The following is a 104579-nucleotide window of genomic DNA, read 5'->3' as shown; positions in this document are numbered from 1 at the left end:
AGTCTAATAGAATTATACACAATGCGTCACACCATTATCAGAAACCTTTTATTTTAGTACTTTTTTATTTATTTGCTGTTTATTTAACGATACTGTCAGCAACCAGCCTCGAAAGATGCGTATTCTTCCTCAACACTTGGCCGATCACACCATAAAACATGCAAAATCGAGACAGATAAAACAGTAGCCTGATGTTATGGCACAAATGTAAACAACTGAAAAAGTACCTATTCATAAAAAATGAAATTGTACAGTCGTTTGGAAGAATGGATCATCCTTCGTCTTCAGGGAGGTGGGGGGAGAAGGCACCTATTATTTTCGATCTTCCATGTATTGAATTCTGACCTAACGGAAGACGAAGGAAGGTCCATCATTTGAGATGTGATCTGATAATAACAATCAACAGATAATGAATAAAGTCCAAAACCAAGAAATTAGCGCCGAACGGGTTTCGCGGACAGGTACGGGAAAAGGTGACTGTCCTCAGACCACCAGTAAAGACTTAATTTGAACACAGACAAATAAAATATTTTCAGCTACTTTTTAATCCCATATACGACTCAGTTCAATGCTTCGCGACTTTATCTATAGGTGTACGACATGTTATTCACCGTTATGATTCATGGGTTCAAATGACTCGGACAGCAGGCCGAACTAACTTTTGATCTTGATGTCATGACGTTGTCCTGACCACTTTCTACGTAAGTCAGGAAAATACCTTCTAAAATATGGACGCCATCACGGGGGGATCTATGTGAATCCATAATCGATATTTTTTGCTAGTTTTTTTCTTTCCGATCGCGAGGTAAACGCACGAGTTCATTCTTCTCCTTCGTGCATGGAATCCATTCATCTTTTGGTGTGACTACGTGTTCCCATGGTAACCAGACCTCAAGCTTCTGATCCTGATGAGGTGAGACCCAGTGACAGAGAAATGAGGTGCGCGGTTAGCTCAAGATAACAATACAGCGACCAAGAATCGGCAGCTCAAGACCGACCTCAAATGCCTTGCTCTCACGTCACCCCGATACGGAAGGGGCTACCACTGAGGCGGGCAATAAATCTCATTCAGAAGACAAGGACATATTGTGGGAATATAAAAAACAGCCTTAAAGACACAGTTTCAATTAATGTACAACTGGATTACGGCCACTGCTCAACGAAAGGCTTTCTCGCTTTCGTACTTTCCACTTTTATCCTTCTATCTCGCCTTTCTCTGTTCATTTCCTCCTCTGTCTACCCCTTTCCTCTTGAATTTCTTTTGTCCTTCATATAATTACCTATTTCCGTTGGTTAATTTAAAAACAGAGCAGGTTACAACGCCTACACACTGCCATTTGCCACGATGACTGTGAATCATGAATAAAGAAGGGAAGAAGCGGTCGCGGCCAATCTTAATGTACTGTCCCAGAATTTTCCTGTAGAGAATTAGCAAAACCACAAAAACCCTCAGGACAGCAGGTACACGGGCAAAGATACGGGAGGTACTTCTCGGATACAACGCGGGACTGCTAACTACTGTCTTGACGTTTTCCGTGCATTGGTTGTTACGGTGATGGGAAGTCAAACTGCGTAATATCAAAGGGGCGGCTTTACTACGAAATATGCAAATATGATAAATGGCTTCACACTTGACGAAATAAAACAAAATGAAATTCTCCCAACAACATTTAGTACATACCTGTCAATACTAAATTTAATACAATTTTTTTTAAAGATGAAACCTTCCGGATTTACAGACAGGAAAACATGATTTCTATCATTTTATGCTCTTTGTTCAAAGAACAACAACTAGAAAATGACGTAAGCCCAAGCTAATGTTTTGTGCGATGGTATCATATTACTCTGCTGCTTTATTTATTTCAGGCTTTGTGTATCGTCTATTATAAAGTCATAACTATGTTAAAACTTTAAAACATTTCAAAGGACGGGTCTTTCTTATTCGATCCGGAAGACCGCGATATTCCCGATCTGTGAGGACCACCATTTGTTCTTTATGTATCACTTTGTCCCAATTCACCCTACATTCAATCTTTCATGAACCACATGTCTCAGTGTAATAAAACCTCCTTATACATTCCATGTGTATTCATATGCGAAGATTCTAGAGAATTATGCATATGACATACCATTATGAAATTCATGGTGGAACATTTTTAGCGTACGAACGTGCTGGCGTAATACAATATGTCTGGTGTTGTTGGTTCTGGGGACAAAGATCCCCTTTGAAGCATTAGGAAGATGAGAACTCCCTCCGAGGCGTTTGCGTTAACTGAGAACGACAGGAGGTTGTTCGGGAAGGGGCAGTCAAACCACATGCTCAACAGCTGAAGCCATCAACTGATACATCATTTGTAATAACCTGAAAAATCATTGATGACTAGCTCGGTGACAAGCTGATCCTGTTTTCCACGTTACACAAATTCAGCTTCATCTATTTGTACTTAACTTCCTTACTCCGTTACCAGTTTGACGAATGTGTTCAACTGAAGTGTTTTGCGTACTGTAAGAAGTTACTGAAAGAAGATATCTCCACTATCCCTGTCAAAGATCAAAAATAAGTTAAAATTATTCATTTTCAGGACTTTTTCCATTGTCTTTATTTAAAATCACGACGTTTCGGAGGCTGGTTCTGTCCAGTGACAGAGCCTAGCTCTATCTAAGGGACCGAACAGAGTAGGTACCTCTAACCTGAAGACGGAGACACAACTAGCCTCCGAAACGTCGTAATTTTGAAGAACAGACGATGGAAAAAGTCCTGACAACAAATAATTTTAAGTGTAAACTACCGTCGTCGAAACCCTTTAGAATTGAAACAAAAATGAGGTCGATCTGTAACTACCCTACAAGAATTATTGTAATGTTGCTGTAAGCAGCTTAAACTGGTTAACGTCTCCACTTTCCAATTAACGCCTCTGCCACTAGCAGGTTCATTTAATGTAAGTGTTCGGATTTGGAATTCTCCACGAACACATTTGATAGGGGAAACGTCCGTCGTAAGTTTTTATCAGAACGTGCTATTTAATTACGTTTAAATAGATATCTATTCACTAATCTGCTCTCGTGAAACTCATACTAGGTGCATGGGCAGTGAGCCATGCCTCATGGCTCGAAGTGGCTTATCTCCCCTCTCTAAGTTCTTCGGAGTCGGCGGCTTCGAGACCCTGATCAGACAGCAGGGCAGAAGGGCAGTCTGTGTGTGTCCGCCGGAGAGAGAACGACTCGAGGAGAAAGTCGGAAGGCAAGTCAGGGTTTGTGGGGGTTTAGTTGGGCGTCTGGGGTTGGATACCCAGCCGGAGTTTGAGCCCTGAAAGGTGTCTCGATTCTTTTTATCCTATATTTAAATATTTTTCATTAAATAATATACTTCGATTATTCGACGTAGTTTCTTTTGACTTTTCACCGCTTTACCCTCCCCAAGCCGTACCACCTCCCGGCCTGGGACGATCGTGGCCTCAGTAACGTAATCCGGCAATCTCCTCCTCGGGGGGGGGGGGGGGGGGGGTTTCCAGCAGTAACGATAACAACCATGAAAAGCAAATGAAACAAATGCTACTCCTGAGAGACTTGCATTCGCTGACACGCAAATGCGGAGCTTTTCCGGAAAATGAATTATTTTCGTTTGCTGTTGTCGCTGTATTGATAAAGGGATTAGCAAAACACTTTTCTGCCTAAGTTAGCCATCAGACTAGACCCTGTCCATTGCCTATTTAACAAGATATCGAAATTAGTGACCAGTATGTAAAGACCTTTCACCTTACAGAAATCCCTTATTGCTGGTGTAGAACCTGAAAGTGCGTTACTGCAACATCAAATTCCCATTTGATCTTGAATCAATTTAAACCAATGCCAATTCAGAAACTTTATGGAAATAAAAACCATTATATATTTCATCTAACACTTTCATTTCATCAAAATATTTAGCTTCATGATTTAAAAACCAACTCAACATGAAATGCTTAGACCACTTACAAGCAATTCGCTAGTCACTATACTTGCATGTCACGGACTACATAATGTAACCTATAAGCTAATATCACGAGCAAAAATAAAAACAGATTAATATTAACAACTCCTCCTCATATATAGTGAGGCAATTATGGCAAAAAAGCAGAGCCAACCCCCAAAGTGATGCTCTTTCATACTCGATTTTAAACATCTAATGTCTGGGCTCTTATACAAAGGCAGGACTATGGACACATTGTGTTTGAGAACAAAGTACCCTGAACATTTCGACCAAAAAAAAAGTTACGCAGCCGGGGAGGGGGGGGGGTTGGAAACATTGCGTAATAATGAAATTCATAATTTGTACTCTACATTAAAACTACTAGGGTGATGAAGTCAAAATAAATGAGATGGGTGAGAAAATATAAAAAAATGAGATGAAAAATCTGTATGTTTTGGAGACGAGATCACTTCAACTGGCCAGGACAGATAATGAGATAATACTGAAATAGATCTTAAATAAATAGGATGGAAGGGTGTGGACTGCATTTAACTAGCCCAGAATCGGGTCCAGTGCCGGACTGTTATGAGCGTGCTAAATAATCTTCAGTTTCTAACCTGCTGACCAGCTGTTCATCTCAAAGCTTTTAAAGACAACCTTCAGTTATCTCTAGAGCAACTGGAGTGATTAAACTCTAAAACATACTGCTCAATAATGCCACAACAGACTGTACTATTCAGCATTTATTTTACGTACGATGAGGAATTCTGACGAGTATTGTGAAGGGGTGACCCAGACAATGTAAAACAATTTTACGTATTGTGCTTTCATAACCACAGTTAAAAATAATAGCAAATAATAATGTTTCTTTGAAACAACAAAGATTGGTTTCCACTATAAAGAAAACTCGGGTGCAAGATGAAGTAGCTATTGTTCCAGATACAAACAAGAAATTGACAGCGACAAAACACTTCAGCGTTTCATTCTGTTGTGAAGTGGAGAAATCTGATGTAAAAGAACAGCACAATCAGTGGTAATAATAAAGCAAGAAAAACATAAATACAGCCCTGCATTTTTGTTAAGTGACTGATCACTCTACACAGTCTATACGATAGATAATAACAATATAACATTTAACCTCGTATCCTGAAAAAGATTAAAATACAAGAAAATTTTAAGTTTTATTACCGATCCAAATACAAGTCAATTAACACAAGCAGTTATTTTATTATTGGCGAAGATGTTTATATTTTTAATGGGATTCAGGAAAACCGAAAGGAATTTTAAATATAAGGAGTGAAAACAGCAAAATATATAACACCCTCAGAAAGCTCATTTACATTAAAATTTTGGGGTCAGTCATTTGAAGTCAGCGGGGCATAATAATATCACTTTTGGCCTCACATAAGTCATATCTAATTCCAGCAACCCAGAATTAAATAATGCAGTAACAAGTTAAGAAACGTACGCACAGCTTAAGAAATCTGGAGCTTTCTCTCTGTTATTGTCTCTGAATTTTCACTTCTTGATTGCTAACATCTGATACTCTCTAACGAATAGCGTTAATACTTGCGGAACACAAAAACGCCAACGTAAAAACATAAAACTCTCACTTCTTACAGCCCAGATTATCCCGTAAACGTTTCACACAAAAGTTTGATACCTGACACAAAATACATCTGAATATTGTTGAAAACTGCTTTCATTTCACACATTTCTCGACACACAGGGCATTTAATGAGCTAGAAGGCGATATAATTTCTGACACTTTTATGCGTTTAGTTCATTAGTAATGAGTCTGCATGTCCTATAAACATAATATAACGTACAATGAGCTATGCAAAATCTGGGGCTTATGTCCACTGCACTGCAATATGCATCCCCTTTACTGTCAGTGAGATAGCGCAGGTCTTGATGTCCATTCGGAGACTGTCAGCTCACCAACATCCCACAGGAATTACCCTGCACGGACAAGCGGTTATTGATCTTAGAGACGTCCTGTTCGAACACACGCAGGTTATCTAAGTCGATCTACCTGTCAAAGACACGCCGATGCAATCTACACTTATTAGCATTTACCGCAATCTGGACGCACTATTTCCTATGGACCTACACACACTCAACTGTCTCACGTCGCTTGCCACATCGGAAGCCAAAGAGCGTGTTTTGTTACATCACGACAGTCAAAAACAACATTTGTGAGCGTAACAGTATTCGTAGATTATTTAAAGACAGCTTAACAAGTGCAGAAATTATTCATCGTGGAGCGAGGTCAAGAGCTAGATACGCAGAGGGAACGGCTATGAGACATACACTGTCGTTAACCCTTTGAAGACGAAGATCGTCTGAATATTATTTATGGATTGAGTCCGTACCGCGAAGAAAACACTACACCTCACCATTACGAAAATCAGCTGGTTAACCCTTTGAAGCCGAAGCTCGTCTTCATAATATTTACGAATCCAGACCGTACCGCGAAGAAAACACTTCACTTAACCATTACGAAAAATCAGCTGGTTAACCCTTTGAAGACGAAGATCGTCTGAATATTATTTATGGATTGAGTCCGTACCGCGAAGAAAACACTACACCTCACCATTACGAAAATCAGCTGGTTAACCCTTTGAAGCCGAAGCTCGTCTTCATAATATTTACGAATCCAGACCGTACCGGGAAGAAAACACTTCACTTAACCACTAGAAGTCGAATCAGGCGGTAGGTACCACATAAGATTTAACATCCCGGTCAAAGCCTTAAACAACGTGTGAGCCAACCAAAATGCACGGCTTTCCAAACAAATGTACATGAAGGTTTTACTCGTGATTCAACACGTTTTAGGCTGTACGGATTGGAATATCGGGCATTACCACACATTTTAAAATTGAATTTCTAACACGTTTTCGGTTAAAAATTCTAGTTGTGCCAGATTCAAATCCATTCAATCTTTAATGTTGTCATTACTTAATCGGCCATCTTGATCACCGCTCCATCGCCACAAGGTGAGCCCAATACACAATTTCGGTTGTCTACACTTCACAGTTGACGCTTAGTTAACTCAAGTGGTTGAAATATGGCACCTGTTACATCCTCAACTGGCTAAGGGACAACGTTACGCACTCGGGTAGACGTAAAACACGAGGGAAGATACGGACTGAACAGAAGCACGCTGTTGCAACAATGCGATTCGAGGTCACTGTTACAGCAATGTTGGTGACATTGACATCGCTTCACACTGTCTCAACAATGCATCGTTACTGAGAAACGCGACAGACAGACATGGACTAGCCCAAGACGTTTTTCGCTCACGCTAGAACCGGGGATTCAAGAAGCGATTTAGTAGACACCTACAAAGAATGGATAAAAATACAAATGCAAAGAGGTCGGTATAAAAGCAGGTCGACGTACGCCATGGTTACCAGCTCTTTATTCTGTTATTTTACAACGCTGAATCAACTGCTGAGTTCACATATCATTTAGATTCAACGGGATAGATGTGAATTATCCAACGAGAAGTATACGGGATAAGAAAATCCTTCAATGATGTGTATATCTTTTTCGACGTGTTTCGCGTTGCTTGCTAGCAGTAAAGAAGGCGTTCTTTTCGGTGGAATAAAATGAAACAATAAGATACATGCAAGACTGATTCATAAATGTTGATAACAATTATTCAGCGTAAATTGTTATCATGTCGCTTGCATTTCGACGCATAATTTGAGCTGTAAACTACTGCTCGTACTACGAAATATGAGACCGGCGATGGGAATGTGCGGTGTGCTGCTGTCGTACCTGCACGTGAAACAGCAGAGATTGAAAACCACTGACCTGGTTTTCCGGATGGTTTGCTATACCTCGCTGATATTAAGCCGGTTAATAACCCACCCGAGGGACTCACCTGGGAGTCTGTGTTTGTGTTTGGCTCATTAATATAAATTCTGGTCTTTTATGCTATTCGTATGCTGGCAGATAGTATCCTAAGATATGGGGTGAGGTTGACACGAAACTACGAGTAGATTCAAGTCGTAATACATAACTAAATCGCCCAATATGAATTACAGATTACCACACACGAATTATCACTGCAAACAAATACAGAATTAATAATCTACCACTGAAAGCAAATAGCTCGTAAAAATAAAACTACTATTATACAATAAAATTTACTGAACAAGTGTCAAGGCATTCAAGTTGACCAATTTAGGATATATCACTATATAAGACCACACAAAAAACATGGAAATAAAATTATTAACATACGCATCTGCTATCGGAAACGAAAATATGAACAGTTAAGGAAATCTAAAATTAGGCCCATTTAAGGGAAGGGACACCAAAGGACTGGAAGCAACGCAATGAGATTTCCACAGCCTTTCAGAAGACGAAATCACCAACACAGACATCAACAGGTAATTAAACATTTCATACATTATCAATCGAATTGAAGATTGACAAAAAAAAACTGGGTTCCTTGAAAACTTAATATGAAATCCCTAGAGAGATTTAAATCCAGTCTTCTCCATATGTTCCTATTTCTTCAACATCTACCTAATATTACACTCCCTTCCTCAACATTAATTTTGCACTCCCAACAAATAATTTTAATATAATAAATTAATTTAATTCGCTATCATGAGGAAATTACATTAATTTCAATAAGAAACTAGCTACTCAGTTCAGATAATTTTTGTTAATACGTGTGGAGCAAAGTCAAGTACAACTGTAAGCAGAAATCATCTCACATAGCATTTATTGTGTCTTATAATAATCTTCGACTGCCTTCACCGTCTGTAATAAAAACAGCGTCATTAAATAATTTCACATTCAACCTGAAACGACAGGACGTTAAATGCCAGTTTATGAGCGACCATGAGAGTAAACTTAAAGGACTTGGTGAAGCGAACACTCTTCACGCGTATGCGAAATGCAGGTCAATTTTTAAATTTTGCTCAATGTATCTCGTAGTAAATCTGTGTCAAAAGCATCCAGGAGATTTAAGAGATGCAAAATGGCACACATCATGCAGCTATTAGACTTTATATTTTGATTTACCAGACCGTGCAGCCATTGGAAACTGTTACACCAACATGCTTAGTAAACATATTTTAAGTCTCTGAAAATTGCACACGCGCCTCAAACTGTGAAAACATCAGTCAGGGTACGAGACGCCATGGCAGAGATGCCAATCTTCCCCATGACAAGAGAGAACTAAAGCTGAGGTAGGGTAATGTAATCTCGTTGAGTCACGACATATGAGGTAACATCTGAACTGCTGAGTGGCAGGAAATCGGAAGATGGACACTATCTAGAACACTTCTAGAATGACGGGCGTTTGTAAGAGTGACGCTCCATTTGTCGTGGACCTGCCCAGATTTAATACGGACTACTGTCATTTTTCGATAGATCGATTCTGAATAAGATAATAATTTCCTTCCAAGCACCAAAACTCTACCATTTGATAATGTACGATGCCAAAAAGATTCTATGATTAATAATAAATAATACAAGTTACAGCAGTTCTTTATTGGATTCATCTGGCACGGGAGTGGGCCTAGTAACGTGATCTTCCGAACACGGTAATAAACATTCGGGTTCCATATACTGCTTCGAATGCTACTTATCATACACGCGACTATTAGCTTCTCAAGAACGACTCCACATCAAGGAGTTAGTCAATTAGTAGATCCTCACAATGTGACAGACGTATGTCAGTAGTGGGACAAAATGTTCATGATACTGTTTTTTAGAAAATGCATCTACAGCCTGATAGAGATAAAAGTGACTTTTAATTCGAAGTTTTCTATCTAAGAACTTACTTCTGGACATCAGCCCTTGTAGAATGAAGTGCCTCGCCCCACTAACTAGCCATCCAGACGGAGACAGTCTCATTCGGAATTCTAAGCAGCAAGCAGCGAGTACAGGCAGGTGCTTCCACCGATAGCGCACATTTGTTATTCTTCCCAAAATCCTCCCCATCAGTCACTGCTTTCTCTCCTTCATTCTTCCCTTTCTTTCTCCTTTAGTACTCCGTTTCACTTCGGACATCTTCTATGGCTCCACTCACAAGTCTCTTAGTTATCATCCCTCTACTTTAATTCGCTATGTGAATTATTTCCACCCCTATCGCATTCGCTTTCTTTCTCTTATATTCTACCTCTCTATTTCTCTCCATACCCACATTTTTTACTTGTCTACTTGTTATCATACTTCTTTATCCTAGGCTATCCGTCTTTATTTCTCCTTTTTATTACCCCCCCTCCCCCCGAAAACGGGAAACCATCCACCAACACTCGTCGCCATCATCCTCTTCTCTTTCGTTTTACTTCATTCCTTACAGCTTCTTTCCTAATCATTACCTGCGCTTTTACACTTTTAAACCTAGTTTCCTCTCCTAAGAAAAGATAAGCATCTTTCTCAACATAATTTGAATGCAGTAAAACTGAGAGTGTAGTGACATAAGACGAGTGCCTCCACAGACTTAATGTACATGAAGGCACTTGAGGGAGAAATTCCCACTTCTGTTTCAATAGACTGTTCCCCCATTTCCTCATCCTTCCACTTTCCTCTTCAAGATTTCTTCCCCATCCAACAACACTTCCATAAGCTTCACGCATATCTCCCTAGACGACCGTAAATTCCAGTTTTCTCTTTTACTGTTTTCTTTTTGTACGGCATGTTTAAAAGATTTGATCTACTAAAAATTCAGAATGGTGAAGAGATACCTTTGATCTTTATATATCGCGCCGAAGGTGGTGGATTATTATCCTCGTGAATTCCGTGGTTCCGTAAAGCGTTAAACTTGTGGCAGAACATGTTTCTGTACAAAACATGTTCTTCACTCGTCAATTAATGTTAATACGTCGTAACAAACACGAATACCCTACGTAGCTAAGCATTCGCTCCCATTGCTGTTCTCAGTAACGTAATTCATCACAGCTTCATATTCCTGGTCTATTTCCTACAATGCAATGATAAATTCTCCTTACCGGGTTGCTTGGTAAGAGGATAATGAGGCAGGAGTGGAACGACAAAGGTATCTGGGAGAAAATTAGGGGAAATCATAAAAATGTGCTAGTTACATTGAATATAACGCATAAATTTAAGGTAAATGACAAGAAAATTGGCAAGAAAGGTTTGAACAAAAACGCTGCATTTTTCATACGTTTCGGAATAATGAAGTAATATAATTATGCTTCTTCGTGCTGCTTGGTGAGGACTACAGCACACCTCATGAGATAATAAGTGAGACGACAATGTAAGCGTGAATGGATCCTCAAGGAGGAGACAGTGATATTTCTGCAATTACTAATTCGTTAGGGGAGACACTGAGGAAAACATGAAGGTCAGCAAGCGTATGCTGTATATTCGCCTCCTCGAAACTGGTGCATTTCCAGTATCCCAGTTACCGCTTCACCGACACAACTTATACTCCTGAGTTCTAAAACAAACCACATTAATAGGTAATTTAAAAACTGTTTCTCTTTAATTTCAACCTTGATCATCGAGAAGTAAAATTCTCGACTTCTCGCAACATCCTACTATAATTGATGGTTAATAGGCTCATATTAGTCGCTCAAGTGTCCACAACTCTTAAAATTACCACAAGGTTTTTTTTTCTCTTGCTGCCTTCGTTTGGAGGTATATTTGAAAAGTTCAGTTGACATGTACGTGGTGAGATCTCTTCCTACAGGGCAGCAACGGAGACACATCAGTATTCTGTACCTAACAGCACGTCCTGTCTCTATCTTGGTTCTGAAGCCCTAGCACCATCACGCCTGGTTCGTGAACTGAAGAAAAGATTCGACTCGTCTGTCACCTCTACTCCACCCTCCACCCCACTGAATGTCACTGTCAGGGTTGTTCCGAATTTATAAAACATCAAATATTCAAACAAACTTTGCAGCGAGCTCATTAAACAAGAGGACGCCATGCCATGCGATCGTACCGCAGTGTCTCTCTCTTGAAAACAATCATGCCTTGTGTACTAATCGTATGTGCGTGTAGTGACAACATTCCTTTGAGCTCAATACATCTGTAGATCGAAGAAGTAACAATATGCAATCAGCATCTAACTAACTATATGGCTTACGGAACCCGAAGGTTCATCACCGAATTAACCAAAGCCCTCCACCGGACCCTGTCCTGGGCCAACAAAATCCAGTCTCCTTCAACTCCTGTCTCCCACACATCCCGCCTGACATTATCCTCCCATCTATATCTAGGTCTCCCCAGCGGTCTCTTCCCCTCAGGCTTCCCAACCAGTACCCGGTGCACACCTCTTGCCCCATCCATGCGCGCCACATGCCCAGCCCATCTCATTCTTCTCGACTTAATCGCCCTGATAATTTTGGGGGAGGAGTACAGATTTTTAAACTCATTTTGCAGTTTTCTCTATTCACCATCCTCATCTCTCCTAGGCTTAGATATCCTCCTCAACACCCTGTTCTCAAACACCCGCAATCTGTATTCTTCCTTCAGAGTGAGAGACCATGTTTCGCACCCATAGAAAACAACAGGCAAAGTTTTTTTTTTTTTTGTATAATTTGATCTTCAGGTTATGTAATCAGCATCAATATTGAAACAATGATATTTACCCTTAAAATACAAGGCACGGGAAGAAACATTCTGTTACAAAAGTTAAAAACCCTTTATTGTTAAGATTATGGTACACAATAAAATATTCCTAACTCATCAACTTCATGGAGCAGTGTCCTAAGAAGCTAAACTACATTAAGCTAGGCAAGAAATTCCCGATTTTTATGAAACCCGAAAGTACATGTGAGGTTTCAGGTTCTCACAGATACAAGGGGGGTATTCTCGTAAATACTGACCGACGTTTCAGAGAAGCTGACCGCCTCCATCATCAGAGTGACTCTCACCCTGATGACGGAAGCAGGAAGCGCCTTTGAAACGTTAGTAATTATCTAGCAGACTATATTATGCAACATCACAGAAGACAGCCATCTGCACGCTCACCCCTGACCAAAAACTATGTTATATGTTAATGTCCTATGCAGAAAATTGTCTGAATCTGTTTTGCCACACGCAAGAAATCCAGTGCGCTCCACACATGAAGCATATATTATGCCTGTACTTTGTTTTAGACTACTGCAAAGCGTTTTCGGATGACGTCCTTTTTTTAAAATTTAATCAAAGATAAAAAGAAAATGTTTCATACAAATATTCGTTGTAGTACGTTCACGTAAAAGTACTGCAAATAAAATAAAACATATTAAAAGGAGTAACACGTACCAGAGAACACGGTGTTTTCACATCTGTGCCATGTCAGAAGGAAGTAGAGTCTCTATATTCAATACACCACGAAAGGTTCCAGAATTTTTCCAATGTAAAATAAACCTTACAGAGCCGCTCTGTACGTGAGGTCTACATACGTGTATGTCACGCTTTGTGATTTTTGGCCTCTCTGAAACGCTACCAACAGACTGTGCAGTATTAGCTACGCTGTCTTGATGTTTCTGACATTTCGTACTCCTCATGTACGACATACCCCACAGGTCTACGAGATCGAGAGACATATATTTCCGCTCAAGACCTTTGTTTATTTGCTTCGGTTATCAATTATAATTTACGAATAAAATGTAGGTTCATCTCGAAGCACTTTCCAAAGGAAAAAATATATTGGGGTCTTGAGAAATTTATACCTTGACGAGCTTTATAATTAGTACGTTTCAGTACTAGGGTAATAAAATCAAAGGGAAAGAGAAGGGTTTGCATGTAGCATGCATGAGGGAAATTAACACAGTATGTTAGTTGAAAAATGTGAAGAGATCATTTGGGAGATGGTAGGATAATATTAACATGAAATAAATAGTATTGTGAGCTGGCAGATTGGAATCACGTGGCTCATAAAGGGGTCTCACGGTGAGCTCTTGGGTTCTAAGTATAAATTTATGGGGGGGCATTAATTGATCGGGTAAACGACTATCAATTTCTCAGAGGCAATTCAGTACCATACACTCGAGAATTCAAGTCTCAAAATGGTGCGTGAAACTCAATCCCTCACTGCTCGCTGGCGATGGATTCCCCTGGGAATAAACCCGTCTCTCCACAGTAAAAATATGTCCAACACGAGTAACTACAGGAGTCGTATCAGGGAATTCAAGTTGAAAACATGAACGTTTATAAAATATAACTTAAATGAATAAGAACTTTGTGGACAGGCTGTACTTGCCACTGCAGTCTGATGCGGATGAACTTAACCCGTATTTTCAACAAAAGAATGCAGACAGCAGCAGAACAAACATCAAGCTGACTGTCGCTGATTCCCGCCACAGCACACACACACACACACACACAAACAGTGCTACTTGCTGTAATTAAGAAGCGCACAGATTCACACAAAACTTTTCGAAGAGTCAGGAAATTTCTCTCATCTCTCCACAGCAGAAGGTGAATCAGCCCTTCAATCAGATAAAGTTAAATGTCACTGCACTTATGTAATTTTTTAAAAAACTTCAGGATTAATTAATCAATCAATCTAATGGGAGCTACTGACAGAATCGTACCACTAAAACGAATCTCCGATGTAAAGGTCGATCAACTGAAGGATAAAATGCCTTCCAAGAAACATCTTGCATTTCACAAGACTGCGAAGCTGAACTCCCTGCATTTTTTAATCCATTAATGCAGGTTTCACATTTATGACTTTTAAGTTACACAGAAATGTTCTAATCTGTTAAATTAACTAACCAGATAGCTTAGGGAAACCGAAGGTTCATCGCCGAATTAACCGAAGCCCTCCACTGGTCCTTGTCCTGGGCCAGAAAGATCCATTCGCCTTCAACTCCACCTGACATTATCCTCCCATCTACGTCTAGGTCTCCCCAGCGGTCTTTTTCCTTCAGGCTTCCCGACTAATACCAGGTGCACACCTCTTGCCACATCCATGCGCTCCACATACCCCGCCCATCTCATTCTTCTGAATTTGTTAAACAACATAGGAAATTAGATTTTATGTTCTCACAGCAGTGAAGATATCCTCTGTGGTCTTCTGGGTTGTAACTAAGGGCGTAGCGTTCTTGTTAGTCATGTAAGCCCTGCTAACACTTTCAAAAAAGAAAGTAAGTTATTCTTATTTGCCTAGTTCAATTCTGCTCCATACACCGGAACACAGTACAATGGATAACTTAAAATGTATCACTAGCCAGCTACATCCAGTCAGGCGTTCGCAACGAGCTGCACCTGGCTAAAGATGCAGTCTACCTGATCGGTTACGGTTACGAAGACCACAATAAACAACTTTATTTCAGTCTCTTGGTTCTACGTCTACTACAGATATTTAATGTTTTGTCACTGGAATTCAGGACAAATCAAAATATAAAAATAGCTACTAAATAGTTCCAAAAATCTGGTGAAGTTCAAATATTTCGAAAAGTCGGTAACAAATAAAAATGACATAAGCTCACGAAGAAATTAAGAGTGTATTATATTCTTGCTATAATTTAATTCAAAATATTTCACCTTATACTCTCCCACCCCAAAACTTAGATATTAAAATACCCTCTTTGTTTTCTACAAATGTGAAACTTTGTGTTCCACAGCAAATACAGATTGCTCAGAATGGGGAAGGCAGGTGACCGGAGAAGACTGCATAATGATAAGAGATGAGAAATGAATAGGTCTATATAATTTTAGTCACAAAACGTAAAGGGACTAGAGCATTCTGGAAACCTAGACGCTAATGGGACAGAACACCTGAATGTAAGAGAATGTTTGGAAGACCTAGGCAAAGATGGAAATTACCTCTAACAAAACAAAAGCTGAATGTATTTAAAAATCTGAAAATTATATAACCCCTAAAAAGGATATTAACGAAACTGGTTTATTTCACCTGGCTCAGGGCCCAGTGCTGTGCCGTTGTGAACGCGCTAATGAAGCTTTGGGTTGCATAAAAAGCGAGTAATTTCCTGGCTTCATGAGCAGCTTCAACTTCTCAACAACGACTCATCTCCACGGAGTTATTAATTACTTTCAGTCATCAGCAGCTTCTTATTACCTTCTTCCTCACTTCATTCGGCACAGAGAGCAGTAAATTAATTTCTAATCTCGCATCACGTCATACAAGAAGCTCCGACAGAATGTGCGCCATTTGCTTTTCAGACGCTTTCACTCTTAAGAGTGGCATGGCTAATTAAAGCACGAACTAAATTAAGGCAATGTAAATAACCCCATTCGAGATACCACGATCATAGAGCTTTCTGGTTATCATACTTTAGATCACCATTTAAGGACGAAGCTATGGTCCTTCTTCTTACAGATATAAAAGATTAAAATGTAATCTACTTCATTTCTTTTAAAAGTCAGCTACAACAGAGGCTGAAAAGACTGGAGTACAGTACACACACTGTATATCTCATTGCCCTTTATGTCAATGAACTGCAGGTACAAATGTGAAGATACAAAACATTTTTCTCTACTTAATCATGCCGCGGAGCAAAAGATAATATTTATCCTACTATTTCGTTAAATATTTAATCACACTCAAAAAATGTTGCACATAAATACTCTAAATTTTAATGTGAACTATGTATTTAAATCACGTATGATTTTCTTTTTTTCTTTTTTTGCAATGTACGGTGTTTAAGAAAACCAACCAAATTCGATATTAGGCTTCACGAAAATTGAGATAAGGGTTATGTTGGACAGATACGGATAAACATCAAATTCGCTAGAATTTTATTGTATGTGGGGTATAATATAAAATTTCGTCAAAATTCTTTCAGTATTTTCGATAACACCCTATTCTATATGCGCTTATTTGGTACATTATATGAAACAGATGTCCCGGTAGAGGTGTCGACGTTTTGACTCATAACTTGGAAATGAACGATCTGATTTGTACCCATCAGATGAGACACAGTCAGGTATCGAACTTAAGGCAAAGTCCTGAAAATGTTTAAGTTCATGACAAAGGGCTTAACTCTTCACGAGTTTCGTTTCTGGAGCCTCACTTAGTTAATAAATGATATCGCTTCTTAGCTAAAATCATTACAGTTAATTACTCTCGAGAACAAGCACAAAACAAGTCAGTATTGTGGAAACTTTTCGTATACTTATGTAGTAACTTAAATTCTACAAAAGCAATTTGGTGCATATTTTTCAGCCGGAAATAGCATAGGTCCTACTTATAATAAGTTCGTTATAGATTTTGAATGCACTATACGTTCAACAGTTGTCCTTACTACAAATGTCGTGTCTACAAAATTTCTACGCAATTCTATAGAACGCGTCAAAAGATTAGGTACGCCCAGGCTTTCTGGCGCACAAGAATACGAAGTGAGAGAGAGACTCCGTTTTCATACACGTGTTTCTTTAGAAATGAGCTCACATCAGGGTGGGACCAGACAGAGGTACGCCCCTACACAGCTCAGAACTGCAGACTGCAAAGAAAGAGGGCTCAGTACAGCTCCTCTTTTCACCATGCTGTGTCTTTCTGTGGATGTTGCTGGATTTTAACAGATATGATGTTTCAACACACGTTCGAATGAGTTTCTTTAAATCTCATAAAATAAAGAATATCTAGACATAAGAGTAAACCGTGGAGAAAATAAAAAAAACTGACAAATAATCCGAAATTGAAATTAAAAATGATGGTATCTGCAGGCCTGGAATGGCCCACAGCAAAATCACCAGTTACTATCCACACGGAAAGCGTCGAGTTTCCGTGGATTTACAGGCCAACGCACTTACAGCAGACGACAGAAGTAGAATGACGAGGTATTCTGTGATATGCAGAGGAGATCGCGAGACGCCGCCTCGACGCGGAATTTTAATTCAACGAAGAGAAGACAATTTCTTTCCAGTTAATAAATGTATAAGAACTGGAAGCTATATTGTCCCCTTGGGGTGTGAGTTCAGGTCTCGTACACATATAAAACAAACATAACGTAACGTTATAGCATTTCAATCCCTAGTTTTTTAAGTAGGCCACGAGATCGTAAGATAGAAAATTCTGAACTGCGTGGCAACAAGAATTATATCTGCTGTCGTTTTCTGCGGCGGTCTACGGGGAGGAATGTATATTATTATTATTAATATTATTAAAAAGAGTACCCCTTCAAAAGATGACAGTCGCTCAGTTGATAAAGAAATTTCCTGCCATCTGCGAAATCTATCCTGAGCCAAATAAACGCAGTCTATATGAATCCTATTTTTAAGACACAATTTTATATTATCATCGCATCTACGACTTGGTCTACCAAGTGTTCTCTTCCCTTCAGGTTCTTTCTTCTGAAACTTTGCACATACAATGGGGTCTCCTATGGGTGAGGGTACATTTTGCGTCTATCGCATCGTACTTGTTTTATTATTATTATTATTATTATTGTCACTTCTAATTATTAGTTCAGGGTTGACACATGAGCAGGACAAGAAAGATCGATCTTATAAAAACTAAGTTTTCTTTTATTTATAGTCGACGCCTTCGCCCCCTGATTGATTACGTAACAAGAAGACAAGCATGACATCTACAGGCCACGATTTAAAAACGCCTGGAGCGCAGTGACACAGCACTACACATTTTTAACCTTTTTGAAACAGTTACATTTAAAAATACAGCACGTACCTCAAAGAAAACACTAATCATACTCATTACGTTATATTCGTAAATGGTTTTTCGGTAAGTAATCGCTGTTTACGCTGAGAATCACGGGAAATACATAAACACAAAATTCGGTTCGTGATTGTTAAAGCAGGTGACCGGGGGCCACGATTACCACTGGGCCTGGAAGTGTTAAAAGTTAATTCCGGTGAGGAATCTCCCTACTCACGTTCCTGTTATTAAAATTAAACGTACAAATCGCGGCTTTGGTTCCTTCCTTTAATTACCACCGCGCCTCTGGACGCCACGTGTCAAGACACGCCTGGTAGCCGATTCATCGTAGCATAACCTTGTTATTTCCATTCTTCTCGCTTTAACGTTCCTCTCTCCGTGTTTGTAGAGACAGCGTTACGTTTATATCTTACTGAAAAATACTTTTAACCCTGCAAAGTCCAGTGGTAACTATATGTACCACTTAATTTAACAATCAATAACGCTACAATTTGTATTTAAGGCTTTCGTATGACTCTCACAATAAACATCGATTATTTCCTTAAACAGCGTTAACCAGTTGATATTTCTAATGGTGGCGTGTCGTGTTTTCTTCGCGGTACGGACCGAATTACTAAATAACATTTAAACAAGTTTCGGGCTTCAAGGGACAAAACATGAGTTACCAAGCAACTGAAACGGTCGTCGTTATAATGTTTTTGTTTCTTGGTTTATTTAAAGACGCTGCTCCAACTGCATTTGCTAAAACAAACCCCAGAATGATTTCTGAATAATTAATTACAAAGGATTTTAAAGTGATCGTGGCCTATTTAAGGTACTGTTATATACCGTCAGAGGTGCTGTGCCGCACAGGTGTGAACCGGGTTCGTGGCCAACCGCGCGCAATGCCTTCATTACGGAGCGGTCTGGCGGGCAGCCTACTTCTCACGATGACGACACGTTTTCTCCACGCGACTATAAAGGTTTCCTGGCTAAATACATGCAAAGCTTAAATGCATTTTGTAACCAATTATTACGGTTTTAAAATAAATAAGGATGAAATGAAAGGAACATGTAGCACGCATGGGAAAAATGAGCGATTCGTACTAAAATTTTTGTAGGCGGATAATGTGAAAGGAACAGAGAACATGGGACGATAATATTAAAGTACATCTCATGTAAATAGAATCTGATGGTGACTGAGCACTGGGCGAAATTGGAGGAGCTGTCGATCCATGAAAATCGTAATCCCAGGCAGTGCACTTGATTACCGGCAGAGGCCAATCCAGTCGCGTCCTGCCCTGACTGAAAGCTATGTGATCAGATATTTGATTTATAGGCAGCTTTCAGATTACGTTACAAAGAGGTGTATCCCGTTCTGGAAGAAGAAGAAGAAGAAACCACACTCCACAGCAACAACGGCCTAAGTACGTGACCGTCTCCTGGGCTGTCGCGCAGTGTAGTCTGGCAGAAAAGGACAGACGTTTCGGAGGATTTCGCTGCATCCATCATGAGGACGTTAAGCGAGTAAGCACCCCTGAAACGTCGGTCTTTTTCTACCACACTACACCGCGCGACACCCCAGAAGACAGTCATCTTCATGTTGAATTCTCTCACGAGCAATGACCCAAGTCCAGAGAGAGAGGATGGAACGTGATCGCTTTTTATAAAAGTTGATGAATGTGGCCAAATATTAGAATACACATTGGGGGGGGGGGGCACTGAGGGAAATATTCGGACCTAAGGGAGGTGGAGGGCATTATATATTAAAAACTTCGTAGTTTGTAATATTCGCTAAATATTATTCTCCTGATCTGGATGTGATGTAGAAATCTTGTTGAAGTGTCGGCCTAGATATAAGTAGGCTCCTGACTGTGTAATTGTCTCTATTCTCCAGTCACTTCCTTTCTCTTGGGATCAAACACTCTCAGTCTACATTCCTCTGTTTAAAATGCAAATCGAAAATCATCCAGGAGACACAAATTAGTGCTTACACGATTCGAGTCCGAACTGCGGAAACACAACCTTGGATGCGAGATTGTAACAATTTTAAAGACAATTCAACCAGCCCAGGAACTGGTTCGTTTCAGTAAATTGTAAATCTCGATTAACACACCCCCAAATTAACCTGACTCGGACACTCATTACAAACGTCTCTCACTGACTTCGTTAATTACGTTTCAAGTACTTAAAATTGCTACTAAATCTTCTTGAGAACTTCAGTATATGGTTTAAAAAATATTTGGAAAATAAAATGATTAGGTATACTTGATAGATCCTGATTTTCAAGAAATTGTAACGAATTAAAATTAATTTTCTCTCTAATGTGACAATTAATGCCTAGTTTTTCTTTTTCTCTGGTGACATTTTCAAAATAATACGAACCAAGGATAATGAGAACACAAATAATTTCGCATACTGGACCTTGAACCCACATTAATATTACATGTGCATAGAACTTTCCAAAGGGCAGAAACGTCATATGAATTTGTACTTCGGTAGTTAATAATAATAATAATAAGAATATTCTCCATGGAAATAAGGAACCGTTAGTTAATAACTTTCTAAGAAACGATTTAAATTCACAGCTAACAGAAATTTGCTTTAAAATTCATACTTTGTATATGTAAGATTCCTGTACGAGAACTCAGAGACCAGCTTATAACATATATATATATATATATATATATATATATATATATATATATGCTGGATTGTGATTCCGTCTTCAGATTGAATCCCGTAAGCCAGATGCTTCAGTTTTATAATTTTCTTATTTAGACAATGGACAGAGTTTAAAAGAACAAGGCATCACCGTTAGAAACCTTCAAACTTCGACAGCTAATTGAAATTAAATACTTTTGGTTACAACAGACTACGTAATCCACTTTTGTTCTCACGCTGAACATTGTGACGGAGAAGAAATACAATGACAAAAGAAAAACAGTAACATTTACAATTTTTATCCGTTTTATAAACATTACCAAGAGGAATAATAATAATAATAATACAAACTCACCCTGGAGGTTGTTGAAGGTAACGACCTGCAGACTGGAGGATAATTCATGAGCCCAATCCGCGGAGTCTCCTCCCATCCTGGCCTCTGCAAAACGCACGTACGGGCGTGTTATTACAAGATCTGAATACGTCAAGATGACTTATCGACGGCTTTTTCGTCTTGTGTGGATTGTCTAAGTATTTTCCTATGTAATTCAAAATAGTCTCTCCCCTCAATCGGACAACTGACGATAACACACATCAATTATGACATCATTCGACTCTCCACACACGTTTATTCATTTACATAAGTAAGGTTTCTGGCTGTGGTTCTTAGTACAAATAAATATCAAGAATTATTAAGCATGATGACACGTCAGTGTCTATTTTAATTCTGAAAGCTAACAGTAAAATAATAGGTCATAGACTTAATATTTAATATATCAGAAGGTTGTGACTTCGTTCCTGAAGCTGATTTCAGTACAATAATAATTACCAAACCCTTTGAAGCCAGAACCAAACCAACCAAAGAAGCTAACTGAGGGCAGAGGCCTGCGCAAGCGCAAGCATCGTCCCTACCTAGGTGAAACCATTCCTGCGCACAAGACGCATTGCTGGAAATGGTAAACGGTCGTAATATAAGAACGGAAATTTTGCTAACGCTAACGGGGTTTCGTCGTGGCGGGAGCCTCGACCATTCAAACTGGGATTTGTTGCTGCTGATGGGAGGTTATCCTGTCAGGCAAGTTGTCGAAGGAATTTGGTTGGTTGGGTCTCTGGGGTATGAACCCAGAGAGGGAGGGGCCGTTTCGGCTGAAGGCCTCTGCGGCATGGGGGGAAGATCACTTCAGCTGATGGCCTCCATGATCGGGGGGAAGGGTGGCGGGCCGTGCCCCTATTAAGTTATACCCTGGCATTCGCCTTACAACTGAGGAAAGCACGAAAAACCTCAGTCAGGGTAGCCGAGTAGTCTAACCACTCGTTGTGCTGACTTGGCCGTCTTTTGGGGATGGCTTCGGCTGGCCTGCTGAACATCAGTCGCCCTCGGTTGCCCTTGGGTGAACTCTGGCAGCCCTCATTCGGCACGAGTGTCTTCCGAGTTGCCGAACTAAGGGGTTCCCCACACCAGCTAACCTCGAGTCAAACCTCTCAGTTAGTGCTCTGATGTGGTCGGCAAAGAAAGGGACCCCCAGATCCTCATGTATTTGCCTGTTACTAACGTACCAGGGCGCGTTAGTAACAATTCGAAGACACTTGGATTGCAGAACTTGCAGCTTCTGGACGTGGCTGTGGGCAGCTGACCTCCAGATCGGGCATGCGTAATCCATTATGGGACGGATGAGCTGCTTATAGAGTAGTACACCGTTCCTGATTGACAGGCCACTTCTCCTATTGATAAGCGGGCCTAGCACACCTAATCGTTGCGCTGCCTTCTTTCCCACTTGGTTGACGTGCGCCGACCAAGTAAGCCCGGCGTCAAGGGTGACCCCCAGATACTGTGCTGTTTTGACCCATTGGATCGGCTGTCCGAGGAACTGCACTGCTCGGGGCTGTTGGATGTGTCTTCTCGCGGAAATGAAGAGAACCGCGGTGCTCTTCGAGACGTTGATAGCAATCCTCCAGGCCCTGAGCCAGAGCTCAAGTCTACTGAGGTAGGTCTCCAGATACCTGACGAGAAGCGTTGGGCTACGGGACGTGACTACTAGAGCCGTGTCGTCCGCGTATTGTGCTAACTCGACGTGGCGGGACGGTGTGGGTATGTCGTTGACATACAGACTGAAGAGCACAGGGGAGAGAATTCCGCCCTGCACAACTCCAGCCCGCATGGTACGACGTGTGGACATGGCCGACTGGAAGGATGTCTGGAATGTCCGGTCAGCGAGGTAGGAAGAGATGGTTTTTACCAAGTACGACGGGAAGTTGAGGACGGTCAGTTTGTATAGGAGGCCTTGGACCCAGACTGTGTCGAAGGCTTTGGCCACGTCCAGGAAAACCGCGCCGGTTAGCCGCTTCTCATCAAGGTTTCTGTTGACCCTTTCGACGAGGCGAGCCAGCTGTAACGATGTGCTGTGTCTGGGTCGAAACCCAAACTGCTCGTCGCGCAGCAGCCCGCGTTCACTGACCTCGTGTAGGACCCTCGTTAGTAGGATTTTCTCGCAGAGTTTGCCGACCGTGTCGAGAAGACTGATGGGTCTATAGGAAGAAGGTAGCGTGGGGTCCTTCCCCGGCTTCAGTATGGACACCACTCGAGCGTGTTTCCATGCCGAGGGGAAGTGTTGCCTGCGAAGGACCGCGTTGAACACTTTCGTGAGAAAGGTTACCGCGCGTCGTGGGAGATGTTTCAGGACCCTGTTCGGTATACCGTTGGGGCCCGGAGCCTTGCCAAGCTTGAGTCCCTTGATGGCCTGGGCGACCTCCGATGGACTGGTTAATTTTGGTTCATTTACAGGGGCATACTCGTATGCTCGCATCGCCTCGTTAACCATGTCAATTGTAGTCAGGTCCGACGGGTAGTCTACCGGCTGGAACTGGACCTCAAGGCTGTCGGCTAGGGCTTCTGCCTTCTCGGGGTTCGAGAGAGCCAGTCCTCCCATCACTAAGAAGGGGGGCGACGGAGTGGGGACTCGCATCACACGCTTGGTCATTTTCCAAAGCGACTGGTCCTCGCAGTCCAAGGATTCGAGCGTGTCGCTCCACTGTTCGTTCCGCCACTCGTTGAGACGATAGGTCACCGACCTCTGGAGTCGATTGACCTGGGTCTTAAGAGCGGGGTCTCTTGTGACCTGCCATCGCCTCCTCAGCCGGTTCTTCAGGCGTATTTCATCAGGCCGTACCGCGAAGAAAACACGACACTTCACCATTACAAAGTGCAACCTTTTAAAGAAATAATCTGTGTTTATTTTGACAATCTTTTAGGTATACGATGTGGACAAAATACGGAGTTTAGTGAGCTCTGGTACATATAGTTACCACTATGCTTTAAAGGTGTAAAGGACTAGAATGTGAAAATCGGTGTTGTATTTAACTGAGTCCACGGAGCGTCTTTTTCTGAAAGCGGTTAATATTTAAAGGGACTGTTTGGTGAGGTCCGGCAACATGGCACAACTGAATGCTGTCCTGAGATTATAAACAAAGTACCAACATCATAATTCTATCCCTGGCGGACACCGTATTAATCGCGGGGGACTAAACCTCGAGAAAGGCCCGGCCCTTCTCAACATTTAGGGAAATAAAGTAAAACATGTCGCACACTGCTCCTTTTGAATGAGGGTTCCTTGTTTGAAACTAGACGGAAGAAAATCCACACTAAAAATTCTGAAGTTTCAACGTCTAACGCATCACTTACAGTGCCTAAATTACGTAAGTCTGAGTAACGCCTTCAAATACAAGCTCTCTCTTGTCCCAGCTTACGACTTGCCTACATCATGCTATAATAAGACCTGCACAATCTTCCCAGATCACATTAATTACTAGTTTCGCGTTTCCCACCACAGAATTCTGTCAATTGTAACACTGTCTGTAATTTGCCTCCTCTGTCAATATTAACAAATCAACAAATGCTCACGTAAAACAAGTGATTTTGGTGTAGCGCAATCCCGAACTGAAATACGTTCAGTCCGGTCCGCACGATGCGCGTATGTTGAAATCTGGCAACGCTGAAGAAGGTCTTGGCAGGTGCTGGTTAAGACTGAATCCTACGGGACGTATCTTTCTATTCCACTGAGGAAAAGAGAATCCCCTGAAAGAACTGAAAGCAAGAGAGAGAAAGGGGGAGGACCTTTGGGGGGACAACAAGGGGCAGTAAGCTCCAAAAGCAGCGATGGTCATTCGTGCTCTTTGAGGAACAGAATCTAAAGCTCTTCAGCTGAAATTCAGGCCACTGTATATACACACAAATATTTATCAGTTCGATTACGTAACGCGATATTCAGACGCACTGAGCAAAGAAGTTCGTAAACTAGACTTCTTCTTGACTGACAGAGCTCGCCCCCCCCCCCCGCATATTCATCCTGTAGATGGCAACCGAAATGCTTTCCGAAACTTCGCCATCTACCAACAAATTCGGACGGAGAACATCAAAATCGACATCTTCACAGCCTAGAATCTCGTGAGACGTTTTCTTTGCTACAGGGGCTGCATTTCAAAATATTATTCAGACGAGTGTTGGCTCCAGTGATATTCTTGCAGAAACAATTAATTCCACGTTCAAACAGCATGAATACAATGCAGAGGGGGGATTACGGACAACCCTGAACCACTGCATCAATGTGACAACGCAGATAGGAGTTATTTCTGTTCACACAAATTTTGCAATCGTGAACAGAATTACATTATTATTTTTCATTATTACATATACTGTTAAAGTGGTGATATATATATATATATATATATATATATATATATATAGATATATAGATTGCTAAACAAAACAAAAAATTAAAAATCAAGTTGCCATATTGGAAAGCGGCCCCACAAATGAAGCCATAGAAACACTTCTTACACCTAATTCTTTCTTTTCTACTGTAGATAAATCTCCTCCTCCATATATTTCCACAATATCTTCCCAGTTTCTTATTTTCAAGTCCCGGTTTGCGTATTCAATAGCAGATGAATCCCATAGTGATGGTCCATGTTTGAAAGAAGTAGAAATACACACAGACGACAATGGACTGGCCTCATGTCGTGTGATGTTGATTCGGCCTTCGCCGTGGCAGCGTTGCCAAGTTGGAGGCGCTGCAGCACGACGGATGCCAGATGCGATATATGTACACGACTACCAAATTAATAAATAATACACTTGAGTTTGGCCGAGATGCTCGCAGCTGCGCCATGGCCTCCCGTTGGTACCCTAGCGCGATACCACGCTTAACCCTTTGAAGCCGAAGCTCGTCTGAATATTATTTACGAATCCAGACCGTACCGCGAAGAAAACACTTCACTTAACCATTAGAAGTCGAATCAGGCGGTACCACATAAGATTAAACAAAAGAACATCCCGGTCAAAGCCTTAATACGCACAGCAAGTTCTCTCAAAGGGAATGGTTAGGTTGGTCGTGCCGAAACCTCACCTGAAATTTTGCTCGTCTACAGAGACCGTCTAGTAATGATTGTACACAAAATTCCAGCTGCTGATGCGAAAAAAAAATTGCTCAAAGTTGGTACGTATATTTAAAATTCGCGGCACAGCGCATGCGCGAGACAGCAGCGCGCCATCGAGGCGAAAGGTTGAAGGCAGGTCTGTTTTGACGTGTCTATTCGTATACCCAACCGAGGACTGAGCCCTGGGATGATTGTTCCTTTTATTTCTATGATTATTTAATTTTTATTAAATATACGTTTTGGTTAATCGATTTTTTTTTGTCTTAACTGCTACTCTTATCCTACGACCGCACCACCTCCCGGCCTCTGGGGTCGTTTTAATATTGGCGCAAAGTATATACGATTTATTTACCATTAAGACACCGTATCGAAAACTTAGTATGGCTCGATTAACGAAATAAACTTCAAAACAATTTAAATCTCTATGCAATTAAATATCTTTAAAAAAAATTATAATCCCTGTAATAAATAAACTACTCCCCCCCCTCCCCCATGTTGCCTGTTTCCCTGACTGATCACTTGACAAATGACAGTCGGTCTGGATAATCACAACTTCCGCGAAGTAAAAGCAAGCAACGCGGTTGTTCTCAACCAGATAGAACAAGGAATAAGCAACTTTTTCTTCCTTTAACACACAGATTACAGGTGAGGCCCCCCCCGCCCCCCGCACTCCAGGAGTGACCTACTTACCGCACGTGCATTCACTGCAGAGCCAAGAATAGCTCAGGGCCATTGAGAGCGTTGCAAATGTTTCGTTTTGCTACGTCAAACCTCGAAACTCGGCTACAAACTTCACTGTACTGGGCTGCTAGACGGTTATTGTCATGACATTTATAGTTTTTTAACGTTTATAAAATCACGCTATACACTCGACAGAAACTGTAACGCTGGTGTGTAACTTATTCAAACGCCAATAATGATGTTTACTTTATTCCATAATGCATATTTTACACATTGTTGAAATAATTACCCAAAACACGTAATAACTATACCCTCGTTCCTTAAATTCAACCGCTTGCCACGTCTAAAGCGTAAGAGTTAGATCCAGACATATTGCGAGTGAAATACGTAAATAAACACGAGCTTTTCAAATTTGCAAACAGATTTCAGCTAACTCTCACGGTTTAGGAGTTTTGGCCCATTTATTTCGTGACAAAGAACGGTTCTAGTGAGTGCGTTGGCAACACTTAGATCAGCTGTCGGCGGATGACGTCACGTATAGATAAGACGTAAAGGTATACATTAGAATTGTATTTCAGTACAAATATACCTTATACAGTTAAACGTTCTTCAACGTTAAATAGGGAACCGTGGTTCCACTTTCAATTTTTTTATAATGCTCACGTGCCAGTCTGCCCTCTCTTAACTGACGGGATTTTTATTAAAGTTGGTATAAAATCATGCAAATATTGGTATTAAAATATTTGTAATACGTTACACGCACTGAAAGATTACTCGTGTTAGAGCCGAATGAAATGTGTCTCGAAAACTTCGTTAATGACTCTGTGGAAATAAAACTACTGAGTAATATTAGACCGTGTTTGTATCAGCAGGCTTAAAGTAAACTTTTAGTACACTTCAGTAGCGTTTCAACATATCTTGCTGTCCTTCTGCTAGGGGGAGTTATTCTGAATAGTCACGAATAAAATTTAAGACAGCCATCTTTGTACCTTCATGGTAGTAAAAAATTGGTCTGCCATAAAAATCAGACCTTTGAGCTTCGTTTAAAATCACTGAATTTGATTTCAAAACACATAGGTAATTGCAAATTACTCTCATAATATACGGAAAATATAATGCGTTTGGCTCTCTGGCTTTTATTTTGATAGTCTTGGTGTGGACCGACACAAGGCGAATTAACACACATCACACTCTACTTAAAAATGAGTTCCTACCTTCGTTTTGCAATCTGCTCCAATGTCACTGGTGACAGGTTTACTAGAAAAGTGGGTCCAGCTTACAGCCACAAATACACACGCTTAATTCTATTATTAAGTTACAAACACTGCACATAATATCAAACATTCGGGTAATAGAAGTATTGCCATCACACAAGTTTATCCACCCACAAGCGTATCACACAAAACTTAATCCAAGGCGAGCACTTTATAGGTCGTGGTACGTACATACAACCTGACCTTGCGTTCTCTACTAACAGCCAACAACAAATCTGCAACCACTTCGTTCTCTCTAGCAATGCATGATGGGTAATCGCGTGGTTCTTCGAGTTGCCATACCACGGCACAGATGGCGGTAGCGTACGGTGAAACTAAATTAAGACGCGTTGGCTATTCGTCGTAGATTACGGATTTCACCTCCAGGGGTGCTGTATGGAAATCACACTGACACAACATTTGACATAAATATTATGCATGTGGATGTCATGTAATTATAAAATCAACAGTGCCCACAATATTAGCCATGTTGACTGCTTTCATGAATCCATGCGCTCCCTAAACGGCAAACGTAGGAAGTAATTGTCATAGCAGATCGTGTGGTTAATAAAATCCAAGCAACGTAAGATTCGGACTGAATTTCTTCTCGGGCCGCATTCGGCCCGTGGGTCATAGTTTTCTTCTCCGTGCCTTAATCTTCAGGAATGTTAATTTAATTTAATGCAATAACTCTGTTCTTCGTTCTGACACTTTTCACTCTCCGACGTTGGTCCATGACAGCGGGATGGCGGGCAGCAACGGGTTCCGAGAAGGTTATTTGGGAAGAGAAACGGGCCTTTAAAAGTTCCAAGTGCCATACCCGGTCTTTTCAGTGACTGCGCATCAGAGGCCGTGTGAGGTAACGACCGCGTTCCTCAGAGACGTAGTATATAAGAGCATTCCGACAGAGTCCGGTTCTGCGAAGCATCAGGTCAGAAAAATTTTGAAGAAAAATTTCAAAATTTTGAAAAATTATTTAAAAATCAAAATATGCAGGAAATAATTCAAAAAGCGCACAAAACGTAAATTTTTTGAAAAATTTCAGTTTCAATTTTTTTCCAAATTTTTTTAAAAAAATTTCGTTTTGTGCGCTTTTCGGGCATTTTCCAGCATTTTTTATTTTTCGAAAATTTTGAAAAAATTTCGAAAAATCAAAATATGCAGGAAATGATTCAAAAAGCGCACCAAACGGTTTTTTTAAAAATTTCACTTTCAAATTTTTCAAATAAAAATTTGGTTTTGTGCAATTTTCAGGCATCTTCCAGCATTTTTTGATTTTTCGAAAATTTTGAAATTTTGAAAATTTTTCGAAAAATTAAAATACGCAGGAAATTATTCAAAAAGCGCACAAAATGTAAATTTTTTGAAAACTCACTTTCAAATTTTTCAGAATTTTTTGGTTTTGTGCGCTTTTCAGGCATTTTCCAGCATTTCTTGATTTTTAGAAAAATTTTAAATTTTTCAAAATTTTAAAAATTTTCGAAAAATCAAAATATGCAGGAAATTATTCAAAAAGCGAACAAAATGTAATTTTTTTTAAAAAATTTCACTTTCAAATATTTTCCAAATTTTTCAAAGAATTTTGGTTTTGTGCGCTTTCAGGCATTTTCCAGCATTTTTGATTTTTCGAAAATTTTGAAATTTTTCAAAATTTTTCAAACATTTTCGAAAAATTAAGAAATGCTGGAAAATGCCTGAAAAGCGCACAAAACCAAGTCCTAATTCTGTTACCACTGCATTTATAAATCTTGATTTCAACTCGATACTTTATTGCAAATCTTAAGAGAGGAATGATACTTAATGCTTCCTATTAGTTCTAATTAGCATTTTTATGATGCAAAGTTGAGCCAATTGCATCAGACGCTGAGACTTTCACTCTGAGCACAAAAAGAAAAACATCGTATGGGGTCATTCGATAGGTCGATCACTGTATGAATCTATAAATGAAAACCTATGAAAGCAAAGAAACAATTCTGTTTTCTCATTTTTATCAAACAAATAAAACCCATTCTAAAATAACAATTAGTTGTGCTATTATTAAATAAGTACACATACACTTCTTTTTCGTGTACAAGCTTTGATCTCCCTAAAATTTCTTCCAATCTACCTGCCCGGCTGCAACTAGGAGACCATATAATATTTTAAGCGATGTCTGAATCGCTGTACCGTCGCTAGGCCGCCATATAAAATACAGACCTAATGAATGCAGTCTTCTTTGGCTCTTACGGCGGCAAATAATGTAAAAGCTTTCTAATGTAGTACATCATTTTGACGATCTAAATTAAATGATAATTAAGAATAATTAGGTTGTTCTTAATGCAGTATCTGTTAAGGGGCTAAAGTGTACTGCTTACGTCGTCATAAAGTTTTATAAACGGCAAACGCAGAAGATAAATCCAATATGCATGTAGTTATATGCATTAAGCAAACGTTGATAAAGACTTGTGTGATATATCTAGGTTGGCTTCGGCAATTTTTAAGGAAGAAGATATATTTTTTTGCAATATTCGTAAAAAAAATACTGAAAAGAAAAATTATTATGTAAATTTTTATATGATTTCAGACACAGATTTATCACGAGCCTTGTCAATACTAATGTATTTCATTACAAAATTTAATTTATACACGTTAATAGGATGAATAATAAGATAGTATATTTGCGTCATATTGTGAATTAAGTTAATATTTTAATATTTTCCGTCAAATCACAATTTTTAATAAGATAATAAAATATAAAATATTTAAAATATCGAATGATCGATTTACAAGTTGTAACGTTCCAACTTGTAAATCGATCATTCGATACGGAACGTGAAATGATATTTTAAATATTTTATATTTTATTATCTCATTAAAAATTGTGATTTGACGGAAAATATTAAAATATTAGGATAACTAATGTTACGGCCTCTACGTTATATACAGAAACCTTAATTTTTCCATTATAACCTTAGAGATATTTACATTTTCCACAAATGTAAAATTAATTTAAAGGCAATTGTGTAATACAAACAGTTATTTAGGCTATTACTAATAAAGAACCGCTCGTAAGTGCTCAAAAATCTACCAGTTATTGGCCTACGACGAAATGTTCATGTGCATTTATTATTTCAGAGCACTTTTGTAAGAAATCCTATCTCCATAATCTCGTATATTTGAATCATTACAAACCCACTAGCGTAAATTTCAGATAATGCCAAGAAATTATTCTTGAAAACATAAAGCATTAATCTGCCAAAGATTCCCTTTCAATTACCACGTTCATGTAGTTGTGAGAAGAGGTTAGTTTAACAACTTTCGTACAGAGAAAAAAATGTAATCATTACATACTCCAATATGGGACAAGAAAATCTTTCGCCACCACCGAATAAATTTAAGCGTCATATGTGCAAGTTACAAGTGGGTGGAGTGAACAGATGATATTATATTCCCCCAATTACAGATAATGTCACAGACGTGCAATTGAGTCCAGCATAAACCATTAGATAGGCGTAGTTGTCATGTCGACTCGGTTAACATTTAAATGTCGAGACTAGAAGGACATGTGGAAAGAGGGGACCACTGCTTTCCGACACCTCCCGGGATAGCTCAGTCAGTATAGTGACTAGCTACGGGCTGGACGACCGGGGTTCGATCCCCGACGGGGGCAGAGGATTTTTCCTCTAGCCTCTGGGGCCCACCCAGCCTCCTCTACAATGGGTACTGGGGTCCTTTCCCGGGGGTAAAGTCGGCCGGGGCGTGATGCTGACCACTCACCCCCATCTAGTGCCGAGGTCAAGGAAGAGAGGAGCTATACCTCCCCTCCCCCCAAACGCCTACATGGCGTATAGTGGGACGATTTACTTACTTACTTACTTTCTGATTATACTTTTAAAGTTCATCCTGAATTGTCTTACAAAATGAATGGAGGTACAAGAAATATCACAGCTTCAACAATATACTGAGTGATTTATAAAAGTCATTTGTACGCCTGTCTTTGTATCTTAATTCAGTGTTCCTCAACATTTCTGTCACCGTGGATCCCCTACTGAAGACTATCTCATACATTTTGATAAAAGAATACAGACTAAGTCCAGTTAGCTTCTTTGTAAATGTAAGTTTTGTTCATTTATTATCCTTCTAACATTAACGAATTTCGGGTACATGAGTAGAATAACGAATGAGACATGAAGAAGATGGAAAAAGAAAAGGACATATATTTTGCTTCATTTGGTTAGGGAGATGGCTGTCTTCTGGGTTGTTGCGCAGTGTAGTCTGTTAGACCTCTGAAACGTCGGTAATATTCTACCAGACTACACGGCGCAACAACCCAGAAGACAGCCATCTTCAGACTCACCGCCGTGAAAACATCATATCTGATTTGCTTACTCAACATTCTCCTGGAGGTATTGAAAACACGAAAAATGTTACAAAAAGACAGATTTTTGTGTTTTGCTGGATTTGTCCGTTTCTATACGGCAATGCCGGTACAGAATCTTGTCACAGATTACAATAAACTTCTTCCAAATCTCAACCTAGTATTCATGATCGATTTTCTGTTATAAACTCCTGTTATTTCACATTCGACTAAATTATGATATTGGGAGTATGTAATGGTTCAGAGTTGAAGCGCTTGTTAGTCTATTCATGCATGTCTCGGGTTCGAAACCGCATTGCCTTCCCCTGACAGCCGACTAGGTTGAAATGACTGCGAGGTATAGAAGGACCCCCCACCCCCGACCTAGGTTCGAATGTCCCGGTAAGTCGCACGTCCCCTTTACTGAGCAACAATTTTATCTTTGCTCTCATCCTATCATTGAGAGGAAAATGGAAATTTCACGCTGTAGTTACTCGCATCTAAAGTCCTGCCCTCGATAGGTTATCAGGGGCCAGAGGTGCCTGATGGTACAGAACACAGCAATACAAACACACTGCAAATTAAATTACCCGTTCGTTCCTCTGCATCTGGTTTCCATGGTAATTCATTTGTCAAATTTCTCACATAAACACTTCTGTGAGATTTACTCTGAGCTCAAATAATTATCATTACTCGATTATTAAATAAGAATTTAGTATATGGAGCATTCAGCAGAAATGCTTTGTTGTAAAACACAATGATGGTACCATAACTGTGCTTCGAGACTTGAGAAATTTAATCCCGTTGTATTTCCAGTACACACCAAGACAAAATTAAGTACATCGACAACGCTCTAAACCATGCACACTGATAGTTTTGCGTTTCGTATTCTTCAGATACTCTTAAATTTAAAAAATGAGTACCTGCACCGGCCTATGATCCACTTTACACCATTGTCAGGGTCTCATTTTTCTTCTTAGGTTTATAATTCCATACCACACCGGGCTATTTATCTTTACTAATTTTATCCACATTCTCTGTTCTTCGCCTCCTATACGCTGTTACAATTTTTTTTCAATTACTTTGTTTTTATTTGTCTGTTTACATCGAGCAAATTATTTTAAATTTCTCAGTCCTTCTTCTGTCTCTGTCGCCCAATGTCCATATCTAAATACCAAATTTTATCAGAAGCTTAACAAATTATTTATGTGATTTAAAATGTACGTATACTCTTGGATTTTTCGAAATATTCCTTATAAGGGATCATGGCGTATTGCCTAAAAAAGAAAATTCAATTTTATATTTAAGCATTCATTATGACTAGTGCATTAGAAACAAACTAGTAAAGAGACCAAATATTCATTTAGACACCTTCACACTAAAAACTTAATCTTGAAACAGAAAGATTAATCCGAAATTAAATTTTTCACATGAGATGCGTAGTTACGAGAGGCAGTTAAATCAGAGAAACGAAACAGCGAGAAGCAGACAATTCCACTGCAACCGATTTCTGGTTAACAGGCCTTATGCATATTACATCACAGCGACTGTAATGGAGAAGCACACATTTCACGTGGTTCACATACTCGTGGTCTGCTTTACTAACAGTTGAGTTAGCAGAGAAGCTTCAATACTACATTAATTTAAAAACCACACTAAATTAGCGGAGTTCAAGTGTAATGAGAAAAGAATTTGTACCTACTTCACTGACTAGCTGACTGACGATATTATTGCCTGATTAACTAACCTCATAACTGATTTACTAAACTACCAACTAACTACGTGACTAACTGATTAAGTAATCAACTGAGTAACTAAGTACGTATGTATGAATTCATCGCCCTGATGACGAGGGCAGTAGGACCTCTGAAACGTTGGTTAACATCGACCAGACTACACAGCGCAACAACAAAGAAGACAGAAATCTTCATACTCATCGCCCTGATGATGGAGGCAGTATGACCTCTGAAACGTTGGTTAACATCGACCAGACTACACAGCGCAAGAACCCAGAAGACAGAAATCTTCATACTCATCGCCCTGATGACGGAGGCAGTATGACCTCTGAAACGTTGGTTAACATCGACCAGACTACACAGCGCAATAACCTGAAACTTAAATTCTGCCGTATTGCTTCTTTCAAGTACTTCAAAATAATTTCACTCATGTATCATCTGGGGGATGGAGAATGGGCCCATTAGCAGCCACAGTTCCACAGAGACAAAGTCTCACCCCATCATAAGAAGAGACTACGATAATGGCAGCATGACGAAACATGAGCGAAATTATTTTGAAGTACTTGAAAGAAGCAATACGGCAGAATTTAAGTTTCAGGTACTGATCCAGTAACATGCTATTTTACCTTACTCAATTCTTTCACAACTGGTCCAAAATCATCTCGTGAGCCCTTGCGCTTCAGCAGCTGATCAAATGAGCTTGTGAGGGAACGTTTGGCCTTCATGAAGATGGTACTCCCTCCCAGGTACTGATTAAGGAACTCGCTGCGGTTCTCAGCTGTGTCATGAGTGTGGCGAACTTGCTTTCCTTCACAGTGTGCTCTCAGCAGCATCATGAGAAACTCATTCTGCTCACGGAGACTTGAGGTCTCTACTCCTCGGAATTTAGTTAATATCACAGACTGCTCTTCTTCTGGTAACAACTCCAGGCGACGGAAGATGTTTCTCAGAAGTTGTGTGCTCACTAAAATAAAGTGTGCATGTGTTAGATACAAGCGTAATATGGCGAAGACAAAGTAAATCAACTGTAAAGAATTTTTATGACTACTTTAGGTCTGATGATCTAGGAAGAATTCAAAATATCTTTGATCCAGCAAAAAAAAACTGCAGATACTTCAGGAGTATTGCTTACATCAGTTCATGATACAGGCTGTCCCAAAAAGATATATACAGGCATTCAATGAATTTGCATTGCTTGAAACTCAATCAACCCTCCACCATTTGTGTATATGAATCATGGTATCATCTGTTAAGTGTAGACCACACTAGACTCCCCTCATAAACATAACACATGAAGATGAATAACAAGGCTAATAATCCATATTATAATGTGCATACATATTTTTGGGATACTCTGTATTTTACAGGACACTAAACAAGATGTAGAGAGGACAATTCTCTTTTCTACTCCAAGATAATATTAAAGGCAGTACTATTGATGTCAATGAGCCGGGATAGCTCAGTCAGTATAGTGACTAGCTACGGGCTGGACGGCCGGGGTTCGATCCCCGACGGGGGCAGAGGATTTTTCCTCTAGCCTCTGCGTCCAGACCGGCTCTGGGGCCCACCCAGCCTCCTCTACAATGGGTACCGGGGTCCTTTCCCGGGGGTAAAGCCGGCCGGGGCGTGATGCTGATCACTCACCCCCATCTAGTGCCGAGGTCAAGGAAGAGAGGAGCTATACCTCCTCTCCCCCCCAAACGCCTACATGGCGTATAGTGGGACAAACTTTACCTTTACATTTTACTATTGATGTCAATTGGCGCACCTTAAGATACACAAAGCTAATCAAGAAAGAGACAATGTATGCTGTCTTATCACATTCACTATTGGGAATTTAAATGCAGGCTTATATTAAATGCCTGGGCTCATGGAAGAAGTTCTGCACTGTCTGAAGACAAAAAAAATACATTTTGCAAATTACAAAGGAGACAAATGTTATATAATATCATTAGTAGACTTAGAGAGTGTGATACCACGTGTAGCAACAGATTTTAGTGTCACTGACTAAGTCACCACACAACGGCGTGACTTGAATTAAAATTATTTAAAATCCAGCAACAAAAATCTCACTGACAGTGAGAAATATGTTATTCTGGAAATTTTTAAATTTATAAATAAAGTTGTTTGTACTATTGTTACAGTTTCTAATTTTTATTGCTACTTATAATGTACTATGTGTACAAAATAATAATATATGTTATTAAAAAATGTTACTGGGGGGGGGGGCATGGTGTGATCACATTACAAGCTTTTATTGTACATTTTTAGAATTTATGGCACTCAGTCTCAAAGAGGTTTCATGTCCTTGGATTAGGCCATTCCTCATGCCTAAAGTAAAATACAAAAAGATAGAACTGTACTAGTAACTGGTCCTTCTAGGAAACAACTGCTATGGCTGCAAGTTTGGAACCACTGAAGAGACAGGAATATAAGAAATATGTCTGGAGCGACATTCAATGTAATGATGTTCATACCTAGTTTAAAAACAATCTGTTCAGTAGAAACATTGCTGACAGTACGTCATTGATCGATAAAGGAACAGACACTGGACTCATAAAAATAACCCTCACATGAGGCAGTCGACATTTTTGTTTCAAGTAAAAAATATTACGATATATATTACGAACATTATCTCATTACACACTCACCTTCTGCTTCGGCACAGAGCTTGTGGTACCACACCTTTGGACAGTGTTCACAGGATAGCACTGGCAGCTTCTCACGTAGCTGAGCCTCTGTCGTGGCAAGAAATGCTTGTCTTGTTGCTGTGGAAGCATACCAACAGACATTTAAACAAAGGATTGGCAACATTCGAAGTAATGGTATGAGTCAATTATGAGACAGCCTCAGAAAGTACACAACATACAGCATTCTCATCACAAAATTCTATAATTTTTATGTCAGATGTTTAACACATTCACTCCCAGGTACTTGGCTACTGGTTTACCTCTCAGTCATTTTCAGTAGTACTTCATGTTCCACAGATATGAATGACAAATGACCTACAAATTTCAATGAATTCCATTAAGGTAACTGCACGCAGTGACAGAATAAAACTACATGCTCAAAGTGTGTTCTGAAAGCGTTATGTTTTGACTTCTAAAGGCATGCTGCTCTTTGACCAGGATCATACAGCGATGATAGGAATATGCCCTGATAAGACAAAAAGCGCCTTTCTCAGAAAACTGAGAACACAGTTTCACATCCTGTAACTAGATAGTGTATGCAGGTACCTTTCGAAAGTCCTTGAATCACTGATCAACTGCCAATCACTTCTCAAATGTAATACTTCAAAATGTTAGAATTTTGTTAAAAATGGCTTAGCTGTGTGAGCATGTTAAGAACACAGAAAAAAAAGTCAGATTATAATTAATTCAATTCCAATGCCACATAATCATTGTTCACAAAAAGAATATTATTAAATATCCTTGAAGCCGTTTATTTTTCAAATTATTGTTCCTTACAACTTATTATATTTTTTAAATAATGATATTTATGAAAGCAAGTTACATCAAAATTCATTATCTGAAAAACTGGACAGAACGCAAAACATTTATCACATAAATTCAATAATATCGGAATAATAGGTGAATTTGATAGAGAAATGGCGCAAAGAACACTTTGTGGCCAAGGGCTGTCCATCACATCTTTCAGATTAAAAGATCACACTGCCATCTACCAGTTGCCATATGAACTATATGTGCTGTCATCTGTCAGCTGCCATATAAACTATTTGATATCCCACCCATAGTGTGTACTTTAGGATGATGATGACAGACTGTTTCCTTTGCCGCAAGGATTGAACTTTCCTGAAACCACAAGAGTCCACTGTCTTTAGAGATATGTTGCATACATGCCACATCCGCTCAATGTGATGTAGAGAATGTCACTGGAACTTACAGCAAACAAATAATGCTTCTAACAGGCATACAAATAAACTATCAGCAAGATCAAAATCTTATCTACATAGTTACAGCAGTGGTATGCAAGTAAGAATGGATTACCTGAGGTGCTGCATGGGTTAGTACATCTTAACTGATGCTGGCAGCATATGGAGGGCAAAAGAGTTTTTATGGCTTACTAAAACCGGCAAAAGAATAATGTCGAAAAAGACCTGTACTGGTTGAATCTCCCAAGGTCCTTTTATTTTATTAGGAACAGTAATAGATACTGAGCCAAATTTAGTAGAATAGTTCAGTGGTTGGAACCCCCTCCCCCCTTCCGCCCCAAATTAAGTAGGATTTGAGGTTCTCGTGGTGGCAAGTATGAAGATGGCCGACTTCTGGGTTGTTGCGCTGTGTAGTCTGGTAGAAGTCATGAGCACAATAATGATGGAGGCAGCAAGTATCTCTGAAACATCAGTAAACTTCTACCAGACTACATGGTGCTACAATCAGCCATCTTCAACTCTCCGAAATGTTTCATACTACATTAAGAATAGGTTCTTCCGATAAAATGAAGTTATAAAATACAGAGATAAACTTATACTTACTCCAGTGGTAATGCTAATTCATTAATCTATGTAATGAGAAATGGTTTCTATCAATTCATCTTCCAGAACATATTCAAAAATAAATTCCCAGTCAAGATGCTACAAGATGTGGCTCACATTCTTTTGTACCAATGAACATTGGAAATAAAGATGTCCATCTCACCTGCTACCAAATCATCAGCTACAGATTCTGACTGGCACTTGAATACATATCCAATGTACGACTCCACATTCAACTCTCGACAGATGAACCCAAAGTGGTCTGCATTCTTGATTCCCTGCACATAAAGTTTGCACCCATCACAGCAAGTTTTTCTGACTTAGTCCCTTAAAGATATTTAAAAAAACAACACTGAAATATGTCAAACGGAATCTTAAGGCTACACGAGAGGCTAAAATGTAGATAAGAAGACATTATTAACAATTTGCTATGCTACTTAAATTCAGTGTTTGCTTATGCTAACAAAGCAATTTAAAACCAGCAAATTTTTATGCTGTGGCAATATGAATTTAAATATAAAGAAGATGGCTGTATTTTGGTTTGTTGTGCCATGTACACTGGTAGACAGTCTTTTTCATATCTGGTGCCACGAGTACCTAAAATATTGTTTTAAATAAAGTGTTTATAATGCCAAGACATCTATAATGACAAAGTTCTTTAAATCTAGTGCTGCTTTACGCCACCACACCATATGGACTTTAAATTCAGCATCAAAAAAATTCTCACACCATGTCAGATGTTAATACTAGTACAAAAATGACTTAAAAATTCACAGAAAATAACTATGCACAATACTAAAGATGACTGGATGTTGCGCCACGTAGTCTGGTAGAAATTGACTGATGTTTCAGAGGCGTTTACTGCCTCCATTATCAAAGACATTTTCCAGGATGATATGACATATAGTCTGGTAGAAACTGACCAACAGTGCAAAGGTGCTTACCACCTCTATGCCTGCTGATAGAGGCTGTAAACACCTCTGAAATGTTGGTAAACTTGTACCAGACTATATGACATATCATCTCAGAAAAACAGTCATTTCATTTTCATGCTTGACACAATAAGAATCTGAATCTCATGTATGTATAATAATGTATTCAAACTTTCACAGTGAGACACACACACTGAATGTAGTTCTAGTGCTGAAACTAGTGTTGACTTGTTAGGCAGTACAAAAAGATTACACCACAAGATAGGAAAAAAAATGCAGTGTGAACATAGATTATGTATTGGGACGGAGAGATGAAATCGATTCAGTAATGAATTTAAATTTTTCTGGAGTGTAAGGAAAAAGTTAATATCTTCCCATTCATGTGCATGAGCCAAACATTAGGTTTCATGTTACTCTGTTCTAGTGCAACTGTTTCGAAATTGTCCATGTGCACGTTCCCTATTACTGATGACAACGGAAAGCCCATTGTCATTCTATATGTTAGTAAAACTCTTCACTGACTTGGAAGTGCATAGCCAGATCTGCTTCCAGGACATCTTGTGTAAGCACACTGTATTCACTTGATCAATTAAAAATGTACACAAAAGACTCAAATGAGGAGAGGTTATGTGAACGTTACCAGACTTAACATTTATCATATGGAAACAGGGTATCCCCCATCCCCCCCATCATGGAGAAGCCAGCTGGACAGAGCTGTGATCCATGTTCAATAACATTAAAATATAAAATTATGAGGATGGCCTGAAAAGTATTGCCTCCTCTTAATTAAAACATGAATGGGAAGGAATTTTTCAACGGAACAAAAACATAGGAAAAATTTAGAGTTTACTCTTCAAAATTATACATTATTTTTCTACAGTCACCTTCTATTTCAATGTACTTATGCCAATTATAAACTAAATTTTTTAAATAAATTTTTGTAGAGCTATGAGTTTTCACAAAGAAATTATCTCACAGCGGACTTCACTTCTTCATCTGACCTAAGCGAAGAGATGAAAATCACTTTGCTGGATCTGGGCTGTATGCGGAATAATGCGAGAGGGAAAAACCCAGACATTCAATCGCTTCTCGTGTTCAAGTACTGGTGTGAGATCTAGCGTTATGTTGAAGGATTGTGTGGTTTTTGTTATCAACTCTTTTGAATCTTTTTGTCAACTTATTTAAGGATTAGATACAATGTTCAGATTTAATGGTTGTCCCTCATTACATAAAATCAGCAACATCCCAAAATGCAGTCGCCACACTGAGAGCTCAAACACGAGAAGCGATTAAATGCCTGGCTTTTTCCCTCTTACCTCGTCCCCCATATAGCCCAGACTTTGCACTGAGCGATTTTCATCTCTTCCCTAAGCTCAAGGAACATTTATGGGGCAAGCCCACTGTGAGACAAGTTTTTGCACAAACAAAACTCAGAGCTCTATAAGAATAGATTTTAAAAAAATATTAATTTATCGTTGGCATCAGTGCATTGAAGCAGAAGGTAACTGCAGGAAAATAATGTACGATTTTGAAGAATAAACTCTAAATTTTGTATACGTTTTTGTTTCATAAAAAGATTCCTTCCAATTCACGTGTTATTTAAGAGGAGGCATTACTTTTCAACCCACTTTCACGTACATATTCCAGGTCATAACCTCCAGCCCATCAGTACCTGGATGCAGCTAGCAACATCTTTCAGGTGCTTGTGCAGTAGAATTTGCTTTCTGTCTGGACTGATGAGCCTCAAATCGATGCGACCAACTTGAAATAGCATCGTGCGGTTGTGATCAGTCTGAAACAATCAGATGTCATGTACAGTTCCTCATTTTGAGTCTGTGAAAACATTATTATACATGAATATCACTGAGTGAACTCAATAGTGCTCTGCAAAGTCTCATTTGCAGACCAGTAAATTAAGAGCGGGCAATCTGACAACTAGTACCCCATTTGCCTCATACTGCGCAGTTGGTACAAATACCAGAAGTATAAAAATCTAATTAATAAACATATATCAGCTAAGAGTAAACAATTTAAAGTGGAATTAAAAATAATTTCTTTCGACACACACCTTCCACTCTAATGATGAATTTTTAATTTTGTAATTTATACTATTGCAATCATGTATGTAAATTTCAAGTATGGTCATGAGTATAAACTTTTAGGCATATGGAAAATAACATATATGCATGTATTCTTATGTGGATGTGTTGTTATTTACTTGGTATATTAATTTAATAGTAATGTATTTTGAAATTAGTGTCATGTTATCTATGCTACTTATAAACATACTGTATGGAATTATTAAAAGTGTATTCCCAAACCTGCAGCTCATAAAAATACACTCTTCTCCTACCCAAATAGTCATTGAAACCCTTTCATCATCACATTTCCTGAGTCACATAACTAACTAACTAACTAGATGGCTTACCGAACCCGAAGGTTCATCACCGAATTAACCAAAGCCCTCCACTGGACCCTGACCTCGGCCAACAAAATCCAGTCTCCTTCAACTCCTATCTCCCATAGATCCCACCTGACATTATCCTCCCATCTACGTCTAGGTCTCCCCAGCGGTCTCTTCCCTTCAGGCTTCCCAACCAGTACCCGGTGCACACCTCTTGTCCCATCCATGCGCGCTGCATGTCCCGCCCATCTCACTCTTCTCGACTTAATCACCCTCACAATACTGGGGGAGCAGTACAGATATTTAAGCTCATCATTATGCAGTTTTCTCCACGCCCCATCATCTTCCCTCTTAGGCCCAAATATCCTCCTCAACACCCGATTCTCAAACACCTGCAATCTGTGTTCCTCCCTGAGTGAGAGACCATGTTTCGCACCCATACAAAACAGCGGGCAAGATTATTGTTTTGTATACTTTAATTTTCAAGTTCTTAGAAATCAGACGGGAAGACAAAATATCTTGGACTGAGAAGTAGCAAGCATTTCCGGAATTTAGTCTCATGGTCACCAAAATTGCTTGTATCGCTTTTTCTCATTACCACGTGTCTTTATATAACTTTTCATCACCTCTTTTCCTCAATCATGTGCTCATCACCAATTGGATAACAGCCTACTCTTCTGTTCTGCCTATCAGATTCATCACATTCAACTTGTCACGTACCGCCTGTTCTATATAAGGCTTCAAAACACCCAACCACGTGTTGTTCACACCGAAGACAACAACTGAAATTTTTGCCAAAATACGGAATAACTTTCAAGATTCAACATAGATCATTCTCGGAGTCTGAAGACGTTCATCATGTATGTGGTTAGTCTAACTATAGTGAATTTTTCTCCTGAAAAATGTTTAAGAGATATAAATGGATTTAAGAAGTGTTACAAACCTAGAAGTAACTTGATAAAGGATGAGAATAGTAATCTGCTTGCAGATTCCCACAACATTTTGAACACGTGGAAGAATTACTTCTCTCAGTTATTGAACATACATAGGGCCAATCATGTTGGCAGACAGAAACACACAGAGCTGATCCATTAGTACCTTTCTTGAGGTTGAAATTGCTATTGGAAAGTTAAAAGATAAAAACTGCCATGTAGCGATCAAATTCTGGCAGAACTGATTCAAGGAAGAGATGAAACATTATATTCTGAGATCCAGAAACTCTTTAACTGTATTTGGAATAAGGAAGAATTGCATAAGCTGTGGAAGAAGTCTACCAATTTACAAGAAGGGCAACAAAATTGACTGTAGTAATTATCAAGTTATATCATTGTTTCTTCTACTTCATTTTTTTTATTTGGTGTTCTGTCTGACGGCAGGTCCATATGAACAGGATCCTTCCATCCTTTTCTCGGACTGGGACCTGTTCATATACGTTCTTGGCAGATGATCCAGAAGTGGTTTGCCATTGCCTTCTTCTGTGTGGGAATGGAGTAATTGTTGGGATGCCACGGAGGAAAACTCCGTGTTGCCTAGACCACGGCCTTACCCAACACAAGTTATAAATTCGGGCACCGCCGGGAATCGAACCCGAGACCCCAGGATTACAAGGCCAGCTTTCTAACCGCTAGACCACCGTGGCGGATTTGTGAATGCAGTAAGAAATATTTTTGAGTATCCATGTATTTTGATTATTCATGCATCTTATCTTCATTAGCCTGGATAATCAGAAGTTTACCACAGCAAATTAATGCTTGTACATTTTTAAATTTCCTTTCAAATTTTTATAAATAACTATTGATCGAATAAAGATGACATTAATTCAGACATTTACGTACAATATAAGTTCAGACTATCCTGTAAAAAATTAAATATGAAATACGGCCCTTTGGTCTCATTTTAATTAAGTTCTTTATTATTAGTGTGCTGCATCAACATCCAAAAGGCCTATTACAGATACAGCACAATAATAAATACAAGAAGGTAACAACAAATAGATTATACGATTAAATATAATGTTAAAGCTATCTCAAAGCCACAATTTTATTATACACGAATACAGAATTTAAATGTTGCATTATCAGATTACTGGCTTGATGATTCAGCAATGATCGTACTACTGCAATGCATGGCCAAATGAATTGTGCATAAGCCATGATGCAAGGACAATAAAGGTTAAGACTCTCCCTCACTCATTCATTAACATTCATTCATTTTCCTTGTTGCAGTATATCAGAAGACACATACATGATGAAGTTGGTGAAGAGAGAACCGCACTTTCGAATCACACGGGCCGTTCTAGATTCTTCTTCTTGACTACGGCTGAAGTCTAAACCATCATCCATCTTTCCTTCCTCATGGAGTACAGCTTGCTTTTCCTCAACTTTACCAACTCCTTTCTTTTTTGTCTCGTATGACTGAAAGAAAGAAAGTGCAGTATTGGAATAAATATTTTATAAAAATTAATTTATCTTAGTGTGAATGCTAGGCTGTGACAGAATCTGCTATAAATATTTTACAGCTTATTTTCATTTATTTTATTAAACTTCATATTAGTGCAATGATTCTATGGTGTCCTTAACAAGATTTTTTTCTTTGAAGAAACATTTTAAATTTTGCTTCTGAACAGTTTCAGTAAGATAGTATTTAGTTTCTCCATAACTGCATGTTACAATGCCACATTATTATTCATTGTGCAATGACTGTCAGGTAAAACTGCAACTCTCTTTGTCAACACTTATTTAATATAATATAATTATTTCAAATTCTTACGTTACAAATCTGGTAACTTGAAAAGTAAACACCTTACTTTCCACCACATCTATTACGACCCAATTTAGTCGACGGACAATACGTATACAGACCTTGTACGAGAGCCACAGCCCTGAATCTGAGTGCTGCACAATGACAGTACTGTCACCATATTTGATGATGGGAGCTCCGATCACTTCTAGATCCTTTTCTTCCAGGACCACTTTTAGGTCATCCTTCTCTTGTCGCAAGCAGAAAGTGGACGTGGCAAGTGTAGCATCATCTCTGCGTGCAAAAATGTAAAATGTTACATGAATTTTTCCAATACAGAGATGAATATACTCTCATCCTAACTTTCAAAGCAAAAGCTATTAACACCAGTTGCCCAGCTGTTCTGTTCAAGAGCGTACGATATTACAATACGTGTCAACTCATTAAAATCATTTGTTTTCTAATTGGGAGAAATTGAAGAAAAAACTGTAAGTCATAAACCTATAATAGTAAGGATATTTTATACTTGGGTTGTAGTAAATCTTTGCAAGACTGTTTACTCTTGGGGTCCTTCTAGTTAAATGTTATAAGGTTTATAATTACTGATGGGTCAGGCGTTGTATATAATGCATGTAGGCCTCAATCTCATGTAATGCAGAAATGAAACTGCTTCAGATTCTGAGGAACAAAACCTAAAACATCATTACCACCTCTGCCCAAGTTCTGTTTATATGAGCATATGCACAGAACGACTGTAAAGTCATGCAACCCATTCCTGACACACATTCTATTCTAAATAAAAATAAATTAAGCTTAAATCAGAAAAAAAACAAAAATACATTTTATATTATATGTTGCTAATGTCCATTGTGTTCGGTGATTCACGCACTCAAGCTTTCGCTCAAATTTAATGAACTGCAGTGTAGAGTTCCTGTTACAGAAAAAACAGTTCACCAAAAACAAGAAATTGTCAATTTCTTCGGCACAGGAGAATCTGGAAATGTAATCATAAACTCATGATGGCCATGTTAAGTAAGAATGAAATGGTCGAACACTTTTTTGCACTTCTGAAGAAATTATCCTTGCACTTCAACTGCTGTAAGGCGACTGACGGACTGGTGCGAGGAGGTTAAAACATGACGTGCCATGTGTGGGCCTCGTACACTCACAGCAGTATTGTTATTTTTATTAATCCAGTTAAATTGTATTGAACTGAAACCATCAGCAAATATTTTAATATGGGTTATGTGACTTCTCAGTTGCCAGCCATCTCTACTGGCAGTAGAATCCAATGGTTCAACACTGCTAATGCAAATGTCAACCACTGGATACAACCCTGAGCCAGTTCCAACTTCACAACCTATTTCTGTAAAATCCATACTTCTCTTATTCTATGGTTATGCTATTTATCTTCCATAGTTAACATACTTTCTTACTAGGTAGAGCTCATTGTTCTCATTAACTCCCAAGTATCGAACAGTAGTAAGGTGGCGGATCCTCATCGGATGATACCAGTTGATGAAGCCGCCTGCCCATTTGGTTCTTGCCAATTCCAGTCACCACAGCGATCTAGCTTGACTCATTACACTGCCACCCCCATGAACAACAATGCTGAAAGAAATTAACAATTAATTGCATACAACAGATCACCATGGCTGTGCGTTCTATGATATGGACCATTCAGACTGGAATCACAGGTTTCAATTCAGGTTGAAGCATGTTTCTAAGTACATAACACAAAAAAAAAAAAAATTCTGTGTTCATTTCCACGTGCGTCTGCCAACGGAGTAACTATCACGTGGCCACTCTTTGTCTTCATACCCCAGGTTTCTGTTACAGACTTGTACCATGACTGGCTACACAGAATTACCATACCAGCTGCTTAAAAATTTAAATTGACCATCACAAACCTAACACTTTGGACATGAAGGGTAAATCCCGTTTTCCTAAATAATCAATTTCTAACACAATTAGAATGAAAAAATTTAATTATAAAAATTAAAAATATTCCAGTGAGATCTGATAATTTCAAGATGAGTATGAAGATGGTTGTTTCTTGGATATAGCACCATGTAATATGGTATATATCAACCAACATTTCAGAGGAGCTTATTGCCTGCATCATCACTCTGATGACGGAGATGGTAAGCTCCTCCAAAACACACGTCTATATCTGCAAGACTACACGACGCCACATCCCAGCAGATAGCCATCTTCTTTAAAAACAATTCCTTTCTAAACATATAAAGGACCATACCTCATAACTGTATTTCATCCCTTCCAATAACACAAATCTTACTTTTGTCCAGGTTGATCGGTCCAAGTAGATGGAATGGTGAGGCATTCATCACCCCCATGGAAGAACCTTAACACATCACCACCAAAGACATAACCTGAAATATGAATGTGCAATGTTTCAGTTACGCATCTTGCTTCAGATAGCACTAAACCATTCAGTTTCTGTTAACAAATACAACCTATAATAACACATACATATATAACAGTTGTCATGTCCACAATATAATACAACTATATTTTAATGGAGGTTCATAATATCATAAACAGAATCTCTTTAAGTTAAGAATCAGACTTCAAAGTTATTTTTGGCATTGATCTACTGAGGTAACAACTTCTATATTGTCATTGAAATCACATTTACCAACTTAAATGAAGTGATCAATTTGAAGTATAAAATTGAAAACTGGCAGTAAAATGAAGCATTTGTTGCAACTCCTCCAAATTACTATAGATTTTAAAGTGACAATGTTGTTTTTTTTGGGTTGCGACATCAAGAAGACTCATAGGAAGACACCAAATTTCAAAGACAGTATGTTTCTCCAAATCCACAGAGCACCACAACTTGGAAGAACAACACCATCATCTTCTATCTATACTTTATAGTATGCCTGATTATAATTACTCTCTAGTGAGCTGAAGTGCTGTATACATACCTACATACTTCATCCTGCTGATACCAGTTCCATACGGTTGCACAGACCAGTGAGACACATGAAAAGATGCGTTCACCACAGACAGGTCATTTTCTTTAGCTGTGCGCTTTAAAATGGCAAGAATGAGACAATTACAGGTTTTATTCCAATATTACGGCCAGGTTTTAAACCAGGTGTGGGAATATCCAACTTACCATCTTACTTCCCTCTAAAAGCATCTTTCAAACAAATGTTTTGCTCCTTCTACCAACTTCTTCCACTTCCCAACCAGTATCTCAACTTGTAATTGTAGCTCTGCTGCAAAGTTTCGGTCAGCATTGTTCAGCAGTTTCTGTGTTGTTATCATTTGGCTGCAGTGTTTCAATATCATCTTGGAGAGCCTGTATAAAATTTATACAGACTCCACTGTATTTTCTGTTTTTGTCTTACTATTCTGTTATAAAATTAACAGCTACAATAATTAATTTATAAGGGTCTAGGATAGAAATCACCAATATTCTTCTCTCTGTAATACAGCCTCTTCCTTCAGAAACCGAAACTTGTTCAACTGATCGTAAATTTGATTATTCTTATGAGAGTTGAATACTCATCACTGTGATCACAAAATCCTGTTATTTATTCTGAGTCACTTCAAAGCAGAAGTCATGTAGAATGTATGAAGATTATATAAATTGCATGAAATGACATGTTCGAAATAGTTCTTACTTTAAGTCCTCCACATAAGGGAAAGATAACACACATAAATTCAACAAACGCTCAAATAACGTCACATTAACTTGCACGACCTCGCAATATATATGACAGAAGAAATGCAGTGGACAGAAAAGTTACACAACAGTTACGCCATTTTCTCGTACGTAGGGATGGCAACATCTGAAAAGCAGCGGACACATCCCGCCATCGCGGGAGAATGAGGGATATTCGATTATCATTCTTTGCGCACTGTAACAGACTCTGCTGCCATCTACCGACCATGGGTCTGAAGTAGATCTACGTCGAAGCACACTCCGTTGACCTGCTGTGTGAAATGCTGCCTGCAATACATCACATACTGTAATTTATGTATGCCAGTAGTTCCTCAGAAATGTTAGATGTGCTATTATCATTCTATTTCTTAATAGGTTTCCCAAACTGTCTCCTTCCTCTACATTTCTGGATCAGAACTTTGTATTTCTCATATGCCGCATATATGTTCCATGATCGCCTATCACATCCTTCTTAATTCAACTGCACTAAAAGTTTTAATTAAAAAATAAATTAAGAAGCTTCTTATTATGTAATTGTTCCCAGTATTCTGTTACCGGATCTCTTCTAAAATCTCAAACATATTCCAAGACCTGTACTCTCAAACTCTCTTCTCTTTTTTGAGAGACCAAGTTTCACACCCCAAAAAACAACAGGCAGAAAGACTCTTGCATACATACATACATCTTTATTACATTCCATGGATCCATAAGTTAGTCAGATGACAATAGGATGTAGAATAAGTCGTAATAATAATACAATACATGTTATACAAATACAAGTCATATAAATGTCACAAAAATACAAAGGATAAATTACGACTTATCTGTAGACATTGGGAATTCATCGACAGAGTAAAAGGAGTGTGTAATTAAGTATTTTTTCAATGCTGGTTTAAATTGTGCCTTTTTATTTACGAGACTTGTGAGATTTGATGATAGATTGTTCAAAATTTTGATCCCTGCATAATATGCACTCTTCTGAAAACGTGAGAGGTTGGCAATTGGTCTATGGAGCTGATTTTTATTCCTTGTGTTGACATGGTGTATAGTTTGAAAGAGTTCTTGGTTATTTACAATAAAGTTCATTAATGAGAATATGTATTCACATGGAAGAGTTAAGATCTCTAATCTCTTAAATAGACTTCTACATGAATTCCTAGGTTTTACACCAGCCAATAACCTAACAATTTTCTTTTGTAAAGTGAATATCTTTTTGATGTTTGATGAATTTCCCCCCAAAATTATTTCATATTTCATTAAATAGTTAAAATAGGCTAAATATACTGATCTGAGTGTGTCAGTGTTGCTGACATGCAACAGAGATCTAACTTAGGTATCAGTTTATCAATATGATTAGTCCAATTTAGGTGATTATCAATTTTCAAATCCAAGAATTTTGTGTTTATCGACTCTTGTATATACTTCGCATCATAACCAATACTTAAAACACATTGTGGTGAGTTATTTGTTATAAATTTTATCTAGATTTAGGGTCAGCTTGTTAGCAGTAAACCATTTACTCATAAGAGACAGAACTATGTTTGATGTTGAACAGAAATCATCAAAATTTTTATTTGAAATTATGACACTTGTGTCGTCAGCAAATATTATGGGTTCTGTTGAAGTATTTATTGTTTTTATTATTGGAGGAAGGTCATTTATGTATATTATAAAAAGCAAGGGACCTAAAATTGACCCTTGGGGAACTCCATGTTTTATTGTTCCCTCCAACATGCATTTTTTGGTTAATAGATTTAAGCACATTGTCTGTTAGTTTGAAAGCAGCATCTTCAGTGGATACACATTTCCTGAAGCCAAATTGTTCCTGGACTAATATGTTGTTAGCATGCATATGATGACTTAATCTATTGTACATAATCTTCTCAAGCACTTTAGAAAAAGTAGTTAAAAGCGAAATTGGTCTGTAATTTGTCATATTGGTTTCGTCCCCTTTCTTGTACAGTGGTCGTACTACAGACATTTTAAGGTGGTTAGGGAAAATGCCTGTGTATAATGAGTGATTACAAATGTGGGTTAATGGACGACTAATTAGAACTGAACAAGCCTTCAAAATTTTACTTATTTCATCATAACCTGATGAGTTTTTTGATTTGAGGGAATTTATTACACTTTTCACCTCAGTTTCGGTGGTTGGAATGATATTAAAGCCAGAAAAGTTTACAGGAAATGCAGCTTTTAAAATGGAAACAGCATCTTCTGTCCCTGTTTGATTTAAATTTAAGCTTTCAGTAATTGTTAGAAAAAACTTATTGAAGGCATTAGCCACTGTTCCAGGATCATTTACTTTTTCATTGTTTATTAGAAGAGATGGCATCTGTTCTGATAAATATATTTTTCCTGTCTCCCTTTTTATTATGTTCCATGTTGTTTTTATTTTATTGTCTGATTTTGCTATAAGTCTATTGTAATGCTGCTTTTTAGCCTCTTTTATATGTGTATGTGTTTAACTGATTAAAAGTAAAACTCGAATAAAAGACATAAGTATGGATGTGAGTGAAATTACTGAAAAGGCATTCTGAGATTTTCAGTTTGTATAAATAAGGATAATGTCTTTACAGTAAATTTTACAAGTTATGTAATTCCATTTCATAATATAAGAGGAAATCTACCACCTTGGGTTGACAAGAGCATCAGAGACCCGTTTTAGAGTATGATTATGCTCTGAAACTGCAATTAACTTGTTTGAGTCATGCGCCTGAGCAGCATGCTTACCCTTCTACGTATTGAACACTGTGCAGCTTTGTGAGATCTGACATTTTCACTATGGTAAAGATGACAATATGATGATAGTCATCTGGGTTATGACACCGTGTAAGGCTGAAGGTAGAAACAGTAGTTTTCTCTGAAATCTTGGATTCTACCTATAAATCTACAAGGCATCACAACCCACAACAACATAATCAATGTACAGGTCATACTGAATCATCCTTCTTTATACTTTTCACTTCATCCAGTGTAATTATTATGTTATTTAATGCTGTATAAGTAATACATTGATTTGTTCCATAAAATGATTAATAAAAAGTAATCCCAGTTAAGCCAGAGGTGGCAGTATGATCATCAGCTCATCAAGAAACTTTGGGTAAACTAAATGATTTTTTGTTAGAATATATATTTTGGTAGAAAGCGTATGTGGAATCTGTTTCAGGGATTGATGGTGGAAAATCCAGTTGTGATCTACATTGCAGTCCAGAACTATGATTGGCTGCCACAAATGCAGACTGTCATCCAAAGCAACACTAAGCATCGCATTATCCTTGTAGCTCAGGATACACCACTCAATGGCATTTTGGGTCTCATGAACTGTATCTGCAAGGAGCCAGAGACCAACTTTGTAAGGTTAGAGACTCCTACTTGAACCTTTTTACTGCCAGTGAACAAAGTACCACATGTTAACAAGTTTTCACCTGATTTCTAAGATTTGAACATTTGTGCAATATTTAATCTCTTTGACTTATAAATATTATTTTATGTTTTAAAATAAAATTTCCATCTGAGATGGTGATTTATTTAATTTATTGTTCTTATTTATAAATTCTTGGAACATATGCCAGTTTCACTATTACAATAAAGTCCACAATCAGAATTTTTGTTGAAATAAAACCTGTCTTAAATTTGCATAATTGTTCATGTTTAGATAAAATGTTATAATGTACATTTTTGTCTTGAAGATTAGCTGATTTGAGTTGGTTCACTCTTTTCTTATTCATTTTCAAATATTGCATGTTTGATTGTTTGTCATGTTAAGGGTATAGAGCTATGACTCTGTTATTGTATATCCTGTTCTTGCTGTAGCACCTAAAGTGTGGATTTTTCATTCATAACTTTTCTGTAGATGAATGTAACTTAGTTTTGTCTGAATCAAAAAGAGAGAATTTTTAATATGTGCTGATTTTTGTCGTTCCCCAGTTGCATAAGAGCTTACTTGCTTTTCTGGGAGTGATAGCTGATTTTCTGGCATGAAATTAAAACAAGAGACTTTGTGAATTGGCACTGAAATTACGTAATGAATTTAAAGTTATAATTGGTTAGTTTAATTTTGTTTAATTCTTTAGATAGGTCAAAATAAATGTTTGTTTGGAAGTGAGTTTAGTGTTTACATACTATGTGGTCCAGCTTTTACAGCATTGTGGTTGAGAGGATGACCTGTAGATTAGCATCCTGAATCAGTAATTGTAAGGATCACAAATGGAAACAGGCACTTCATTGTTATTCATTTAAACTTATCCAGATAAAAAAATTTAATCAGTCAGACCACATGGGAGATGGAGGCTTAGTTGAAATGATAATATTAAAGTTCATCTTATTGGAATAGGATGGGAAGCTGTGAACTGTATTCTTGTGGCTCACAATAAGGACCAGTTGGCAACAAACCTTTGGGTTCCTTGAAAGGCGGGACTTACTTTACTAGCTGAGTGACCATCAGCTTGGAAGAAAGACTCTGTTTCATGGAGTTTCAAAAGGTTGAATTAAATACATGTTCCTTTTGTGTGAAGACAATGAACTTTAATGTTTATTAAACTTATTTAGTAACATTATGATGATAATAAGGAGCCTTAGAATAATTCATATTAGATTCATCAGTTCGAATGACTGCATTATTCATGTCTCAATAAAAGGATATAATTTAAATATATAAGTGAACAAGCAGAAGGTCTACGCCCTCCTGCAAATTTAGTTGTGAGAAATTATCGAGCAGGGAATGTCCGTATTAGGTGTTGAGTGCTGCAAGTGCCATAATGAAGTCTGACGAAGGGAAGTTCGTGTTCGTAAGTACGGTTACCAGTGGGCTTAGTCAGTCGGTGTGCTAAAGAGAGTCGTGCAGTACAATCCCGTGGCGACATATGGAATAATCGTTTAAGAATGCTTCGCGCTAAGTTCATTGTGCAGTATTTTACGAAATCCTACCTGTTTTCATAAATGATGGAAGATTTTTAGGTTATGGAAATGTTTGGTAGTTGGTTTTCTATATGTGATGTTGATTGGCCTGATTAATTGACGCAGCCCGCGTTTCATCTTATTAGTTTCTGCAAATTTAGTTCCAAGAATTGAATAAACAGGGAAGATGTCGCTGCTGAATCCGCGTGAGGTGTTGAGTGTCTACATGCCAACATGAAGTCTGACGAGTGGAAGTTCGTGTCCGAGACTACGGTTAGCAGTGGACGCTTTCACTCGGTGTCTTGTGTTATAGATAGTCGTGTAGGTATTAAAGATTTGTGTCTGGTTTTGATCTAAGCAGGGTGTGAAACGTCGCTGGGTTCAGTAACAATTCGGGTGACCGAGAGGCAATGTGTGCCAGAATGTAGGCGATCTAGTTACGAAATGTGTGTTATTTGTTTCATAGTGCTTCGTGCTAAGTTGATTGAGCTGTATTTTACGATCCTAGGTGTTGTTCCGTGTGGTTGGTTTCATAAATGATTTTAGGTTATGATTATGTTTGGTAGTTGGTTTCTTATAGGTGACGGTAGGCGTGTTTCGCCTTCATTTGTTTGTAGTTCCTGTCATTTTTAAGGGCTAAGATGTAACTAATGGCGGTTACGGAAGTACTTTCCAGCAACCCCGTTTCTGCTTATGATTTTACAATTTGTGGAGTGGTATTTCAGGCAGCATTTCGTTCGGCAGTGCAGTGGAGTGTGCTAGGTAAGACATCTACTTCAGCCCTTTTGTCGTTAGATGGCAGAGGAGTTCGTCAGGGTGCGCACATATTGATCATTGAATATCCCTCGTGCTCCGCCGGTGGCGGGATGTGTTCGCTGTTTTTCAGACGTTGCCGTCCCTGCTTGCGAGAAAATGGCGCAGCTCCTCTGCTGTTATTGTTTACTTCGGACGGCGTGGTGGTAGGATGCATGCCCAGTCGAGTGCAGATTTACTCTCTTATATTGCCAGGGCTTGCAAGTTTATTTGAACTGATGTTTGTCATCTTTCCCCTGTGTGAAGTACGTAAAGTGGGAAATATTTTGGTTGCACGAAAGGCCGGATTAGTTGCCAGTAGGTTATTAATGTGGTGTAGAGTGACTTCGTAGTAAGAATTAATACTGGTCTCTTAATGCGGATGTTTATTTCTGTACATGGTTTTGTTTCAGACAGGCGTGAATGCAAGCATATGGGATACTCCAGCCGTTACGCAGTTTCGAGTCCATTACTACGAAGTTAGCAAGACTTTGCACCGGGAGCTGACATGATTATTGTGCATGATGGACACAATTCATCAGGCGATGCGGTTGGGATGACCCACAGACACGTGGTGGCAGCCTCTGTTTTTGTGACTTGCATGTGGAAATTCAGTAGCTGTTGATTTAAATTTGTGCAAGAGCTTATCGCAGTGAAGAAGCTAGAAGTAAGCAGCTAGGGTTACAGGTTGTAATGTTGGTTATGTGGCCACCACACCACACCACAGTTGCCCACTTTTGATTCCTAGTGACCAAGTATGGGGTGTTCATAGCATGCCTCACAATGCCACAAGGAAGACCTCAGGCCCTCATGCGATCTCCTTGCTTTCAGAGGAGGTGTACTGTTATAGATTCAGTGTGAGTGCCTTGTCTGTCTGAAAGAGGAGCTTGAGATCAGGGGATGTGCTTAGTGGCAACTTTCTCGTGAACTGTATCTGTAGTGTGTGGAGTAATATTACCAAGAGATGGCAGACAAAGTTATCTGAATATCAGTGTTTCAGAAGATCAGTTGTGTGCGTGATGGGGAAGCAGCTTAGGTGGAGGTGGAGATGTGAAGAACCAGACAGAATGAGGCACCTGGAGTGTTTGTGACTTGGTTAGGAAAGTGCAGTATTCAGGTATGTTAGAGCGTAGAGTTTATTTACATTCCATAGATCCTTCTTAGGACTCAATCAAAGGATGGAGAACAAGTCATTTTCTGCAATATACATAAACCTCAGGACTTCATTCAATATACATAAACTTCTGTATTTTCGACACAATAACAAGTACGTGTTTCACATATCAATGTACATAACCTGAGAATTTTAAATAGAAATACAAAAGTGACTTTACATATAGATTATAGATATACATAAAGTTTATGGATTTTCAGCAGAGATGAAAGCGTCTACAGAATAGTAAGAGTGAGTGAAGAGGTAATCTTTCAATGCAGGCTTGAATACCTTTATATCATAATTTAGACTTTTAATTGTTGGTGGAAGATTATTAAACAACTTGATACCTGTATAGTACACCCCTTTCTGATATTTAGTAAAGTTAGCATTTGGCACACATAGGTCATGTTTACGTCTTGTATTTAAATTATGTACATCTGTATTTCTTTTAAGATTATCCAATTTTTCCACCACAAATTATAGCAAGCAGAGTATGAATTCACTTGCAAGTGGAAGTATATTAAATTTACGAGACAATTTTCTACAATAAACCCTGCTTTTGACACCTTCCATTATTCTAATTATTTTCTTTTGCATGTGAAAAACCTTATTACTGTCTGTTGAATTCCCCCAAAAGATTAATCCATAAGACACCACAGAGTGGAAATAAGCAAAGTAAACTAGCTTTAAAGTATCTATTGTCATGGGTGGTATGACTATTCTCATGGCAAGGCACGCAGAGCTTAATTTGGGAATAATAATATACTCAATGTGTTTCTTCCAATCTGAGGTATTGTGAACTCGTAAGCCAAGGAAACTTAAATATATAAGTGAACAAGCAGAAGGTATATTTCAGTATGAGATCTCTGAAACATTTTGTATATATTTTCAGGTGTTATTTTATTCTGGATACATCAGCACGCCCATTAACCCTCAGACGTGGTTTTACGTGTACACACGCGGGCATTTAAATTAAAGTTCTTGTGGATTTACGTATAAACACGCGAGCCTCAAAGCCTAATTTAAAACGCCCATAAGTATGGAATAAATAACGCCAGCGCGATGAGGTTTGTTCTCGCCTGTTGTGGAAATAAAGCTCTATGTGTATACATGTGGCAACAGGGTTACATTCCAATGACCTGCAAGGGAGAGTCTAAAAATAAACGCCTGACCTGGTAGTTTACAATGGCTTTCTCTTCGACAAGTCGACCCTTGACGGAGCTTGAAGAAATACAAGTTTTAAATGAAGTTTTAGAAGATGATAGTATAAGTGAATATAGTTTGGACGATGATAGTGTATTTGACATTGATTATACACAGTTTGTGACACCGGGAACTGTCGTGTTTAGCGATAGTGATTGTGATAATGGTAGACGTGGTCGACAGGACGACATCGTACATGCAGGTGTGGTTTCCAACAAGTTTTTGTGGGAAAATATAGACTCATTTCCTGCTTCACGAGAAGCATTTTGTAATGTATGTGGTCCCCAGTTCGACACTGCTGAACTAGATGTCGTGAGTTTATTCGAAAATATTTTTGATATAGCACTTGTGCAGCACATTGCTGTTCAAACCAACAGATATGCTCAGCAAGAAATATCAAAAAGTGCCAATCCTCTCACATTTCGCTCTAGGATTAGGAAGTGGCAAGATGTTACAGTGGGCGAAATTTACGTTCTTTTGGCTCTATTTATGTTGATGGGCATTGTGCAAAAGCCTACACTTAGATCTTACTATTCAAAGAACCGGCTGTTGTACACTCCGTTTTTTTATGAAACTAAACTTCTAATCGACTTGCTTCCACTGCTCACACATCTCATCTTATAAGGTAAGATTATAAAACCATCTTTTAAGAGGATTTCAGTGAGAAATTCATAATTATATCTCATATAATTCAAAAGTTATGAAAAAAAGAGTATTTTACAGCAAAATTTAAACGGGCATTTAAAAAATACTACCGCAGGAACAGCACGACAGCAGTATATGCGGGGTATTTAAACTACCACGTCGACGGGTTAAAGATCTTGTTATGAATGTATACAGTGATGGAAAGTGGGGGTCATACCGACACCTGTCACTAGACAGCTGTGCACTGTTACTGTGCCACATGCCTATGTCAGCATAATGACCCGAGGAGATTTCTCCAGCTTCAGGTGGCTGGAGGGAAATCTGGACCCTGACAGGTGCTGATCAACTCTTGTACACAGTAATGTGATTACTTTAAAGTTCCATTATAGTGATGAGGGACCAGAATAAATGTACTTAAAATTTAATGCCAAGTGAGCTTGCTTTACTTTCTTAAGAAAAAAATCACATTATTATGCTGTCTTTATATGTCCATTCCTAACACTTTTAAACTTTTGAATCAGGCAACTAATCTGACAAAATTCAATAATAATGTTATGTCAGTTGAGGCCACCCCAGTTTCCTATAATTAACAGTAACAATATGGGATAGTAGTAGCAGCTCCACTTGATATAGCATCCTGAAAGTATGTGTAGCAATAAATAGATCTTCAACAAATATGCTCCCTCTTGAAAACACTACATTTTTTATTTTAGTTTCCTAATTTGAGTAAATAATTTACTGTGTAGTTGAATTCCTGTATATTATTGACACCTACTTCCCCGTTCTCTGTATTATCTTCAACGTTCTCTGGGATTGCAGAAATTTTAAATGATACTCTTGCTTAGTTTCTACATCACTCAGTCTTTTGACCCCGAATTTCTCAATCCTGTATATCTTCCCCGCCTGTTTGCTATCATTAAATAATGGTCAGTGTCACAGTCCGCTCCCCTATACGATTTTTGTTTCCTCTGATCGATCAAAACGTGATCAATTAATTTATGGGTGATCCCATCAGGGGACATCCAAGTGTGCTTATGGATATAAAGATGTGAGAATGTTGTGCTATTGACAATCAGATTTTTGGATGTGGCAAAGTTCACTAATCTCACCTCAGTGTCATTACTAAATTCATGTAAACTCTCACTTCCTATAGTTGGTTTGAACTTATCCTCCTGACAAATTTTGGCATTGAAGTCTCCTAGCAGAATCTTCATGTGATATCTACTAAACTGATCAAATACACACTAATTCTCCATCTTTACAGTATTTCCATTTTAAAAGTTATCTCTTTATCAGTAGTATGTAGGAACTGCGAAATCATACAGAATTATCTACGTTCAAATAACCATCTTTGAACCTTGTGTTTTTTTCTCAGTAGACCAGTGTCTTACTTTTAAACCATCAGTTTACTTGACAGACTTTGAATTGGATTCTGTTTCATTGAAACCTGAAGGAATTCCATTGCTTAAAAACCACTTTTGTGGTACTGAGTTGATTTGTATTACTGCAGAATAATATCAGCTGATAGGTTAACAAGTCACGTGAATGTAGGCAGTCAGATTTTTGTTAACATGTGGAATGTTTCAGCATTCAGTTGGAACCAAATGAAGAACTGGTGCATATTTATTACTCTGCACTTAACTTTAAGGATGTGACGACAGCAACAGGAAGGCTGACTGAGAAACCTTCCAGGCATCGGGTGGATCTGGTGAGAACAGACGTGATATATGAATCTAGACGATGCTAAGAAAACTATTCTGCCTTTGACTGTGACTGCTCCTGTTGCTACACCGTGCACTCTTGTTTTAAAATAATATTTTAATTTAAGTGTTGAAGAACAGAAGACCCTGAAGACTGGGGTAATACTTTCTCTGAAACATAGGTAACCATTTACAAGGTTTCACAGCATCACAACCTAAAAACCACAGTTGACGTCATCGCTACAATAAGAATCTCAAATCTCATACATACTCTGCTTCCACATTGATATAGCCTGGTATTGTGTTTGTAGTCAACTAATTAATTAAACAACTGTATCGATGCTGATCTCCTGGAAAGTAACACCATGTGGACTTGTAGGTTGAAGCCCTGAAGGTGGAGGCAGTATGTGTTTCTGAAATGTTGATGTCTGCCTACAAGTCCATAAAGAATTCATCAGCATTAATAATTTTACTGCTATGAGAACCTCAGTCTTAACTAAATAGTTAATTAATGAGCTGACCGTACTGTGAAGTGCCGTGCCCTTCACACACTGATGTACTTTGTTTGGGGCAGTATGCACCTATTGTAATCTTTGCTTTGGTGATTGTTCAACTTCATGAACAAGAAGTATATCAGAGAGTAAATGAAAGTTAGGTTGTCGAATTAACTAACTTCATAGCGTTATAAGCTATCTTAAGAATTTGAAAACTGCTAATGTGGCCAAGAATTTACCCTGTATATAAGGAACCTTAAGGTTGGTTATTGTGTTCATAAGAACCACCCACTTTCACGTATTCTGATCCAGTTGGATAGCAAAAAAAAAAAAAAAGGGCATGTAGGTTTAAATTTGTTATTTCTGAAGATGAATTATAGTTGATTACAAATACTAGGAAATTTCCCATCAAGAATGGCGAAAAAATCTAAAGTCATACTTAAAAACACATTTTCTTTATTCTTTTACAAATCAATGTATGAAAATTTAAATTTAATGTTTTTTAACAAAAAAAATCACTATGTATCTTTGCGTAACTAAGATTGTAGTATGATTTAATGTAGTACAGTCTTAAACATGATTTTATATCTAAGTTGTAACAACTGTGCCTCACTGTGTACATGCACATAGTAGGACGACCTTAACAACATATCCATGGCTATAATATTATCTCATAGAGCCCAAAATCTCTTAACAGGAAATGATCACCAACCAACCAATAGTAATTATTATGTAGTTAAATAATAGTCTACTGCTCATCAGTTCTCTTGTCAGCTTTCAAAATCTACGCTGTCCTCTGTGTCTATATGCTGGTTTCTCCATTCACTATTAAAGAACGTCCTGTGCCCTTGTGAGAAATTGCACAATCAACATGAAATTCTGAGGGACACACACACACACACACACGTATATATGTCTCCACGTCACATAATGTAATAGTTTGTTTTATATATTACATCACAGCTTTTTGTATTTCAGGAAAACTTGGAATTTGTTACTAAAGAATTTTTGTGTTGAAGGGCTAGAGTTCTATGGACGTGACCAGAATGGGCAACGAGTTATGGGCATGTTCACTTCTGTAGCCCTGGCATCGATGGTGCTGGCAGACCAGAACTTGCTGTGGAATGTGCCTGAGCACTGGACTCTTGAGGATGCAGCAACTGTGCCTGTAGCCTATGCAACAGTGAGTGATGAAGTTAAATAAATATTAGGACATTTACTCTTAAGCATTCAGAATCTTATATCAAAACTACAAAGTGGCTTCAATTAATGTTGAATTTATCTGACACATTTTTTAGTGTACACTATATCATTTCAGATTTGATAATAAGCCAAAGTTACAGGACACCTCTGGGCTCTCCATTTGAAATTTATGTCTCTGATTTCTGTTGTAATGTTATAGTCAGTTCTGTGCCTGCATATCTGTTGTGACTATTATTTCCAACTAAATTTCTGTATGTATTTTTTATTAGTTCCTGCATATACTACATATTTTGTCAATTCCATTTTTGTTACTTTATTCCTAACACATGGCCTTGTGTCTAACAGTGTGAATATGTTCAGGTAGCTTAAATAAAGAGCTCCATATATTCCAGATCTAGACAAAGGAAAACTATCCACATTATCTTTCTGTGGTTTCATCTATAACAAATTAAAAAAGTTGTTGTTTGAATAATGATAGGTAGAACAGTTATTGTTTCATTTCTTTATTCGCAGAAATTTGTTTCTCCCGTGCCATATGTAACTGCTGTATTTTTGGTGGAAATTTCTTTCAACTAGCTTCTGTATTACTATTTTGTTGTCAAAGCAACATGCTTACTTTTGAATGTCTTTCTTGTAACAGACGACAAAATAAGATACGAAGGGTTTATTTGCACCGAAATAAATCTAAACTAAATATGAAAGGCTAACGTATGCTGTACCACAAAATTCTAAATTAAGTATGATGTCTAAAACAGTGCTATTTATTGATCTCTAAATTAAGTGCAGTATGAAATGTAACGTTACAACCTCTAATAAACTGTAGCTTAGAGTCTTCTTATTCTGCTGCTGATCACTAAGACAAATATCTTTCAGCTAAAGAATGCAACCTTGTTCAGTGGTAGTAGGCCAGCAAGGAAAGCAACACAGTAATAAAATATGGTCACAATCTGTCTACTGCAAGTTACTGTAAAACATCACTGATGCATATTACTGAAGAAGATATAATGGGCAACACTTAAATCATTATGGATATCTGCTATCAGTAATTGAGGGTTTCTAAAAGTTCTACCATTAATCTGCAGGGTATATAAGTAGCACCTGCATAAATTAAATTCCACTTTATGTAGTACAGAGAATGTGCTGTAATTGAACAAATTAGTATAGATCAAGTTATTGACATAAATTGAAGTTCTTTTGTTTCTAATACATAATATTGACTACTTTCATATATTAATATGTATAACTGGATATGGTGAAGTCAGATGGAATCCACTCAAAATTCAGTTTAATGTGTGCATCAACACACACTTTCCAATTGTTATTAACAGAATTATTATGTATTTTGTTATCTAAAAAGAATTTCCAGTCAGTGCAAATAATTGATAATTATTTAACAATGTATAAATTGTGAATTGTGTTTTTTTAATATCCATGGTTTATTATGTCTACTGTCATCTCACTAACTTATGGATCAATGGAACATATTAAAGCTGTATGATGTATGTATAACTATTTAACAAGTTTGAAAAAACAGATTTTTTTTTTTTTTTTTTGTAAAGTTTTCCAGCCCATGTAAGTTTAAAAGAGATTCATCATGCCCCCAGGTCTACTAGTGATCTTGAGATCAAGAAACTGTGAATCTTAACATTCACACCTTGTATTTATCTTTATGACATGGTACTTGGGCAAGGGCCAGTCCCCTAAAGAAAATGAGATTTCAGGTATAAATGGCAGTGGCTATCTTCTGGGTTGTTACGCTATGTACTCTGGTAGATTTCCACCAACGGTTCAGAAGTCATACTGCGATTAACATTCATTGCCCTGATGACAGGCAGTATGACCTCTGAAATGTTGGTGGAAATCTATCAGACTACAGGGAGCAACAACCCAAAAGACAGCAATCTTCATCTTCTGAGTTCTTTTACTGTATAGGCTCATAAAAGTTGTGATCTTTCAGAGGTGGCTGGTGCCACCACCATCAGGAAACATGCACCTCCGAAACACCAGCAGACCTCTACCAAACTACACAGTGCAACAACCCAGAACAGAGCCACCTTTATACCTAAAGAGAATTTAACATAAAAATAAAAACTTATTGCTTTGCTTTATTGTGAACAGGCTTACTATGCACTTGAGATGATCGGTCACATGAGAAAGGGTGAGTCTGTGCTGGTCCACTTAGGGAGCGGGGGTGTAGGCCAGGCAGCCATCAACATCTGTCTGCACGCAGGTTGTACAGTGTTCACTACTGTTGGCACGCAGGAGAAACGGGCATTCATGAAGAAACAGTTTCCACAGGTATTTCAACAGCCTATTTCCTATCTCATGCACACATAGGGGAGATTTTCCGCCATGATAAATTGAATTATTTTACAGATTCTGAGTGTTATGTGTGAATTTCATTAAAAATCGAAGTTTCGATGTGAAACATACTGTCACAGAACTCAAATACTGCTCCCCATCCCCGCTCAGCTTTCTGCATTGCCTGCTTGTGGCAACATCATGACCAAACAGTTGTGCATACACATAATCACCTTCTACGAAAGCCTGTCAGTGCCAAAACATTTCTAGTCACAATGCAACAAATGAGTTCCCTTTCAAATAATGAAGTATGTGCTCTGTTATGGAATTTCTCACATGACAGCGTTACTGTCTCAGCCATCTGCTGGAGGACTGAACATGTGTGCTATTTTCCTATTTATATTCTTTATTTTATTCTTTCTGATTGTGGGGCAGCTGTCAGCTTGTCCTGTTAGATTATGTTCCCATACCTCCACCAGGAACATTCATAATTTGTGTCTGGTTTCTTGGTTGTGAATTTTTGTTTTTGGCCTGGGTGGACTCTGGGGGTTCTCAGTGATGCATGACGTGGCAGCAGCTGTCATAAGTTCCAAATATCTAATCTGAATTTTTGGTGTTTAGTATGGGGGGAAATTTGGGCCTCAACATGAGAAGATTGTGGGACATTTTGGTTTTCTCTGTGTTGGGCAAAATACTGTTTTTCTTTGTACATATGAGAGATGATCAAGAATGTCTAGTACCAAAGAACTGAGTACTGGTACTGTGGCTAGAATCATAAATTATATTTTTACCATAATTAATATTCTCATTCATGCATTGAGATAGTACAGGATCCATGCCTTTGACCCAGGCACAGTACACTGTTTGAAGTATTCTGGAATGTTTTTAACTTACCACATGTGTTATAGGGATTTGCATTGGTATGATGTTGAGACTGTTCAGCAAGGAGAATCTGTTACATCACTGTTAAAGAAAGTGCAGAACTTTTTGTCTAGACCTGCAAGTTATAAATGGATGTATGTTCCTTATAGAATACATAATATTCGTTACTGTCCAGAATGTAAATTCAGAAATGGAAATTTTTCTTCCTCCAGGTTTCCCTATTTATAACACTGGTTAGAGAACAGTGACAGAAAATGAAAAGTAAAATAATACGCTTTTAAGACATGCAACCATAACAGGTATTGAAAGGACTTGGCCTTGAAGGTAAGATTCCTAGAGTGTTTTCACAATGGATGTGTAAAGTCATCTTATGCTCCCTTTTGATAATGTATTGTAATTTGAAGGTAGTTCTCTTGCTTTTAATGTATACAAATTGTCAAACACGTGTGCATATAATCTTCTTTCCCAGTTGACGGACCGCAATATTGGCAGCTCTCGAGACACCTCTTTTGAGCAACTCATCATGTCAGAGACAAATGGTAGAGGTGTGGACCTTGTTTTCAACTCCCTCACTGAGGAAAAGCTGCAGGCCTCTGTACGCTGTCTTGCCCATCGAGGACAGTTCCTTGAGATTGGAACATTTAATCTTCAGAAGAACAACACTATTGGTATTGTAAAAATTTTACTGATTTCACATGGATTCATTATAGCTTATGGATTTGTTAAGTACTCCAAAACAATTGATAATGATTTACTCTTTACTGTTCTTGAAGCTACTGATATAAAAATGCTTAAAATAGTTGTTCTCTATTCGTTACACTTCTCATGTCATAATAAAGTGTTATTCCGCTCTCTTAATGTCTGTTGATAACTGCACACTCTTGCCATGTTGAACAATCATTGCTTAGTCCATACATGAGACACTTGAACTTGGCAGTCCTATTCATGTTCAGGGAACTTGTAATCTTTGAAGAAGCTACAGTAAATCCCCACCTCGTAACATCAGCCTTCAGAATGTTTTGTTACACTCCAAACACTGGCCAAAGTTGCTTGAACATCAGGTGAGGTAGACAGGTTACACGTGCTGGAGGCCATGAATCGCATCACCAAGGGAGGAGGGGTGTAATGCTCATGATACAAAACATAATATAAAAATGTTTCCATATTCCTTCACTGCAATGTTTGTTAAAAGGCCAAGGATAAGTGCCGGTACATGCTTCATTATGCCATTAGTGTACTGAGTTCAGTCACAGCCAGAGAAGATCATGTAAACATGTGCATCACAGAAGAAACTTTTGTTTCCTTCTTCCATGACATGACTGTAATCTTTTGAACTGCCCTCAGTTCACTGTTGACAAGTTGCCATGAAGACCACAACAAAAGACACAGAAATTTAATTCTCATTACATTGCTTATAGTAGAGTTATTAGTGTCACAGCACCGCCACGGTGGTCTAGCGGTTAGAACGCTGGCCTTGTAATCCTGGGGTCTCGGGTTCGAATTTATAACTTGTGTTGGGCAAGGCCGTGGTCTAGGCAACACGGAGTTTTCCTCCGGGGGCTTCCCCGGTTTCTCCGTGGCATCCCAACAATTACTCCACTTTCATCATCATCATCTCACAAAAGGGGGTCACAGCAGGGGTGTTAAATGTCGCGGTCCCGATCGAACCCATGTACTGATGGGTCGTGAATCCTGCTAACCACCAATGCACACCATGCTGAATGGTGCGTACTGGATACGAAACAAAAGTGTCACAGCAAAGAGTGGTATTGCCAGTTGACGTGTGAATCATCCAAAGAAATGTTATAGTTGGGCAGGAGAAAATGACAGTTCGTTTCTGCATCATGGCACAAAAATCATTCGATAAAGTTTCTTGACTCATAAAAATTTGAAAGGAGTAAGATGCTCAGCTTGTTACTGCTTGGTTTGTGCAGATCAAAGGAGAAGCAGAATTCAAGGCACTATTTATTTTGTAGTTACACATGCACACTGCTCATATTGTGCATACATTTGGTAATTACTGTGAAAAGTAATACCATAAGTAATTTCATACTTATCTTAACGTACTGTCCCTGCCCACAACATTTTAAAGGTCGCAAACCATAAAAGGTTTGAAATTCCAGTCATTGCAGAAAGCTATGGAACAATATTGTAGGCTATTAGGAATTGCTTATTATGGCAAAGATGCTAGTAAAAGGAACTATAGTTTTATATAACATATGTTGTATAGTGTTGCTGGTCTTTGTGACATAAATTATCTGTGAGTGAATCCAACATGTAGGCATGGAGGTGTTCCTAAAGAGGACAAGCTTCCATGGAGTCATGTTATCCAAAGTGGTCTCTGGATCCATTGAGTTTAAGAATAAGGTGCATGACTGTGTATCTGAAGGCATAGCGACAGGGGCAGTACGACCACTATCCAGGACTGTTCTTTCAGACACTGAAGTGGAACGAGCTTTCAGGTACAGTTGTCATGATGGAGATGATGGAAGAACTTCAGAGAATATTGTGTAATTTCCTCTCTGTAGCAATTTTTATAAAAAATTGATATCAAGTATCAAAAGCAGTTACATTCATTGGCTTATTCTGTTCATTGATTCTCTGTGACTGCTTATTCCTATATGTTTTCTTCCTTGCACATTCATTAAAATTGTTTCTTTTGCTGAAACTTCAAGATAGTAATCCCTTCTTCTTAAGTTGCTGTCTGTAAGGCAGTTTCTAATTTTGCTGTGATTGCTTGATCATCGATGTTATTTCTATTTCTTATTATTAATATTATAACAGATTTTATTAGTCTCATAGTTTTTTAAAGTTATGTGACAACAGTAGATTCAGTTGTACTATTATTATGTTGGACGTTGTCACTTGTCTGATATTTATTTGTTATACATAATGTTCTGGAACTTGGCTTTACCCCACCTTCAGGAGACTGACTAGCTGTCGTTCCACTGATAGAATCCTTTATGTTTCTTTTTTATTTTTTTAAAATTTAACATTAATTATCTAGTGGTTGACATACTAACCTGGTATTCAGAAGGTCTGCGTTCCATCCCTAATCATCACAACTACCAACCTTAAAATGGAAAATTGATAAAAATCTTCCTGCATACTGGTAACCTATTAGCTGAATATGAGAGCAGAGCCAACTTTGGAAACATACCTCAGAAAACAGATAAAGTGCAATTAATGTATTTAACATTTATAAGCTGTGCATCATGTTAAGTACATTCTGACTGGAAATGTGTCACGATAGCACAATGCTAAATTACCATTTGTTTTCAGCCACGGTATAGCAGGTATGACACTGCAGTCTTGTTCACTGCCCCGTACAGAATTTGGTTGTTCTTCCCCGCTGAAAGTTATTTTTAATTATTAACCCTATGAAGGTTATTGTTATTAAGTCAAGAAGAATGAGATGGGCAGGGCATGTAGCGTGCACCAGACATTGGTTGGGAAGCCTGCTGGGGAGACCTAGACATAGATGGGAGGATCTGTGGGAGATAGGAGTTGAAGGAGACTGGATTTTGTTGGCCCAGGACAGGGTCCGGTGGAGGGCTTTGGTTAATTCGGTGATGAACCTTCGGGTTCCGTAAGCCATCTGGTTGGTTGGGTCCACTATTTGGGAAGCCTGAGGGGAAGAGACTGCTGGGGAGACCTAGACATAGATGGGAGGATAATGTCATGCAGGATCTGTGGGAGATAGGAGTTGAAGGAGACTGGATTTTGTTGGCCCAGGACAGGGTCTGTGGAGGGCTTTGGTTAATTCGGTGATGAACCTTCGAGTTCCGTAAGCCATCTGGTTGGTTGGGTCCACTATTTGGGAAGCGTGAGGGGAAGAGACCGCTGGGGAGACCTAGACGTAGATGGGTGGATAATCTCAGGCGGGATCTATGGGAGATAGGATTTGAAGGAGACTGGATTTTGTTGGCCCAGGACAGGGCTTTGGTTAATTCGGTGATGAACCTTCAAGTTCGGTAAGCCATCTAGTTAGGTAGTTATGAAGGTTATTGTTACCAAGAAGGTTCTATTCAAATAGTCATTATATTATCATGCATCCAAGGTCTTCTCTGAGGTAGAGGCACCTGAAGGAATATTAAAGAAATGCTGAAATAAATAATACTTCTCTCAGGTATTTCTAGTTTGCTGAATCATGTGTTTGCAAAAGGGAGTGGGATGATAAGAGGGTATGTGGTAGACCAGACCACTGTCAGAAGTTCTCAACAAGAAAGTGACCTGCAGATTTTAGATAAACTAGTGGGAAATGGTGTAAAACTACTCTCAACAAAATATAATTGTCTTCTCCTTATAATGGTGAATCAGCACTGTAGTGTAAACATTTAAATACCTTGTTCCCATGTAAGAAAGGTTAATACCTCATTTTGATAAATTTGGTAAGCACGGGGTTGAGTTATATAGTTGTATAAAAATTGTGTAGGAATATGAGGTACATAATTATATTGCAGATTAGAAACATATAGACAAAGTTTTGGTGCATATTCGACCAGAGGAGGATAAAAAAGTTACTGTGTCTGTACCACGACTCATGCAGGCCTATCCACAGTACTTCTGTAATCACAGTAACACCTATGTCATTGCAGGTAATGAGTTTTTTCATTTAATTTCCTAACATTAAAATATAAAAAATAAATTGTGTGTAGAAACGTCCATAAATAAAATTGTTAAAATATAGAGAGTTTGGCTCATATTATGACAATGGCAGAGAAATTATTCTTCAGTGCAGTAAAAGTATCAGTCTGTGGGTAATTTGTGAAAGATTAAAATATATTGAAATTGGTCGTGGGCAAAATGTAATAATACAATCTTATAATGTTTCCTTGCAATTTTTTGAAAATGTGTAGAAGTCCAAGAATTTTGGATTTCTGATAACCCAACTGGAACTGAAGGCAGAACTAAATAAGAAGATGCTTGCCACAGTTTTATTGATATTTTCTTCACATTATTTTTCTTTTATTTATTTTATTTTAGTCCGTCTTATCACAATATTTAAAATTTCTTATAATTAAGATAATAAAATATCATCGATGTTCCATATCGATTGATCGATTTATATTTCGGAACATTTACACAACATGTTTCGGTTTTTATAAAACCATCATCAGGTGTAAAATATATCTAAGAACTTAAAACTCAATTATGATTTCTGTAGTTTTTTTGGTGATGTTTCATTACGTTTGTTTTTCCATATTTGGGCGAAGGTGTTGTTTTTCCTTAAATTTTATTAGATGTACATATCGGCCTGTAAGTAAAAGATTGAAAGAAACACTAAAGAATTTGAAAGAATTTATAAAAGAATTTAGAGAATAAAATGCAAAAATATATGAATTATAGTTAGAAAGTATCAATAAAATAGAAATAAGAATAAAACATACCAAAGATGTAGGAGTGATTGTCCCAATTCTTTTTCTTTTGTTACCAAATGCAGTAGAATATAGTACTGTATGATGCTGGCAGATATAGTGGTGGATTTCACAATAATATGTGTAAAATTATAGCCTCGTCACATGCACTATGTCACTGCTGCTATGTTAGTATTACTGAGGGTAAGAAAATTAATTAATACATTACTAAAGTGGGAGTGGCCTTAGTTGCTTGATGTTCATACCAAGTTACATGAAAATTTATCACTTGGTTGAAAATCTATTTAGGCAGACAGAGACATGGACATGATACTAAGAGAATATTAGTGTGAAAAGGCTCGTTGAAATTACTTTTTTATTATTGTTATCCCATGCTGTCTTTCGTATTCTCTTTTAAATATTCCATACCTTTTTCTCCTTCCAAAACATTCCATTACAGAAAAATTATGTTTAATATGGTACAGATTATTATATACAGAATGCCCCTGAACAGGTTATCCATAGCTTAACTACGTGCTCTAGGAGATAATTTGAGCCAAGAAGTTATGATCTTCAATGAGTTGCTGTGACCGTCATAATGAGGGTATATTGTAATCACAAATTCAGTTTCTTACAAAACTCTTTCCAATCTTGAGTAGGTTCTTGTATTTCCAGGCTACTAGAGAGTGTGGGTTTATGTTGAAGAATTGTACTACCTGTTCACATATACTTGATTCATCAGGTTGCTGTCTTTTGATTTTTGCATTGGTCTTTAATTGTTTCATATCTAGACATTTTAGCCTGTTAAAATGTTATCTATTACAGACAGTTCATGAATGGTTTTTTATTGGATCCTGTAGTGAGAATCCTACACGTTCTTTGATAGGTTAGGGGAAACCTTATCCTGTTGAACTATCCAAGTAATTTGGTTTTTCTACATTTATGGTTTTGGGTTTCTGGGTTATCCCCCATATTATTCAAAACCCTATTGGTATCCAAATAGATGTTGTTGGGTATTGTTTTTCTTTAGGTCCAAGATGAGTTCTGTGACTAATTGAACTACGTAAACTTCAAACCCGTCACCTTTCTAATAATATTTGGATGCGTTATAACTGTTATACTATTTATTAGTTATATAATAATTTTAATTAAAAAAATAAACATGTAGGTATGTGACATGGGACAGTGTTGCCACTTACAGGTGGCTTGGGAGGCTTTGGTCTGGAGCTGGCTGACTGGCTTGTGTTACGAGGCGCTCGTAAACTGGTGCTGACATCTCGTAAAGGCATCAAGACTGGTTACCAGAGTTTGCGTGTCAGGATATGGCGCAGCTGTGGTGTAAGAGTAGTCATCTCTCTGGCTGACGTTACCATGAAGAGTGGTGTAAGAGCTCTACTGTCAGATGCAAACAAGCTGGGACAAGTTGATGCCATATTTAACCTGGCTGTGGTGAGTGCTGAAATTTTTCACATTTTGAAATATCATATCGGTTAAACCAGAGAATAACTAACGCATGGCTGTCAGTTAAAACCAAGAACAGTTATGCTGAAGTGTAAGATGATTATGTAATTATTTCTGCATTCAGAGTGCTGCTTCTAAATGAAAGGAAAGATCTGAGAAAGAATTTGGTACAATTAAGAGTATTAGGAATAAATTTATAAGCATGTGTTAACTCTGTTTCTCATATGTGCGAGCACTAATATATATGTGACTTGAAAGCTTCCAAAGAAATTAGCATATTTTGAATAATCTAATGCATCAGACTAAGTTGATCTATTATTAATATAAACAGAATCTTGTAAGACTTGAGGTTCTCACAGCGGTGAGTATGAAGATTTCTGTCTTCTGGGTTATTGCGCTGTGTAGTCTGTTAGATGTTTACCAACGTTTCAGAGGTCATACTGCCTCCGTCATCAGAGTATGAAGATTTCTGTCTTCTGGGTTATTGCGCTGTGTAGTCTGTTAGATGTTTACCAACGTTTCAGAGGTCATACTGCCTCCGTCATCAGAGTATGAAGATTTCTGTCTTCTGGGTTATTGTGCTGTGTAGTCTGTTAGATGTTTACCAACGTTTCAGAGGTCATACTGCCTCCGTCATCAGAGTATGAAGATTTTCGTCTTCTGGGTTGTTGCGCTGTGTAGTCTGGTTGATGTTAACCAACGTTTCAGAGGTCATACTGCCTCCATCATCAGGGTATGAAGATTTTCGTCTTCTGGGTTGTTGCGCTGTGTAGTCTGGTAGATGTTTACCAACGTTTCAGAGGTCATACTGCCTCCGTCATCAGAGTATGAAGATTTTCGTCTTCTGGGTTGTTGCGCTGTGTAGTCTGGTTGATGTTAACCAACGTTTCAGAGGTCATACTGCCTCCATCATCAGGGTATGAAGATTTTCGTCTTCTGGGTTGTTGCTCTGTGTAGTCTGGTAGATGTTTACCAACGTTTCAGAGGTCATACTGCCTCCATCATCAGGGTATGAAGATTTTTGTCTTCTGGGTTGTTGCGCTGTGTAGTCTGGTAGATGTTAACCAACGTTTCAGAGGTCATACTGCCTCCGTCATCAGAGTATGAAGATTTTCGTCTTCTGGGTTGTTGCGCTGTGTAGTCTGGTTGATGTTAACCAACGTTTCAGAGGTCATACTGCCTCCGTCATCAGAGTATGAAGATTTTCGCCTTCTGGGTTGTTGCGCTGTGTAGTCTGGTTGATGTTAACCAACGTTTCAGAGGTCATACTGCCTCCATCATCAGGGTATGAAGATTTTCGTCTTCTGGGTTGTTGCGCTGTGTAGTCTGGTAGATGTTTACCAACGTTTCAGAGGTCATACTGCCTCCGTCATCAGAGTATGAAGATTTTCGTCTTCTGGGTTGTTGCGCTGTGTAGTCTGGTTGATGTTAACCAACGTTTCAGAGGTCATACTGCCTCCATCATCAGGGTATGAAGATTTTCGTCTTCTGGGTTGTTGCTCTGTGTAGTCTGGTAGATGTTTACCAACGTTTCAGAGGTCATACTGCCTCCATCATCAGGGTATGAAGATTTTTGTCTTCTGGGTTGTTGCGCTGTGTAGTCTGGTAGATGTTAACCAACGTTTCAGAGGTCATACTGCCTCCGTCATCAGAGTATGAAGATTTTCGTCTTCTGGGTTGTTGCGCTGTGTAGTCTGGTTGATGTTAACCAACGTTTCAGAGGTCATACTGCCTCCGTCATCAGAGTATGAAGATTTTCGCCTTCTGGGTTGTTGCGCTGTGTAGTCTGGTTGATGTTAACCAACGTTTCAGAGGTCATACTGCCTCCGTCATCAGAGTATGAAGATTTTCGTCTTCTGGGTTGTTGCGCTGTGTAGTCTGGTTGATGTTAACCAACGTTTCAGAGGTCATACTGCCTCCATCATCAGGGTATGAAGATTTCTGTCTTCTGGGTTGTTGCGCTGTGTAGTCTGGTCGATGTTAACCAACGTTTCAGAGGTCATACTGCCTCCGTCATCAGCGCAATAACCCAGAAGACAGAAATCTTCAAACAGAATCTTGTCAGTAGTCAGATTCTGTTTACATATTACCTTAAAAGCACAGTAAGCAAAGATTATGTGTCTATGATTCTGATTCTGTACGTACTCGAGAAGAAATGATATAAAATTAACCAAATAGGCAGGAGAACAAATCTGTGAATGTTATGTCATCAGCTTCATGTTGTATCACTCTTGTTGTTACCTTAGAAATACCAAGACTGAATTGTAGCTGTCTTCATGGAGAAGAGTAATTTTTGAGAAGCTAATGTTACACTCAGCTAGTCAAAAATTTCCCCACTTTTTTAACCTTATGATTCATTACTGTGTTTACAAGATCCCACAAAAGGTAGCCATATTTTTGGATTTCGCTAAATATGTTTTATTGTTTTGGACAACCTTGTGTATCTGGTCACTGCTTTTACTTGAGTGTGGGGCTTTTTCATTTTACTTATATTTTCATTCAGAAATGAATGGCTAACAAATAAATGCATAACACTCTGACCATTTCTGGGAAGATTGATCTTTGACTAAGTGTAGCTCCACACACTATGTGGAGGCGAATGGCCAGGTTCAGGTCTCAGTCTCTAAGGAAAAGAGCCTGATTACCCATTGGTTGGGATGAGCCGGGATAGCTCAGTCAGTATAGTGACTAGCTACGGGCTGGACGACCGGGGTTCGATCCCCGACGGTGGCAGAGGATGTTTCCTCTAGCCTCTGCGTCCAGACCGCCTCTGGGGTCCACCCAGCCTCCTCTACAATGGGTACCGTGGTCCTTTCCCGGGGGTAAAGCCGGCCGGGGCGTGATGCTGACCACTCACCCCCATCTAGTGCTGAGGTCAAGGAAGAGAGGAGCTATACCGCCTCTCCCCCCAAACGCCTACATGGCGTATAGTGGGACAAACTTTAATTTACTGTTTACCCATTGGTTGGGAGGCTGAGTGGGCATCAGAGACATAATTTATTTGGTGACAAAGATAAAAATCTCTACTGGTGCTGCAAATTTAACTCTGGTCATCCAGCTGGTAGCGTTGGGGATAGCCGACTTTTAAATGCTTATAATAATTTTGCCTATTAAACAGAAGTTAATAAATCACACGACATAATCATGAAAGAGTTTCTTTTGCTTGCATGGAAGCAAAAGAAACTCCAGATATGCAAATTTCTTACAAATGAACTGCTTGTGATGCTGGTTTTAATCTTTAATAAGTATGTTGGAGACTAATAACTGTGGAGAGCACAGCATCTATGAGACAAATATTCAGTGATGGAAGAAGGTTAAAGGACAGTTACTGTGTGTAGGTTGTGTAGACCTAAAATGGGTCACTATAAAGAGGCAGAAGGAAGTTAAGTTTGTGTAGAAAAATTCTGTATAGTATAAGAATTTTATTGGAGGATGTAATATAAATATTTTTCTTCAGAATTTACCAATTGGAGAGGTGGTCAGTAAATAGCTGAGTACCATCACTCTTGGTCTGTTTGCATAATACTCTGTAAAGAATTGAAATTCCTAACCATTGATTAATAGCCAATAAGTAGAAAGGTTGTTTCCTTCTGAGAGACTGAGTTTTGTGTTCCAATGCTAATGAAATCCTTATTCTGCCATGACTCATTTACCAGGACATAGGGTGTACCACAAGAACATAAGTAAGAGTGACTGTTGAAAATATTTCGCAACCTGTTTTGATACTGAAAGAAACATCTGGGCATTATTACAAGTGTTGCGAGGCAGACTTCACAGCTTCCGCAGGACCCAAGGCACTTGCAACACATCACCTGGATGTGTTGTCTCGCCAGATGTTTGTTCCTGAGGGCGCAACTGTTATTGTAAATTATTAATTGGAAGTTTTGAAGCTTTTAATGCTTATTCAGCAGAGGATCATAATGTTCTAGCAGTTCGAAAGATTCTGTACAATTACTTCTGTCAAGGGGCAACTCAGATTATTCTTGACCTCTCAATGGCAGTTCTTGATCTGGCAAGTCGTGTCACCCATTTCAAAATTTTTCTCAGTTTTTACAAACTCTTTTATTATATTCTGAACTACTAAATGTAAGTTGGATCTCCAGAAGCTCATAATTTCTTTGGTGGCTTAAATAAAGAATGACCAGCGTGTACTGTAAATGTTTTTGCCAAAGATTCATGTTTTTCTTTTATTTTCGTGAAGCACGTAAGTCATATGGTTGTTAAAGGGCCCCTGAAATTCAAAACATTTCAACTTTTTTGAAACATCAAGCATTGCCAGCAAATCAGTTTTTCTCAGATTGTTGCAAGCTGTTAACCATTGGTAAAAATAATATTGCAAAACAAAGGTTCCCAGTGTACATTTTGTTTTCCTTATATTCACTCTTTGGGTTGTATGTAGGTTGGCAGTGTCTCCCATATTTCAATGTTTTTAGTTTCTCCAAGAATGTTCTTCTTGACAATAGTTTTTCTAAAAAAACATGCAATAGCATTTCTATCTAGTTTCCAAAAACTGACTGTTAGTAACAAAGGGTTTTAGGATGCCAAAAATAATATTCTTAAAACAAAGGGACTAATTTACTGTCATTACAAGAAAGGAAAAGTACTTGCACAGTACACAGCTCAACTGAGATATTTTTTGGTGAGGACCACACAGTCTACCCATGTTTAAAGGGCAAATTCTCTAAGTTTCCTTGATTGCGAGGCACAAATGAATGCGAAGCCTGGAAACTCTGATCCTCTAGTGCATGAAAACATGATCAAATGATGTAGCAGTTAAGTTGCATAATTCATAAAGCCACGTCCAAGCAAACAGTAAAGCTTGTGCGGAATGGAGAAGAGAAAGCATCTCATATTCCTCCAGTTTTAGTGGACTGGTGGCACAACTACTAGCCAGATCACTGAGGTCAATACCCCTATCCATTTCACATACCTGCATTTATCCTGAAAGAAGAAAGTGGTGTATGTTAATGTTTTGCTACTCAAACAGTCCTTAAGAAGTATACTTATAATTACTGTTCTCCACTGCTGCCATCATCAGCTGATTTGACATGGTCAGGATTGCTGTCACATGAGTGGTCGTCCTCTGTGCCATCAACTTCTTAAAACTCTTTTTCAAGTTAACACAGGCAGCATGAATGCCCGTTCACTTTTTATCAACGTGCAAAACTGTTAAGTGTTGAGCCACTAGATTTTAGTTGTTGGTGTGAATGAATGCTTTCAAAAATTCTACCATCGCTTGTTTTGTCTTTCATTGCAGCTTCAAATGGCTTATGTATAGATGCAGCATGCATGTCCATTTCTCCAGGGATGACAACTTGATTTATATTTCTGATTCTTCCGTCATATGGGGAAAGTACCTGTGTACAATGAAGTTGTGCTTGGCTTGGCTTCTGGGTATGTTAATGAATTATGTTGCCAAATTTCTTACAAATAAGCCTTATATCCAAAGTTTGGCTTTATTTTCACACTCTTGGAAGGAAATGCATGGGGTATTTGAGAAAATGTGGTAACATTAGGAGTCAGATTACATATACAGATTGTGGTCTTCTGGTTTATGACACTATGCAGTCACGTTGCCATTGTTTTCTAGGAATGTGAAGATGGAGGCAGTATGTACCTTTGAAATGGTAGTAACCACCTATAAGACTACACGTTGTTGTAGTCCAGAAGACCACCACCAGATCTCTAATTGATGTGAAGACCTCGGATATCACGTAGCTGATGTGTAAATCACCAAAAGGACTGAGGACCGAAAACTTTTGAAATATAATGGAAAATTAAAGTACTGAAATACAAATATATTGTCTATATGTCACAGGATGGCTTACCACAGGCCCTGTCATTGTCATCTTGTCCATCATGGCTCGTGCATTCGGTGTTGTGTTAGCAGTTGAAGCAGACGTGTGCTCTGGGTGTGTAGGTGTGTCAGGCCAGACAGAGCAATTGGCTGTGGCTAAACTGATGAGTGACTGAGGTATGTATCATTCATTCAGGTCAGTCTTTTCTTACACCTGCATTAAATTTCATATCTTGTTAATTTAAGTTACAAGAACCGTTTTCCTTGTGAATCCACATGGCTATCCAACGGTTAGAATGCAAAACATAAAATCTGATAAGAGTCTGAAGGTTGTTGGTGATGCTGCACTTTGTCTATTATCTGATTCATAAAATAATAAAACTACAATATTTTGGGAGCTGAATTTTGCTTCCATCTCCGTGTAAAGAAGGAGAAGAGGATATACCAGGTCTGAGGCTAGCTCCACTAGGGGGCCAACAGATAGGATTTCTGCCCTCTTCCCCTTTCATACCAGAAGACAGAAGTAAAATCCAGACTTCAAAATGTTGTAGTTTTATTACTTTTTAATTTGATGATAAACAAAGTGCAAAATAATAATTTTACATATATCATCATCAGAGTCCGATTGCATTTTGTTTTGTATTCAGACCTTTGTATAGAAGTGTGGATTCACAAGGAAATGGTTCTTGTAGGGTTACACTAACAGAAAAAATGATGGCACAGTTTTAATCATGCAATTGAATGGCATGGTATAATAAATTATTCTCAAGCTACCACCCGTGTAAGGTGGCTTAATGAAGAAAACCCCAGCGTTTCAAGAATATTCCTTGTCTTCACCCTCAGGGTACCCTGATTCTCCAATCATTGGTGCTTTATTCATTAAACCAACTTACACTGCTGATAGCCCAAGAAGAGTTTATTATGCTTCTTCTTAAAGTGCCCATCCGTTCCGGATGTTGCCGATCAGCATAGCAATTTTAGCTTTATTGGCTGCTACTTGAAACAGCCCTCCAGTTTACATCGAGAACCAAGTTTTTAGGTTCTGAAGCCAGGAGATTCTTGGCCTGCCAGGTCCCCTCTTTCCGAATACTTTTCCCTGGATTATCAGCTGAAGCAGCCCGTATCCTTCACAATTTCTCATGATATCACCAAAATATTCCAACTTTCTCTTTTTATCTTGTTAACAACCTCGACGTCTTTGCAGAGTTTCTCGAGAACTTTTTTGTTGCTTACACGGTCAATTCAGAAAATTCTGAGAATACGTCGGTACAACCACATTTCGAAGGCCTCCAACTTTTTTGAAGAAGCGTCGGTCAACGTCCATGATTCAGCGCCATATAAAAACACAGAGAGAATATAACATCTGAGTAGTCTTAACTTGGTGTTTAAGTTTAAGTCTCGACTCCTGAACATTGATCCCATTTTGCTGAAAGTGGCTCTGGCTTTTTCGATACAGCACTTTATTTCCAAGGAGTGATTCCACTGGTCATTAATTGTGCTGCCCAAGTATGTATATTTCGATACTCTTTCCATTTTTGTATTATTAACTACCAGCTGACCGGGTAATACAGCATTTTTACTGATAATCATGAGCTTCGTTTTTTGGATGTTAAGATCTAAGCCGTGGTTAGTACTGGCCTTCACAATACGATCCATCAATTCTTGGAGACCTTAAAGAGAGTCGGCGAACACTACAGTATCGTCCGCGTACCGAATGTTATTTAATCGCTCTCCATTCACAACGACTTCAACGTTTACATTTTCCAATGCTTCTTCGAATATGTGTTCCAAAAAGAGATTGAATAGAATTGGAGATAGATTGCATCCGTGCCGAACACCATGCCTTATTCTTATGTCTTCTGAACTGACACCTTCCACCTTGATGTTAGCGGTTTGGTTCCAACAGAGGTTAACAATAACACGCAAATCTTTTCTATCAGTATCAGGACTTCCACCATCCTATCGTGTCGAATTCTATCGAAGTATTTTGGTAGTCATCTACATCACAGTTGACATCCCTGCAGCTCAGAAATAATACTTGGATCAAAAATAGTGCCTCCCTTGTTCCCAGTGCATTTCAAAATCCAAACTGGGTGTGAGTAATCTTTTCTTCACCTAGCCTGTATATTTGTTTATGAATGATCTTCAGTAGTAATTATAATGTTAATACGTAATTTTGAAAGGAATATGATGTTTGAGTTACATCATGCTTAAATACCTCGAAGGAAATAGTCTTTCAAATATACAGCATGTATAATATATATCGTACAAAAAAGTCACTCCACAAATGCGATTTGCAATGGAAATCAATCTGCAAGAACCACACATAACCTACAAATCACATTCAATACCAACCTACAAACAGCTATGACTTTTAATACCAACACAACACATGGCAAGGAGCTCTGAAAAAAATGGTCACACACATGACGTCACTTACGCAGCTGTCACTGATTGGATAGTGGCGCTATTCAACGCTAGTGGTATTGTAGCATGCTGTCAGTCGCCACCTTAACAGTAACAGTACGAAAACCAACTAGCCGTTTGTGTCAGGTTTAACATGTTATAGTCTGTTGTTTTATATTACGGCGACCAACAAAGGTGTTTGTTTTAACTACCTTATGAAGACACTTTTTGACATTTTCTTGAATGTGAAAATGGATTTCAAACATAATTTACCTATACAAGCTGATAAACTTTGTAGCCAACTGCAAGGCCATAATAAATTCTTTGTCACTTCAGTTGTAAGGTGTAGACGAGGCTTACAAGAAGTGACACACTCACAGAAGTATTTTGCAGACGTGTCCAAGTTATGTATCAGAGTCAGTTAACTCTCAAGTGGCCATGAGGTAAGCAAAAAAAATGTACAGAAACCTATGACCTTTATGAGTATTAACCAATTTATTAGTAGTTTCTTGAAATTCAAAGTTCATCTGACAGCAGGCAGAACTCTGGAACAGTTTTTTATAATTACTGTTTGGCATGTACCCTTTGAAATCATTTTGTGTCCCACATGTGACACACATACCACACTTTAAGAAATGCTGCTATAATTTTTTAAATAAATTAAAGTGACTTTTTTGCACAGTCCTGTAACCAGTGTTTCATCCAGACTCTTTTCTCTTCTTCCACATATGACATTTCTGCCTTTACAAAGAATATTTAAAGTGCCAAAGTGCAGTCTGAAAAAAAAGGAGTGTTAGTACATGTGTGTGGATAATGGTGAAATCCTCGAGGACCATGTTCGTGGACGTCTGTGCGTGACTGTGTCCCTTAGCACAAAATTTGTGTGTCGTTCACATTAAAACAACAGTGTTAACACACCTGCTTAAAATTAGAATATGTGAGATCTTAGGTTTTCACAGTGGCTAAAATGTGAATTGTGGTCTAATGGATTGTGAAGTCTTGTACTCTTTTACGTTTTACCAACATCTCAGAGAGATGTATCACCACCATCTTCTGGGTACAGATCTGAAGTTGGAGTTGTTGTGGTCCTCTGAAATATTGATAACCACCTGCAAGGCCATGACTTGAGTATGTGAGCTTGACATCCCTGGTGTGATCCAAGTCAAGAGTCTGTAGTTGGTTCCTTTCTCTGGCCTCAGACTGGAACATTTCTGTTTTTATCATTGTAATGTACGAGGATGTAGAACCCATTCATTGGGTTCAAGACGGGTTCCAGTGGCATGCTCATGTGATCATGGTATTGAACCTCTGGATTCTGTGAAAGGCAGTCGGTGTAGTTGCCAGTGTGTGAAGATGAAATTGGTTTATTGTGTCAGACCTTGGACAGTTTTTCTTTCCAAAATGGGCAAAAGAGGTTTCTGTGTAATTTTTATTCTCCAGATTGTAATGCAACGAAGATGAGTAATTTTGCACCATACTAAATCTTTATTTTGTAGAGTTGATTTTATTTACATTCCATAGATCCTTCTTAGGACTCAACCAAACGATGTAGAACATGTCATTTCATATAATAAACATACACTTCAGAACTTTAAACACAAGTACAAGAACGTATTTCACATGTCAGTGTACATAAATTTTAGATTCTGCAATACAAGTATGAAAAATAATTTTACAAATTAATATACATAAACCTCTGAGTTTTAAATATAAATACAAAACTTGCTTTACATATACGTAGATTATGGATATAAAGCTTAAACATTTTCAGCAGAGATGAAATCATCTACAGAATAGAAGGATTGAGTGAAGAGGTAATCTTTCAATGCAGGCTTGAATACCTTTATATCATAATTTAGACTTTTAATTGTTGGTGGAAGATTATTAAACAACTTGATACCTGTATAGTACACTCCTTTCTGATATTTAGCAAAGTTTGCATTTGGCACATATAGGTCATGTTTACGTCTTGTATTTAAATTATGTGCATCTGTATTTCTTTTAAATTTATCCAAGTTTTCCACCACAAATAATAGCAAGCAGAGTATAAATTCACTTGCAAGTGGAAGTATATTAAATTTACGAGACAATTTTCTACAAGATACCCTCCTTTTGACACCAGCCATTATTCTAATTATTTCCTTTTGCATGTAAATGATATGAAAGCCTTATGTTACTGTTTGTTTAAGGGCAGGACGAGAATATGTAAGAACCTCTAGCGTCCTTGCTCTTTAAGAACATCGTTTTTAAGTTTCACTTTTGGATTTCAATAACATGACTTTGTTACCTTATATTTTAATATAATTAAATGAACAGAGCATACATTGACATTTTGATATGAGGTGGAATGCAGAGAAGCGTTTAGCAGAATTTAAATCCGTAAATGATCCGTCACCATCTTCAACAGCCTGTATCTCTGTTTTTGTCCGGGACCATTAAGGGGAAGATGGTGGCCAGTCCGTACACTTAAAAATAGTAATTTGTTTTATTTCCACAGAATTAGAAATATGATGTGTTAAAGAAAGTTGTTTCTTTAGTCTTTTATATCTTTGGCGTTATTCTCACATTTGTGTGTTATGATAATGAAGTCACTCCAAAGAGAATATGCAAATTTCAATCTACTGATTTAGTTTAATTTGGTGATGCTGTTCAGAAGTTAATTTTCGTACGAATTGAAGGATCTTGAAATGACTTTTCAAAAGTTGTGTTTATTCTTAATCTGGGCTTTTCGTGAAACAAACTGTACTGGAATAATGAAAGTGCTTCTTTATTGCAACAGTATTAGGAATGTGTGTTTGTGTGTTTTTCCATTGAAGAATCTTCTATTAATCTGTACAGTACCAGGTTTTAAAATCCCTTTATCCCTTTTTGGCCTAACATAAATCCCAGTTGCACTATGCAGTGCATGTTATTTGATAAAACATATCTTTCTTAAGAACCCACTTACAGCAATGAAATAAATTAGACATAGTTCAGGAGAATTTATGTCACCACTGGAAACCATTGCTCGAGCAATTATTCTGCAAGATTTCTTTCATTGTGAAGGAATATCACTGTATTTATATTTTCAGCTATCATTGGATTCTTATTTTGAAACATATTTTGATATTATTAATGTGTTTACCTTAAAATCTGAATGCATCGTGTAAACGTTTCTCTTCCCTCACAAGCAACTGGAGATATCTTTGTTCCTGCCATACATGCTCACAAAGATAGGTTAGACCAATTTTTCTCCCCCATACTGCTGTCTGCCATTTGAGGGTAAGTTTCTCTTGGTCCAGTTTCCGACACATAGAAACCCACAGTAAAGCAACACTGCCATTGCTTTGTGTTCCATGTGCTTTTGCTCCAGATGGGACAACTGGGATAATTTTGGATTTGGATTTTATTTCCTCTCATTGTATTCCCCTTCCATTTACGTCCCTATCTTCTGCTGCAAGGAAAAGTTGAACACTTTCTCTGATGCACAGATTTGAAGGGCTATAACTCGGATAGGAAGCATTTCTGGACCAATGTCTATATGACCTTCATTCATCCTTAGAATTAATGGAACAGGCTCCCAAAGTTTGGCCATATATTTCAGGACCATTCTGTATTTGCCTCCTCATGTCTCTTATTTGAAATATTTTAAATGTTTATACCTACATTTGAAACAGAGCTTTGCTCTGACATGTGGATATCTGCATGTGCTTTGCAGGATGGTGCCACAGCACTGTTCAAAGCCTCACACAAAGGACACTCCAGTGTTGTAGAAGAATTACTGAAGTACCAGCCATCTCTTGGACTTCTGCCTGTAAGTAGCAAAATAAACGTTGCTGAGGTTACGTGCACACAAAACATGTATATTAATAAGATATAACATCGGTGCTGTAGATTTGTATTCAGGAGGCATATGGTTTCAATTTCAGTTGGACTGTCGGCTGTCCTATTGTTTTCATAATTTTCCTCAGTCTCTACAGGTGAAGATTGGGTATACACCTTCGCATAGGACATAATAATCTTTTTCCAAATCTTTACCAGTTATCATACATGATAATCGTTTTTTCATCTCATTTGGCATTATGTAGCTTGTGCATTGAAATAATGTCATTAAATTATTCATTAGTTATTCATTTCTTCTTCTTCTTCTTCTTCTTCTTCTTCTTGGAACTACAGTTCAAAGTTGAACCTTGGCCTCTTCAATCTTTCACCCGAGGCTTAGCTTGAAGTTTCGAAACAAATCTTTGTTTTACGGATTGAGGTTGTCAGCCTCGCGTCCAACCCTCAACAATCCTGAGGGAGTGATGTTTTTCTGTCGGGGTTGTCTCCCTTAGCTGGCCGGTCCCAACTTGGACATGCACGCATTGGACTTTGTAGGAATGAATGGCATTTCCTAAGTTTTTAATGGTACATATATGCCAGCAGGATATGTACCCTTGAGACAACATACTACCCCTTTGGCTATTCATTTAATGACCTTAATTCTTTGCTTATTTCTAGACTATGTAAACTTCTTGAGTTAGAGGGGGAACAGTTTAATTGTCACCTGCCCTTCTGTCGAGTACTGAATTGCACACAGACTGCATGAGGTCCATAAACCTGACTTCATGTGGTCCTGTTGCAAACAAGTTTTAATTCTGTGATAAACCGCCTGTAACCGAACCCTTACGATCACCAGAGATATTTGTTGTAAGAAGACAAACGCACTAAAATGTCACTTACTTTGTATCAGAATGGGGAAAGTGCTCTGCATGCAGCGGCCCTGTTTGGCCATGTTCCGATAGTGAAACGGCTGATATCTGCTGGAGCAGACCTGATGCTAAGAAATCAAGATGGAGTCACGCCGATGCAAGTTGCCCAAGAAGCCAAGCAGTATGCAGTTGTTGAGTACCTGTCCAGCTTATTGGTGGAACGAGTTAATGGGACACCCCATAAACCATCGTAGTTGGGTCTGACGTTGTGCTAAAGGTGGTGGGAATTCTTAAGTTAACAACATTCAGAATGCAAAATGCCAATATGAAGTCAGTAATGACCATTCATAGAATCGGTGTATGTTGTACTGACAAAGCTGCCACACTTCATATGGGAAAAACTGAATTACCAAACCACAGAATCAGAGACATTAGCATGTACGATGAGGCAATTAATTAGTGTCCAGTGAAATTAAGTTGGTCACAGTGATCGCACCGTCTGAGGCGTGGGCCTCGTGCTCTTGGACACTGGGATTTGTGGGTTCAAATCACACTCAAGGCACGGATGTTTGTCAGTGTCTTTCTGTGTTGTGATGTCCTGTGTGCAGGTAAAGGCCTTGTGACAGGCCGATCGCTTGTCCAAGGAGTCCTACCAAATGTCTAACTCAGTGGTCTCCAACGCGGTGCCCCCGGGCACCATGGCTCCCACCAAGGGTTTTTTGGGTGCCCGCATTGCTACGGAAAGAGGTTATACTGAATAATGAAGGCCGTTCAACCATGAACATCATAAAATCAAAGCACAGATCTCGACTTACTGACGCCAATCTTGATGATTGTTTGTGAGTAGCAACATCATCCTACACTCCCAAATTTGAAAAACTGGCCAATCAAATGCAGCGCCAAACATCACACTAACTTCCCACTTGAGTAATAATAATAATAATTGTACTTATAAAAGTACGTATTTTTGTTTGCATGGTTTCTTGTATCATTAAACGTGTTGTTTTGTGTATTTCTTGGTGTCCATATCTTATTTGTCCAGAGAAAAGAAAACTTGGCTTTGTTGATTGGTTGGTGCCCGCCACGATCTCATAAACTCTCAAATGTGCCCTTAGGCACAAAAAGGTTGGGAACCACTGGTCTAACTGATTACTGAAACCTTTTAAAAATAGAGGCCTTATGCCTCACATAGGAGTGAAAAGGGGAAAAAGAAGAAATTAATTAAAGTTGGAATGAGAGGATGGACTAATGCAATGTGAACACAACACAGCATGAGAAGGGAATTTTGCTTACCAAGTAATGTCATGGATAAACACCAGTTCTTCAAAGTGATGCAGGAGGAGTCTGGCAGTCTTTGTGTGTTGGTTAATTTGGAAAAGTCAGTGAGTCATGTTAGTTTGAAAGAAATATAAAGATATTTAATAAATAAAGGGTTTCCATGATAAAATTCACACTAATTTCAATGTGAAGTTGAAATGATGCTTGATTTAAAAATGAAATATGTTACAAAAACAGAAACTGTTTTGAGTGCCTGACTTCAGTGCACTACAGTTTTATCATGAAGTGTATATTTAGTAGGTGGACCAGGGACATTACAAGAACTCTTTGGGCCACCGGCATACTTGGAAAAGTGTTTTGTGTACTTGCCATTTTAATATAATATGCAAATGCAATATCAGAAAATGAATCTCATTTAAAATACTGTTACAATGTACTATGATGGATATATTTTGAAATACAAGTATAGATAATTTATTAATAAAGTGATCATTATTTATGTACATATTATGATAATACCATTGCTTTTAACAGAGCACAGGTCGCATATGTTGTCTCAGACTGTACAAATTCTATAATCATGTATATTGTGATTGTCATCTTGATTAGCAACACCAGTTTATTTCATTAAAATTATGGATTTATAAATATTAAGGACAGCAGTGTGGAAACAAAATGCAAAATATACAGTTTATAAAACTGAGGTTAGGTCAAATCTCATGGGGCCACATCGTTGGAGATTACAAAGGTAATGTGTCATACCACCACATTTCAAATGGAACCGGTAGTATCAATACCCCTATAAAGGCATTAAATAGCTGTTTTTTCTTTCTTTCACATTTTGACCTGAAATAATTATGAATGATATCATTAAAATCAATATTTTCAAAAATGTGATTTTCAGTTTACAAATCTTGTACATGTGCACAAATCTTGTAGAATTATTATATTAGTCTGTGGTTTTGGGGTAAATGCAGATGATTCATAAACAACAGAAAATAAATGAGGAAGTTTACGTATATGCTGTGTTTGTTTATAATGTCGTTTCAAGTGTAGAATCTAAATTTTTGTGGCTTTCATGGTAACTTCTATTCAGTTTATTTGATATCTGGACAAGCAACCTATTTTGTGCTTTGATTTTCATTCCATGAGGTTCAACACAGGACATTTTTCATTGAAGTTTACCCAATCGTAACTGTTCAATATGCATTTCAGCAAGGGAATGCTGGATTGATTTGTTTAGACGAAATGTAAAGTGATTAAAACCAATGTCACGTCAGACTTTCACATGAGTAGAAAGTTTCTCAGCAGTTCCATTCAAAAGTACAATCACTTTACATTCATACACTTTCAAAAGTGGAGATGTTTCTTTGCATTATCATTTGTGTAGTTCGTAAATCTGAGCTTTCAGTGCTGACAAGAAGGTAATTGTATTCTGAGATATTGCACTGTTTAGTCCGGTAGAAATTGACTGACATTTCAGAAGCACAACTCTGAAACATCTGTCAATTTCTACCGGATCGCTGTATCCTAAAAGACCACCATTTTCAGGTTTCTTAAATTGATTTGTAGCTAACGTTATGTCTTAAGAAAGGGGCAGGAGAAGGAGGATAGGTAAAGGAACTTGGATGGTAAGTAGTGCTCCTGACTGACCGTCAGAATGTTGTTACAGACAGTAGTTTTACAATGAATGTGGATAGATGGCAGCAGAATTACATTATATCGTAGCTACATCCGTTGGCAACTTTTTAGGTAGTAGGATTTGAGGTTGTGTTATCGTTTTGTATGTTGGGCAGTCTGTGCGAAATATGTTAAGTGTGTTTGCATTTCATTTTATGATGATTCTATTAACTGCTTGCATATTGGTCAATGCAGAACATTGCTGTGAGGTTTGTAAATTTAGGCAAAACCCGGGTGCACTTTGAACAGGTTCACAGATGGAGTTAGTATGGCTGTGGGGATTATTCTGTGCGATTATTCGTAGTCCACCAGTGACGGTTGTGTGGTTTTAGAGACTAACAGTCTTTAATGTCAGCTCAGTGTGTTTAGTTGTGCTTGTGCCTGTAGAATTTAGGGATTGGGTATTTGTGAATTTCGGATCGTATTTTGTAGATTGGAATAGTCGAAAAAGCAGTTGGTTATATAAATCTTCATATTTTCTTATTCTGAGTAGCTATTTTCTTGCCTTTGTATACGCCATTAAGTAGGCCCAAGGCAAGAAGGGGTTGTAATTTAAATGGACAGTTTGCGCTGAGGATACTGTTCTTGATATAAACGCAAAGATAGCGATTATGTTTCGTCATCAGAATAAATAGCAAAAGAAAATACAAGTCCTTAGAAAATGTGGCCAAGTTCAGTAATAAATCAATACTTCGCGAAGAAATGGAGCGACAGTAACAAATCAGAATTTAATTCATGAAGAAATTAAGAGCAGAATAAATTTGGGTAAGACTTTCCACCATTCGGTTCAGATTCTTTTGCATTCCTACTGCTAGAAAACTTGAACATTTTATGGACATTTATTTTAGGCGTTTTTTACGACAGTTTTTAACTTTGTCTGTCACTTAGGTTAAAACATGGATTATGAGTGAGAATGGGATACTGATGAGAATGTTTGGAGCTAAGTGAAAAGAAATTGTTGGAGGAGGAGGAGGTAGTTGAGGTATGTATAATACATAACAGGGTTTTGCTAAATCTGAAGGGATGACTTGGAAGTCCTAGGCATAGATGGGAGAGTATTAAAATGGAAATTAAAGAAATAGGATGCAGGGTATTAATTGAATTCCTGTGACTCAGGATAGGGTGCATTTGTGGGCTTTTATGAAAACTAATGAACTTTTTACATTACAGAAAGTAGAATTTCTCCAGTAACGAAGCATCTTTTAGGTTCATGAGAAGAGCTCTGCTGGTTGTGATTAGTTAAATTACTTTTTATGTGTAAACCATACTACATTTTAAGAATTACAGATTGCAATAAAAGTTAAATTGTGTGAACTCTGCAGATTTTCAGTGGCTGTGATGGTTGTACGACAAGTTCGTGTTTCAGTGATTGTGTAATCTGCTTTATTAAGTGAGTGTGATAGGTTGTTACAAATGTTTAAACTTTATGCAGGGCTCAATTTGAACTAGTGAATTTTCTGCTGCATCAACAAGGAATACCATGTCTACAACAGCAGGAGATGAAGACTCAAGTGTTCGAGTGGCTGTCAGGTTGGTTCATCAGCTTTTTGTTAATTTTAATCTGGATTACATGGATGATGGATATTGGGTGTTGTGGTCCAGGTACTGTTGCAGTTGCAAGAAATGACTGTACAGTACCTGAAACTCGAAGGTTTACTGGCTGCAAAAGAAGAAGGGGAGCACATGCTTAGAGAACATATTCAGGAGCTAGAGGAGGCTCTGTGCACTGTGAAAATGGACTCGGAACAAATGAATCAGGATAGTTGTGAACTAACTCTGAAAGTTGCCAAGGCAACGAATTTGTTTAAGAAGCTGAAGTATGAAAAAGATGAACTTTCTGAAAAATATAAACATTTACAAGCAGAGAGGAATCAGTTAGCATCAGAGAAGAAGATGACTGAAGAGAAACTCAAAGACGTGGCCTCTCAGTTACATAAGTTAAAAACAAGCTGTAGTGTAGATGAGAATGTATTGGCGTCTAGTGGATCAGAATTGCCTCCTGCCACAGAGACACGTGCTGGTGTTGTAGTGACTCCATTGGAGTGTGCTAGTGTGACTGAATCCATTGTCAGCAGTGGTCAAGATGTTACAAGCAGTTTTGACAATACTGAAGTTGTAAATTACAGTGAAGATGGAGATCAGATTTCTGATAGTGGGCCATTGAAAAGACGGAAAAGAAGTACTATGAATGTGCCAGAGCCTGTTTCATCATTCTGTTCATCAAAATTGTTAGAAAAGTTAATTGTTTTTGAAAGAGAGAAAATAGAATTAGCAAATCAACTTGAAACTTTGGAGTCAAAATTTCAGGAGAAGGAACTTCAGGAACTCCTATATATTGAAGAAAGCAGTGTGGCCAAGTTGCACTGTAAGGAGCTTGAGGATAAATTATTGCAATTAGAGAAGGTTAGAATAGAGAGGGATACTATTCTTGAAGAAAAAAGTTACCTTGAATCAAAGGTTGTTGACCTGGAACATGAAAATACAACATTTCGTAATTTGCAGACAACACTAAATACTGAACTAGCAAAGGAAAAAATTGCAACTGAAGACAGATTGCACCAGCTTGTAAAACAAAGGCTTGAAAACGTTATTGATGAGAAAAATTGTACTGCAATAGAAAATTTATTTCTTGATCTTGGAAATAAAGCAAAAGAGGTTGTATTTTTGAAGGAGAAAATGAGGTCACAAGAACAAACTTTACAGTTGTTAAATGAGAAAATACTAATTTTAGAGAAGTCTAAAGGAGAATATGCAAAGAAAATTAATTTGTACCATGAAGAATTGGCTAGGGTCCGTTCTGAACTTGAAGAATCATGGAAACAGCATAATGCTACCAAAGAAGAACTAGGAGCTTGTAGGAAGCAACTTGCTGTGCTATGCATGCAGAAGGAGCAGTGTGAGTCTAGCAGGAGCCGACTGTTGCAGATGAAGACGGGTCACACTGAAATCACTCCTGTCTGTAGTGAGTCACTTTTCATTTCATTTCAAATGCAGAGTTACAGATGAATGTTTGATCAGATAGTGAAGTAAATGGAAATGAATATGAAGACAAAGAGCTTATAATTATTGAAGCCAAGGACTTTACTGTGGTTTGTTTGATCTCATCTGTTCATTATTGGGTGATGTAGTAGACTTCTTTATGAGTGTTTCAGAGAACTTGACAATTACCATTTTCAAGAACTGATTGACAGATTGCTTTATTGATATTTTTTTAGTAAGATGTGTATGTGTCCTTTTTAATTTTAACTTGTAATTTAAATATTAATGTATTAATTTCCAGCATCATCACAGGAGGAATTGCACAGTATGTTAAAAGAACTTGAAATTGAAGTTGAAACTCTGAAAAGTTCCCTGGAGGATGAGAAAAATCATAATGAGAAACTTACTTTGGAACTGGAAATGGTTCAGAAGAGTGATAGTGCAGCAGTTCATTCGGGAGTGACAGATGTTAACAGCAATGCCAGTAGTGACAGTGGCATGCTTGAATTACAACATAAGCTGGAACTCATTCTCCGGAGCAACACAGAGTTGGTTGCTGAGAAAGAGTCTCTTCTTGACAAACTTAAGAATCAACAACAGTATGTTGGAATGTTGCAGGTATATTTTATAAAAGAAAATGAATGCCCTTGACTCCCTCCTGCAGTACAGAATTTGTTCTGAAATATGGCCATATAGTACAGATTTCTTATGTGGAAACTCATTGTTCTGATTTGAGTTCTATTCATTTCTTAGTGTTGTGTAGAAACTTCATCTGTAATATTTGTAATTTGTATACATCTGTTAGTTTTGTTTGTATGCCCAAAATAGGTAAGCATTATTAATCTAATTTTTTCACATAATTCAGCGGGCTGGAGGATATGAGCAGGTAGAAAGTTGGATGTCAAATCTGGACAAGCAGCAGAGTGACTTGATGGCTGAATTGCGAGCATATCGAGAACAGCACACAAGCCTGGCAGAACTTGTGGGTTCCACAGGAGTTTTACAGGAAACATTATACAGGCAGAAACATGAATTATTGCAAAAGTTTGAGGTGGGTTAATACATAAATCAAACTCTAATGCTTTTAATTTGGATTTAAACATCTTGATCACATGTTTTACTTTTGCATATTTGTTATTTCTTAAGAAGACCGGTGCATTTTCTGTGAAGCTTTGGTAACACTTCACAGAGCATCTAGGTTAGTAGTGTAGAACAATTTGAGTCTGTATTTCATCATCTCTATCATATTTAATTCTTATAGTGCCTGCATCAGTTACATTTGTGTAAAATGTAGAATTGTATAAAAATCTGTGGTGTTCTTGAAGACTGGTCTTGATGTGACAACTACATTTAAGTCATAGTTATCTTTGTTTTTGAAATAAGGGTGTTCACCTATTCTTAAGCTAACCACAAATGAAAGGTTTTGTCAGTTCCTCCAGGTGAATGTTTGGAAATGGACCACATCTATTTTGGTGTGGCCTTTTTCCCTTCATGATACATAAAAAACCTTCTCATTTCTTAAGCTGTAAATAAACTTGTCATCTTACTGAGATATGGGGAAGAGGAGACAGACACCTGTGGATTCTTCTTCTTCTTCTTCTTCTTCTTCTTAGTATTATACCAAGGTCAAAACTCTGGCTGTTGGACATGGCATGTGGGGGCAGAGCTGGTCTGGAAGTGATTAAAAGATAGGGGAAATAAACCTGTTGGGATTTTGACCCTGGCCATCCAGCCTGTAGCCAGTTCCTTTAACATTTTTTGCATACTACATTGTGCTTGAATATGAATACGTTTAATTTTGAATTAGGAGATGAATGTGATCAAGATAATGTTGGAAAATGAGAGAGAAGAACTGAAGAGTGCACAGCTCAAGATACAGATGATGGAACATCAAATGCTAGAAAAAGATAACATTTTCCAGGTAAGTTGATTATTGCGTTTGTTAATTAACTGACTCTGCGGTAGTAGTATGTGAAGATTTGACACCATCCTACGTCAAGGAGTTAGGTGACTCATTGCCCATTCCAGACTTATTCATCGCACAGCCTCTTGAAAATTCTTCTTGAGTTCTTAATCTATGTAGTTTGTAATATTTTAATAGTTTTGGAAGTCTGTCTGTTTGCTTTCTGTTAGCATGCTGAATTCAGTAAGTAAATAAACAAAGTTCCGAAGACCCTGCTTAGTATGTTTCTCTATATTGCAATTTGGTGTGTTATCTTAGGAGCTAACACGCCAGAAACGCTTGTTGGAGCAGGATCTTCATGAGATTGAGGACCGACTACGTGACCAAGAAGACCGACTACAGACACAGAAGTTGGCATTGGAGGCTGAGATACGTGACCGTGATTTGCGTATCCGGCACTGGCAACTGGAACTCAGGGCCAAGCAAGTGTGTAGTTCAAAATTCCATTTTTTGTTTATTTAACAATGCTGTCAGTGGCTGAGACTATATACCATCAGATGTTAGGTTGATTAATAAATTAGAAAGGATATGCAAGGAGGTGGTCATGATCTGGTTTAGGGTACTGTACTGGAAGTAGAACTGCAGAAAATATATTTCAAGATACCTAGTCTCTAGGTAAAGATTTAAACCAGGTACTTCATTAGTATTAAGCAGGAGTGCTGATGACTTAGCCTCCTTGCTCAGTAGTACTGAGCAATGTAGAGGGATATTTTTACAGCCGGAGTTCCACTGCTCTTCTTTTATCAGCTAGCATTCGGTAAGCAGAAACATGAGGTCCTCTCAAGGACCTCTGAAACTGCTGATCATTAAATTGTAAGAGTACTTTGTAATTCAGATGGGAGAACAAAGTTCTCAGGACCTTGCCTGTTTGCAGTTTCGTTGCATTAATTTATTTGTCATAGGTTGAAGTAAGCTCTGCAAGGACTCTGGAAGGCTTTGATCAGCAGTCAGACCAATCCACAGTTGAGAGTGATAACACTGGTGAACAGGAGAGGTTAGAGTTGATGCGTTCCCAACTGGAAGAGGTGCACAAGCAAGCTGTAGCTCGCCTTAAACTTTATTTGGAGGAGCAGTTTACTATACGTGAGACAGAACTGCAGAAGAATTTCATGTCAGAAGTGCATACACTTAAGCAGCAGCACACAGAACAGGTAAATGCAGCTATGTCTGTGCCATGACACATATATACTTTGGTATTTACTAATAGGTACACAATATACAAGACTGCCATATTTATGTGATGTCAGATGCAAGACATGCGTGTATTTTGAAACATGATTTCAGGAGAAATTAATCTTGGTTGTGCTGTACACAGATTTCAACCAGAAAAGTATGTGTTTTCCTGTGTGGTCATACTTGAGGATGAGGGTGTGAGTGGGGTATGTGTGTTAATTTACAACTCCTTGGCTGGATGTCATGGTAAATTACTGAACTCAGTTTTAGTTTTATTGTAAGAATACTTTCTTTTTGTAACCTCACTTATGAAAACCAGGGACAAAGTCATATTTACTAATACATAACTATTTAAGAGAGAAGTCTAAAGTACTCAGTTTTGAAAAATGGAATTTGAATTTGGTGAGGTATGGCACTGAATGGCATGCTGCCTATTCCACCATCACAGATGAAATAAATTATGCAATTTGGATTTTCTGTAGCTCTTAATGGAGTCAGTATTTTGTACTAATATGGGATTATAAGTAGGTTTCCCAATTAAGTTGTATTTTTTTTAGAATATCTATATTGGTCTCTTTGAGGTGTCTGTACATTATTTTACCTCATATACTATATACTGAATCTGAATTTCAGGTCTCAGGGTTAGGTGTTTCGTAGTTTTCTATGCCCTGTTCTCATGTCACTGTCTAAGAACGCAGAACTCCAGTAAATAGCGGGCCTTGTATTTGACATATGTAATATTAGAAATCTTACTGTGATAATGATTATTAATTTATATGAATTTGAGGTATTTTTATAGTTCTCCGTAATAATGACGTGTGGTTGTGTATGTAGTAGCTATAAAAAGAACTGAATTCTGAAACTGCCATTGTAATATCAGGTTCCTATGTAGTTACTGATGTATTTCTGAGGTTTCTTTAACGGATCCATTCCATTGTGTGATGCATTTTTGCTTACAAGTTGTCTCTCCATCCTTGAGAAGCAGGTTCCTATTATGATGGTCTGTCATGGCATTTGACATTGACTTTTGACCAGAGAGTTTTACACTTATTTATTTATACAACTAGAACTGATAAAGTATTGTATATGTTGTAACTAGGGTTGCCTGCATTGAGAAAAATTAGAATTACGAAAAATGTTCTGATGTTTATAAAACGATATTTTATTTCTGTACTATTAATATTTACTTGTTATTTCTTGACTGTGACAGCAGTCTCATAGCCTGTAAAGTCATTGAGGTTTTGCAGTAACAGTTTCCAAAAATGATATATGAGGTGCCCATGTAGTGTGAAATATTGTGGTTCAAATAACTGAAGACGAAGTGGAATGAACAATGAACTGTGTGTAGTATTTTCTCTGCAGCAGTAATTCTACTTGATATATAGTCCTATATTTGAGAAAAGTGTTTATTTTTTGGACATTTTCCCCATGATATTCTTACCTTAGAGTCATTCACCATTTTATGGCAAGTGTATGTGAGCAACTTTGTTTACAAGTGGTTGGCAAGCAGAGAAGATACACTCTGCCATCTCCTTACAAAGTACACTTAGTATTAAAACTTTGACTTGAAGGTTAATGTCAGAAGTGATTGATCTCTTGGAGGCTATTTTACATGTTTGAAACATGATTACTGTTAACTCTTTCATCTCCAGTATTTTCAGTAATACTCTGCTGGAAAATGTTGGTGTTAAAAAGTCACAATACCCAATATTTTTTTACAAGGTAAAGAAAATTAACTTTTGTAAATGTTAAGATGTTGGTTAATAGATGTACCTGACTTCACAGATGCAGTATTAATGTTAAGAAATTTGTTTTTAATCAGGCAGACATGTTTCAAATGATATTTCATATTACTTCTGATATGTTTGAGACTTATTTTAAATGCAAGTTTTCTAAAACATAGCTTCGAGTTTTAATTTAAGTTAGTCATAAGTTGTCTATGGTTTGCTGTGCTTGATCCTAGTGTTATTCTTTGAGACTTTCCAATTGTTTCTTCCATGAGCTCTGGAAATGGCATATGAGTTTTATTTCAGGAAAGGGGTTAGAATTCATAATTCCTGCTTAATTTAAAATAATTGATTATATATTATTATGCATTTATTGGTTTGTATCAAAAGTGCATGCCATAGGCTTGCTTTAAGAGAGATAAAAGAAGGGGTATTTGTAAGGGTTGGAATCATGTGTAATTTTTTTTAGAACAGTATTTATGTAGTTTAATTTACTTTTTACAGTAGTTTGATTCTGACAGTAAAGATACTCAGATTAATTTTAACTGTATGAGATGACATGGAACATAAAACCATATATTTAGTGAACTCATGCATTATTTTCGATTTGTAACTTATACATTCTGTGCTGTGTCAGAATAAGGTTATACATGGTAACTGTACATTTTTACTGTTAAGGTCAATGTTTAATGTAAAGTGTAGTCTGGGTCAGAACTGTTGCCAGCTTAAATTTTTAATTTACGGATAATCCATCTATCTTTTAAGCCTTGGCATAGGTTGGTGCTAATATTGTAGGATTTGAGGTTTTCACAGTAATGTGAATATAGATGGTGATATCTTGGTTATTGTGCTATGTTGCATTTTGGCTGTGTGCTGGAATTTCTGAGGAACATGTTCCTCCACCTTCAGGACAGAACTTAGCCCTAAAGATGGAGGCACAATGTTCCTTCAAAATGATGGCACAGCTAAAGTGCTACATGGCACAGCAACCCAGAAGTCCACCACGGCTTGGGCTAATGTTGTGTAATTCATTTTGTTTTCTGCTTTTCACAATTTGTTTAAGGCACTTTTATGGCTCAGGCTTAAAGACTGATTTTGTAAATAATTATACATATTGGGAATAAACATTTTTTTATTTAAAAATTGATTGGTTTTATGTATTTTTATAAAAGAAGCTGTGCTCTTCTGGCCCAGACTGTCAGATTGTGAGCATTCTACTGAGCCTTGTTCGGTTACCATAATTATAGATACAGAATCCTGCCTGAGGGTGATTCACATTGGTCAAGGTTTATTAGAAACCTGGCCATAGCGTATCATTTGCATGTAAGGACCATGAAGTCTAATGACTCTTCAGTTTATTACAAGATGTTAAACATTTTCTATACAGTGCATACCTCTCATCTTCCTGTTTTCATTTAATGGGCCACAGGGGATGCTGGACACTGAAGTACAGCTGACAGTGTATGATACCTTTTAAGTGCAGACTGCAGAATACTGCAGGAAAGACATCAGGATTTGGTAACTCAATGGAATGCATGTCTCAAGGCATGTGTTATCAGTATAATTTGGCCAAACAGAACTCTAGGAATCACTCTCTGGCAGGTTTTTGTTGAACTTCCTCTATACTTGCAGTATGTTTAGTGTATATAGATATAGTATTTAGAAATTCTCCATGAACACACAAAAATGGGAATGAGTCAGAAGAAGAAAATTAAGAAATTTTTTGCATTTTATTGCTTCATCTTTTCTGTTTTTACAAAATTACTTAGTTCCCTAAACGGTTGCTGCAGCTATATATATGATCTGTTTGGTATTTGTATAGGCTGTTGGTCTTATGGCAGTAATGTTATGATGCATAGTGCAATAGACCACAGAGTAAGTACATGACCAGTGCACAATTACATTTCTAGACTGATGAATCGGGCAGCAAGCTAATATTTTTACACACTCTGTACCGTATTGTTTCACTTTACTTCACTGAAGAAAACTTTTTTCAGCTCTTGTAGATGCACAGTATGTGATCTGAAGTTTCATTTGAGTTAATGAATTTACTGGCATACGTTTCTAGCTTATGAGTATACAGCAGCAGCTGGATGCAAAGGCAAAAGAGGTGGAGGCACTCCTGAACTCTGAACTGCACAGTCAGCTTGGCATCAGTCAAAATCTAGTCACAAGACTGGAGGCAGAAGGAATGGCTGCAATAAAGGTGATTTTATGATTGTCTATAATAAGTAACACACTGGTACTCAACTTTAATGTTCTCATTAGAATGGCTGTCAGATATTTGAAAAAACCGCTTTGTGTAGCAAATTGCAAAGTTACAGGATGTTCATAATTTTCAAGCATTTAATTTTAATCTGAAAGGTAAAAATAATATTTAAATTGTTTAAGAATAACTGTACCTGTATCGAAGTTCTGAACATTTTTCTTCTCCATTTGCTCTGGCTATGGGAGTATCACCATGCTTTCATTACACACACACACACACACTTAATAAAAGTTTGAATTTGCTATGGATTCAAAAATTGTTGATGGAGTAATCTGAAATTGTGGTTAAAAATGCTGCTTCCAAATGGGAAGGAAGGCTTAATGAGAACACCATTTCAATGCTTGTGTCCTGATATATTAAGTATTGAACCCATGAAATGTGGAATTAAGTCCATATTATTGACAAACATCCAGGTGGCATACTTTTGTTGCAGAATTTTGAGGTGGAAGAAACTCCATTGTCTTCAGTGTAGAGTTTTGCAATTCTATATTGTTATTAATAGATATGGTACTTAGGAGTCTGATGAATGTTCACTTAGGAAGCTATTTTGATGTGTTGTAATGGAACATACAATTGTGTTTTGAACTATACAAATTACAAAATGCTGTCAACATAATACTTTCATATTTATATGCACTTTGATTTAGCACCTTCCATTTTGTGTTTGTGTATTTGTGCTAGTCACCTGAGTGGTATTTACAGTTTTATGGTGGTATATGTTGTTGTGTATTGAACTGTTCAGATTGAAGTAATTAATGCTGTTTGAGTGGAATGTGGGAGTGCTGTGTTGAGAGCATTTATTCGTTTGTAATCCCTGACATGAATTCTTGATGCTTTAATTTATCTACTTGTGTGGAAAGTGCAGTAAGAATGTCATTGATTCTTTTAACAGGAAAAGCAAAGAAATGAACTGGATAATATGAAGAACAACTTTGATGAGCATCATACTGAAATATACAGTGTGTTGAAACAGAAGTTTGATAAGTTTGCTGAACAACAGATTGCCATAGCCTTGAAAGTTATCCAGGTATGTAATCTTTCTATCTTTTCTGAGACTAATATTTTATACTTTGAAGATACGTGTAAAATAATGTTTTTCATTCATTATCTTTTGAAAGCATGAACATGAGTCAGTCCACCAACAGAGAGTTTCCAACCTCATCATGAAACATACAGAAGAACTGAAAGTTTTGCAAGCAAAATTGGAAAGTCAGAGGCAGGAGGAACTCCTGCTGCTTCGCCAGGTAATGTAACTGTGATCAAGTTTCTCATATTGTTAGTTATAAAAGAATTCTCATACTCTATCTCTGATACTGTTACCTACATGATTGTATCTCAATGTCTTCCTTATCATGATGTAGTGTACCTAATTTTGTCTGAGCAGTATACCCTTACTGCAGTCAAGTAGATTGAGTTCATATTTTGTGGTGTTTTTGTATGTTGTATACATTTCTAATCATACACACAAGCTTCTTACCTTCCTTTAGGAATAGTTTTAGCCTGAATTAAGTAACAAATTATTGTAATAAATGTTGTTGTTAATATGATCTGGAAGTATCCACGTGGTGGAAATATATATTATTTTCTTATTTGTTTCAGGATTTAAATAAAAAGCACAATGATGAACTGAATGAGGTAACAAAAGGGTTAAAATTAGAAATTTCATTGCTCAAACGACCACATGATGGCAAGTCGAGTCGAAGCAGTGTGCACCAGTTGAAACAAGAAATGTGCATGGAATACACATCAACTCTTAAGGTTAGATTTCTTAGGTTTTTCAAATTAAAGAACCAGACTTAAGGAAAATGTGAGCGAGTAGGGATCTGATTTAGCAATTATGGACTACTGTTAAAAACTCAGGTCTGTATTGTTGTATTCTGATTTTGGCTTTCACAGACTTGGTCTGTTTCTTATTTCACAGATGATTGAATATATAAAGTATTTTTCTTATAGGTTAAAATCAATTTGTCAGCTGTAATGTAGGTTATGCAGAAGAAATTAGGTCATCTGTGACATGTTTCAGGGATGGGTTCAAACCTGGTACAGTGATTGTCAGGAACAACTGGAGGCTCTGAACAGGCAAATTTATGAGGTGTGGCAGCAAGAGGAGTCACAATGTCAGCAGTCAGATGCTGATGGTCCAGGAAAAATATCTGTAACTCATATTGACATTAGGAGGCTCCTTGAGGGCAAAGAACAACTACTTGCACAGGCAGAAGGTAAATTTGGGTTTCTTATCTATTTTCTGTGTTGCTGTTGCTCTTCAAAATTTGGTTATCACTGCACTGTACAAGTGACTGTGAAAATTAGGAATAATGTGACCAAACTGCTTTGTCTCTGATACATTAATGTGTTTTTTTGCTCATAAATGTTTAATGCTTGATTACTTAGTTGTTACTGTACCTGAACACACTGATGCCCAGGTAACTGGAGAACTAGTTTTGTGCCGAGTCCAGTCGACAGAGCGAAGAACACATATATTTTAATAAATTATAATTCAACTAATGATTGTTTAGAATCTGCTGTGTTGATGAAAGATGCATTTGTCCATCATTAGTGATTTATGTCAGAAATTATAAATTTTACTGCTTGCTATTTGTCAGTAACTCTTCATTTGCTGTAGACATATTTTGACTGTGTATTTATTTTTTGTTAATAGATTCTCATCTTACAGCAAAATAAAGTAACTAACTGAAGCTGTGTAGTGCCTGGAGTCAACTTAGACCTGCATTCAAATCTAATTTGTTTAAAAGACAAGAGGGTGCAGCATTTTTAAAATAAATTCTTTGTGATATTACATATCCCTCAGATTTTAGTATTTATTTATCTTTGAATGGGTCATATATTATTAAAGGTTTGTGGGTTACCCTGTTAAAATCTTGGCTAGGTAGCTGACTCCTGACATGTTTTTATGATTTCCCTGTTTCTTTGTGTGGTTGTTAAGATAATAGCTTGCCTTGAAATAGACCACAGTTACTCCAACAAATAAATTGTTACCTACTGTCTGTTTATGACTATGCCTCCATTTTATTTGATGCTGTGCAGTTGAAATTGTATCATTGAATAGCCTAGGAATCAGTTTGTTACTTGTATTTGCATCTTGTTTCTCTGTAAGCAGTTTTACACACAGAAGTGGCAAAGCGTCACATGGGAGCATTGCATAGTCTGCAAACTCAGTTAGATGCTGAACATTCCAAGCTTGTAGAGAAAGTTGAACACATGAAAAGAACTGTCCAAGAAGGAACAACAATAGCAAGTCTACAAGATCAGATAAGCAAATTGACTGCAGAGAAGGAAGAGCTCCAAGACAAACACAAGTAGGTCTCTAATGTGAATGAACATCTTGCATACTTTTGCAGCAGAGAAAGGAAGTAATGTTTTTTAGTATGTTTTGCTTATTTTATCTGTGGCAGCTTTACCTTTAATTTTGCTTTTGCATATTCAAAGCTTCTGTGCTGCTGTATAGCATGATTTATAACTACAGCTTCATGCATTGCTGTTTGTATATATATTTATTTTTGTAATGTTTTATGCTGGCATGAAGAACTGCCATATTTATTTGCACAATTCTTGCCTTAGCTATCATGCTTGTACTGTGAAAGAAAAGATAGGCAATAGAAGCACTGTGAAATGCATATACACCAGTCAGCATAAAATCTCACAGTAGCAGTTACTTTTTTTAAAACTGATTTTTCATATCTTGTTTTCTATATGCAACTGCTGATTAATAACATCATCCGGGCTGTGAGCTGTATCAGTTCATAAAAAATTGATATTTCAGGATTTAAATGATAGGAAAGCAACCTGTTGTGTGTTATAGAATTAATGGTACTTTGTATTGTAATCGACAGTGAAAAGTACTATTATTATTTCAGGATTTGATGACATCATATCCTGATGATGGGGAATGTCAGTTTTTAACAAATTGATTCAGCTGATAGCCCAGAAAGATTTTATTAATGTTAGTTTCTGTGAAAGCTTCAGATCATACTGTTGCTGATTATTACTTTATAATAAATAATTTCAGAACCAGAATCTAATTTGTGTTTAAAGTCATAACAAAACAAAACTATGATTATTTACTTTTTAACCATTTCATTTTGGGTTGGCTGAAATTTCAATACTTTTATGAAAATTGTCATTACTTCAATACTTTCTGAAGGTAAAATATGTAATATGCTGTATGTAAGTCAGAATTTCCAAATAGTGTTTTGAACAGGATGGTGGCTGGGTATCAGTATTGGAGACCTAAGCATAGATTGGGGATAATATTAAAATTGATGAGGTGAACAGAATGTACAGGTGTGGATTAGGTTTGACTGACTTCAGATATGGTCCAGTGACAGGCATTTGTGAATGCTGTAATGAGTCTTTTGGTTCCACAAAAACAGGGATTTTTTTTATCAGTTTAATAACTATCAGTTTTTCTATAAAGACCCTATGACATTGACTTAGATGACAGTGGATATTTTTAGTACATTGACCAATTATAGTCATTCCTTAAGAAATGAAAATATGACAGAGAGAAAGAGTATTTACCATAATGAGCCAGCTGAGTAAATTCTTCCTGTACCAAGCAGCTTGAAAGCATAGTATTTTGTGTGACTTAAATTCAGGGGATTTGTATCTCAGACGGCATTGATTGAATGGGCTGAAATTATTTATTGATTTTACTTAGTTGTTCCAGGCAAACTTTTTACTTATTATTTGATGTTAGCCTTGGTCCTTTTCAGTTCATCATGTATAATCGTAATAATATCTTTTGATGCTAAATAATGTTAGCATTGTTAAATATCCTATGGACCAGAATTGTATAATTTGCTTCATTATTCAACATTGAATGAATTCAGGTAATGAAGTCAAATAGTTTTGGTGTTATGAAATAGCACATAGCCACATTGGAACATATTGAAAACTGCCATGATAAATGCATGGATTGTGTAAGTAAGTACAATAGTGTATGAATACAGAATATGGTTTTGTTTTGCATTAGACCATCTGATATTACATGAAGTAGTTTGATATTTGCACCTCTCACTACATGTAGACTGGCTGTGGACTTGCTATCCCATGAGCACAGTGTCGAAGTGGCAAAGTTGCGTGATCTCATAGCAAATGTGAAATGTGGCAGCATTTCTGGCCTCACAGAATTGCGTCAGGAAATGGAGGCTAAACATGCCAAGGAAATGGAAGAACTACGTCAGTACTTTGAACAGAAATGTGCCGATGTTGAGAAACAGTAAGTTTGTGCCTGTTATTTTTATGTCTGATTGTCAGACATGGTAGTTTGTATTGTTGGTGCATTTTGAAGTATGTGTAAAAGTATGCATTTTTGTTGCATTTTTATGTGTGTTCTTAGGAATGAATATTTTGATTTTTAAATGTATTGATAAGACCTAGCTCTAATGTACCTATTTAAATTTCCTGTTTTCTCTTTTGTTCAGTATGTGCAAGTTAAGTACATAAAAAACTATTATGATTCCCTTTTTTGATTAATAATCATTGTATATTCCCATTGTTATATTTTGTTTGTGAAATAGGAGAACTAATTTTCTTGTTCTTCCATAAAATCCATTTGTCCTCAAGTTTATTGTAGCATATGAAACACCCTCTTCTACACAAAATACTCACATGTTAGGCACATTGGTAATGTTTTATATTGAATACTCTAATAAAAGCATTCCTTTTCTGTGTAATTTGACTTCATCAATATTACAGTCTGCATTTGCATTATTATTTATTAGAATCAAGTACACACAAAGAAATGGAAAGTTGAAATTTGATATAGAATTATACTTGCTAGGATTTGAGGTTATCATGGTGGTGAGTATGAAGATGGCTGTCTTCTGGGTTATAGTGTTGTGTAGTCTGGTAGAAGTTTACCAGCATTTCAGAGATCCTTGCTGCCTCCATTATCAGGGAAATCTTGTACAAAGCAATGTGGCACTACAACCCAGAAGACAGCCATATTTGAGAACCACTTGTCTAGGAGGTTCTGTAAAGGAATGTTACTTTGTAACTAACCAGTCAGCTAATTGAATGAAGTACCTAACTAACTAACTAACTGATGGAAAAGGGAAAACTTTGGATATCAGTAGATATTCAAGTGATTAAGACATTCCTTATTACAGAACTTGCAAGGTTTGTCCCTTTCAACATAACAGTCCACAGCTGCACCTTATCCTGAGAGCCATTTCAGTCAATTTACTACCTTGTGACCCATGTCCCTAAGGTCCATTTTTATGTTGATTTAACTGCACTTGTGTCTCCCAAGTGGTATTTACATGAAAGTTGCTAAACAACATGCTTTTTAAATTTTATGAATTAAAAATGAACTAATACTATCATCATCTGTGGCTGAGATTGTCTTTTCTCACTTTCCCCATTTAATTGAATCATAATAAAGTACTGCATTCAGCTATACACTTAACACATGCAATTTTCAACTGGTGATTATTTTTATATATTTCTGCTTCTTCATTATAAATATACACTATTGAATAGAATTTTATTAACAGGCATTTGTTCTCTGTTGTACTAATCTTTGTGGTAGGCTTTAATGATGACTATAATTTGATTGCATTTTATTTATTTATGTTTCCAGACAGACTATTTAACCTAACTTTTTAATACCATCATTGTCATTATGCATTGATATTTTAGTTAGGTTAGGTTGTCTTATGATAAACTTCCCAACATTCTTCTCTCTCCTTCTGTGAGCATTCTTTTTGTATCTGTGTTCACTCTTTCCTTATCCCCAGATTTCTCAATTTCATCCTTGGTCTTCCCAGTGGTCATATATTTAGCTGTCAAAGGAATCTGTCATCCATGTGTAGCATACATGCTGGTGGCAACAAACTTTATTTGTTTTAATCTTAACAAACTTCTTATGCTACTGATAGTTTTTCTGCTCTTTTTTTGATAACATTTATTTTGTATCATCTTCCTGGATTAGCCTTACTCTGTTATTGTTTCAGCTATAATTTTAAGATTTTAACCTAAAATATTTAAAGTATGATGTTGATGTTTATGAAATGTGTTTGGAATACATGAATCTTCCATTCTTTCTAGTTGTTCCCGCGAAGTCCTGTAATAGTTTCTAAAATTGTACTGCAACTGATTGATTATATCCTAGTTTGATGCCAGCAGAAACCTTAGAATAGTTTAAAAACCCTGCCTGGCACGTGTTTTTGTTTCCAGATGTCTGTTTCATCATACCACAAGATATGCTAACACTGATTTGTGTTTCAGTTATTCGGAGGAAGTGTTTAGTCAGCATAGCCGGAAACTTTCTGGGAGTAGCTCAGGCTTGGAAAATGAAGAACTTGTGTCTGACATGTACTATACTGGGGGAGATCACGGTCAGCGTCTGACAGCTCTCACACACATCTGTGACTCTTACAGTGTGGAGCCAAGTTTCAAGTAAGACTTCATTTATTTATTTGTGCAGCATAATGATTACGTATCAGTAGGGGAGTTCTTGGCCAGCTGAATAACAGTGAACTGTTAGAGGAAGTCCATGTGTCATGGTATTTTAGACATTTATAGCAGTTTTCTCAAAATGACTCATTGTGTCAAACAAGTGTATATGAATTAAAATTTCTTTCTCACTGAATCTGAATCACTGATTTTGTAATTATTTCAAAAAGTTTTAGAAATTATTTCTGGCCGTTAAGTGAAGTG

General features: G+C 37.8%; 3 protein-coding genes and 1 long non-coding RNA gene across 22 annotated transcripts; 2 read left to right on the top strand and 2 right to left on the bottom strand.

Moving 5' to 3' along the window:
- Positions 1-44435: 44435 nt before the first annotated feature.
- LOC147871736 (ryanodine receptor-like) lies at positions 44436-48814 on the bottom strand. 3 transcript variants are annotated; one of them, XM_087360199.1, is made up of 5 exons: positions 48116-48814; positions 47464-47529; positions 46593-46775; positions 45287-45458; positions 44436-44839 (listed from the first exon to the last, which is right to left on the bottom strand). In XM_087360199.1, exons 3-5 carry the CDS (start codon positions 46664-46666, stop codon positions 44633-44635), a joined length of 453 nt encoding a protein of 150 aa, XP_087216325.1. In that variant the 5' UTR covers positions 46667-46775; positions 47464-47529; positions 48116-48814; the 3' UTR covers positions 44436-44632. The 3 variants fall into 3 exon arrangements, 1 of the variants encoding a protein (XP_087216325.1); XR_015538326.1 differs by lacking the exon at positions 44436-44839 and having other exon boundaries at positions 45322-45458; positions 46601-46775; positions 47464-47557; positions 48116-48221; positions 48310-48814; XR_015538325.1 differs by lacking the exon at positions 44436-44839 and having other exon boundaries at positions 45323-45458; positions 47464-47557; positions 48116-48221; positions 48310-48814.
- Positions 48815-49525: 711 nt separating this feature from the next.
- LOC147871735 (uncharacterized) lies at positions 49526-53865 on the bottom strand. The gene is made up of 2 exons (XR_015538370.1): positions 53791-53865; positions 49526-53043 (listed from the first exon to the last, which is right to left on the bottom strand). It is a non-coding gene; the product is annotated as an uncharacterized LOC147871735 (long non-coding RNA).
- Positions 53866-53948: 83 nt separating this feature from the next.
- Positions 53949-86124, top strand: LOC147871734 (fatty acid synthase-like). Of its 10 annotated transcripts, none has more exons than XM_087360266.1 (10): positions 53949-54081; positions 54966-55669; positions 56601-57536; positions 59144-59264; positions 60770-60933; positions 63072-63251; positions 64606-64804; positions 70695-70942; positions 82855-82950; positions 83869-86124. In XM_087360266.1, exons 5-10 carry the CDS (start codon positions 60811-60813, stop codon positions 84079-84081), a joined length of 1059 nt encoding a protein of 352 aa, XP_087216392.1. In that variant the 5' UTR covers positions 53949-54081; positions 54966-55669; positions 56601-57536; positions 59144-59264; positions 60770-60810; the 3' UTR covers positions 84082-86124. The 10 variants fall into 10 exon arrangements, with proteins under 10 accessions (XP_087216392.1, XP_087216395.1, XP_087216393.1 ...); XM_087360269.1 differs by having other exon boundaries at positions 53959-54081; positions 54970-55669; XM_087360267.1 differs by lacking the exon at positions 53949-54081 and adding an exon at positions 54395-54522.
- A 702-nt stretch (positions 86125-86826) lies between these two features.
- Positions 86827-104337, top strand: LOC110841153 (uncharacterized). 8 transcript variants are annotated; one of them, XM_087360255.1, is made up of 16 exons: positions 86827-87550; positions 87674-87767; positions 88218-89747; positions 90066-90382; positions 90630-90815; positions 91572-91685; positions 91986-92153; positions 92630-92878; positions 96696-96833; positions 97789-97923; positions 98015-98140; positions 98496-98654; positions 98920-99115; positions 100015-100213; positions 101944-102135; positions 104148-104337. In XM_087360255.1, exons 3-16 carry the CDS (start codon positions 88409-88411, stop codon positions 104320-104322), a joined length of 3693 nt encoding a protein of 1230 aa, XP_087216381.1. In that variant the 5' UTR covers positions 86827-87550; positions 87674-87767; positions 88218-88408; the 3' UTR covers positions 104323-104337. The 8 variants fall into 8 exon arrangements, with proteins under 8 accessions (XP_087216381.1, XP_087216382.1, XP_087216383.1 ...); XM_087360256.1 differs by having other exon boundaries at positions 88108-89747; XM_087360260.1 differs by having other exon boundaries at positions 86832-87550; positions 88218-88315.
- The last annotated feature ends 242 nt before the right edge of the window (positions 104338-104579 follow it).

This window comes from Zootermopsis nevadensis, unplaced genomic scaffold (genome assembly GCF_977971745.1).
Source record: "Zootermopsis nevadensis isolate Lab colony 2312 unplaced genomic scaffold, Znev_1.0 Znev_ptg000040l, whole genome shotgun sequence".
Lineage (NCBI taxonomy): Eukaryota > Metazoa > Arthropoda > Insecta > Blattodea > Termopsidae > Zootermopsis > Zootermopsis nevadensis.
The sequence above is the reverse complement of the archived record's forward strand: the minus strand, read 5'-3'. Positions and strand labels throughout refer to the sequence as shown.

Bases quoted from the DNA above. Each gene is read 5' to 3' on its own strand.
- LOC147871734 (XM_087360272.1), top strand. From the start codon at position 57,833: ATGACCCGAGGAGATTTCTCCAGCTTCAGGTGGCTGGAGGGAAATCTG. The intron at 64,805-70,694 runs GTATTGTAAAAA...TGCCACTTACAG, and splicing joins TCAGAAGAACAACACTATTG to GTGGCTTGGGAGGCTTTGGT. The intron at 70,943-82,854 runs GTGAGTGCTGAA...TGTGCTTTGCAG, and splicing joins CCATATTTAACCTGGCTGTG to GATGGTGCCACAGCACTGTT.
- LOC147871736 (XM_087360199.1), bottom strand. From the start codon at position 46,666: ATGAGGATCCGCCACCTTACTACTGTTCGATACTTGGGAGTTAATGAG. The intron at 45,459-46,592 runs GTATGTTAACTA...TTTTGCACGCAG, and splicing joins GAGCTCTACCTAGTAAGAAA to AGATGATGCTACACTTGCCA. The intron at 44,840-45,286 runs GTCTGTATACGT...TCTTTCTTTCAG, and splicing joins GGCTGTGGCTCTCGTACAAG to TCATACGAGACAAAAAAGAA.
- LOC110841153 (XM_087360255.1), top strand. From the start codon at position 88,409: ATGACTGTACAGTACCTGAAACTCGAAGGTTTACTGGCTGCAAAAGAA. The intron at 92,154-92,629 runs GTGTGTAGTTCA...TATTTGTCATAG, and splicing joins TGGAACTCAGGGCCAAGCAA to GTTGAAGTAAGCTCTGCAAG. The intron at 92,879-96,695 runs GTAAATGCAGCT...ATACGTTTCTAG, and splicing joins AGCAGCAGCACACAGAACAG to CTTATGAGTATACAGCAGCA.